The sequence below is a fragment of the Neoarius graeffei genome, chromosome 5 (genome assembly GCF_027579695.1).
Source record: "Neoarius graeffei isolate fNeoGra1 chromosome 5, fNeoGra1.pri, whole genome shotgun sequence".
NCBI classification, from domain to species: Eukaryota; Metazoa; Chordata; class Actinopteri; order Siluriformes; family Ariidae; genus Neoarius; species Neoarius graeffei.
This window is the reverse complement of record NC_083573.1, coordinates 3,366,796-3,510,974: the sequence shown is the minus strand read 5'-3', so window position 1 is coordinate 3,510,974 and position 144,179 is coordinate 3,366,796. Positions and strand designations below refer to the sequence as shown.

Here is a 144,179-nt window from a genome sequence, read left to right as displayed (position 1 = left end):
CTAACCACTACACCACCATAATAATAATAATAATAATAATAATAATAATATTATTATTATCCTCTTGTGAAAAGTTCCTGCTGCTTCTCAGTGTGTATTTTGGGTGAATTGAGTCCGTAATAAGACTGTGTTAATCCTGTGGACCCGTCTTTTTTTTTTTTTCTCGAACCCAGGACACTGCCTAATTTCATGGTTCGTGATCATAGACACTGTAGATTAATTTTCAATTTAAACTGTATTGGGTTTAAACAGTCATCTATTAAACACTGCCACCTGATACCGACTGTCTCTTTCTGTAGAAATCCAGAACAGAATGCACAATAAAGACAAGCATCAAATATGATTTGACATATAAACTACAAAAAAAGCCAACGAATAAAAAAGAATTCTTTTAAAAGTGCTTATAATTGTATTACGTTTGAAAAACATACCCAGACAACATCCAGCACCAGAATTCTCCACTTTTTCTTTACTAAATCAACAGCGACCTCTTTCTTTAAATATCAGAACAGCACTAGTGACTCTTTTCAGTGAGTCAAATCATTTGACTCGGCCCACCACAAAGAGTCGACTCAAATGATTCACTGGAAATTTTCTTCCAAACCAGACAGTTTGTGAGATTTTGTGGAGGAAGTTGTTTGAGGAAACGATGCTTTACCTTATAGACAGAATTACATTGAATTGCATTTTACAAAATATATTTAAATCATTCTTTTGAAGCACGTCCACATCTCATGATTCACTCAAACAAACAGATTCAGTAATGAACAGCTATTTGAAACATGGAAATATTTCTGATTAAATTAAAGCTACCAGAATAGTAGAATTGTCTCTACCTAGATCTCAAAAAAAAAAAAGTCGGGGGGGGGGGGGGGGGGGGATGTCATTGATGGCTCTCTAAAAGAGTCGACTCACTCACAAATGACTCAGAAAGGACATGACTCACAGTCATCTCTCTTTCTTTAAAAGAAAGAGCAGTCAGAATGTCATCCCACCACCCAGAAAAAAAAAAAAAAACCCACACAGGACATTCCTGGATAAATAAATAAATAAATCTGCACGTTGTCCTAATGTGATGTTGCACACTGCACTGCAACATGCAAGAATGATGCAACGTGACTAATCTGGAGAAAATACCACAACATGATGCTGAAATATAATAAAATGCCAGCAAAACAGGATCAGAGTGATAAAAAGAGGGCTCAGAGAAAATTTTCGTCCATTTTTTTTTTACAGTGACATCAAAGAAAGTATTTGACCAGGAACAAAGTAAACACTCGAGAGGAAATATCCGTACATTCTTTATATTTTCTATAAAACATGTGTGAAACATTTCCTATCACTAAAATTCAGAATACTTGTCATATTAAAATTTTCATGTCCTGTAAATGTATCAACACATACAGTTGTGGTCAGAAGTTTGCATACAGTGACATGAATGTCATGGCAGTATTTGGGCTTTGAGTAATTTCTTTGAACTGTTCTTTTTCTGTGGCAGAATGATTGTACAGCATGCAGCACAAGTTTTAAATTTCTTTGGGTTTTCTGAAATCAACACAGGGTCAAAATTATACATACAGGGTCAAAAATTTACATACGCTCACTTAGATTATTAATTCAGATGTGTTGAAACTTCCAAAATGTCTCTTATGTTGCCAAGGCTGAGGTCTTTTAAGTTCCTGTTAGTGATCATGATTGACTACAGCTGGTAGCTTCTCTGTGCCTTCATAAAAAGGGTTTGTTTACAGCACTCATTGGATTGACCAACACATAGTGAAATGAGAAAGTCCAAGGAGCTCAGTGCAGATCTGAGAAAGAAGATCGCAGATGTACACAACTCCGGAATGTCTCTTGGAGCCATTTCTAAACAACTGCAAATTCCAAGATCAGTTCAAACAATTGTATGCAAGTTATTGCAAGGTGTAGTCACTTTGCTTCAAGAAAACCCAAACTGTCACCCTCAGCTGAAAGGAAATTGGTTTGGATGGTCAGGAACAACCTGGGAACCACCATGGCACAGCCTTGCCATGAACTGGAAGCTGATGGATCACTGTCCACAGTTCAGATCACCATGGACTAAGAAGCTGCTATCCAAGAAATAACCCCCTGCTCCAGAATTGACACCTTCAAGCTTAACTAAAGTTTGAAGCTGACCACACGGACAAAGAAAAAGCCTTCTAGAGGAAAGCTGTATGGTTAGATGAGACAAAGATTGGGTTGTTTGACCACAATGACCACTATGTACAGAGGAACACTGTAGCAGCTGGTGGTGGTGGTAGGATCATCATGCTCTGGGGCTGTTTTGCTGCCAGTGGAACTGGTTCATTGCACAAAGTGGATGGAATAATGAAGAAGGAGGACTACCTCAGAATTCTTCAGCATAAACCATCAGAAACTTGAACACGACTTGGGAGTTACAACAGGACAATGAACCCAAACACACATCAGAGCTGGTTGTGGAGGATAAAGCAGGCTAACATTAAGCTTAAAATAAGTCCTGACTTCAACCCTATTGAAAATATATGGACCGTGCTCATAAGACGAGTCCATGCCAAGAAAAAATACAAAATTAATTGAACTCTACCAATTCTACCATGAAGAATCGTGAAATATCCAACCAGAATTCTGCCAGAAGCTTGTTCATGGTCAGCAAAAATGTTTGGTTAAGGTGAATCTTGCGAAGAGGCATTTTACCCAAATATTAGGTGTGCTGTATGTATATTTTTGACCCTGTATGTATACTTTTGACTGTGTGTTGATTTCAGAAAATCCACAGAAAATTTAAACTTGTGCACCAAATTCTAGTGTTTTTTTAATTAAAGATGGATGCTGTACAATCATTCTGCCACAGAAAAAAAAAACAGTTCAAAGAAATTACTGAAAGCCCAAATATTGCCATGACATTCATAGCCAAGATGACATTCATGTCACTGTATGCAAACTTCTGACCACAACTGTAATTCTCGTAATATCAGTCAGTATCACGGGCAATTGCTCTAAGACAACGAGGGAGGCTCAGCCTCCTCTAAAAATGACGAACATCGTGTAGGATGAATTGTGCTAGGCTTATGTTATAGCCGACCTTATAACATTGCTATTTCAGATCCAGAATCATAGAAATATATGTGCTCAACCCACTACAGTGCGAAATCATTCCGTTATAACTTTCCCCAGTTCCCCCTAATGTGCGCGTGAGTTTTTCCCCCTCATGACAGCACGATGCAGCCCAGCCTCAGTGGACTTCAATGGCATTTGGGAGCTCTGCGCTTTCAATATCAAAATGCAAGACGGTTATTGGACAAATACTGCGAAAATGCCCGCCCACGGAGTCTCACGGACTCCCAGCCTCAGTGGACTTCAACGGCATTTGGGAGCAATGCGTTTGTCAATCTCAAAATGCAAGACGGTTATTGGACAAATACTGCGAAAATGCCCGCCCACGGACTCCCAGCCTAACAGTGGGAGGGACATGGCAGTTTCCGCGAGGAGACTGGTGATTGGTGAAAGCGGCCGGATATTTTCTTTGATTGACAGCTCGTTTCAACGACAGGCAGCGGTGAATCTCAGTTCAGTCCCATGCGGATTCGCAAGTGCTGTGGTGTATTGTAAGAGATCAGCTTACATTTCGATTTCATTCATTACATACGGTTTCTACCAGCTTTTTTAGTTTGTATATATTTTCATTGTAAATAAAGTGTAAATATAGTGTTGTCAAGTTTGCTATCTTAGTTCCAGAAATTTTCATTTATTTGAGTGACTGAACTTGAACTTGAGGGGGCTAGTCAGCTAGCAAGAAAGCTGCGCACGGATGCCAAGCATTGCTGATTTAATTTTGGCGAAGCCATTTGCCAGTCTTCCTTTCGAGGAAAAAATTAAAATTAAAGAGCAGGGTAGACCAACGCCTCAAATTGACTTGGTGAAAAAGGTAGGGAATAATACTCGTTCCTTTCAGCTCTCCTGGTACGAGAAAGTGAATTGGCTAACAGCAAGTGACCCACATCAACAACAGTAAATAGGCTACTTTAGTAATATGTCATGGATGGACCAAAAATATAGAATCTATTTAAAATGTTTATGCTGAGTAAATTATATTGGAATATATATTTCACTGGATATGAATTAAACACGGCTACAATTTGGAAAACATTTTTAAACAAAAACACAGCCGAGAACATTTCACACTACAGACCTGGATTAAAAGTGAAGGGTTATCAAAATTGTCAATAAAACATTTCTCAGTCAAAATAAGTAAAATATAGGGAAAGTGTCACTGAATGAAATGTGTGGCACCCAGCTCTATGTTTGGCTCCCCAAGGTCAGTGCTTGTGCCTATTCCAGAACACTCTGCTGTTACTGCTGAGGTTCCTGACAAAGAGCTGCTTTCAATAATGATCAATTTTTAAACAACATGCCACAATTTTAAAATGTAAAATGTTAAAATACCCCCACCCACCCCAACACCACCATCATGTATATTGGACAGTAGGCTAATGGGCCAAAAGAACCTGTTATTTCACAGTTTGTGACCCTGCCAACAATCAGCCAGATCAGAGGCAAGAGTATGGGCAAAATTGATGTATTTTTTCTTTTTTCTTTTAAAATCTGGAAATATCGTAACCGACCAGCCTCCCCGTTTGAAAGACTACCAGCCGCCACTGGTCAGTATACACTACCGTTCAAAAGTTTGGGGTCACCCAGACAATTTTGTGTTTTCCATGAAAAGTTACACTTTTATTTCCCACCATAAGTTGTAAAATGAATAGAAAATATAGTCAAGACATTTTTCTGGCCATTTTGAGCATTTAATTGACCCCACAAATGTGATGCTCCAGAAACTCAATCTGCTCAAAGGAAGGTCAGTGTTATAGCTTCTCTAAAGAGCTCAACTGTTTTCAGCTGTGCTAACATGATTGTACAAGGGTTTTCTAATCATCCATTAGCCTTCTGAGGCAATGAGCAAACACATTGTACCATTAGAACACTGGAGTGAGAGTTGCTGGAAATGGGCCTCTATACACCTATGGAGATATTGCACCAAAAACCAGACATTTGCAGCTAGAATAGTCATTTACCACATTAGCAATGTATAGAGTAGATTTCTGATTAGTTTAAAGTGATCTTCATTGAAAAGAACAGTGCTTTTCTTTCAGAAATAAGGACATTTCAAAGTGACCCCAAACTTTTGAACGGTAGTGTATTTCCCAACTTCTTTGTGTAAATAAAGTCGCATAAAGTAATGTTTATGATTAGATAATGATAAAGTTTCCTCAAATTAGCTATGTTACTCGCTTATTACATGATTGTTCAATGTTCGCGAGTGTAATTACGCAATAAGATAGCATACATGTCAACCTTTGGTCAATCAAACTTGTATAATCAACCTCCAAAATCCGTATTTCCCTTATAAAATCCGTATAAGATGCAAATTAAAATAATTTACCTAACATTTGAATGATAATTAACAATGATATATCCCAGTTACTTTTTATTCAATATTAATAACAATAAACCTTCAGAATGAATACAAAGCTCCAATGTTTGACAAAAACACAAAGTGTTATCAGCGTAGTTACGAAGGAAATACTTCGTTGTTTGGAGACAGGTTTCACCGAGCGGCTATTGCGCGCAGAGACGGCTGAAGAATCTCCACTTTGCCACATCCAATATGGCGGCGAGGATGACGTATGATTCTACGCAGAAGGCGGTGTCTATGTTTATATGTCTATGACTTCACGGTTGGCGGGATTCTCGCAATGCGGTGTGCGCATGATCAAAAGTGGAACAGAGTCTCACTACCACAAGATGACGCGCGATTTCATAAGACTCTTTACTGGCTGTCTGTGGTGTACAGTACGTTTGTAAATGTTATGCGCTCTTTTATCATCGTGGGAATTGATTATAGCTCTAAATAAATATTGAAGTTTTTTTTTTAAAGAATCCGTATAACTTTATTTGTACGCCCGTATACTACGCTTATTGAATCAAATCCGTATAAAATACGGACATTCTGTATAGGTTGACATGTATGAAATAGTTTCTGGAATCTTAGCTCGATTACTGAGCACTTAGTTTAATTATCAGATTTTAGCTCACGTGGTTGTGCAATTAATACTTCCATAAATGTTCCCTACAATAAAATAATTTAACTTGGACTAGCTAGCGAGTGAATTTTATATAGCTACACGACAACAAAGTATTTATACGTATAATTCATTGCTTTTGCGAAATATCTTCAGTTTAAAAAAACATCGTGTGACACTGATTTCTTTTCATGCACCGCTTTGCATACAATATGAGTTTTAATCAGACGAAACATATTTACCTTGAGTTGGTTCACAAACCTGGCGGTTAATTTTAATTCCACAAACTAGCTGGATGATCGATATTTGACCGTATGATAATACGACTGAAATTCGTTAATTTGAGTCGAGGTGCTGCTTTGTGGAATGAAACTGGCTTTAAAACTCGCACAATCAAATATTTTCATGACATCAGCGAATAAACGAGTTGTCTAATGGAATGCGAGCGAGCTTCCCGAGAGCTAAAAGTTGAAAAAATGTTGAAAAAAAAGAATGCTAATATTAAGTTTAGAGTTCAGGTTAATCCAACCAATTCACTCTCTCTTACTGAATCTTCTGAATTTTTTTTTTTACAAAAATTAATCATATTGGATGGGGTTGATGTAAATGCTCATGACACTCCCATGTTGATAAACTAGCCAGTTTTTTTAGTTTTATTTGGAAAAATATTGAATGTTTACCTCAGGTTAGCTTGTTTTGGAATGTTAGAGAGGTAACATGAACATTTACAAAGCTAAATGCGAAGATAAATGTCAAGTCAACTTGGCTAGCTGTGGTAATGTTGCTAAACTGTTATCTTGTGGAATTAAAGCCTGTTTTTATGCTCGTCATGTGTAGTTTGTCGCACAAGCGAGTGGAGTGAAGGAGCATGTTAGCGTGTTTATGCTAGTCCCCTGGAGGAGCGTCCCGCACCCCTCATACCCCCATGTTCATTCTTTTGCTAATCTAAACAACATGAGTTGGGTTTTTTTTATGTTGTTTGTGGTGTTCACTTTGAATGTTTAGCCGTATCCTTCCTGATTATTGATTTATGAGTCTCTGGTAGCTGAAGCAGAAAAAAAAGGCAGGTAAAGGGACTGAAGTAAATTTCCTGACTGAAGTAAAAAGGACACAGGATGGACCAAGCTTCACTGACGAAAACAAAAACTGAGGCGCTGCTAATTATTCAGGAGCATCATGCTCACCTTTTCCCTCATTGTTTTCTTTTCTTGTTAGAAAATTATCCGTCTTGTCGGGGTGTTCGATATGACAACAAGATCACATCACGATTCTCAAAGACGATTCAAAAATACGATACATAATCTTTATCACAGGGTGGAAGTAAAGGTTTGCGAAAAAATTGTGAGCAAAACTGTCGTGTTGCATGTATTACCAAAAAAAAGTCCGACAATGCTTTTACTTTTTGTCAGGAAAAATAAATTCATTTTTATTTTTTAGAATTCAGATGGCATTTTTATTTAATAATTTTTTTTGTATGTTTAAAAGTAACGTTTTTACACAGGAAAAAAATGTCACGTCTAATTTTATTTCTTAAAAAATGTAAATACAATACATTTTTAAAAAATCATGATATTTCAGAAAAGTGTATTGTGATATAATTTCTAATGATTTGGATATGATATCGTCATCCCACCAGCACCACCATCTCTTCCATCGATGTACACTCTGCTTTTCTTTTTTTTCTTTTTTTTGTGTGTGTTATAAATTGCAGGAAGGCGGGATGAAGAAGTGTGTTCATGCTCGTTACCCAGAGGAGCGTCCGGCACCTCTCAGGCCGCCGAGTGTGACCGGTCCGGCCGAGTGAACGACTGAAGCCTCCTGATGGGACCTAAGCTACAAGCGAGCGTGTTGTAGAGCGCAGGCACCCTGGCATGACGGCTCAGCTCGGCCTGGCATCGAAACGGCACGATGGAGCGGCTTCCTGTCAGCATTCATCATCTCGCTCCCGACTGAGGGGAAAAAAAGTTTTGGGGGCTGTGAGAGAGCGAGCTCCTGACAGCATGTCACGTACTCGAGTTACATGGCACCGCGATACGTGTTTATATTTGTTGCTGTTGTTGTTGTTGTTGCTTTTCTTTTTTTTTTTCATCCTCCTGAAAAAATCAGGAGTTACGTCAGGAAACCGGTGTCGGGGATCTCGGACATGCGAGGGAAACAAACGTGAGAGGAGGAAAGACAAACGGCAAAAATGCAGCTGTCTTTGCTTTCTCGTCTCCAGATAAAAAGCAGCCATGAGGAAAAATGGGCGACGAAAACCGCGACTGCTGATTCACGATATGTCACGTAACATTAGATTGCCCTGTCCATAAACACACACACACACAAATATCAAAATGTCACTAAAATGTTTCAGTTCCATGCAAACATGAGTGACACTGTGTTTTTTACCGTACGTGGATTGGAAAACTACCATAACTCTTCGAGTAGCAGGGCTACCATAAATACACTACCAAATACGCATATTACAATTCGGATATCAATAAAAAAAAATTATAATCACACACTCAGTGGCCACTTTAATAGGAACTTGTTGTTGATTCTAAGGTTCCTGTTCTTCACAGGAGTGGAACCCAGTGCGGTGTTCTGTCTGCTGTTGCATGCTGTGATGCTTTTCAGCTCACCACGGTTGTAAAGAGTGATTATATGAGTTACTATATCCTTCCTGGCAAAAAAAAAAGCTCGAACCACCTCAAATCTGTCCATTTTCTGATCTCTGCCCCTCTCTTATCGACAAGGCATTTGTTTCCACCCACAGAACTGTCACTCACACACTCACTCGGTGTTTTTTGTTTTTCGCACCATTCTGTGTAACTCTAGAGACTGTTTACTGTGTATGAAAACCCCAGGAGGAGATCAGCAGTTTCTGAAATACTCAAACCAAAAATACTCATCTGACGCAAACCAACACCCAGACCACAGTGAAAGAAAGAAAGTCACACTTCACTGTGAGATCACAATTTTTCGCATCCTGATGTTTGAACATTGTGAGCATTAACCGAAGCTCCTGATTTGTATCCATGTGATTTTATGACAAGGAATTGGCCGATTAGAGAACCGCATCAAACAGCAGGTACTGTTTAGGGGTGTTCCTAATAAACTGGCCGGTGAGTGTATGTCTGAAACATAAAATTGTTTCATCCACAAAATTATAAACATGTCCATCTGAAAAAAATATTCAACACAGAGTGCTGAGGAGGCGACTTTAAAAAGTAGCTAGCTAAAGCTAGATACACTGCAAGCTACATTTAGGTTTGATAACACTCTTTTTTCGAATTATAAATAAATCAAAATACAAACAGCTGCCTGACAAACAATATGTTCTTGTCAACAATTTGTTGCTATTAGCAGTCATCGGAAGGTTAACGGTTTAATTGTAGCATTTACACTTTTTGATACGGGAGACGCCCGGAAACTCCGCTTTTCAGCGAAAATATCACTTAGAAGAAACACGAAGAAAATACGCAGGACACAAAAGTCGCATTTCAGTTCACTCCTACTTTGCGATGTTTTTTTTTTTGTGAATTCTTGTGCGCGAATTGAAAACAAGAAGGCGGGATTGTTGTCATTTTGTTCGTGTTAAGTATCGGTTACTTTTACCTCACTGTTTCTTGTTCACTGACATAAGCTCAATGTTTTGTGGTAAAATTCAGGGTTTTTTCTCGTGACTGATTTCTTGTTTGCGATGTTCAGCACCTGTGGAATCAGTAACCTCCTGAAGTCGCTTTTGTTTCCGAACACAAGACAAACGAAGATCAATGAAGAAAAATGTATATTTAAAAAAAATACAGGTTTATCGTTGGTTTTTAAAAGTGTTCAAAGTTAACGAAGGTTAGATGGTTGAGAAGCGGCGTTAGCGTTTGTACTTTCGTTACTTCTTTTGTATGAAATCGTGCAAAATTCAACAACACTGCATTCTCTCATTTATTCTTTTACACTCCTGGAAAATAGTTAGCTAAACTAGCTACAAAGCTTTATGACTGATACTAATAATATAACCACATGTAGCTTGACTTAAAACGTAAAATTAAACACCACAGTTTGGTCAAAATGCACTTTTTCCACTTTATCGAAAAGATTTTCGCTGTGTTGTGTTTGCACCAAAATAACGTTTTTATTACGGTGACATGGAATAACCGTAATTACTACCGTAATTCCTGGAGTAGCAGAGCTCCTGTGCATGTAAAAATTAGGCCAAAAAGTGATTAATACATACAATTGTATCTGAAATGAAATAATTCTTAGTCTGCAGTTTTGTGCATGCTACTTTTAAAAAAAATAGTTAGCTATAGCTAGCTAGGTACACTCCACGCTGAAGTTCTTTGATGTCTGTTCTTTTGAAAAAGCTGTTCGTGTTAATTTAGCCACTTCAGGATTACAAAATACTGTCGTGTCAAAATGTGTCCTCGGGATTTTAAGGGCGTTAATCATAAAAGTCTGGAGGACAAAATCGTCGTGTCAGACAAACCCGCTAACCAGGTGTTGGTGTTCGGCAACAACAAACTCTGAGAGATTCTGGAGAATTCTGATTCACGGTGTCAGAAAGACACGTGGATTTGCATCCTCATTAAATCATTTTTGGAAAAATAACCTGGATATGATCACGAGGGGGAAGTCAGTTTGTTAGCTCAGTGGCCTCTGATTGTTTTTTGTTTTTCTGCTGTGCTCGAATAATTGAGCCAGTTTTCTAAATTCCATCAGTGGGAACGTGTTGTGGAGCCTGGATTCATCCACACACACACACTGTTAAGCTGTTTATGTTCCACATCCAGCCTGTAAACACAGCAGCCACTTTTTAATTGCGCTGATGAATTAACACTCGCTCTCTGTACAGATTATCGCAGCATCGGCTTAAACTTTGCTCAGCGAGCGTGGCGGCGTGCGATAACGCTCCGCCTGTGTGTTTGCCGTGGAGGGACTTCCTGAGCCTGGCACAGAGGAACGCAGCCCGTTCAGGTCATGTGATCGCAGAGATTTGAGTTTGATTCTGACGGAAGTAGATTTGGGATAAAACGGTTCCCTCAGCTGGAAGAGAGAGATTCTGGAGGTGATGATAATGAAGGGCGGATTAAGACGAGATGTAGATTTTTGTGGAAGTGGATTTGGGATTAACTTTGTTTCTGAAAGGAACATTTTGGAAGTAGATTTGAGTAAAAGTAGGATTTTTTTCCTGGTTAGATAGATGACAAAGGTGAGGTGAGATAATAAGCTTGTTCCTGGTGGAGGAGAGAGATGATGAAAGTGGAGATTTCAGGAATTTAAATTTGATGGAAGTCGGGTTTGTAGGAAGGGAATTCCGGTTAAGGAAATGGATTTCGACTGAACGGGAAGTGAATTCCAGTTGAAGGAGATTTTGCTTGGAGTGGAATTGAAACAGATGGAGCAGGAAGTGAATTCTGGGAAAGGGCAACTTTGCAGGAAGTAGATTTAGTTTCTTGATAGAATGAGAAGGAAGTAGATTGTGAGAGAAATATATTTTGCAGGAAGTGGATTTTAACGGAAGTCGAGTTTCCTGGAAGTGGATTTCAGTTCAGTTAAATTTGAAGGAAGGGACTCTGATAAAAAATCAGATTTTGACTGGAGTCGGCTTTTCCGGAAGCGGATTTAGATTTGCTTTGGGGAAACCAAATGTGCAAAATGTTTTCCTTTCAGAAAAGGTTTCACGTAAAACACTTTTCGAAACCTAGAACTCTTAGCCGTTCTGAAGAACGCTTAACGGATATTTTTCTCCACCGCAGTAACGTGCCGTGTGTGTGTGTGTGTGCGTACTGTATTTGATCTTTCTTTCTCGCCCATCTGAACAGATTTTAAGCTGCTCCTCCCCTCTCTTAACCCTTCACCGCCCAGCTGCGGCTCCTGACATTCAAATCCAGCCTCATTATGTCACGCCTAACAGCTGTTCCCTTCCTTTTGAATATCGCGATGGGGCAATTAAACGTCCGTCTCCTTCACTTCCTGTCACTTCCTAAACACTCAGCAGGGTTAATGAGAGCCTGCTCGGGCCATTTTCTCTCCCTCCTCCTCCTCAAGCCTTCAGCTCCATCGTCCTCGGATCCTCCGGGCCGGGACCCTCCGTATGCTTATGTCATGTCGTCGTATCCCTGAACGCATGGAGAAAGGCCATTACAATATTCATGAGAAGTCTCCTTATTCCTCCTTCTCCCTCACTCTCGTTACACTCGCAGCACGAATGCCAAAGGTCGCGACCCCTTGCTTGTCGGTTTTGGCAGGCCTGGGCTCGGAGAAAAGGGTATCTGCGCTATTAAAGGCCTGTGAGAAGAACAGAAGACAAAAAGAGATGCTTTTGTGCTTGTTTAAATTTTTAAAGCGCTGATGTCCACACCAATTAAAGACCAGCTGAGAGATCTGCGTTAAATATGCATCAGGGCTCTGAGGAACTTTCTTTTAAGCAGCAGCGTCCAACTCGCATATTAATGAGGTATTGTGGGTTTTACAGGAAGCAGATTTCGCAGGAAATGAATTGTGCATGAAAAGGATTTTGATGGAAGTAGATCTTTCAGGAAGTGGATGTTGATGGAAATATGTTGTGCAGGGAGTGGATTTTTTTTAGAAAGTAGATTTTTCAGGAAGTGCATTTTCATAAAAAGAGATATTTTAGGAAGCAGATGTTAATGAGAGTATATGTTGCAGGAAGTGCATTCTTCTAGGAAGTGGATTTTAATGGATTTGGACTGTTTAAGGAAGTGGATTTTCATGGAAATGGATTTTAATGGAAATCAATGTTTTGAGGAAGTGGAGTTTCATGGATGTGTTTTTTGGAAGTGGATTTTAATGGAAGTAGATTTTTTCAGGAAGTGGATTTTAATGGAAGTATATTTTTGGAAGTGGATTTTAATGGAAGTAGATTTTTAGGGAGTGGATTTTAATGGAAGTAGATTTTTTAGAAAGTGGATTTTAATGGAAGTATTTTTTTGGAAGTTGATTTTAATGGAAGTCGATGTTTTGAGGAAGTGGAGTTTCATGGAAGTAGATTTTTTGGAAGTGGATTTTAATGGAAGTCGATGTTTTTAGGAAGTGGATTTTAATGGAAGTATTTTTTTGGAAGTGGATTTTAATGGAAGTGGATGTTTTGAGGAAGTGGAGTTTCATGGAAGTAGATTTTTTAGGAAGTGGATTTTAATGGAAGTAGATTTTTTAGAAAGTAGATTTTTAGGAAGTGGATTTTAATGGAAGTAGATTTTTTAGGAAGTGGATGTTTTTAGGAAGTGGATTTTAATGGAAGTTTTTTGAGGAAGTAGATGTTTTTAGGAAGTGGATTTTAACAAGTAGATTTTTAGGAAATAGATTTTAATGGAAGCAGTTTTTAGGAAGTGAATGTTTTTAGGAAGTGGATTTAAATGGAACTGGATTTTTTTTGCTGGAAGTGAATTTTAATGATTGTACAGGAAGTGGGTTTTCTTGGGTTAAATTTTCAGAAGAGACTCTCATGAAAGTAGGTTTCTATTGGAGTAGATTGTTCCAGAAGTGCGTTCCAATGGATTTGTTGATTAGAATCTGGAAGTAGATTTGATGCAACTTGTTTGTTTCTTGCGGCTCTCAGGAACTAATGAAAGAGTTATGAGTGATAAATGTATTATTCATAACTTGTGAATGGCTGAAAAGCCCCATGTGGATACTGTTTTAACTTCCTGTGTTTGACACAATACCGAAAGTGATGGGAATATGAAATTTGCACGAACTTTACACAAAATTAATATTGCAGCGCATTCAGATCCAGGAAGGTGTGTGTGTGAGAGAGAGAGAGATTCCTGCTAACATCAGTAGCTGGTGAAGTTGCCGGTGTTTTCCGTGAGCGCTAGCGGCCAAACCAAGCAGCAGTTATTTTCACATTGATTTACTCCAATTAATCCATCATGGCCAAGAAGCGAGTTTTCACTCTCAGCCTCATAAAAGCAGATTCACCTTCTCAAAGACTGCACAATTTGACACGTTGACATTTTTTTCCCTGCCTGTGATATCTCCGTGCTGGAGAAGCCTAAAGGTTGCTGTCTGTAAGAGAGGCGAGATTAGCCATGCTCCTCTTGTCAGGTGTGTATGACGAGCCGTGCCGTAGCTGTTGAACCGTGAGATGCTCTGGTGTGATGTGGAACTCTCTGCAGTGTTCTAGTGGAGATAAAGCTGCTGTATTTCAAGAACTCTCAGAGATAGACCAGGTTCACCAGCTGAGATTGGTGCACGCTAGCGACTGGATGTCGAGCAGACTTTCCAACATTCTTTGTTTCATTTGGTTTAGATTTCTGAGAAGTGTGTGTGTATTTTTTATCGATGTATAAACATGACAAATGGACATGGTCATGACCAACTGGAGCCTTATGGCCGCTATGAATAGAACATTTCTCCAAACTGGGTTTTATGGAACTTGAAATGAATGCTAGCTATTAGGGTGCATTAGTATTGGCACCCCGATTGCATGAGCGTAAATGTCCTCCATAAAATTAAAAATATTTTTGCTGGGAATGGAATTACATCATCTTGTTCGTGAAAGCCAGTCAAACACTGTCTCGACACAAACTGATTAAAAATCTGAAGCTCCAAAACAGCTCGAGGTAATGTAATGTTAAAATAAAGTTGTTTTTTTTTAAAAAAGCGAATCCAGGAAGTAACAAATGATTGGTTTCCACATTCCACAAATTCAGAGTGAAACAAAACCTTCAATTATTTTTGGAGAATCTTGACTTTTTCCTCAGACTGAGCCGAGATTCCTGAAGCATGTCCATGACTTTGACAATAAAAGTCAGATTTCAAAAAAAAAAAAAAATCCCCTCAGAGGGTGAAAAAAAAAACACGAAGAGGTGATGAAACCGAATGCAAATCGAGTAGGCGAGGTGAGGAAAAGGGAAAAGTAGACTCTCTCTGTCTCTCTCTCGCTGTCTTCGTTCAAAACTCAGCGAAAAAACCTGCAGCTCTTGTGACAAGCCGCTGTCACTGAGACAGGAGAGCGCCGGCAAATTAGATGGCCACGGATCCGGAGAGAGCGAGAGAGGGGGGAAAAGTTGGCGCTAATGCGAATAATTCTCACTTTTCAGACACAGCAACGGTACGGGCCGAAGACAAACACCTGACAGACTGCTTGTCAGCGTGTTGGGTAACTAAAGGAGGATAAAATCAACTTGACAGCCACAAACCCTGAGTGCGTGCGCCCACCGTGGACAGACACGCAACATTTTACAGTAAGACAGTCCCGGGCTGAGTGACACCCTCCCTAACCTTCCAGGTTACACTAACACACATCAAGGCAACCAATCAAGAAAGAAAGAAAAAAAACGGGAGAAATTTCCGCTCGGCCGTTTTCGACTGACAACCACTTTAAAAAGACCTGTCAGTCCGACACGAGGCGCGACGTGACCTCCAGGGCCTAGTCACGGAAATTCCCCTCTCCTAAAAAAAAAAAAAATTAATGTAAATGTACACGGAGTCATTCTCCTGTGAAGCCTCAGCCCTTCCAAAAATGAAATATTCATTTTCAGGAAGAGTTAATATCCAAGAAGTGGAAAGAGGTACATGCACGCCGGCTTGTGTTTTGAATTTTTTTTTTTTTTTATCCTGAATATATTTCATCCTCGCCTGAACTACTTTTAAAAAAAATCAATGAATTATTCAAATGGTATTTAAAAAAGATCCAGTCTTTAATCGCAGAGAGAGAGGGTAATAGGTCACGAGGGGATGCGCCGGGGCGTAACGGTGTGATGTTTGCCCACTGGTTTGGGTTTATTACCAAAAATGGTTGGGTTCATGAGAGCAGCTGAAGGAGAGCACTGATCTGAGAACAGTACTTTAGATTTTTATAACTGGATGAACAAAAAGTTTTAAAAATATCAACAAGGAAGCAGTGAACAAATCTGAATGAATCATTTAAATGAACAGATTCAAATGACTTGTCAATCAAAATCGTAAAAAATATCTCTTGTGTTCCAGGTATGGAGGCGTGGCCCTTGTGCCAGTCACAGTGAAGGAGGTATGGCCTTTATGCCTTAGACACAGTGAAGGAGGCGTGGCTTGTGTGCCTGCCACACCCTGTAAAAGAGATTTCTCAGTTGGAGTAAAGTTGATATGTGGCCTTTGTGCCTGTTGCAATTAAGGAGGCGTAGAATCAGTGAATTAATCTGAATGAATCGTTTAAATGAGCAGATTTAAATGACTCATCAGTCAAAAGAGTATTAAAAAAATTATCTTGTGTTCCAGTTGTGTAGGAGTGGCCTTTGTGCCAGAAAATATGAAGGAGGTGTGGCCTTTTATTGCCTTAGACACAGTGAAAGAGGCGTGACTTTTAAGTGTCTGAGACACAATGAAGGAGGCGTGGCCTTTTAATACCTTAAACACATTGAAGGAGGCGTGGCCTTTTAATACCTTAAGCACAGTGAAGGAGGCGTGGCCTTTTAATACCTTAAGCACAGTGAAGGAGGCGTGACCTTTTAATACCTTAAGCACAGTGAAGGAGGCATGGCCTTTTAATACCTTTAACACAGTGAAGGAGGTTTGGCCTTAAAATGCCTTCAACACAGTGAAGGAGGTGTGGCCTTGAAATGCCTTTGACACAATGAAGGAGGCGGGGCCTTTTAATGCCTTAGACACAGTGAAGGAGGCGTGGCCTTGAAATGCCTGAGAAATAGTGAAGGAGGTGGGGCCTATTAATGCCTTGGACACAGTTAAGGAGGCAGGGCCTTTTAATGTCTGAGACCCGATGAAGGAGGTGTGTCCTATTAATGCTTTAGACACAGTGAAGGAGGTGGGGCCTTTTAATGCCTTAGACACAATGAAGGAGGTGTGTCCTATTAATGCTTTAGACGCAGTGAAGGAGGTGTGTCCTTTTAATGCCAAAGACACAAGGAAGTCGGCGGTGCCTTTTAATGCCTTGACACAGTGAAGGAGGCGGGGCCTTTTAATGGCAGACACAATGAAGGAGGCGGTGCCTTTTAATGCCTCAGAGGCAATGAAGTAGATGTGTCCTATTAACGCCTTAGACACAGTGAAGGAGGCGTGGCCTTTTAATGCCAAAGACACAAGGAAGTCGGTGGAGCCATTTAATGCCTTGACACAGTGAAGGAGGTGGGGCCTTTTAATGGCAGACACAATGAAGGAGGTGGGGCCTTTTAATGCCTTAGAGGCAATGAAGTAGGTGTGTCCTATTAACACCTTAGACACAGTGAAGGAGGTGTGTCCTTTTAATGCCAAAGACACAAGGAAGTTGGTGGAGCCTTTTAATGCCTTGACACAGTGAAGGAGGCGGGGCCTTTTAATGGCAGACACAATGAAGGAGGCGGGGCCTTTTAATGCCTTAGAGGCAATGAAGTAGGTGTGTCCTATTAATGCCTTAGAAACAGTGAAGGAGGCGTGGCCTTTTTTGCCTGTTACAGTGAAGGAGGCATGGCCTTTGTGCCTATCTACGTGATGGAGATGTTGGCTTTGTGCCTTCGATGCAATGAAGGAGGCGGGGCCTTTTAATGCCTTAGAGGCAATGAAGTAGGTGTGTCCTATTAACGCCTTAGAAACAGTGAAGGAGGCGTGGCCTTTTTTGCCTGTTACAGTAAAGGAGGCGTGGCCTTTGTGCCTATCTACGTGATGGAGATGTTGGCTTTGTGCCTTCAATGCAATGAAGGTGGCGTGGCCTTTGTACTTCAGTGTCAGTGAAGGAGATGTCTCATCTGTGGATCCGTGAAGGGGGTGTGGCCTCTGAACCTGTCCATCACACAGGTGTGAAAGAGATGTCTCGAAGTGTTATTGAACTTTAGGCGCGGCTTTTTATCACCCAGTGTATCAGTTTGGGAACGTGATTGAAGTTATCCCACTTCCTGTTTATCACTGATACAAACCAGAGGCAGAGTTCGCCGAAATCCACAGGCTCCAGCATCCTGCTGTTTACAACTTCTCAGGATGAATAAAACAAGAAATGAATGAATTTTGGATGAAAGCGTCACACAGCGTGTCGGCATGCTTCATTAGGAGCTTTATTGTTGATCACGGGAAATCTCATCTTGAAACTTCGCTTCAGAAAAGTGCTAATTACTTGGAGGACAGTGGCATGTTGATGCTGCTAAACGAGCCGATTTTAAACCAATCACCATTGCTGGCTGACTCTGACATGAATGACATTAATATGCAGAAGACTTGTCTGGCCTGATTAATGCTCGACGATGTTTCAGTATGAAAGGTCATGTAAAATACAACAGGAAGCGAGGCAGAGCTGGGAGTGTTTCAGGAGGGAGTTGGTTTTTCAGCTTCACGGGACCTCGTACGAATACAATGCTCTCTTATTCATGAAAATAATTCAAACTTGAAAAATTACGATAGTTAAATAAAAGTAGATAATATTCAAAAGTTCTATTTTCAAGAGGTTGAGATTAGCTTTAATGTGTGTCTTAGCCACAGTGAATGAGACATCGCCTTTGTGTCAGCCACAATTAAAGAGGCGTGGCCTTTGTGTTTTAATTGTATTGCAAGAGGTGTGGCTTTCGTGTCTTAATCATTGAAAGAGGCGTGGCCTTTGTGTCTTGATCACATTTTTCTGGGTAAATGTACAGTACTCTAAACTACTGACCATTTTCTTCTTGGACACTGAACTTCTTGAACTTGGAACCTGGTGCTCGAAGAGGGTCCAAAAGGGTTCTTTAAGGTTTCATTGGAGAATTAAGGGTTCTTAGCCTCCATCAAATTAACATATTTATTTGAAGTGAATTACACACGAGACCAAAAGTGGAATGTGATTCTTAGCAGCTTTACACACACCTTAAGAACCTCAGAAGAACCCAAATACCATCATTAATAGTAACCATGAAAGTTCTTACCCAGAGGGCGGCACAATGGTGTAGTGGTTAGCGCTGTTACCTCACAGCAAGAAGGTCCGGGTTCGAGCCTCGTGGCCGGTGAGGGCCTTTCTGTGTGGAGTTTGCATGTTCTCCCCGTGTCCGCGTGGGTTTCCTCCGGGTGCTCCGGTTTCCCCCACAGTCCAAAGACATGCAGGTTAGGTTAACTGGTGACTCTAAATTGAGCGTAGGTGTGAATGTGAGTGTGAATGGTTGTCTGTGTCTATGTGTCAGCCCTGTGATGACCTGGCGACTTGTCCAGGGTGTACCCCGCCTTTCGCCCGTAGTCAGCTGGGATAGGCTCCAGCTTGCCTGCGACCCTGTAGAACAGGATAAAGCGGCTACAGATAATGAGATGAGGTATTATCCAATAAATACTTAAAGAACGCCAAAATATTGGTCCTTATTTACTTTTTTATACCTCGAGCCTGTCAGGCTTTTAACAGTTAAATAAACTGCCTTGGCACATGGCTTTTCCCAGGTTCTTTATGGTTCCTTGGGATTCCAAAAAGAGGGTTCTGCTTGGAATCTTTTCTGAGAGGGGAAACACGCTGTTCCAGGGTTTGACATGGAAACTTTAAGGGCTCCATCCAACGTTCTCGACTGACAAGTAAAAACAGAAACTTGGCGTGGAAATGTCGGAACGTTTTTATCGTTCACTGGTTCTCCGTTCTTTTGGACACATCTCCCAGGAGTTCAGAAGCACCTTTAACATCTTTCCACGTTGTTTTTTTTTTCCAGATGCCTGTTTTGTTTTCCTGCAGAACAGCTTGCCATGAAAAATTTAGCAGACACCGAGCAGCTAATGCGTTTTCTCCGTCTCGGATAAAAGCGATGAAAAATTAACAATGGAAATAATTAACTCTGATCGGTATCGTCTTTAATCATTTATTCATGCGCATGCAAATGCATCCCGAATCACACTGTTGTATAAATTCTGTAAGACTCTGAACTTATGTTCCAGTGTGTAGTGATTACAGCGTGCTAAAACTTTTATTGTTTTTATTCGGAGAAGTTCTTCTGCTGTGTTTTCGATGCCTGTTTGTCGAGATGTACAAACTCGGCGAACAGCGAGTCACTTTGTCGTGATGAATCCTGACTTTTCTCCGCACTGTTTCTGTGGCTTTTTTATTTACTCGAACCTCCTCAGAGGAGAGAAGAGAAAGGAGAAGATTAGCTGCTAGTTCTGCTCGCTATTTCTTCAAACTTTGTGTCGCTAATCCTGATGATAAATTTTTATTTAAAAAATAAAAAGACATTTCTGTGAAAAGAACAAATCAGTTTCTCACAGAAACCGCACAAATTCGGAATGAGTCCAACTTGCTAGCAGATAAAAATGCACGCTAGATTAGCTCGTGTTAAATATTAAAAGATATGGCTGATATTGTGTGAATACATTCATGTTCATATTTTCTTAAAAAATATTTTGCTGGCACACTGTAAGGAAAACAACAACAACAATAATAAATTATTCAACTTCTTTCACACTTACTGTACCCGAGGGCCAGGTATTAGCATTGTATTTTAGCATTTTAAAGTTTGCTAATGGTGATGTGAAGCAATGGCTATTGAGGTCCAGATGATGATAAATGATCAAACTGTGGCTAATATTGCTACTACTGAATTAGCATTAGCAAGCTAGTTCTGATTTGTGTTCAGTTTTAAAGTTAGCATAAAACCTTTTGTACATTGTGAGGTAAAAAAAAAAAGTGTCTGAGGACCATTTAGCATGATATAAGCGCTACCGTGCTAACAGAGTTATCAAATATGCTAATGGCAATGCTGAGTCACAGCTAGCAAGGCTCAGTTCACAATATGATAATTAGCTGACATATGATAGCATTATAGCTAACATTGTACTATACTATCATGAAAGCTAGCTAGTCCTGCTTTTAATGATTCGATTTTAAAGCCATTTTTTTAACACACACACAAAAAAAAGGGTCATGCTGGATGGTTGAGCATGGCGATGTCCGAGAATCAAAGCGTTTTCCGATAAAAGCAGATTTGTGCTGCGGTTTTGCGTCGATAACCTCCAGCGCGGCCTCGCTCAGGAACGAGCAGCATTCTCCAGCCTGGGCCCAATCTGATCCTTGTCAAATGATGAAAGAGGCTGCAAGAGGTCCTGACAGTGTGTGTGAGTGTGTGTGAGTGTGTGAGAGACTGAACGTGTGCTACAGAAGAGGAGCAACGTGATAAACGTGAGCCGTAGCATCACCCTGCTTTCACTCCCGTCTGTCAGGGTCAGGGTCGATTTGTGTTTAAGCTGGGGGCTGTGTGTGTGTGTGTGTGTGTGTGTGTGTGTGTGTGTGTGTGTGTGTGTATGGGAGGGAGCGTGAGACCCTCTTGAGGCGTGTCTGACTGACAGCACCTACCGTATATGAGCGCACACACACTGCTTGGCCTCTTTAAAATGGGGTCAATCTCAGGTCTCACAGCACACAAAATTTTATCTGAGGTTTGTTTTTTTTGAAAAAGCAATATAAGCTAGCACTTTTCTGGATGGAAGATGTCCAAACCAGGAAACGTTTCTGTTCTCATTTAATAAATTTAACGAATTTCAACTTCTCTTTTGGTGCTGTGCACTAAATTTGCTAACATTGATGCTAACGTGGTAAAACAGAACATAAAGGACAGCTAGCATCACTCAAACAGAACCATGCTAAGTGTTTTAGACTCACATTTGTTTCTTGTTCATACATGTCAACCTTTGGTCAATCAAACCTGTGTAACCAACCTCCAAAATCCGTATTTCCCTTATAAAATCCGTATAAGATGCAAATTAAAATAATTTACCTAAAATTTGAATGATAATTAACAATGATATATCCCAGTTACTTTTTATTCAACATTAATAACAATAAACCTTCAGAATGAATACAAAGCTCCAATGTTTGACAAAAACACAAAGTGTTATCAGCGTAGTTACGAAGGAAATACTTCGTTGTTTGGAGGCAGGTTTCACTGAGCGGCTATTATGCACGAGACTTCATATTAGCCACAAAGTCAGGAAAATCTGTTCGGAAAATTACGTTATAATGACCAAATACAATGAAAAGTATTTTTCCAGTCTCACCTGTGAAAGGTAATCCCATGTGATCTCGTTTGGACGGTAAACCTGTTGGTACAGTTAAACGCAGCACATGAATGAGGCATCTTTATTCTCAGCTACTGTCTAGACGCTATACCAGAGACGGGTGAAGAATCTCCACTTTGCCACATCCAATATGGCGGCGAGGATGACGTATGATTCTACCCAGAAGGCGGCGTCTATGTTTATATGTCTATGACTTCACGGTTGGCGGGATTCTCGCAATGCGGTGTGCGCATGATCAAAAGTGGAACAAAGTCTCGCTACCACAAGATAACGCGCGATTTCATAAGACTCTTTACTGGCTGTCTGTGGTGTACAGTACGTTTGTAAATTTATGCACTCTTTTATCATCGTGGGAATTGATTATAGCTCTAAATAAATATTGAAGTTTTTTTAAAGAATCCGTATAACTTTATTTATACGCCCGTATACTACGTTTATTGAATCAAATCCGTATAAAATACGGACATTCCGTATAGGTTGACATGTATGCTTGTTGTTAACATTGATGCTAACATGATCGTCAGGACAACCTGGACAAGTCACTGTGAATGATAACGTATTCCAGTGAGTGTGTCAGAAAATTAATCAACACCTTCTGACCAATCAGAAATCAACTGACGAGGCATGTAGCTATGATCGAGCTCTGATGTTTCAGATTGTGGTGGATATGCTAGGACATGTGTTCTCTCTCTCTCTCTCTCTCACGCTCTGTTTGTTTTGTACAAAACTTTAATCCACATACACACACTGTCTCTCTTTTAAAAGAGGGCGTCCCCGGCGTACGCGACGTCGCCGCTTCACTGAACATCACATTGCTGTTGAATAAAATATAACAAGGGAGGAAGATAATTACACTGACAGCGTCGGATGAAATGTATTTTCTCTGTCCTCTGCTTTTCACTTGACTTTCCCCGGTGAGGAACAACGGCGTCCCAGCAGAGCGTGACACAAAGACCCATTACAAACACCGCTTTATTTTTCATACGCACCAAAATGTTTGCCGCGAGTTACGAACGGAGGCCTGTTGATGCAGTTATGTCGTCGTTTAAATCGAAAACCATTAAAGTTTTTAGATGTTTGGGAAAAAAAGTGTTTCTTTGATCATACTGATGAGTCGCGTTGGGCGATATGACAAAAATATCGTGTCAGGATACTTCAGCGATACATAATGTCTCCGGTTCACCGGTTGTCCTTTGGATCCTTGGACCACTTTTGTTCGGTACTAACCACTACATATCGGGAACACCTCACAAGGAGTGCCATTTTGGAGACACTAAGACCCCGTCATCTCACCATCACAGTTTGTCAAAGTGGCTCAGATCCTTACACTTGCCCATTTTTCCTGCTTCCAACACATCAACTTCGAGAACTGACCGTTCTCTTGCTGCCTCAACCAGGTATCCCACCCCTTGACAGGTGCCATTGTAATGAAATACTTAACAATTATTCCATGAAATCGAGTCGTACGTGAGCTGATAGCAGACGAGGCGTGTGGCTATAATCCATGTACGACGAGATTGAGCGGAATAAGTGTTTTATTCTGTCCACATTCACTGGATTTTGAGAAACGGAGCATTTTGCAAATTCGATAAATCAAAACTTTACACAAAACGTCCGACAAAATCATTTCCGCTCAGGCAGACTTTTTAAAAACCTATCGATGGCGGCACAAATTGACTTTAGTGTCTTTTTTTTTTTGTAGAAAGTGCCGTCTCGCTGTCTTGCCGAGGTATAGAGCAGCTTTAGACGTTGATTTAATTCTTCCTTCGACATTTCAGTTCTGTAATTTTCAAACTTCTTTTGAGCTTTTAAACCAGTCTAAAAAAATTCAACACATTTAAATGCTTAAACATGAAGAATTTAAACAAACCGGCGAAATGACAGGAGCAACTTGTGAAAAATGCGATAATAATAATTCTTGAAAATAAAAAAAAGGAACGTTCTTACCATCAAATACTTTCATTCCATATTTGTTGCTTTTTCGAGTAGTTTTTATTTCTTCTTCGGTTGGTTCAGCAACACGCGCCGCCATTTTGTTTTTCTCTACTCACGGTATATGAGCTGACAGCCGAGTAGTAGAGTAGCCAATCAGAGCGCACGATTGCTCAACTCCAGTGAATGTGGCTCGAATAATCAGTGTTCAGTTCACTTGTCAGTGGTTTGAATGTTCAGGCTGATCGGTGTATATGTATGTTGAGTTATGATGTACAGTCATGCTCATGGTCATGTGACTCAGGAGACATCACGTGTGTAGATGTAGCGCAGCATGCTAAACCAGAGGCTTGAAACATATTTGTTAGCTCCATTAGCATTATAGCTTCAGGGGTGATAAACTCTTTCGTGAACTGAAATGACATCATTGTGCATTATTAACGAGGTGGATTAGGTCTTTCGTTTTTCCTTCCTTCCGGTTGATTTATCCCGCTGTGATATTCTGAAACGTTAGATCCGTGAGGAGAAACAGTGCCACGTTGACGTTCGCTTAAAGACGGATGTGTCGTTAATGGCCGAGGAGACGCACTCAGAAGTGGCACAAGTGAAAGGTTAATGCGTCTGAGAGGGAATATTATGTGGCAGCGATGGCGATCTCTTCATAACACACTCATCACTGAGAGAGACTTAATCACTTTACACACCCGCTGTGACGGTCGACTTTAGTCCGGTTCAATGAGCTTTAATCGTGTTTGATGAGTTAATCGCCTGATCGCGTGTTAATTGAGGGAACTGAAGCAGTCCGAGTGCACGGAGAGACAGAAAGACATTAAAAATGAAGCCGTTTCACTTGAAAGCTGCAATTTATCGACTGCAATAATGACGACTTTTTCATTTCAGCTGCTTTAATCATTATTATTATTATTATTATTATTATTAATAATAATGATTGTTATAGCAGCGATAAACAGTCGTTCCTTCACCAGGTTTTTTTCTTTTTTTACTCTTTTTTTTATTGAAGTTAATAAGATGAAATAAAACGCCGCTTGTCATGTAAACCGGACTGGAACAAAGTGCTGACACTGGAGACTCCTTCCAGAAGTAAATGTCTTGTTAAAAAAAAAAAAAAATTCCGTTTAAGTTGTTACTTCAGAAACGATAACGTATGAGAAGGAGCGAATTAATCACAGCGAAGATGTGATTCAAGGCGTCGTTACTGTGATAGAAAATTAATCAGAACCTCGAATTCAACAGGGTATAAATGGTTTTATTTGAATTATGCAATCTCATCTCATCTCATTATCTGTAGCCGCTTTAAGCTTCTACAGGGTCGCAGGCAAGCTGGAGCCTATCCCAGCTGACTACGGGCGAAAGGCGGGGTACACCCTGGACAAGTCGCCAGGTCATCACAGGGCTGACACATAGACACAGACAACCATTCACACTCACATTCACACCTACGCTCAATTTAGAGTCACCAGTTAACCTAACCTGCATGTCTTTGGACTGTGGGGGAAAGCGGAGCACCCGGAGGAAACCCACGCGGACACGGGGAGAACATGCAAACTCCACACAGAAAGGCCCTCGCCGGCCACGGGGCTCGAACCCGGACCTTCTTGCTGTGAGGCGACAGCGCTAACCACTACGCCACCGTGCCGCCCCTGAATTATGCGATATTGGACAAAAATGCAACGCATCGCAACGCAACACGACTGGAGGATGCAGATTGAGAGTCGGTCACTCGGCGGCTGTGATCACGGCTATCCATTAAACAGAGCTTGTAGCTAACGAGGTTCGTGTCTTTATGCAAAAAAAAAGAAAAAAAATCAGCTAGTGAAATGTAATGGATGGTTTTTGCCTCCATCTGCATTCCGTCCGGTAATTAACCATGCACAGGTGAGAGGTGCTGATACAGACGCTCTTCCTGAACCAATCCAATAACTGGGCGTGATAGCGATCTTCTCTTTCTTCCCGTTTGCACTCGCCCGTGTCCTGTGGTTATCAAATAATCAACAAAATTTGTCCAAGAAGCCGGGAGGAAGACGTTAATTACGCCCCGTCTTGTGGCAGGTCATTAATAAACCCTAGTTATCTTCAGTCCAGAGATGAGGGAAGCCCCTTTTTTCTTCTTATCCTCCTCATCTTTAAAAAAAAATTCAGAGGAAATTCCATGAAAATAATTCAAGATGATATCAGTGCAGTGTGAAGTGGTGATGATATTCACGGTACGCGTGCGTGTGTGTGTGTGTGTTCTATGAGGTCCTGCTTCGAGAACATTGATGGATCTTACCAACCTGCGAATGCAGATAAAGAGCTAAATGTTTATTTAAAGGCCTGTAGGTTACATATGCATTACGTGTCGCTTCGTACGCATGCGTCAATGCCAACGTGGAGAAAAACGAATATCAGGATCGTGGATCGTACACAAAACAGGGTGTAGCGTCTTCGTTTTCCTTGCGTCTGACCCGTAACAGAGATACGCAGGCTGGTCCTGGAGCATGTCACCACACCGGACACTAAAGTGTCCAAATTACAGCAGGTTTCCTGAACAGCGCGCTGACTCACGTGCACACGCAGCGGGATTGTCCAGGATGAGGACGAGCTTCATGTTAGCGTTCTGATGTCATCATTTCACGCAGGATTGAACTTCAATCAGGGTTGTGCCATGTAGACAATTATTTATTCATATATCTTGCAGGCATTATTAGCTCACTGGCCAAAGGGCGAGGAACGATTGGCATCATGCGGCATCTATCTATCCGTACGTCCACAATTCACAAAAATCGCTACTCCTCCCGGAGTTTTCAATGGATTTTGATTCCGATTGTTTTGTTTTGAAGACCTGATTGTTCTCATGAAGAGCAACTTCGCTAATTATAAACGAGTCTGGTTTCTCATGGTATGGCCGTGTGAGCTACTGCGTCACTGACGCTCCAGTTATTCTTTACAATAATGCTGTTACAAAATCTCAAACCTTTTCTGCGTTCTTCGGTTCCCCTGTAGAAACCCTTGAAGGTTCACTATCGAAATGTTTTCTGATAAAAAAAAAATCATTCTTTGGAAATGAGGCTTAATTATTGTAATTATCCAAAGAACCTTCAAGAACCTTTGAAGAACCCTTGAATAAATTCGGATGCGAGAACCAAAGTCTCAAAAATCAATCCGAATCTCGAAATTTGGATCAGATCTCGAAGAATTCAATTATTCATTCTCCGATTTTTTTTAAACATGATTTAATTTGTAAAAGATTTAAATGTAATAAAGAAAGAGAGACAAAGAGACAACACGGCGTTTGCATAAATCAAAGTTTGCTTGATTTAGTTTGATAAATTCAACTTTTAAATGTCTCAAATAACGAAAGAATTGAATCTCAAACATTTTATTGATTTCATTTCAAATGAATGATTCAAAATTATTTCAAATTTAATACATTCAAAGAGAGCAAAACTCAAAGATGAAGGGTTTTTTGTTTGTTTGTTTTTACATTTCACTTGATTAAAGATACGGTCAGCAATTTAGCCCCTCCTTTCAGTGTTCCCTCCAAAGCCCCACCCCCAACCCCACCCCTTATCTATTTTAAACACAAATCACCATAGTTTTTGTTCATTATATTGACAGTTGTTCATTTCTTTTTTCTTTTTTTTCCCTGTAGTGATCATTTGTGCAACATTTTTGACACTTTTTAAAATCTCCTGAAGCACAACAATGGAAAAAAAAGGATGTTTAAATGAAAATCAATACTGAACTGATCAAGCTTTAGATTGTGAAACGACGCGGCGCTACATCCTGCCGGCGGCTCTGATTTATAATTTGTCTTCTGTCTTGTCTTGAAACAAACACCACACTGGTTTCAAGAACAATTACATGACTATCGTGTGAATTTCCATCAGATATTTTGCAACCAATTTTACTCGTTAGCATGTTAAGAAGGATTTTCATTATATTTCTATTTAAGTGTAGCCCTCTTACTTATCTACACAACGTGATTGATTAGCGTAGCTCATGTTTGACGTGCACGTTCCCTGATTTTGAAGCGATGTCCATCTGGTGTCTGTCTTTTATCCGTCTATCTGTCCTTCTTTCAACACAGGAAGCCACGGAGGTTCAGAGAAGAGAGAGCGTCTCTATCCATTCACTCAAAGCACATTCATTCTCCTGGCTCTCTGAAACTCTGACTTGGATGGAAATCAAAGAGCCAGATCTGGAATATTCGCCCGGATATCAGGTATAAAAGCCGCCGTTTGCTCAACACATCCTCTGAGGAGGAGCAGGTGTTCAGGGTTGAGTGGAGCTGCAACCTGAAGCCCTTCGTGATAAGCAGAACCAGGTGGTGTCCACGACGGATGATTAGCCGCTGTTGCTAGCTTTGGCGATACGTCAGCCATGTTGGATGGGAACAGATCCGGACGTGGGACGGTTTATAAAGAGACGCAGCTTCAGTGTGATAAAATCAGCCGGAACTCACGTTACATTCAACTGATTTTAACAAAATACGCTTTGTTACAGACGTCATCGGTTTCTGCTCGAAAATTTTTTGACGGATGAAAAAAAGACAGAAATGTTCCTGAACCCAGTGAAGACCTGACAGTCCACTGATGCTTATTAAATATGTCAGGAAGAAAAAGCTCCGTGTTCTTCACACTGTCCTGAACACATCCTGACACCGGAGACTCCTTACTTTATAGACATTTAAAGGCAAATAAATGCTTGAAGTAAGATGACTTTGAGAAACAGGCTGGTGTTTATTTCGAATTGAGACACTGTCTGATTTTATATTCGTGTCCCGAAACCTCGAGAGCGTGACGTTTGGCACTGAATTAAAACAAACGAGTGAACCTGCGACGTGTCACAGTGAAACACTGACCCTCGTTTATTCCACTGAAATTATTTCAAAATACAGAGAGGAAGCAGATCAGACTCTGAGATCAGACTGCTCAGAGAAAAAAAACCCCACTGCTGTCTCTCTTTTCCTCTCTGTTTTCCAGTCCAGTTTTATTTCAAGTCTCTCTCTCTCTCTATCCCTCTCTGTTTCTATCTCTCTCGCTCTCTCTCTGTCCCTCTGTTTGTCTCTCTCTCTCTCCCCATCCCTGTCTTTCTCTCCCTCCATCCCTGTCCCCCTCTCTCTCCAGATGAATGAACATCACTCGAGCTCCCCCAGCTGGATGTTGGTGGAACTGAACCTCCCTGAGAGCTGGACTCCATAATAATAATAATAATAATAATAATAATAATAATTCTAACAAATGTTTATAAAGGATTTTTCAGTTTCATAAATATAAATGTACATCTCGACGTTCTCATGCGTGTTTGCATTGTCATCTCATCTCATCTCATTATCTGTAGCCGCTTTATCCTGTTCTACAGGGTCGCAGGCGAGCTGGATCCTATCCCAGCTGACTACGGGCGAAAGGCGGGGTACACCCTGGACAAGTCGCCAGGTCATCACAGGGCTGACACAGACACAGACAACCACTCACACTCACATTCACACCTACGCTCAATTTAGAGTCACCAGTTAACCTAACCTGCATGTCTTTGGACTGTGGGGGAAACCGGAGCACCCGGAGGAAACCCACGCGGACACGGGGAGAACATGCAAACTCCGCACAGAAAGGCCCTCGCTGGCCACGGGGCTCGAACCCGGACCTTCTTGCTGTGAGGCGACAACGCTAACCACTACACCACCGTGCCGCCTCGGAGAATAATTGTTAAATATAATTTTTTTACATTAATTAGTATAAGTAATCGTATGGGGCTGACTAAAATTAAGGAATAATTTCACGAGGAACCATACGATTACTTGTTTATAATATATAGGGCCAAATTCATACTTCGGAAGCCATTCAAGTTCACAACATTTGTCATTCATGTTTTCTGAACCAATCAGGGTGCGAGACTATCTTGCACGTTTGAGTCAGTTTCTAAAGCATCTTTCATCATGACACGGCGACACGACACGAGGATTTTGAAAGTAGTTTTCCCCATTTTCTTTCCTCACTTCTGCATACAGTAAAACTGCGATAGCACCTTGTCTAACTCACAGCATTCATACGCCACTAGAGAGTCGTTTATTTGTCTTTCTGTGGCCCGTTTCTTAAACACGGGAAGCCAAAAATTCGTACTTTTTTTGGTATTTTCATTTCCACTTGCGGGCGGCACGGTGGTGTAGTGGTTAGCGCTGTCGCCTCACAGCAAGAAGGTCCTGGGTTCGAGCCCCGTGGCCGGCGAGGGCCTTTCTGTGTGGAGTTTGCATGTTCTCCCCGTGTCCGCGTGGGTTTCCTCCGGGTGCTCCGGTTTCCCCCACAGTCCAAAGACATGCAGGTTAGGTTAACTGGTGACTCTAAATTGACCGTAGGTGTGAATGTGAGTGTGAATGGTTGTCTGTGTCTATGTGTCAGCCCTGTGATGACCTGGCGACTTGTCCAGGGTGAACCCCGCCTTTCGCCCGTAGTCAGCTGGGATAGGCTCCAGCTTGCCTGCGACCCTGTAGAACAGGATAAAGCGGCTAGAGATAATGAGATGAGATGAGATTTCCACTTGCAGCTTTCAATCGGTTTATCATTTCTTCGTCAAATATAGCGAAACGCGGCATTGCCGAGTCAGCAGAATCAGCCATTTTGTTGACAAAATTTGCTAATTTTTGTAACCGTAACCAAGCAACGAACTAGCCAATAGCATTTCAGAAATACGGCCCCGTGTTAAGGAAAAAAAAGCCCTCCTTGACTGACCAATCAGAATTGAGTAATTTGGCCCGATGTATTATAATTATTGGAACTTGTTGTGGTGCTGGGAAACACCCACAATGACGTGACATCACAGACCCTGCTGGTTGTCCATGCTGTTTACACCAAGCTCACGACGTTTCACACGGGCTTCAGATCTACACGCCGGATTAAAATAAACTGAAAAATCATTTATGTTTGTCAGAAAACAAAAAACAGTGATGACGAGCGGCAGCTTTTGGACCGTTCACTCAACTTTATTCGGATAGCTGGTTAGCATCATTGTGGCCGATGAATATAAATGGCTAAAAGGGCTAATTAGCTCTACAACCAAAGTCAAGTAAAAAAAAAGAAGGTAAGAACGGAATTAACGCCATACCGAGGACCTTTTTTCTTTCCAGTTTCTGAATATTCACTCCAGACTGATCAGGTTCTAACGGCTAACACACTGACAGTGAGTTACTTGCCATCTGGCGTTAGCATATTTCAGCCATGTTGAACCTGTGTGTGTATGTGTGTGTAAGAGACATTTTGTCCCAATGCTTTTCAGGCTTGAAACACACTTGTTCGAACTCAAGCTCTGAATAACAGAAGCGTTTTTGTTCTTCTGCTCAGGAGGAAACCCAAGCTGCTGTTTTGGGGTTTTTTTTCCTCCTCACTTTGACTCGGCCGTCATCAGTGCAGATGCTCGGCCAAATTCTGTCCCACTTTGAGCGTCTCCACGTGCTGCTGTCTGTTTGTCACGCCGCTGAAAGACACGGCAGGCAAGAGGACGACGTGAAGGTCACTTTATTTGCGTATACGTCCTGGTTTACACTGGTCCGTGTGTTAGCGCACTACGTGTGCTTGTGGTTTGGAGTTATTTCAGGAAAACACGGGGTTTGAATCGTGTTCATTGTGAGCATCGTTTCTCCCTGAATGGACAATAAAGAGCGGAAATGTACACATGAAGAAGTTAAGTGATAAATTAAATCATAAAGTAAAAAAGAAAAAAATACACAGATATAAATGTCAGAAATGTTTAAATAAAAATAATCTAAATTACTGAGCAAGTAAATAAATATCTGCAAATATCTCAGTATAAATATCTAAAGTCTTTAATATAAAATCATAAAGGAATCATTGTGATCTGAAAAAAGGTCTTTGAGAAGGTGAGAAACTCAGGGCTTGGGTTTGTATTAATTTATTGACTCATTTATTTAAAAATTACCTGATGAATAGGTTTTTTTAATTATTATTACCAGTCACCACTTCTTTTCTTTCTTTTTCTTTTAAACTCATGTTGTTGAACTCGCTGAATTTCTTTAGCTACGTTGAACACTGATAACTGTAACATCACCGTCAGAGAGTAAGAAAGAAAGATATATGAGAAAATTAATTCTGTAATTATGCTATGTGTTCATCACAGTGTCAGCGCTAACACACTGTATGCTAGTTAGCTAATGTTCCAAACACAGACTGGCATGAAAAAGGTCAACAAAGTAAACGAGTAAAGAGAAGAACAGCATAGCTGAGAGAAAATAAATCTGCTCCTGAGGTGGACTGGGATAGTGAGGACACCAGCTCGGGGGGATGGATAAATAAATAAATAAATAAATAAGCTAAGAATTAGCAAAACATCTCTCAAATGCTAACTGTTTTGTTTCCCAGAGCAAAGCATGGGCTGTGTCCGAAATGCTAATTCTTTCATGTTGAGAAAAATGCGTTTTGTTCGATTTGACGTCACATAGCACAAGCTAAAAGTCTACTCGCCAGTCCATGAATTGTTGATTCGCACATCTTGAGTTTAGCGCTACACAGAAATTACGAGACTCTATGCTAGCTGTAGATAACTTCGCCTTCTGTCTGTGTGTTTTCGGAATGCCGTGCTGCTCACGGTGCATTGTTGCCTCTTTTCCACCAAAGCAGTTCCAGGGCTGGTTCGGGGCCAGTGCTTAGTTTGGAACCGGGTTTTCTGTTTCCACTGACAAAGAACTGGCTCTGGGGCCAGAAAAACCGGTTCCAGGCTAGCACCAACTCTCTGCTGGGCCAGAGGAAAGAACCGCTTACCGTACGTCAGCGGGGGGGGGGGGGGGGTGGAGCTGTTAAGACCAACAACGATAACAAGACCGCAAAAGATCGCCATTTTTAAGCGACGAGAAGCAGCAGCTGTACAAACGCGAAGTCATCCATTATTATTATTGTTGTTGTTGCTGCTGCTGCTGCTTCTTCCGCGTTGTTTTTGCTTCGATATTCGCACCAAGGTTTATGCAAACGTAGTGACGTAACTGCAGCGACATAATGACGTATACAGCGACGTAACTGACGTATACAGCGACGTAATGACGTATACAGCGACGTAACTGACGTATACAGCGACGTAATGACGTGGCTTCCCTTAGCACTGCGAGCTATGGAAAAGCAAACTGGTTCTCAGCTGGCTCGCAAGTTGAACGAGTTGTGAACCAGCACCAGCACTGGCCCCGAACCAGCCCTGGAACTGATTTGGTGGAAAAGGGGTATGTGGGGATCGAAATGCGACCTCAGGATGAAAAAAAAAAGCTCAGAAATTGCTAGGAAGTTAAGTTTGTTTACTTTTGTTTGTTTGTTTCTTTCTTTCTTTCAAATGGTCATGAGCTACCTAGCGTTTGGGACACTCTGAATGCTAAACCAGACGAATTCGCTCGACTCGACTGTGTGAGACGCAAGTCAGCAAACCCAGGCCGCGGTTTTCTCGCAGCTCAAGTCGGATAACCTCACAATCAGAAACGAGGCGGAGGTCAACGACGGCGTCGCTCTAATCTCAACTCAGTCACAGGACAGAATCAGCTCCCACTCAGAGAATCCTCCAGTCTGTCGATACGGGACGAGGGTCACACCATTTCCTCTCCCTCCACTCACATTCCACACTCAGGAAGCAATGAGATAAAAACAATCTCGGCTTCAGTGTTGGGATCGAGGCCCACAGTGCATCCTGGGATGGAGGAATGTCACGGGAGGAGCGCGGCGTGAACAGCAGTGCGCAGTTTGGGATGCAGCCTGTCACTGTGTGGAAATATGAAAACAAGATTTAGGATAAATTGTCACCGTTGCGTTCTTGCAGTGTGTCCTGGCGCTCTTTGACGATGCCATCACGTACCATCAGGACAGCACTTATGGCTGTCGAGATTTATTTTTGTTAATTTTTTTTTTTCCGAAAACAAAACAGATCAAGGATAAAGATTTACTGTGTTGATGGATTGTTTTGGTTTTTTTTCCTGGAAGTTTTACAGTTTCCCGTTGGCGATTAACTCTGCTTATTTATTTATTTATTTATTTATTTATTTATGTCAATTTTATTTTACATTCTAACTTTTAAAAAAAGTTTCTCCCTCATCCGATTAATTTAAAAAAATATTTTATAACAAGTAAAATATTTTTTGACATCTTAAAGCCAAGTTTTTTTAATTCTTTTTTTTAAATCTAATTTTCAAGCCATTTAAAAAATATATTTGAATACATTTTAAAGCCATATTTTTAATGTATTCACTTTTTCAAATATTGTCAATAATGAGCATAATTTGCTGAACAGATAATGTTGATGAGTGTGATGTCACAAAACAAGCATCACGGCTTTGGACCAATCACGTGCAAGATCAGTCACAGAACGACCTGGAAACTTTTCGCTGTGTGCGACGCGAGTAAGATCTCCAGGTGAGATCGGGTTAACGATAAGTCGGTGGTGGTTGTCATGGTAACGTTATATTTCGACGATTGTTTTGTAACATTAAAAGTTTTGGGTGAGTTTAGTCGACGTTTGCGAAGCAGCGAAGGAAGTCAGCTGATGTTAGCGGTGGCAGGAGGACGTGGGGCGTTTCCTCATTTGCATACTCATAATTCATAAATCGTATGTTTATTCGACTTGGCAAACAATTCATGTGAAGTTTTTTTTATTGTGATAACGTTATCATGATCATTCTTATTTTTACGCAAACGTTTTATTCTGTCGAATCGATTATTATTCGATGGAAATGAGTTTTAACGACTGGATTTTATTGCACAGTTCAAATGTTAAACTCGTCACCGAGAGCCCAGGGGTTCGACTGCGGTTCTGCATCCTGTGATTATAAAACACTCCATCATGGGAAGCTGCCTGTACTTCCTGTGTGTACTTCCTGTGTGTGTACACTTGCTCTAAACTCTTGCTCTGGTTTATTGATGTGGAGAAACATGTGGTGATATTGAGTTATAATATCATACATCCTCTCGTACACGGCGGTGGTCACACTCCTGTGCCTCTGCCTGATTGGACGCCATTTTGAGCATGGAAAGCGTCGCTCGCCGAGTTTCCCGAGTGCGCCTCGGGTCGTGCTATTTGCATACGCCAAGGCTGCTGGGAAAAAAATAAAGGGAGGAAAGACAGAAGAAAGGGGGGACTGTGTGGAAATTAAAGCGGAAGAAATGCAATTTAAAGACACGAAGTAAACACCGTGTTCTCGGCACCGATACAATTTCTCAGGCCGTGTTCAATTTGGGAGCGTCGCCCGAGGGCCGGCGGCGGCTTTACACGCCGTTCTACACCGATGATTAGAATTGTAATTCAGCTGTAAAAATCAATCCCGATGACATTTGGCGAGAATGAGACACGGTGGTTTATACACACACCGTTTCCCTACGGAGAGGAAAAGAGACGAGTGTGGAAAAGACAAGTGGGTTACTGTGAGCGCACCGTGGACGTGTCCCAAACCGCACACACACTCTGTTCACTGTTCAGGTCACGCAAACATCATCATCTGTCCACTGTGCACATGTCACACACCATCATGAGTCCACTGTGGATGTGTCCCAAACCACAGGTTTTATCCACGATATCAGCCACAGAGACACAATCATCAGTCCACCGTGGACATGTCCCAAACCACAGGTTTTATCCACGATATCGGCCACAGAGACACAATCATCAGTCCACCGTGGACGTGTCCCAAACCACAGGTTTTATCCACGATATCGGCCACAGAGACACAATCAGCAGTCCACCGTGGACGTGTCCCAAACCACAGGTTTTATCTACGAAAAAGGCCACAGAGACACCATCATCAGTCCAATGTGGACGTGTCCCAAACCACAGGTTTTATCCACGATATCGGCTACAGAGACACCATCATCAGTCCAACATGGACGTTTCCCAAACCACAGGTTTTATCCACAATATCAGCCACAGAGACACCATTATCAGTCCAACGTGGACATGTCCCAAACCACAGGTTTTATCCACGATGTAAGCCACAGAGACACCATCATCAGTCCACCGTGAACGTGTCCCGAACCACATGTTTTATCTACGATATAGGCCACAGAGACACCATCATGAGTCCACAGTGGACGTGTCCCAAACCACAGGTTTTATCCACGATATAGGCCACAGAGACACCATCATGAGTCCACCGTGGACGTGTCCCAAACCACGTTTTATTCACTATAGTGTCATCAGTGCACTGTGGGCATGTCCAAAATCGCACACCCTGTTCATGATATAGTTCAGGCAAACATCATCATCTGCACACTGTGGATATGTCCCAAATGACACACCAGAGTCACTGTCTAGGCCACACAAACACCACCTTGATTCCCCTGTCCCAAATTACGCATTTTATTCACTCTATAGGCCACATAAACACCTTCATGAGTCCACTGTGGATGTGTGCAAAATCTCACACACTGTTCACTCTATCAGTCACGCAAATACCATCATCTGTCCACTCTGGACATGTACCAAACAATACGTTTTATATTCACTGTACAGTATGGGCCATATAAACACCATCATCTGTCCACTGTGGACGTGTCCCAAATCACACACCTTAGTCACTGTATTGGGCAAAAAAATACCATCATGAGTCCACTGTGGACGTGTCACAAATAATGCATTTTATTAACGATATAGGCCACATAAACACCATCATCTTTACACTATGGGCATGTCCCAAATCATCCACCCTAGTCACACCCGATATAAGCCATGCAAACATCATCATGAGTCCACTGTGGATGTGTCCCAAATCACGAAATTGGCCACTTCGGCACCATTATCCGTCCACTGAGGACGTGTCCTAAATCAGACACCCTTGTCACTATATAGGCCACACAGACACCATCCTGAGTCCATTGTACGCGTGTCCCAGACCACAGATTTTATGCTTTACATAAATCACATCATCATCATCATCATCATCAATCCACTGTGGACGCTTCACAAACCACGTTTTATATCGGACACATAAACATCTTCACCATGCTGTGGGCCTGTCCCAAATCACAGACACTGGCCACTTAAACACCATCCTCTATGACCTTGCCTCCTATGGGCATGTCCCAAACCACCAAATAGGCCACAGACATAAATATTCTCAATCTATGGTGGACGTGTCCCAAACCAAATGCCCTGTTCACTCGTCAAGTCAAGTCAAGTTTATTTCTATAGCACTTTTAACAATAAACATTGTCGCAAAGCAGCTTTACAGAATTTGAACGACTTAAAATATGAGCTAATTTTATCCCTAAACTATCCCCAATGAGCACGCCTGTGGCGACAGTGGCAAGGAAAAACTCCCTCAGACGACATGAGGGAGAAACCTTGAGAGGAACCAGACTTATAAGGGAACCCATCCCCATCTGGGCAACAACAGACAACATGACTAAAACATTAACAGTCCTAACATAAAGTCAGCTTCGTTGATGCTATAAACCCCCCACCGACGGAAACCCGAGCGCAAAACCGTTCATGACAACTGCAGTCCCAAAGGCAGCAAGTCAACCGCAGTCCCAAAGGCAGCAAGTCAACCACAGTCCCAAAGTCAGCAAGTCAACCGCAGTCCCAAAGTCAGCAAGTCAACCGCAGTCCCAAAGTCAGCAAGTCAACCGCAGTCCCAAAGTCAGCAAGTCAACCGCAGTCCCAAAGTCAGCAAGTCAACCGCAGTCCTAAAGTCAGCAAGTCAACCGCAGTCCCAAAGTCAGCAAGTCAACCGCAGTCCCAAAGTCAGCAAGTCAACCGCAGTCCCAAAGTCAGCAAGTCAACCGCAGTCCCAAAGTCAGCAAGTCAACCGCAGTCCCAAAGTCAGCAAGTCAACCGCAGTCCCAAAGTCAGCAAGTCAACCGCAGTCCCAAAGTCAGCAAGTCAACCGCATTCCCAAAGTCAGCAAGTCAACCGCAGTCCCAAAGTCAGCAAGTCAACCGCAGTCCCAAAGTCAGCAAGTCAACCGCAGTCCCAAAGTCAGCAAGTCAACCGCATTCCCAAAGTCAGCAAGTCAACCGCAGTCCTAAAGTCAGCAAGTCAACCGCAGTCCCAAAGTCAGCAAGTCAACCGCAGTCCCAAAGTCAGCAAGTCAACCGCAGTCCCAAAGTCAGCAAGTCAACCGCAGTCCCAAAGTCAGCAAGTCAACCGCAGTCCCAAAGTCAGCAAGTCAACCGCAGTCCCAAAGTCAGCAAGTCAACCGCAGTCCCAAAGTCAGCAAGTCAACCGCAGTCCCAAAGTCAGCAAGTCAACCGCATTCCCAAAGTCAGCAAGTCAACCACAGTCCTAAAGTCAGCAAGTCAACCGCAGTCCTAAAGTCAGCAAGTCAACCGCAGTCCCAAAGTCAGCAAGTCAACCGCAGTCCTAAAGTCAGCAAGTCAACCGCAGTCCCAAAGTCAGCAAGTCAACCGCAGTCCCAAAGTCAGCAAGTCAACCGCAGTCCCAAAGTCAGCAAGTCAACCGCAGTCCCAAAGTCAGCAAGTCAACCGCATTCCCAAAGTCAGCAAGTCAACCGCAGTCCTAAAGTCAGCAAGTCAACCGCAGTCCTAAAGTCAGCAAGTCAACCGCAGTCCCAAAGTCAGCAAGTCAACCGCAGTCCCAAAGTCAGCAAGTCAACCGCAGTCCCAAAATCAGCAAGTCAACCGCAGTCCCAAAATCAGCAAGTCAACCGCAGTCCTAAAGTCAGCAAGTCAACTGCAGTCCCAAAGTCAGCAAGTCAACTGCAGTCCACAGCCACAAAAGCACCACTGCAAGAGTCCAAAGCGTCCTCCAGGCACGACCCCCGACTGTCCACATGGGGCCGCCTTCCACAGGAGCGATGCGATGAGACTCCAACCAGACACAGGGCACCAGGATGGATGGTTTTACCATGGTTTTTATGCAGTAACCATGATTCTACCATGGTATCTCATGGTTATTCTAAGTACTATGAACCAACCATAGTATTACTATGGTTCGTCCATGGTAGTAACCATGGTTCTACTATGGTATTTCATGGTGATTCTAAGTACTATGAACCAACCATAGCATTACTGTGGTTTATCCATAGTACTGCAGTAGCTGTGGTAGCATCATAGTTGTAATAGGTCATAGTAACTATGAAATTAGTTTAAAAAGGGATAGTATGGTTTTTAAAAGGATGCACTAACTGTAGTATTACCATGCTTTCGTCCAACAGTCAATGCTGTAGAGAAGGATCTCGATTAACAGCCCAGATACATTAACATTTACCATAGTGAAACCGTGGTTAAATCATGGTTAAACCATAGTCATGAACCATGGTTTTCATGGTTACCCAAAAAACCATGAAAACCATGAATAACTATAAACCATAGTAAAACCATGGTTAATTTTCGTAAGGGAAGAGGTCAGCATCTCGACCCCAGGACCGACATGTAACTCACTATATGCAGTCTTTACGTGGACTGTGTAGTGAATAAAGCCTGTGGTTTGGAACACGTCCTAAATGAGTGGTGATGTGCTCTGTAGAGTAGTATTACTGCTGCATCAATAGGTGACAATGATGTGTCGTTCTGAGTGAGTCGGCTCTTTGATTCGGTTCTTTGAGCTGAACAGTGAGAGTTGACTCTCCTCGATATTTTGTTCGAATTCGGTCATAACGTTCCTCTTGCATTTTATTTAATGCTCAAAATTATTCCATGGGAATGTGTTTTTTTAATATCTGAGCTGTTTCTTGTCATCTTCATTTTCTGTGACCTTTTCTTCCTGGTCCGAGTCGCGATGAGTGAATCATTTCTGTGTTCCCTTCAGTCATGTTTCTGTTTCGACATCTAAATCTGAATCATGTTGTTCACTCCTTATTGCCATTATCTCTTCTGAAAATCCGTTCTCATTTGTAAAAAAGAAAAGAAAAAGCTAAGATCTGTCTACTTGAGCCTTAAATCGTGATGAGCCGTTTGCGTGCGAAAGAGTCGATTCTTATTGGAAAGCTGAGTCAAATGCTCTGATTCATTGTTAGATGTCAGTTCAGCTGTTCGCCACTAGAAGGCAGCAAACCTATCACTATTTTTCCTTCTCTTTCTTGACGTGTAAATGCGCTTATCCACCACCAGATGGCAGCACAGGAGCAAACACTCACAAACTCTCACTGAACAGGATGGACACATTGAGCAGGACAGACAGGGAAAGACAGAAAGAAAAGTTACTCTCGTAATTATTAAAATATAGAAATAAGTGGATGGTGTAAAGACGATATGAGATGACTGGTACCTTATATACCTTTCTCTGAACTCATCCATAACTCCAGAAGCGTATTGCTGCCACGCCAGAAACAGGAACACGGTTCACGATCATGTTATAACATGACAAGTTTATTGTAGGAACAAGATATTTTCACATTATTACAACATTGAAAAATTTCTCATTGTAACGACATACTGTTTGTCTTGTGACGTGAGACGTGTTATGACGTCATGTTAAAACGTCATGACATACCTTATCGGAACAATTCACGTTATTCGAAGATAAGTTGGTCTCGGGTGGAAGTAAAACTTCACGAAGTCATGGAAATGAACCATTTTGCACTGAAAGTTTGAAAACTACCATTTTTCCATTCGATTTGATTAAAAATATAACATCCGGGTAACTTGGAGACAAAACCAGTCGAGCACAGATCCCTTCACTTCTCGTCCAATCAGAACTCACAACCACAGTGAAGTCGAGTAAAGATCGCACAGTGTATGATAGCAAGGTCCATCAAGTACAAAACCAAAGCTACGGTGATAACTTTGTACAAAACACTTGTAAGGCCCCACCTGGACTATGTGATTCAAGCATGGCGTCCATGACAGCAGAAAGATGTCAACCTTCTGGAGAGTGTACAGCGTAGAGCCACCCGAATGATCCCTGGAATTGGACATTTAGACTATCCGTCTAGACTTAAGGCAGTAAATCTTACCACACTGGAGACAAGGCGAGCACGGGCGGACCTTCTAGAGGTGTTTAAAATATTTAAAGGAATGGAATGCATAGATCCCAAAGAAATATTTACTATCGAACACAGTAGGACAACAAGAGGCCATCCCTACAAAATAGCTAAGTTGCATTCCAGACTGGATGTAAGGAAATACTTCTTTGCCAGAAGAATTGTCAATGACTGGAACAGACTTCCTACAGAAGCAGTGATGTCAGAAGATATCAACCAGTTCAAGGGGCATCTGGACAGGTTCCTCAAGCACCGAGTGGGGGATTATACGAGTCAGAAGATGACTCTCTTCCCCGTCATCTCCTCAACTACATCGTTGTAAGACGAAGAAGAGGAGGATCAAGGTAAATCAAGGTAAATCCGGCTTCACGTCCCCGTTAAAAAGTCTTCAGAGCCAAAGTTTGATTCCGTATCTTGATGTACTTCCTTTTGAAACAGGAAGGCAGCGTGTGACGCATTGTATTCAAGATGGGCGACACCCTCACCTGATCCAAACAAACATGATAACAGCTTCATAAACAAGTTAGGTATGGATCAGGGTTTATAATGAGGTTTTTGGGGGGTTTTCCAGCTGTGATGGATTTTCACCTTCACCAAGACCTGTCCACTTTAAACAGGACGATATCCCAGATGATGAGATGCCGTGTGTTTGTCTGAGTGGTGGCTATAACGAGATTATTGACTCCGACTGAGACGGAGATGGAGTATAAAGGTGGATTTCTCCATCAAGCACAAACTCCACCCTATAAAAATGAAAAAATGGCAAACATTTATTCCCAACCTATGATTGTGGCTGTGTGCACTTCCATTCTATTGATATGAAGCCAAGGTTCCTCTGCCATGTTGTCAAATTTGGAGCCAAAATCTGCAAGAGTCAAAATCAGGCACACCTTGGCACATTTGGCAGGCCCCGCCCCACTCTCCAAATACCAGGGTCCAGAGCATTGCCAATCTTGGTGCATGCACACTTCATTCCAAAACTAACTGCTTGAATGAGATAGTGGAGATGGAAAGAAACACTTGGGGGGAGGCACGGTGGTGTCATGGTGAGCACTGTCACCTCACAGCAAGAAGGTTCTGGGTTCGAGCCCAGTGACCGATGGGGGTCTTTCTGTGTGGAGTTTGCATGTTCTCCCCGTGTCTGTGTGGGTTTCCTCCGGGTGCTCCGTTTTCCCCACAGTTCAAAGACACGCAGGTTAGGACAATTGGTGGCTCTAAATTGACCTTGAGTGTGAATGGTTGTTTGTCTCTACATGTCAACCCTGCGATGACCTGGTGACTTGTCCAGGGTGTACCCCGCCTCTCGCCCAAAGTCAGCTGGGATAGGCTCCTGCGACCCTGCACAGGATAAGCGCTTATGGACGGATGGATGAAACACAGAGGAATGGGCCAAGCTACAAATTGTCCAGCAGTACAGTGCTAGACCTTCACTTTTCAAGAGAATACACTGGCTATTTTTTTACAGTCAGTGCTCCCAATGTTTAAACAGCGGTTGGAAAAGGGTAGAGTGTGTGGGGAGATTCATGACCAAAAACACACCAATAAAACCATGATTGGTCAAAAGTTGCAAATGTCAAACAAGACATGCCCCCATCCCCATGGGGGTGTGGCATGTACATTCTCCATCCGTTATCTGTAGCCGCTTATCCTGTACAGTACAGGGTCGCAGGACAGTTGGATCCTATCCCAGCTGACTATGGGTGAGAGGCAGGGTACACCCTGGACAAGTCACCAGATCATCACATCGAGACAAACAACTATTCACAGTCAATTTAGAGCCACCAGTTATCCTAACCTGCATATCTTTGGACTGTGGTGGAAACAGGAGCAAACCCACACAGACATGGGGAGAACATGCAAACTCTACATAGAAAGGCCCTTATTGGCCACTGGGCTCGAACCCAGGACCTTCTTGCTGTGAGGCGACAGTGCTCACCTGTGTACATTCTCCAAAGCATGAAACTGAATGAAAACACCAACTCGTCCAGGGATTAGTCATTTTTTTCTTCTTGGGCTTGTTCAGGGGCGTGGCTCATGAAATAATAAAAATATTATTCTTTCTTTTTTTTTAAATCTATTTTCAAATGCGGCAGCACGGTGGTGTAGTGGTTAGCGCTGTCGCCTCACAGCAAGAAGGTCCTGGGTTCGAGCCCCGTGGCTGGCGAGGGCCTTTCTGTGCGGAGTTTGCATGTTCTCCCCGTGTCCGCGTGGGTTTCCTCCGGGTGCTCCGGTTTCCCCCACAGTCCAAAGACATGCAGGTTAGGTTAACTGGTGACTCTAAATTGAGCGTAGGTGTGAATGTGAGTGTGAATGGTTGTCTGTGTCTATGTGTCAGCCCTGTGATGACCTGGCGACTTGTCCAGGGTGTACCCCGCCTTTCGCCCGTAGTCAGCTGGGATAGGCTCCAGCTCGCCTGCGACCCTGTAGAACAGGATAAAGCGGCTGGAGATGATGAGATGAGTTGAGATGTTCACAGGAGAAAGAATCTGCACTTGAAGATGGTGGCAGGGCGAGTGCACAAGGGCGCGTCGAAAACAGCGTCACAGCCGGCTTCGATTTGAGACGCACCCACAGTCTGTGCGCATGCGCCCTCGAGTCGCTTTCCACCCAGGCCGGAGCCTGTGATAATCCAGCGGGATTTTGAGCGACTGCTGCGCGGAACAAACACATGATCCGATTAAGATCAGACTCTCCGTCACCCGCAAGGACACGCACATAAACAGCAGGCGCGGAAAAGACGCTGATTTGACCCAGCCGAGGGCACTGTGGGCCGGGGAGCTGAAGATGAGGCTGCCGGACTGCAGGAGGGATGGAGAGGATGGAGAGAAGGAGCTGGCTCTGCCTTTCAGAAACCCTTTTGTACACGAGTTAAGGTTTACACCGCTTCAGAAACTCCAGGTGAGCACTGCAGGCTGGACATGCAAACAAACAAACAAACAAACAAACAGATGCTAAAGGTGCGCTGCTGCTCCATCACTTCAACATTACAGCATCATGCACACATCCACACATCTCTCTCAGGATGCTAGTAAATAAATATTTATTCCGATTATAAACACATCTCTTTAAAAATACTGTGCTTTTGCTCTTTTTCTTTCTGTGGTGTTCCTGTCCCTGTTAAACTCCTCATGCATTGCCCTGGCTGTCACTTTCCACTTCTCAGTCATGCTTTTATATTATTAGGTGCTGAAAAATTCTTTTTTTTAATTAAATCTCATATATATATATATATATATATATATATATATATATATATATATATATATATATATACTTTTTAAAAAAATAATAATAATCTAACATGCATTAGAGGTTAAAAGCCTCCCTGAGCTCAGCAGGCAGTGTTAATGAAGTTCACTTGATGTTTGCATTTCTATAACATATTGTTGAAAGCGAATATAAAATGCACTCGCTGTCACAGTGAAGTAATCTTAGTTTAATTTTAAATGCAAGAGGGTTTTTTATTTTTTATTTTATTTTATTATTGCTGCTGTTATTTTGTTGTATCCAGCTCTGTGCACTTGATGCTAACATCCACACTGAAGCTAATTGCGGTAGCTGGTGCTCGCGAGCGCTTCCTTTTAATCTCGTTTTAATCCACATCCGGTTTATTCCCGGTTTAAACGCGCTTTAGTGTCGGTGTGTGTGTGTGCAGTGTGTCGGTGTTGCTGGTGTGTTTTGTGTAATATGTCTGTCTGTCCGTCCCCGCTCTGCCTCAGGCCCTTTCCCTCCTCATTAGCTTCCTGCTCTGAGAGCTAACGGCTAACTGGCTTTAAACTCTTTTAGCAGCAAAATAAACTCCGGCTTCTCAACAAAACAGGAAGTTGAATAAACGGGAAATAAACATTGAGTCGGGTGATGGTTCTGCTTTTCGGCTGGGCTGGGTTGGGTTGTTTTGGGGGAGGCGGGGATGGTGTTAGCTTCGCCGAATAACTAGCATCACTGTGGAGTTCAGTCATCACTCCACACACACAGAGATTCATGGATGGATGGAGTGAATCATGCCGAGGTGGCTTTGAGGAAGGAGAGATTGGATGGTGGATAGATTTTGAGGATGCAGAGATAGATTTGAGGATGATGGATGGCTTTGAGGTGGATAGATGATTGAAGATGAAGAGATGGTAGACGGAGAGACTGGTGGACTGCAGTTGATCAAGGGATGGATGGATTTGAGTTGAGAGATTGAATGGTGGATAGATTTGAGGATGATGGATGGCTTTGAGGTGGATAGATGACTGAAGATGAAGAGATGGGTGACAGGATGGAGAGACTGGTGGACTGCAATTGATGGATGGATGATTTGAATTGAGAGATTGAATGGTGGATGGCTTTGGGGTAGCAAGATGACTGAAGATGAAGAGATGGGTGACGACAGAGAGACTGGTGGACTGCAATTGATCAATGGATGGATTTGAGTTGAGAGATTGAATGGTGGATAGATTTGAGGATGATGGATGGCTTTGAGATGGATAGATGACTGAAGATGAAGAGATGGGTGACAGGACGGAGAGACTGGTGGACTGCAATTGATCGATGGATGGATTTGAGTTGAGAGATTGAATGGTGGATAGATTTGAGAATGATGGATGGCTTTGAGGTGGATAGATGATTGAAGATGAAAAGATGGTAGACGGAGAGACTGGTGGACTGCAATTGATCAAGGGATGGATGGATGGATTTGAGTTGAGAGATTGAATGGTGGTTAGATTTGAGGATGATGGATGGCTTTGAGGTGGATAGATTGAAGATGAAGAGATGGTAGACGGAGAGACTGGTAGACTGCAAATGATCAAGGGATGGATGGATTTGAGTTGAGGGATTGAATGGTGGTTAGATTTGAGGATGATGGATGGCTTTGAGGTGGATAGATGACTGAAGATGAAGAGATGGGTGACAGGATGGAGAGACTGGTGGACTGCAATTGATGGATGGATGATTTGAATTGAGAGATTGAATGGTGGATGGCTTTGGGGTAGCAAGATGACTGAAGATGAAGAGATGGGTGACGACAGAGAGACTGGTGGACTGCAATTGATCAATGGATGGATTTGAGTTGAGAGATTGAATGGTGGATAGATTTGAGAATGATGGATGGCTTTGAGATGGATAGATGACTGAAGATGAAGAGATGGGTGACAGGACGGAGAGACTGGTGGACTGCAATTGATCAATGGATGGATGGATTTGAGTTGAGAGATTGAATGGTGGATAGATTTGAGGATGATGGATGGCTTTGAGGTGGATAGATGACTGAAGATGAAGAGATGGGTGACAGGACGGAGAGACTGGTGGACTGCAATTGATGGATGGATGGATGGATTTGAATCGAGAGATTGAATGGTGGATGGCTTTGGGGTAGCAAGATGACTGAAGATGAAGAGGTGGGTGACAGGACAGAGAGACTGGTGGACTGCAATTGATCAATGGATGGATGGATTTGAGTTGAGAGATTGAATGGTGGATAGATTTGAGGATGATGGATGGCTTTGAGGTGGATAGATGACTGAAGATGAAGAGATGGGTGACAGGACGGAGAGACTGGTGGACTGCAATTGATCAATGGATGGATGGATTTGAGTTGAGAGATTGAATGGTGGATAGATTTCAGGATGGGGCTGACTGGATGGATAGCTTTGAGGTAGATAGATGACTGAAGACGAAGAGATGGGTGACTGAGGATGAAGAGAATAGTGGACTGAGATTCGTGGATGCATAGATTTGAGGATGGAGTGAATGATGCCAAGGTGACTTTGAGGATGGAGAGATGGGAATAGATAGATTGAGCGATTTGAGGCTGGAGATGAAGAGATGGGTGACAGGAAGGAGAGACTGGTGGACAGAGATAGATGGATAGATTTGGGGATGGATAGATGGACTGAATCATGGGAAGGTGGCTTTGAGGATGGAAAGATTGGTGGATGGATTGACTTGAGGATGGAGAGATGGGAATGAAGATTTGAGGATGGATGACGGAGCTTGGAGGAAGCTTAGTGTGACACATTTTCTCTTCCCTTCACTTCAGTGTTTTATTCTCTCCGTTCTCAGTGCTGCGTAAAACCGTGTTTTGTGTCGACTATGAAATTCCACAACGCAGCTTTTCATTCACGTCTCACACCTTACAGCAAACACAAGATCTGGGGCAAAGCGAGGGATCGGCTTTCTCAGAACCTTCAATATTTTTGTCATGGGAGAGAAAGGTGAGCTGTTCATTTAAAAAAAGAGGGATTTCTAAAGTTTTGTGAAAGTGTAAATACATGTCAAAACAGTCTGTGCAGCGACGAAGCGCGAGCTGCAGATACTTGAGTCAGCTGAAGGGGGTGGAGCCCAATGACATACCGTTCTCGATATGATGCATCATGATCTGTGACAAAAATATATTTAAAAGGTCACTTTTTTTTAATTTGAAAAAAATTAATAAATGTTAAATTGTACGATTTTATGATGAAGCAAGCTGCTTCCAAAGTTTTATTGCGATTTTAAAAACGTCTAAAGGTTTCATGGCACTTGTGCTACCTCGGGAAAGTGTATCGTGGTGTAATTTATCACGGTGTTGTGTTGTCATGCAGCCCAGCCCTGCAGCTGAATTCTGATTGGTCGGAAGATTGTTTAATTTTCTTAAGTGGCAGTGCAGCCGCAAATCATCGCAGGTTGTCATCGATGCGCTCGTTCTAATATGTTACCGTTTCTATGGTAACAGCTCATTCACAGGGACATGTACGCGTTTAAAGTGTGTGGTCAAGTTTCCTCAAAATTTCTGGATAGAGTCTCTAGTGTCAACAAACAAGCTGTTTGTAATAACAGGAAGTTAAAATGTTAAACGTAACCGTAAAGGGATAAAAATGCAACATGATGGTTTTGTTGGGAATTTGTCATCAAGTCCAGGCTATAAATTGTTCCTCAGTTTCGTGATGGCTTTCTGGCTCCTATTGGACAGCTCGCGAGGAGGTGTCTTTGTTTGTTTTATCGTTATCGTGATTTATATTGTGTGTTTAATATCAGTTTGGACCTGAAAGGTGTTTCTGTCCACTCTGAAGCTGTGATTCGCTCTTTACAGAGCGGCGTTATCAGTAAACTAGTGGCATTTTCTCTGAAGTAAACACTGACTCAAGATAACGGCGAGATTTTAATGGTGCTTGAGTGATAAGCGCTTTAAATAAACCCGAGGCTGTGTGTTTAACAGAAAGGCGAGCGTTTCGATCGGCTCACTGCTCAACTTCAATTTTTCTTTTAGGTAATTTTTATTAAATGCCCAAATTTGTTTTTGAAAATGTTTTCTGGAACTTGGCAGTCACAATTGTGGTTTTTTTTTTTCTGCTTTTCCTTTATTCTCCTTTTTTCCTTCATGTATCTCCTCTTTGACTTCTCGCCCTTTTTACTTTGATTGAATTATTCATATCTTGTATCTCCCCATGCCTTTTTTTTTTAAATATGTTTCTTTGTGTTCTATTAAATTATTCTTGTTCACGTTCTATATTACTTTTCCTATCTTTTCTTTCCTTTTGTTTCCCTTCCAGCATTATTGTGTGAGATGGACAGAAATCATCTTAACTCTTTATTTTTGCAAACATGAGCCACGAGTTTTATTATTTTAAGAAAAATCAGCTGGGGAATAATATCACAAAACTGACACTCGAGCGCTTTCAGTCTGAAATGTTTCCTCAAACGGTTTTTCACGTGACACAAGTTTTTTTTTTTTTTTAAATAAAAACAAACCTGTATGTTGTGATGTTATCTGGTAGAAATGTCATGGAGTCGTATTCTTTTCCTCATGCCAATTCACTTTTCATGTTTCAGCAGTGAGCACGCTGAAGACCTGCCTACTTTCTCAAAGTACAGTTGATAGGTGTATCACATGACCAAGCACAGAGGGGTTTTTTTTTTCTTCTTTTCTCCTTCCCCACCCACTTCCTGCAGCTTTAAATCTTAATGATCCTGAAGCTTGTGGCCAGAAAAGTGTCCAAAAGAAATTTGATGCTCTGTGGCCTGGGGGCGGAGCCTCAGTGTCAGGACGCAGCCAATAATCGTCTTTCTGTTCATTTGTCGTGTTTGTGTGTCTTTTGGGAAGCTTTGTGTCAACTGTGAGCTGTTTTAATGTGATTTTCTGAGGGTTTTTTTTTTTTTTGCGCCTTGATTTGGGGCTGTCTTGGGAAAATTTTTGAAATGTGGGTAAATCCGATGCAAATTAACAGATTTTTAGAAGACGTTCTCAGCTGACCCTCTCAGATTTGTGCCATACTTTCAATTAAGAATGTCGGCGTATGCAAAACAAATTTCACAATAATATAGATTTTGAATTTTATTGTTTTTAAAAAAAAAAAAACAGGTGCTAATGGAAAAGGTCTGCAAGTTTCATGCTCGATGATTGAGTGAAAAATTTTCCAGGGTTGTTGTTGAGTGTAAGATGCCATGAACTTCTAAACTCAAAGGTCCAGAGTAGGGATGGCGAAAACTAAAAAAAATCTTGACGGACCACCAAGCTTCATTAGCCGGTTAAAGTCGGTTAACCTATGAATAACAGGGATGCAAGCGGCGCGCCTTTTAGCGGATGCCGCCTTTTTCACAGCTGAATCGTGCAAAGATCCGATTTTTTTTTTTTTTTTTTTAGGGGGGGGCGTTGGAGTGTCTGAATAATTTCATCAGAGTAAATTCTGTATGCTCAAAGGAAAGCAATCGGATCTGCACGATTCAGCCGTGAAAAAGTCGGCATCTGCGCCTTTAGTTTGTGTGGAGAGATCTGATCTGCAATAACATGCATTGTTGGCTACAGACCGAAACATACTTTCAGAATGCACTGGCCAAGGCAGGACTAAACTCCATGTGCCTTCTAATAATAATAATTTAAAAAAAAAACAGAATAGTAATTTGTAAGCTAAAAAGCCTGTGTCTACACTTTTCTTCCTTTCGCCGAGTGGCAGCTGTGTTCAACTGGGGTGGGACATGACTGAATGGGTGTTTCTGATTTGTTAGCTGTCTTTAACTGGGGCGGGAGGGCGGGACATGACTGAATGGGTGTTTCTGATTCGTCAGCTGTCGTCCTTACACCGCATGGCACGCCCCAAGCGTTTACAACACAGAATTCCAAGTCCTCCGCTCCAAAATCCGCTTCAAAACGATTTTTTTTTTTTTTAACCGACAGCCAAAAAAAAATTAACCAGTTGACGTTGATTCGGTCAACCACCGGTCAAAGGGTCATCGGTTAACATCCCTAGTCCAGAGTTGTCAAGTTTATGGCCTTCTGGGGGAGGGAAAAAAAACAAAAAAACTGCATTTCCCTGCTTTGGCCTTCGATATCTCCACATCAAATCCTTCACACGTTCTGATCTGTTTCTCAGGTTATTGTTCCTTTTTACAATAAAGTCCGTGTTTGAAAGGAATCAAACTTTGTGGTTTCTGAGGTGTAAAGAAATCGTTTGCAATTCGAATGTTTAATGGATTTGATTTTATTTGGAGTTGTACAGAATATAAAGTTGGTCTCTTGAGCCAAACTGTGTTAATTACGGCCTCAAAGACTTCGTGTTTGACTCCAAATGGAAAAACGGCTTTAAAAGCAGATGATGTGCTGCTCCTGGTTTATAAAAGCAGACGGAGACCATGATTCAGGGGCTGATTCGTCTCCGTCATTGCTGCTTGCACCTGATTCACACGGAACATCTTCAGCACCGTGCTCCACTGGTGAAACGCTGAGCATACTCTCAAACTGGAAGTGATGTGATGAAAATGGTATAATTGTGTGTGTGTGTGTGTGTTTGTGTGTGCGCATGCACATGTCCAGCTGGGTGCGATGACGTTGACCCTGTTCCCCGTGCGCCTTTTCTTCGCTGCGTTCATGATGCTCTTGGCGTGGCCTTTCGCCTTCATCGCCACCGTCGGACGCAGTGAGACCAGCGTTGAGCATCAGTGCTTCTGGAGGAGGTGAAAAACCACACACACACACCGGATTTGTTCACCTGTATGATGACGTCATAACTTGGATATCCATGATAATGATGTAATTCGAATCCAACATGAGCATGCACCACAGCTGGAATGACCAGTCTTTTTTTTTTTTTTTTTTTTTTCTGCCCTCCCTTTTTGTCTTGATTATTCTCTGGAACTCTCTGCTCCTTCTTTTCACACCTCAGTTTTTTCTGTTCGTTATCTACTTTTTCTTTTCTTTTTTTCATTTCCATCTTTTATTGCTTTTTGGTTTCTTTTCCCTTTTTTTCTCTTTTCTTCCCCTATTAATCTGTTGCTGGAGTCATGCAATTATTTATTTTCCATCCGTTTTTGTTTTTGCTTTCCTTTTTTTAACTTTAATTTTTTCCTTTTCTCTTTCCCATCATTCCACTGACTGCTGCTGTCCCAATAGCTTTCCTCACATCTTTCCTTTTTCCCCCAAATTTGTTTCTTTTACTTTTTTTTTGTTTGTTTGTTTATTCAAGTTTATCTTGTTTATTTCTTCATTTCCTTTTTTTTAAACCTGTTGTTTTTTTCCCTTCCACTGTTCTTCTGTAAAAGAGGGGAAAAAGAAGAGTCTAAACCTGACATTTTTTTTTTCAGAGAGGGAACCAAATGAATGTGAACCTCCAGAGTCATTTGCATAAATGAAGTAAAATGGTTATTAAAAACCAGAAAAGCTAAAACACTCTCACTTCCTCCACTGGTGTGAAGAGTGGTTTCGAAGTGAGTGGAGTTCATTGTTCTTGGTGTCGATCAACTGAATTTGCATTTTGCACAGGCGAATATGTGCGCGCGCACACACACGCACGTTCATTTGTGTTCAAGTATCAAAGATAAGTGTTCTTCTCTGTCCATGTGCTCGAGGCCAGGGTTTCTCAAACTTCTTTGCTCTGGGGCCCAGTAATGTTAGGCCTTGGTGCTGCAAGGCCCACGCCTCTGTGCGCCCCCCCCCCCCCCCCCCCCCCCCACACACACACACACACACTGTGTGCGCCTCCATAGATAGATAGATACATACATACATACATACATACATACATAGTTACCCCTGCCAAGAAGGTTATGTTTTCGGTCGCATTGCTTTGTTTGTTTGCTTGTTTGGTTTGTCTGTTAGCAACATTACGGAAAAAGTACTGAACAGATTGCTCTGAAATTTTTTCCAGAGGTGTGACTGGGCACAAGTAACAATCCATTACATTTTGGTGGTGATCCAGATCACCTTCTGGATCCCGGATTTTTTTTTAAAGGATTCTTGGCGGAGGTCTGCGCTCTCCGAGTGCTTTTCTAGTTTATTATTTTTTGTTAGTAGTACTTGTTACAAGTTGCAGGCTTATACCAGCATAACAATATTTTGGCTAAATAAGACCTAACAGGAGTGCATTGGCAGAATTGTAGAAAATTGCCAAATGATCAGTAAAAAGATATGCCATTATTATTATTAGTAGTAGTAGTGGGCTTTATTATTATTATTATTATTGCTGCTTAGGCCTAAACTACTATTAAACTAGAAAAGCACTCGGAGAGCAAAGACCTCCGCCAAGAATCCTTTAAAAAAATCTGGGATCCAGAAGGTGATCCGGATCACCGTTAAAATTTAATGGATTGTTACTTGTGCCCAGTCACACCTCTGGAAAAAATTTCAGAGCAATACGTTCATAACGTTTTCTGTAATGTTGCTAACAGACAGGCAAACCAACCAACAAACAAACCAATGCTACCGAAAACATAACCTTCTTGGCGGAGGTATCAAGGGAAACTAACAGAAGTGCTTTGGCTTTGAGATTATTGCCAAATTACATAAATATACTGATATGTAGGCCCAATAATTTGACTTATTATTATTATTATTATTATTATTATTATTATTATTATTAATAACCTATTACCATTTGCGTAAGAAGATTAAACCAAGTTTTTTTTTTTTTGTTTTTGTTTTTAACTTTTGTGTTTTAGATTATTTATTTAAACTACACCTTTGAACTTGAAGCACTGCCAAACAGTGCCTCAATAACACACACACACTTATAAAAAGGTCTATCAGAGACATGGGACCTCAAACCGAGAACCCTAAAGACCCACTGTAGCCCTAATACTGACTGATTACACAGTCCCAGTATGAAGAAGGGAGAACTGAACGTACAGTAGGCTACGTGCTGACTTTTAACCTCAAATGACAGGCCCAGTCACCCACAGAGATTTGGTAAAAGAAAAGTCAGCATTCTAATGCGAAGGATGTGCCTGCTTTCTCGCCACGAACAGGTCTAAACAAGGAAGACAGAGTGACCAGGCCACTCGGAGCGTGTTTTCTGAGTTGAGCCTGTTTCGGTATTTTGTCTTTGTGGCTGTCAAATGTGAAAATGCGGTCTCGCAGAGGTATGTTGAACGGAAAGGCATCAGTGTTTTCACTGCCATCTCACTCAGCTGGGGATCTTCATCACAGCATGACAGCCAGAATTCAGACAGAGAAAGTCGACCAAATCTCGACTGCAGACCAGCATCGCACGAAAGCTCCAGAAGTTTATCCCGCACCACAGGTGGCAGAGCGCTCGTTTCTGGGTTGGTGAACGGATCTCTTACCCATTTGCTTTTCCGTGAGACAGGATTTTGAGGGGAAGTATGGATCAAAACGACGCAGTGTTTCGGTAAGGTGTTGCGCGATCACTGCTGGCACCCACCCCAAATCCACACCTTCATCAGCCAGAGACGACAGACAGCCGAACATGTCAAACACACCTCTATTAACTCTGTTGGTCCAGACTGAGAGCTTCTTTTTGAAAGCCATGATTTTATCATTGGCTTAAAAAACGTCACACGCTTGGCCTTGGATCGACAGGTTTAGCATATTGAAATGGTCCAGGATGTCTGAAAGATAAGCTACCTTAATAAGCCAAGACTGATCTCGCAGGCGATTGGCAAGATTGGGCTGTTTATTTGTCAAGAATGCCTCAACCTCATGCCTCAACTCGTACACTCTGTTCACCGCTTTACCCCGTGACAGCCAACGAACCTCAGAGTGCAAGAGCAGATGAACATGATCTGCACCCATCTCATCATACAGAGCTGTAAATAGACGGGAATTTGTCGGATTGGCCTTAATGAAGTTCACTATTTTGACCACTTGATTTAAAACTTCATGAAGCTCTGTGGACAGGCGTTTAGAGGCAAGGACCTCTCGATGAATAACACTGTACGTTGCTTGTACTGATGGTGAAACGGCTTTTACCCGAGCAACAACTCCGTTGTGCCTGCCGGTCATAGCCGCTGCCCCACCTGTGCAGACACCGATGCAACGCCCCCATATCAACCCATGCCCAGAGATGTACCTTACAAAACAAAAAATCCTCATGAAACCGGCCCTCGTGAGCATATCTGATGTAGGCCAGGAGCATAGCCAAGTTAGAGAGATCCGTGGTCTCATCCAATTGAACGGCAAACCAGTCAGATGACTTCGCCCTTTCTAAAATTTGCATTTCGATGTCTGCCACCATATCGTCAATTCGACAACAGACCGTGTCATTTGACAGAGGAATCTCTTTTACTTTGGCTGCAGCAGCCGGACCCAACACCTCACTACAAGCAGTAACAATCGAAGGCATAATTAGCTTCTCCCTAATTGTGAAGGGTGCCTGACATTTGGAAATGTGGTGTGAAATCATGTACAGTATGATGCCTTTGTTAGCTTTTCATTCTCGGTCAAATTACTTTTCAACACTTTAGTTTGGGTGGCCAATTCATCACGTTTTCTTCCGAAAAAATCCTCCGATTTATCCTTGAGATGCGAATGTTTAGTTTCCAAATGCCGGCGTAATTTGGATGGCTTCATAGCTTCGTTGCTTAGCATGGTTTGGCGGATAACACAGATAGTTGTCCCCGGAAACCAATCACTTGAAATAAAGCTGAATTATATGTATGAAGGGTCGTACGGTAATTGCGAGTGAATGGGCGATATTTTTTTGCCTCTGGCTCATGTTGTGTATCTGCACTGTCAGATGGGCGCTTTCCAAAGAGAGTCAAAAGTAGCTTGCTTTGAACATGCCATGATATTGCTCTCATAAAGCGTGTGTGCGCGAATGACTGACTGGACTTGGGACAGAATGAATGAAAAAGTGCAAGTATGTAACTTCGCGCCGGCGGGAATGCTGAACATTCTAAAATGGGGGGGCGGGGGCGGGACTTGCGCTACGTGGCACACAGTGACAAAAGGACTGAGCAGAGCCAGCCAATCGCTCTTCTACATAATCTGATTGACAGTGACCAGAAGTTTGAAATTATAATACTGACTACTAGTGCAGAGGCAGGCTTGTGGACCGACGGTAATCTTCTCACGGACCGGTACCGGTCCACGGCCCATAGATTGAGAAACACTGCTCTAGGCTACAGGCAGGTCACATGACACACACACTTGTGTAACTTTTTTTTTTTTTTTGTGTGTCTCTCGTCCTTCGTGTCCCGTCAGGGTGGTGGACGTCGTCTTGCGCGTCATCATGAGGGCCATGTGGTTTGCAGGTGGCTTCCATTGGATCAGGGTCAAAGGTCAGCGTGCTCTGCCCACCCAGGCGCCCATCCTCACCCTTGCTCCACACTCCTCCTACTTCGACGCCATGCCTGTGACCATGACGATGGCCTCCATAGTCATGAAGGCTGAGAGCAAGGACATACCGCTCTGGGGGAGTGAGTACACACACACACACACACACACACGAAGAAACAAGAGACTGCTCACTTCTCTGGAACCTCATCTCGATATGAGCTCACTTTGTGATGTCATGAAACGCTTGAACCAATCGCATCCGATACGATGATTTGAGGATGACGGTCTTAGTCGGAAGGTTTTAAATGCAGAGTCTGCAAACTTGGCTGATGTTCCTCATAAACAGGTGGTTGTCATGGTGACCCTAAATGTATATTTCAAAAGGTTCGGTTGCTGCTGGTATAAATAAATCAGTGAGAATGTCTAATTTGCATACTCATGCATATTCATATCCATATTGGTGCATTTTAATGAGGGTGATGACACAGGGATGATGCACTGCTGTTTTTAGTCGGTTTTTGAGTCTCAAACATTTAGATTTTAAGGTGTGTGTGTGTGTGTGTGGTCTCCTTCAGCTCTGATTAAATACATCCGGCCCGTGTTCGTGTCGAGGTCGGACCAGGACTCGCGCCGGAAAACCGTCGAGGAGATCAAACGCAGGGCTCAGTCCGGAGGGGTGTGGCCTCAGGTAGAGTGATGGGTCTCTTTCCCCACCCACTTAAAGTGACACACGTATGTTCTTTCTCACACAAGCACACCCAGGAGGTGTTTTTTTTTTTTTTTTTAAATAATTAAAAAAAAATTGGTGTTTGAATTTTTTCTGGTCTCATCCTTCACAGATAATGATCTTTCCTGAGGGGACGTGCACCAACAGGTCCTGTCTGATCACGTTTAAACCAGGTGTGTGCGCGTGCATGCACGTTTGCACTTCAGCTCGTGTGACACGTGCACACTTCCTTCCTCTAACTGTAGATTCATGATTGACTTTCAGAAAGAACACACACGCTTCACTCGTGAGGATCAGTATTTTGCGGAGGTTCTTTTAAGCTCGTGTCTGAAGACTATCGTAAAACGTGTCCCTTTTCTGTTTGTGATGAGCGTTAACGTCGCTGTGGAAGCTGATAACGTTCATGAATGTTGTTCTGGTGCTCATGTAATTTCTTACCTTGGCACTAACTGATCAAAAGCTTATTTTATTTTTAAAAGGGACAGTGTACAAATTAAACATTATCCTTGTGGTAAGGACAGATGTCTGTACCAGGTTATAGCAGCACATGCTAGTTTCCGCCTGTAGTCCCTTGGCAGGTGGATGTAATAAAGATAAATAAAATGTACAGGAAATCTGTCACCAGAGCAATTTGTAGTGATTTAGACCAGTTGAATAGAAAAGGATAGCCTCATAAAACATACATAGCAGCATCATTTTTCACAATCTCACACACACGTGTGCGCACACCATAAATTAAGCAAAATGTGCAAAGGAATGTGCAAGCCAGTGCAAATATGCATTATCCCATCCCACTACCCCCTCTTTACATAGAGTATAAGTTTTACCTCTCCAACCTCGAGAGACAGAGAGCGCGCAAAACATGCTCTCCAAACCACCAAAACTTCACATTTCAGTAGGTTATACCCTCCCACACCTAATGGTCATACACAAGCATAATAAGATAAAATAAGAAGAAAAAAATCCCCCCCCCCCACACACACACACAGAGGACTCTCCCATCCCTCACAAACACACTAAAAGTGCAAGATCTGCATACCCCCACACACGTACAGTACCGAGTGTGAAGCCACTTGCGCACAGAGTCTGAATTTTCTCACGCGCATCATTAAATACACGTTCTCTCAACAGCAAAGTTTCACACGGGGACATGATCAACTAACCAATCAAATGAGGGTTTCACTGGGTTCGTGATAGAATCAGACTTGGTTACAAATGGTCATGTGGTGAAAAAACATAAATAAAGCCAATGAGAATAAAATGCACTGCAGATGTCAAGGAAGCAATTGAGGAGGGAGGGAGGGGGGACTTTTTGACGTCTGACCCCGTTGTCTTCGAGTAGAGTTTTTATTTCGTCCTCGGTTGGTTCAGCAACACGCTCCGCCATTTTGTTTTTCTCTACTCACGGCAGATGAGCTGATATCCTTGTAGTCGAGGAGCCAATCAGAGCGCACGATTGCTCGTATGCAGTGAATGTGGGGAGAATAAAAATAGTGAGGTATTGCTACTGTGTAAAGTCAATAATGAAATGTAGTTTTAATCGCTAAATATCTCGCCAACTCGCACGAAAAACTCCAGCAACTGAAAGGGACAAAGGCGTGGCAGAGAAGAGGACAATCGTGTCAAATTGAAGCAGCTGTGACTTTCCTGTGGTGTGGAATTATTGATGTATTTTTGTTTGTTTTATTTGCTTCAACAGGTGCTTTTATTCCAGCGGTGCCTGTCCAGCCGGTCGTTCTTCGCTACCCTAATCAGCTGGTAAAGATTTTAAAGTGATCTCTTTAGCTGAAAGCTTTGACGTTTAGGGATCCAAGCACGAAAACATTTAGATTAAAAATCAGACATGTTTTATAAACTGCATCCATATGAATTCAGTTTGACACTCATTCAATTTTATTTTATTTTTAAACGATCACAAGCTCTGACTGGAAGCAGTTAGTTTGATGTTCAAGTTGAAGGTTTCTTTTCTGTGGACACTGTTTTGAATAAAATGCAACACAAGTGAGGTTTGCTCAAAAAGCAAAAAAAAAGTCCATGACGCTGTCATGGAAACGTCCGCATATAATCATATGATATTCAGGTCGTATCGCGTACCCCAAGACAGACAGACGGACGGATGTGTAGTATTTTTCTTAAATGTATCCGTACTGTCTTTACTCCATCCCCGGTGAGTACACACTCTTGTTTAGTTGATGAGACTGATGGATGTTTCTCTCTTTAGGACACAATCACTTGGACGTGGCAGGGTCCTGGAGCGTGAGTACTGACTTATTTAATAAATTTATATAATCTGTTTAAAAACTGCTCCTGAAGAATCATCCTGAACAGGTGCTTGCTTATTCCAATGATATTGATTTGGGTGTTTTAAAGGGGTACCAAATATAATATATACAGTTGCTGATGTGACAAAGTAACGTATTCTATCAAATTTATATACTAGAAAACAACGAAATATCTTGGTAATTGTAAATATAATAGTCGGTACGCTAAACGGCACAAGAGTCGCCATTTTTAAAAGACCGTGACGTCAGCGCTACCCACTGCACTAGGAGAGAAGCGTGTAATCATGGCGTCGGGCGCATCAAGTGAAAGCGACAGCTCTGTCGAATCGTACGGAGAGATCCCGCAAGACACACTGCAAGCAGGCTATGGCTTAGAAGGGAACCAGTTTGTGTAGCCGATCACTTACAAGTCGTCCTACTTTCCGATTCACACGTGCTATTCCCAACCTCAATGAGCCAACACAACTGGGCACATGCATACGTCATGAGTGTTACGCAGAGAAAATGAACGTGCATTCTGATTGGATAAAATTAATATCATGGCGGGCTGTTCAAACTGCGGAAATAGTTTGCTCGAGCTACTTTCAAAACACTATAACTTTCCAACCTTAGAACAAAAAACTTTTGTAAGTCTTGAATAAGGTTCGTTAATGTGTGTTTTGTTATATTTACTCTATATATTGCCCTCTGTTCCCCTTTAAGTCAAGTTTTGTTCACATGCTGCAAAAGTCGTGTTTTTCATTTAAGATAAATATATCCGAGTATGCGTATTGAACATGAGGTGGGGGGCGTGACTGTGTTTGGGATGGAGCTGAAATTTTTGACGTCTGGACATTGGGCTCTTAAGCGCTAATCATTCTGTCGTGATTTATTTATTTTTATTTTTTTTTAATCTAAGGTTTACAATTCTGTGGCTCACCCTGTGCCAACTCCATAATGATTTTGAGATTGAGGTGAGGACACGCATGCACACAGTGATGTTGTTCAGTGTTTCTATTTAGCGTGTGAACATTGAGAGTGCTGTGGTGTTGGTGTTTCAGTTCCTGCCTGTCTACAGCCCCAGCGAAGAGGAGACGAGGAACCCACAGCTGTTTGCTCAGAATGTGCGCCGCATCATGGCCAAGTACGACCTGCGTGTGTGGGTGTGCTTCAGAGCGAGAGAGACAGTTCTTCTAAACATAGTTGCATGTGCAAGGTTCACATGTGTGGTTTTTTTTTTTTTTTGGTGTGTGTAGGGTCAGGACCTACAGTAAAGTATTTTTAGAGAAACACACACATCCTCGGTGTATGAGGTAAAGTGTGTGGTGTGTACTCTAAAGGAAGTGTGCTAAGTTTGTTCCTGTATGTATTCGGAAAGTTTGAGAGGAATGCAATCTGGCAACCCGTGTCGAAATGCACCAATGCAGCTCGCCACAGTGGTTATAACCTTCAGAAAACGTAAAGTCAAAGATCTGTAGATTTTCTTGAGTCATGAAAAAAAAATGCGGACGTTAATGAGAAACCTGTTGCTTCCTTTTCTTACTTGGATTTTAAGTCACGACCTCATCCCCTTCTCTCTCAAGAAGTTATTGAGAAAGATGGGGTGTTCACACGGTACATATTTGCATCGATGCTGCACCGATGTATTTTGTTGCGATATATCTTACACTGGTGTAAATTTTGTGGAGCGTTCACACGTCACAGCCCTGCTTACTAGAGAGAAGCGTGTTAGCACCGGTGCAGCCCCGCTTGCGTTCACATGGCAGTTTTTGCGACCGTGCTATACGATAGTAATAATGCGGAAATGAAATATGCGCATGCGTGAAAATGTACTTCCTTTTCCCGGTTGTCATGGCATCACCAAGCGCCGGGAAAACAACGTGGATGAAGACACGCAGTTCTGTTGTTGTTGATATTCGCCATTTTGGAAGTGCAAAATACCAGGATGCAAATTATGCAATACCTGTATGTAATCAACTCTCCTCACGCGTAGCGAGTCTACCCCTGTAGCGTTCAGACGTCCCATTTTATATCGGTGCTGCCCCGCAAACTATCATTTACTCCGGAGTAAATTTCTTAAACCACCTCCCGAGCAGGGTTAGATTTGCACCGGTTTAAAGGTCCCATGGCATGAAATTTTCACTTTCTGAGGTTTTTTAACATTAAAATGAGTTCCTCTGACCTTCTTAAGTCACCCCAGTGGCTAGAAATTTCATAATGTGTAAACCAAACTATGCCCAATATTTGAGAATGGCGCGTCAAAACGGCGCGTTGAGAAGCTCTTCCCTTGCCGACGTCAGCAAGGGAGATGATCCCCACGCCCCCCCTCTGGATTCCCACCCACCATATGGATTGCCCGCCCAGTTGTAGTGAGGAGACCATAGAGGACACAACAACATGGCATCACCTAAGCGAGCAAAACATGGAAATTGTGCTGTACATGGATGTGACAACACAGAAAAGAGTCTGTTTTTACTGCCGATGGGAGAGCCCCTGAAGACGCAGTGGCTTAATTTTATTTACTCCAATAATACGCCGTCGAGTCTACCTAAGACGGTGTATGTTTGTCAGAAGCATTTTCCTGATGAATGTTTCCACAACTTGGGACAGTACATGGCAGGTTTTGCACATCAACTGTTACTGAAGCCTGGGTCCGTACCAAGCATCCCTGCCGCATCAGCCACAAACACCGAACAAGTGTATAACTGTTAAGTCGTTTTGCCGTGTTTTAAAATCGGTGCCACGTTAGCCTTGCAATGGCTACATTAGCTGTGCAGCTAACCGCTTCCTGCAGTTAGCCAGGTACTCTGCGCTACAAAACCAAAAAGCATGCAGCATGCTCTGTTATAATAGCCAATCAAAACAGTTTTTACAAAGACACCCACATTCTTTTTTTAAGTCACTCGTTCATTTTGTTTGTTTGTTCAGTAAAAACCCAAACATTTGTTGAATTTATTTTATTTCCTCGTGTCGCACCTTAATGACGTCAGCGCGCGGTATTTTTCCCTTCGCGGTTTGTTCCTTCTCTCTCGCCATAGTAAGACACCCACATCCGCTTGTTCTGACCCACTGGAGGTAGCGTCACAGTGCTGTTAGCCAATCAGAGGTAACACGTTTACATGTCATGAATATTAATGATAAGACCCGCCCACACCCTCTACCCTTCCCCGCCTCCATGCTTCTCATTAGCAAAACGACGCACTGGGAAAAGCGCTGAAATGGGGCTTTCTCCCAGGAGGCTATATCTACGTGCCGAGGGTTCATTTCGAGAAAGGCTGCGGATATAACATCCGGAAACCTCCACGAGCCCGTTTAAAGCATCAACAAACCACCATGCCATGGGACCTTTAAGCAGCTTTCAGAGGCTGCACCGGTATAACTTTGTACCGTGTGAACGCTCTACCGGGGCAGCCCCGGTGCTACATCGGAGTAAAAGTTGCCGTGTGAACACCCCTACAGTAAAGAGTCAACTCTCCTGTCTTGAAGGTGTCAGAAAACCTTAGTTTTGTTCTGGTGCTGCCAAATTAACAATTCTTAAGATAGATATACAGTATGAATATTTAATATGAAGTTGATCTTGATTATTGAGGTTTTTCACCTGACGTCACAGGGTCACCTGACGCCCCGGTGTCCGCCATTTTGAAGGTCAAGCTACATACTAACGCTGCAGACAGAGAGGGAGAACCAGCTTGAAAAAAAACGTGTTACAGACACCGGATCCAGTGTAAATAGCTGCTGGAGTGCGCTCCGGCTTGCTCCCCCTCAAATTAAGCAGCGCGCTCCGGCTTGCTCCTGGAGTGCTCCGGCCGAGGTTCCGGAGCGCGCTCCGGTAGCTATTTACACTGGATCCGGTGTAAATAGCTGCCGGATCATAATTACAGTAAACTAGTAAATCCAGTAAAGGAAAAACTTGAGACTGAAAGGTTTTAACAGTCATCCAAATGACTGAACGTAAACATTGCTACAGTAACATACTAGCTACTATGTTGTTGACATTAGCTAGTGCTAACAGCTAGCTGCAAGTACACTGCTACAACTACACCGACCCTAATAATACAGTTCTTGGTCATTGCCTGGTAACAGCAAATTTATAACGGGCCATGTCTCAACAGACCAAGAAGTTATTTCAATGACATTTAATAACATTTTGTTTATCCTGAGGACCGAAAGTAAATGAAAATGTGAACAAACCTTAGCTGTAATAAGATGGCGACCACCGGCTCCAGGGACGACCCGCTGATGTAGGCATGTTACCCAGCCTGACACAAAATATTTGTAGGCATCCAAACTCGTATACGCTTTCAGATCAATACCTGTGTATGGCGATGGGTTTTTAACGACATAGGTATACAGATCATGTGGGCCGAAGTCAGGTAAAGACGAGGGCTTCGTGTACTTCCGTACGTCAGTGAACAATCCTGGTGGAAGCAGGTAAACGTCGTTCTCTAAGCCTGCTAACCTCAATTTTTGCAAATACCTCTCCCTCTGCTCGCCCTGTAAATGCACCGTCGCTGGATAGTGAAGGTGTTTTCTGCATCTCGCTCCTTTTTCTTTTATGTTTTTCGTTTGTCGCCTTCCTCGCATTCAAACTGATTCGAGCCGTGACGTCCAAAATGGCAGCCTAACGATGCATCACATGACTTAGTCACGTGGGTGAAAAACCTCAATAGAGGTGGGGTAAACATGTCTGAGGGAAATGTTTTATTTTCTCAGTAATTCTTACTTCTACTTTCTCTCTGCCTCATGACTGCAGCTAACATGTTAGCTTCAGCGATTAGCCAGTTAATTCTGTCTCCAGGTTTCTGACGTGCCAAGCAACAGTGTTTCTCACACTTGTGACACCATTTTTTTTTTTTTTTTCCCCCCCAATGTTTCATTGTGTGCTTCAACCCATAGCATGTGAAGGTTAGCTGAGCAGGTGGCAAACATGGTTTCAGTTATCCAGAGAGATTTTTTTTTTTTATTATTTTACCGACACATCTGAGGTAAATGTTGACGTTCTCTTAGATGTTTCATTTCCACGGTCATTGTCCCTTTATATTGGCCAAAAACAAACCCTAATGAGCGAACTTGTTAGCTTCAGCTAATATGAGGAGTTGATTCACGAGCTTAGCAACAGTGTTCTCACAACCAAAATGGCCGTTTGTGAGAGCATGTGAAAGTTAGCAGTGGATGTGAAGTGTAATGGTCTGGGTTTTTTTTTTTTTTAGTAATGTTGTTGATCTATCAGGTGTTTCATTTCCACTGTCATTGTCCCTTAAAATTGGCCAAAAACAAGCCCTAATGAGCTAACTTGTTAGCATGAGCTAATCTGAGGAGTTGATTCACGAGCTTAGCAACAGTGTCCTCACAACCAAAATGGCGGTTTGTCACAATGTGTGGATGTCAAGTGTAATAGTCTGGGTTTTTTGTTTGTTTGTTTTTGTAATTTACAACAGTTCTGAGGTAAATGTTTGTACTCCGAATGACTTGGTCTTGATTTTAGGTTTTGTTTTGCGTCAAAGACCTAACTGTCATATGGAGCTAAATTATTATGGTTGGTCTTCTGCTAGTTTTAGCTTGATTTCTGTTTGTAAAGCAGTCATGCTAAATGCTTTTCCTGATGAACTTCCACACACACCTGAGGTACGCTACCGTTCAAAAGTTTGGGGTCACCCAGACAATTTTGTGTTTTCCATGAAAAGTCACACTTTTATTTACCACCATAAGTTGTAAAATGAATAGAAAATATAGTCGAGACGTTTTTCTGGCCATTTTGAGCATTTAATCGACCCCACAAATGTGATGCTCCAGAAACTCAATCTGCTCAAAGGAAGGTCAGTTTTATAGCTTCTCTAAAGAGCTCAACTGTTTTCAGCTGTGCTAACATGATTGTACAAGGGTTTTCTAATCATCCATTAGCCTTCTGAGGCAATGAGCAAACACATTGTACCATTAGAACACTGGAGTGAGAGTTGCTGGAAATGGGCCTCTATACACCTATGGAGATATTGCACCAAAAACCACACATTTACAGCTAGAATAGTCATTTACCACATTAGCAATGTATAGAGTGGATTTCTGATTAGTTTAAAGTGATCTTCATTGAAAAGAACAGTGCTTTTCTTTCAAAAATAAGGACATTTCAAAGTGACCCCAAACTTTTGAACAGTAGTGTAAATGTTGAAGTTCTGGATGGTTCTGTGGTATTTCTTGCATGACTGTGCCTTCACACTGTTAGGAGAGCTGAGTGAGAGCCATGTTATAATTTTAGTGGCATTGAATCCAAGTGTTTGACCAACACACCTGAGGTAAGTGTGTGTGTGTGTGTGTGTGTGTAGGGCACTGCAGGTCCCTGTGACTGATTACTCATTTGAGGATTGTCAGTTGGCCATGGCGGAGGGACAGCTCAGACTGCCAGTGGACACGAGTCTTCTCGAGTTCGCCCGACTCGTCCGGAGACTGGGGTGAGAGAGACACACGATCGCTGACTCATGAGTTCTGTTTACAAGTTTGTTTCAGGATTAAAACACTCAGCGTTGTGGAAATTTCTCAACGACAGAGTGGTGTGATGAAGCATATTTCATGTCACAACCCCGCAGTTGATGATTTTTCCATTCGCAGTACACGCTGAATTGTTCTGTTCCTCTTCTACTTCATTGTGTGACCCAACACGTATGTGTTTATTCAGTTGGAGTTATGTTTTATGTTGTGGAAACAATTTAGTTGCTGTCCTTAGCTTGTGTTATAGCAGCTATACAGTCGTTCCCTCTGAAAGAGAAAACACAAAGGACAGATTGTCATGTTTGTTCACAAGAAACAGCATTGTGTTAACTTCCTGTCTCAAAGATGTCGGAGAAGTTAGTTAGAGGTTCCTCCGAGTGCTGACATGACAGACTCCATCTCATCTCATTATCTGTAGCCGCTTTATCCTGTTCTACAGGGTCACAGGCGAGCTGGATCCTATCCCAGCTGACTACGGGTGAAAGGCGGGGTACACCCTGGACAAGTCGCCAGGTCATCACAGGGCTGACACATAGACACAGACAACCATTCACACTCACATTCACACCTACGCTCAATTTAGAGTCACCAGTTAACCTAACCTGCATGTCTTTGGACTGTGGGGGAAACCGGAGCACCCGGAAAAACTTCGCACAGAAAGGCCCTCGCCGGCCACAGGGCTCGAACCCGGACCTTCTTGCTGTGAGGCGACAGCGCTAACCGCTACACCACCGTGCCGCCCTGAACCATCTCAATTTTTTTGGGGGGGGTTGGGCTGTTAATGTGGAGTGTCCTTCATAGAAACGTCAGTGAATGATTTATTTAAAATTTGTGACAATGTTTTAAAACAAAATGCAGAATTAAATGATGGTGATTTTAATGTAAGTCTCCAAACCCTGTGCGCAGGCTGAAGCGGGAGAACAGTGAGATTGCGGCTTACAGTCGGAGGGCGCAGGAGCTGCAGGGAATAAAGCAGAACGTCGAGCAGTTCGCTCGCTTCCTGGAGCAGCCGCTGTCCAATGTGCTGCGGGACATGTTCGCCCTGTTCGATGAGGTGGGACCTTCGTTATTCACCCTGTTATCTGCAGTTCGTCATCACGGTGTGACGATGGCCTTCGTTTCAGAGGGTTTTTGGTTGTCTGGTGTCACTGGGCAAACAGACATCGAGTTCAAGACACAATGTATACGTTCTGATGGAAAATACGAATCATTGCGTTATTTTGTGTGTGTGTGTGTGTATAGACGGAGTGCTGTTTACTTTCTCCAAATATGAACAATTTACTTTAGCTACATACCGTAAACAGACTTTATTCATATTTATTTAAATGAATCCTGACTAACTGTGCATCTGGGAACGTTTTTGCCATCAGTCGCCGCCTTCAGGAGTTTAAACCTGTTTCTTGGGTTTTGCCTCGTTGTGTAAGAGTTTTGAAGCGTGTTCATTTATTTTTGGAAACTGTTTAGAAAATGGCGTCCGTTCCTCTGAGATTCTTGGATGAAATCACCAGGCAACGTGTGTTGGTGCACTGTCTGTCTGCATCACGTAATTTCCTGTGCATGTGTTTTTTAACGTCGTGCTTTCCTCTTGCAGCATGACGAGGGTTCGATGGACGTGCGCGAGTTTGTCGTCGCCTTCTCCGTCGTGTGCAGACCCGCCAAAACGCTGGACACCATCAAGCTTGCCTTTACGGTGTGTTTTTTCCACTCCATAAGGTTTTCCTGCATGAGAATAGTAACGTTGTGATGTGGAGAAACTGGACAGACAGACGAACCACGCCGACGAGAGAAAATGTCGTGATGGTGCGATTGAGACGTTTTCTCCTTGTTTGTTTTGGGCTCAGATGTTCGAGGCGGAGCAGGACGGAGGAGTAACGGAGGAAGAGCTGGAGTGTATCCTGCACACGGCTCTGGGAGTGACGGAGCTCCGAGTGTCGCGGCTGTTCCGCGCCGTCGACGTGGCAAACAGCGGAAAAGTGACGTTCGGTGAGAAAACAGGAAGCGTCCTAGCTTGTGGAGAGAGTGAGCACCAAATCGAAGTGGGCGGAGCTCAGTGTCCAAATTGCTGGGTTTCACGTGACATCACATCTGCCTCATTAGTTATTCAAAACTTTCGCTGGTGGTCTCCCAAAGCCTAGTTGACAAAGCGTTTGTACGGAGAAGGTTCATTGCTCGCATGAAAAATGCCTTATGCTTACGTTGTTCGAGTCGATCAAACCGTGAAACTGATAAGTTTCATCAGGGTTCCCCGTGAACTAATAAAAAAAAAAAGGGGGTGAACACAAACAGAATGTGGAGAAAGGTGGCTTTTGAACCTCTCAGTGGAATGGAAGGGAGCCGAGTCGAAGCATGCTCAAGTTTGCAGTGATCACTTGCATGGATTAAAGTTTTCCGTCGTGTGACGGATTTCCGTCAACTGAACTCTCCCGAGGCCAAATGTGAGGTCGGTGCTGATCCGAGGAGAATTAAAATGACGGGTGGTTGGGGAGAGATTGGGTTATAACACTGATGTGTTGCAACACCATCAACTATCAGCAGGGTTTATTTAACTTTTTTGTTTTTGAGCCATGCTTTGTGTCGTTCATTTCCTATGTTTGATCATGTTTAAACGTTCGCTGTCTACGGTGCGGCATTAAAAAAACATGCGCTGTCAAAATTGGCAAAATACATTCCCATGTGCTTGGCGTGCTTGTGTCTGACCATTTCTGTTTTGTATTAAATTAAATCTTGCCAAAATGACTTAGTTCAAGCCTGGACATATAGAAATAGAGCATGTTAAAAAAAAAAAAAGAAAAAGTAAAGCCCGGAAAGCCCGCTCCTCTGCTTCAGCCAGACTTGAAGACCCGACGGTGCAATGCTTGCAGACTGTCAGAAGTAATTAGACCTAAATTTATAGCTAACAAATCAGCAGACGCCCCAACAATTATTATTTTCGTTAGGCCAGTGTGTAAGGTATGTTAGAACCGTGCCTTATAGCCTACGTTATATCACAATTTAAAGGACGTTCGAGGAGTTGGAGGCTGCGAGCGCAATGATGTTCCGACATGCGCTAAACTTTATTCCCTGAAAATCATACACCAGCGTTCAATGCCCCAAACAGTCAAAATGTCTAGAAGACTACTATTAAATAATAATCATAGCCTACTCAGTTAAATTACGTCAAAACATCTGTTTCTGGCCAATGAAATGATGGAGGAAAATGAGAACGAACGCAAAGTAGATAGCAGCCAACTTCACGCCATCTTTTAGGGAACTTAACACTCGTGTTGGCCACAATATTTCTCTTAATAAAATCTTGAATTGTTTTTGAAGTCGTATTCAACACAAAGTAAGGTCAAATTATAATTTTAATTTAAGCGAAGATCCAAACTCTTTTCTATATTGACGTCGAGCATAGAGGAGCATGTCATTCTGCTTTCGGCAGCATGGATGCGCTTTACATGAAAGAAGGCACTGATGTGTCTGCCATCGATAAAGGTGTCAAAAACAAGTGGAGGTGGGCTCGGCTGTACGAAATGGGTGAAAACGGAAAGCCATTTAGTTCATGGTGCAAAAAACTAAACATTCCAGGCGCTTGCATTTGTGTGGTTTGCCACAAAAAATAATGTACGGAAGCAATGGAAAGGGTGCAATAAATTGAATATATTAATTAGGGCTGTAACGATACACCCAACTCACGATTCGATTCGTATCGCGATTTTTGACCCACGATTCGATACGCCCACGATATTTTTTTTTTAATGTTTTTTTTAAAGTAGTAAATTTGACTTATTAACATTTACTTACATTAAGTATTTAATAACAAATAATTCAGACCACTGCAGAGAATGAGTAATATGTATGCAAAAATGAACAAATGTATATCCAAAGATTGTTTTATTTCTCAAAATAATACTGTTGAGCCGGAAGCTCTGTTTTTTTTCGGTTCTGAAAAAGTCATTTTTCCAAATCGTGTAAATCCGTTAAGATCTTTTTTTTGGGGGGGGGGCTCTCTCACTGTCTCACTCTCATAGGGCCAATGATTTTCTGTGATCGTGGAAAACAGATGGAAATTACGGAATTTTTATGGTGAAACATTGCTCGCGTGTCAAAATGTAACTGCCGCAGAAGGCTTCCGCCCAAGCAGACATGCCTTCAGTGTTGCCAGATATTGCTAACGTTTTCCACCCCAAAATATGTTCAAAACCAGCCAAAAAGCACCTAAACCTGCCCAATCTGGCAACACTGCATGCCTTTCCGGTCAAGTGATTGTGATTGGCTTGTGGCACACCTAGCCAGCCAATGAGCTGCTTGTTTACAGATTCGCTCGCCGCGTTGCAACCCGAATGGCGACCGCTTAAAAGAAATGAATGCTCTGCCAGTGGCGAGTGTGGACGTTGCGTGACTCGCAGAAGATTGTCGCAGGTCGGCGAAAAAACGACTTACTAATAGATATAAAAAAATAAAAGTAATTTAAGTAAGTTTAAAATGTAATTTAAATAAAAAGTAAAGTATTCATAAATTGAAGTTTGGAAGCGCCTCTGTTTTTGGGCTGAAGAGAAGTTTGAAAGGGTGTACCGCGATTCTGCCTTCTTGTATCGCGATACGGATCGTGGCTCTGCGTATCGCGATTTCGATACGCATATCGTTACAGCCCTAATATTAATCCATTAATTAATTGATGATAAAGTTATAAGTTCTAAGTTAACCATTCTCAGAATTTCATCGAAATCCACCCATAAACCCCCTCCCCCCCACCCCCGTAAATTTTCAGTAAAATAATTTTTTTTTTTGCTTTAATCCATGCACTTGGTGAAAGGTTTGTATTTCCCTCTCAGCTCGGTCCTTTGTGTTTTCCAAGTACTTTTCTCGCTATGTGTTATTTTATGGTACTTTTTTTTAGTCACGAAGCGCTAAAGTCCCCAGCTGTTTGTTTGCTCCTCACAGTCCATACGCATGAAGGTCGCGACAAAATTCTTCCCCAGCCGTACAGTTACAACGCGCCGTGATCACTTCCTCTCCGTCTTGTTGAACTCAGATCCAGGTCTTTAAAGCGGTTTCTGATGATCTTTGTGAATGATTTAGCTGAGAGATAAGAGCCAACACAAGTCGGAATCAAGCCAACTGTTGTTTGTTTGCACTTTGTTGTAAAGATGTGAACGAAAAGCTTAAAAAAAAAAAATACATACACGGGCAAAAACAATCCAGGATTCATTGGGCAGCGACTTGATCCCGAGGTCCTTTACCCAGCCACATGCAAAAAAGCTGTAAGCCTCCGTATTCTTCCAGGCTTTCATGTGTTTTGCGGTGTAGAAGGACGTCTGCAACACCAGATAGTTCGAGATGTCGGGGAACTCGACTGGAGGGTAGTTTTCGAGATCGTATGACGAATCCTTCTTTCCCAGACTGTAGGGGTCGATTCCATTGCACGCAGAAATCTTGTGAATATATCTAAAGCCAGCAGTGGCTTCTAGATTACAAGCGTACTCTAAGTTATCGCTAGTTGTTTGCACTACGGCAGCCGTTTAGACCACCAGCTATTTCACTTCCGATAAAACTTTCTGCTTAGAAAAGTCACGTGACCGAAACCCAGCAATTGCAAGTATGTACGGTACAGATGCGTGCCAGTTTGCTAGCTAGCGTACTGATTAGCTAGTTTTTAAGTAATGAAACTGCATCATCTGTCATCCAGAAATGGAGGAAAATAATTGTGAAAATGCGATTATTTAGTAGGTGTGTCACTTCTGGAATTACAGAAAAGTTTTTAAAATATTAAGGTACACAATTGGAGCTAGTGTACAGATTTTCAAGTGGAAATGAGCGTTTGCTGAACCGGCAAAGAACAAAATGGTTTTCTCATGAACATTCAGCTGTTGAGTTCAACAGAAGATTTTAATGTTGCCAGGTTGTACTTTATTACCCTCTTAGAACCAACCAGTTTCCAAATGAACCTTTTTATTTAAAATATTTTCAAGTATAACAAGTTTATTTCACTCCCCTCCATGAAACCTTTTACGACAGAGATGTTCAGGAGTTTTGCCGAGCAGCAGCCTGATTTCGCAGAGGAGTTCCTGTACGCCGAGAACACTGGCTTCTTCAGCAACTTCTTGTCGTCTGGCATCGTCTCGAACGGCTTCTGCGCCGACTTTTCCCCCAACGAGCTCCAGAAGAAAATCAACTGAAGAACGGCGAGTCCTGGACGAAAAAACAGCCAGTGCGTGAAAAGTTTACTCATGACTTTTTTTTTTTTTCTGCTTCCGATCTCCCCCCCCAACTCTCCTCTTTTTATTTATCCAAACTTCTTCCGATGGAAGGATTACTAATTCGTTCCGTCCGACAGCCGATGAAAAGCTGGAGGTGGGGTTTGAGACGAGTTCTTGTAAGAATTAAAACGTGCTTTGAAAGATTGGGGAACAAAAAATATGACCGATTCAACATGTTCAGTTTTTAGCTAGTTGCTGAGGTCATGTTGCTGAAAATTATTTTTTTGGGGGGATTAAACATATTTTTGATGTTAATCATCACAATGATGTCGTCAAATGTTTTTGAGAATGTTGCTGTGAGCATTTTGGCGAGTTCTTGCAAGCAACAAATCAAAATCCCTTCTGCCTTGAGAAGGGCTTTGGGTTTGTGGGGTAGGGGCTTTTTTTTTTTTTTTTTAAATAAAACCTCTTCCATTCGGTTCGCTCTTCTCGTTAATGTTTTTTTTTTCTCCTTTTTGTGCAAAAGGGACCGTATTTCTCAGAGCTGAACGAGGCTGATTTCCGATCACAATTTACTTGAAATCCGTGCACTTGTTTAGTTTTCACGTTTGAAATGCTGGAACTGAGAGTAGAACAAAAAGTTGAGGAAGAAAAGTCAAATCAACCTTTTTTTTTTTTTCTTAAAAAAAAAATCTATCGAAAGAAACTGTAGATGCCTTTCTTTTGTGTGCATGGGTTTGATGCTTGCGATTACAGTATCACAAAGCTTTTTTTTATATCAAGGAAACCCTCTCGGGTCTGAAAGCACCAGTGATCAAATTCTGATTTTTATCAGTCCTGAGGTGCAGAACGATCCGATTGGTCTGATCTTTTTCCAGCTGAGGCTGTCTGATTTTTACAGTTATTTCTCGATTTAAATTTGTTTTTGAAGCTCAGGGTTTTGGTTTGAACGTTTAACGTTTGTGGGCGTGGCTCTTGCACGTTGCCAAATGACGAACTGTTCACGATGAACTTGTGCCAATATTCGATTCATATCACAATAATGTCTATCATGCATTCTCACTCGGACGCACAGTAACCATCTTCACAAGCGGCTCCTGAAGAGCGATTGACGAAACCTCCGACCGTTTAAAACAATAATAATAAAATAACCAACAAGTATGAAAAAGCAATTGTGTTAATATAGTAGCTTATTTGTGGTGAAGGTGGAAAACTATAATTTCACCGCATTAAATGTAATGAGCCGATAACTTTTTCGGGACCAAATTGTGGTCGAAAACGAGCAAGCTCCATGAACGCTCACATCCCGCTCATGTTCCGTTTTAAACTCCAGAGCGTTTGTGTTGGCATGGAAACGACTTCAATCTACAAACACATGTGACCCATCGCAAAAATAGCCACGTTCTTAAATCTCACGTTAATGATCGGACTGTAACGTAAATTTGAACAAAATGAAAGTTTGCCAATGCGGTGATGTTTTAATTGTAGAGCAGTATGTCAGTTTGGTTAAATGAATGTACGTATTGCCCCCCCCCCCCCCCCCCCCCCAAGTTTTATTGGCCAAGTGACCACGCTGACCGCTACGACACAAACGTTTGCACTGTCTTTAATTCTCCTCACTATGATTTTAAAACCTACAGTACGCAACAAAAGCGCTGGACCAGTATTGTAGACTTTACGTACAGGATGGTGATGAGATTGTAAAACCGTGATGAGAATAAAATATTGGCACACGTCTTGGGGGGGAGAAACACACACACAGACACACACATCTGAATGTTGCTGTAATACCCATGTGTCCAATATTCAAGAAATCATCTCGCATTAGACGGAGACTGAACTCTGACACCGACTGATTCATGGTTTATCATCTCAATAGCAGCAATATTATCGTAAGCGTTCAGGGACAGATCCTCCCCTCGACAGTAAACAGTCATGTGAAAATGACCTTTCATTTACAATTTACACAAGATATGACTTTTTCTTCCCCTTCTTCCTGGGGGAGGATTTCTGATCTGACGTTTGTCCATGATTTTACGGGATGCGAGTTGTTGTTTTCCACACACAGCTGCTACGACTTTTCTTTGGTTATTTTTATTTTTTTTTTTTGGTCAGTTTATTGTGAAACTTTTGGTGCTTACAACAGCAACGGAAAGTGAGGAACACCACAAATTTGTCATGTTGAGCAACATCACAGCCCAAACATCACCATGTGGTCTCTCTCTCTCTCACAATCTGTCGGTCCATTTCAGCTTTTCTTTTTGATATTTACCCCCCTCCACTTCATTTTCTGGACCAGAAACTTCAAAATGCTGATTCTTATGAATAATTTAATTTTGTTTTTCTGCTAAGTCTTTGTTCTCGTCCCGTCTTGTTCACTGTTTATGGCTGACTTTCTCACAATGTGAAATTAAACATTGCTTTATTTCAAATTTTCATGACAAAATGGGAGATGAAACTAACCTTTTTTTTTTTTATTAAATATATCAAAGTGCTGTGGTGTTTTAAAAGGCGTCCTGCTGTCACTGTTGATGTGCTTTGTTTTCATTTCTATTTTTGAAGGGAACATTTAAATTTTTTTTTAAATACATTTCAACAATCCTCATGTTTTGCTACCGAAACAGAAAAGCTCAATGTTCTACATTTCATGTCACATCGGCTGAAAGTGAGCTTTCATAGAAAGCATATATAAACCTGAAAAATTTTGAAGAAACTGTTTAATGCAAATTTGCCCTTGTGCATGAATCGGTGTGTGCTGATGATCAGACGATGGACCGCAATACTCAACCTTTTTTAAATTGAGGTTTGTTATTTGGGACAGATTTCAGGATGGCAATTGGATCATTCAGTTCAGGAAAAGACTGAACTGATAGTGACTCTCACTGATTTAAAATTTGTGTTTTTTTTTTTTTTATATATATATATATATATATATATATATATATATATATATATATATATATATATATAAAAATAAATGATTTGGTATGACGACTTTGAGGAAATTTTGTGATGACCGATTAGCATCAGAACATCTACTGGAAGTCGGAGGTCACTTGTGGATGCAGAACTTTTGAGCAAAGTTTGTTTTCCTGAGGTCAAAGTTCCTCCTTCCTTCCTGACAATGACACCGTGATGCATTTGGCAAAAAAATATTAATTTAAATTTTTGCTTTGGCGACCCACTCTGCTCGAGAGCAGGACGATGAGATTCGCTTTCATGGCAAGTTCCAGCATGAGGATCGCTTATTTTGGATACCATTTTATTTTTCCCCCGTGATACCGATATTATCAGTGTGAATATTGCGATATATCGTATAAATGATGATCAGCACACACCATGATGAAATTTGGAAGGTTCTTTCTACTGCCATGGAGATGAGATCAGATTGGAATCCGTCACTGATGGAACTTATGCTGTATTCCTGAATAATGCCGACTTTATTATTATCGCAGCTGCTATGACGAGTTATATGATGACAGCCCCCCCCCCCCCCCCCCCCCCCCCAGATTCTAAAGTGAATGTACAGATAATCCGTCACTCCGCTCCGTCCTCGACGTGCTTCACTTTTTTCTTTTTTTCTCCAAACGTATGACAGGACGGAAAGTTAACTTGCGGAGCATTGACACTTGTCACTCTTTTGTGCACTTTATCCTTTTTCGATTTGTTTCTTGTCTGTTCTCTTCATTCCTCTGACTGTAAAGAGGTGTGTGTGAGAGGTTGCCAGTGTGAAGACTGTGGTAATCCCCCAAGATGACTCCTCCTTTTCCAGAATTTTGAGTTAGCGGCGCCCTCTGCATGACGACTGTGGCTTCTTTGTTCACGACCATCATTCGATAAAAATAGTCGGCGAAAGTCTCAGCAGAGTTACTCTGATGAATTTCTGAATTTGTCAAAGATGTGACTTTTCTTTAACAAGTCGGAATTTAGTTCTCTTTTGGTCAAACTGACATTTCTGAAAGGTCCGTGTCGTCACCTTTATAAATTCGAGACCAAAAAGCTGTCCGTCACATGGCAGTGTGTAAAGTTTTAAACGGGACGTTTTATTTTAACCTGCTGTCTGGTATTGAGCACATTTTGTAAACAAACTTGAGCTAACTTTCGAAAATTTAAAGATGTGTGGTTGTACATTTCCAGAGCAACAGCCAATTTCTGAATCGAATTGTCTCGTAATTCCGTCAGTCCTGTGCAGCGTGAAATATTTCAACCTTAAGATAACGTTTATACATTAGCAACAGATTTGAAACCAGTAGATGGCCAGGAGTTAATTTATTTTATTTTTAACACATTTTAAAGTGACTCATGTTTAATCGTGTTCCTTTTAATTGCTGATTATTTTTTGTCCATGTTTTCCCAAAGACGATGGAATAAATCAACAAAAATTTGGCTAGCGATTGACATATTAGCTAAAAAAAATCTTTAAAAAAAAAAGCGAGCTTGCGTTCCGAGGCTTTGTTCCTAAACGCGAAGTTTTTGCGTGTCGTGTTGGGAATCGCCACCGTCTTCACACAGCTCTCTGTAAAGCGTCGACTGAAATTCTGTATAGATTTCTGAACTCATTTATGGAATGTTTTACCAATATTTCAAAATCGTCTTCACTGCCAATTTTGTCATGTGACAGATGAACAGGTTATCACCACAGAAACCGAACAAAATCCATGCAAGATGATCAGAGCCCTGAGGGACACACTGCCTGTTTGTACCATGTTAAACTCCTCACTGAGGGTTCCCAGTGGCTTCTGTCCAATCACGTCCATTTCTGTAGTTTCCCGTGAGCTCAAGACGAGGGACAAACTCCGTCTCTCTGATGGCTCCGCCCCCTTTTTTTTTTTTTTTAAATGAAATGTTTGTACGTGTCTTTCTTTGACCTGCCATGTCATGACTGATCATTCCAACCTGAAAATTAAAAAGTTCACAATGAAGAATGTCTGTCTGGTTACTCATTTATGAAAGGTTGCACGAATCATGCTGGTTTAAAAAAAAAGTCACTGTCTTCATGGCAACATTTGTTATGTGAACCCATTTTGAGAAGACTGCGAGACAAGGTGTGTGCTTTTTGTCAGGAGAAAATGGGGGAATTGTAGCTGTGGGGAGACGCATGTTCAGGAGCAGGACTCCAAATAACCTAGAGGGTTCATATGATGATCAGTTAGTATGAGGGAGTTTACAATAAAAAAAAAAATTCCCCATACCAGGACATCGCCACCACCAGCCTGAACTGAATAAACCACAGACTCTGGCCTAATCAAGATGGTGGGATTAGAACCTGATGTGCTCTTGAGCTGTTGGAGGCCATCGGCCTCAGCATTTGGAGATGCTTTTCTGCTCACTAAGGTTGGAAGGAGTGAGCCTTTGTGTCTTGAAGCCTTTGCTTCAAGAGAATCGAGAGAATGTTGTAAAGGGAAAAGTCCCAGGTTATTTTATTTATTTTCCCTTGAAATACTCAGACCAACTCATCTGGCACCAACAACCATATTTGAAGTTCTCGACCTGGATTGGCGTGGTTTTATGCACCGTCACCTGATTGGTTGGATCGTTGTGTGAAGGAGCAGTGGGGTCAGTTTGGCTGGTGAAGTGTTTTGTCATCAACATGAACCCCTGAAAAGGTTCTTTTTCTTCTTGAGCGTAAAGATATGATCTGCGGTGATTCGGTTCCCTTTCAGAAAAGGTTGGAAGCCCTTGCTCAGACTGAATATCTTGAGCCAGCCAATTGTTTTTTTTTTTTTCAAGGAATAGATGGGTTCATCAGACCAATGGCGCCATCTGCTGTTGAGGAGGTGTGTTTTTTGTGTGTGTCAGAGACAAAAACTTTGCCTGGAAGGTGTTGTTTGCTGAGACCCAATCAACATGCAGTGTGGAAGAAATGAAGGCATCTTCACTTGGGTTCTGAGGCAGGAGTTGGTCGAGGACCTGGAGGGAAAAGTGGTGAAGACGGTGTCGCAGTATCTCAGGGCCAACCAATGTCACGGGGTCATATCCATCCATCCATCCATCCATCCCCTATAGCACTGATCTCTCAGAGGGCTAGTGTCATTAATATTACCACACTTGGTAGTTAATTTGTCAGTAATAAAGTACAAATGATGGATGTTCAGACTAGAAGCTCTGATTGAAAATAGTCTTTTGTCTTATTTTCTGAAAGAATCAATGCGTTTTTAAAAAGTACAATCAGTGTAGAACTACATTTTAAACCTCTTCAGATGCTTCAGCCCATCGTCTGAGTCAAAGGTGTCTCTGCCCCCTAGTGGCTGAGCACGGAAGTGTGAATAAATGTTTTTTCACTTGCCACACTGATTGGTTATTTATTATTCCAGAACCAAACCGTAGCACTAATTTTTATACATATTTAATCACAATAACAGTTGAAACTCACTGCACATCTTTCACGAAAAGATGTCTGTATGCCTCCTGGTAGCCAAATTAATAAATGCAGACACAAGGACAGGAGCTGGATTGGAGGAGAAATTAATTGGTCAACAGAATATCAAGAGTGAGGATAAATAAATGTGTCATGGAGTCACACAGTTGCATTATGGAAATAAAGTCAACCCCAGGTGTCTCGCTCTTTCTGACCCCACCACAGGTCCTGCACATGAAGAGCATTCCAGCCTGGCAGAAAGCAGAAGTTGTTGCCCGAGGATGACAAATGCAAAGCGTTGTGGGAAATCTGGCACCACCAGTCAGCAAAGAGCCGATCACCTCACTCCATATGAAACTGCTGTCACTTGAATATCGAGTTGATTCCTAAAACTGGAAATAAAAGTGTTTTGATTGAGAATAAAGCCAGCACGTTAGTGGCTCCTCTCTGAATGGTGTTCAGCTTTATGTCTCTCTTTAATTCTTCTGTATTTTCCTGGAAAGATAAAACTGCAGTGGCACACTCACGTGATTTATTTTTGTCAAAACTCAACTGTACTTTGTGTAAACTTGTTTGATGTTCCATGGCGTAAGTTTGACACACAATGAACAGACAGACAGTCACACACTGCCATCTGATGTGATTTTCATGTCCTGGAGTTGCTTGTTGGGGGCGGCACGGTGGTGTAGCGGTTAGCACTGTCACCTCACAGCAAGAAGGTTCTGGGTTCAAGCCCCGTGGCCGGCGAGGGCCTTTCTGTGCGGAGTTTGCATGTTCTCCCCGTGTCCGCGTGGGTTTCCTCCGGGTGCTCCGGTTTCCCCCACAGTCCAAAGACATGCAGGTTAGGTTAACTGGTGACTCTAAATTGACCGTGAATGTGAATGGTTGTGTCTCTCTGTGTGTCAGCCCTGCCATAACCTGGTGCATCCACATGAAGGTTCCACAGGAGAACATGAACCAGAGCATCACCTTCTTCCCTGGTGCCATCTTTTCCTCAGATAAGCGGCACATCTAGCCCTCAACATGATATAAAAGAAACCATGATTCATCTTCTTCCATTGCACCATGGTTCAGTTCTGATGCTGACGTGCAGTGTACAGGAGTCAGCATGGACACACTGACCTGGCTGCAACAATGCGGCCCAAGACACAGCAAGCTGCAGTGCACTGTGTGTTCTGACCCCTTCAAGTTCATTTGTGCTCCAGCAGATCTTCTGTGAGATGGGACCAAATGAACTTGTCTTCACTCCCCACAAACGATGAATCATTGCATCCCAGAAACACCCCACAAAACCTGCTCTGACAGAGTCAGAGAACCATCATGATGATGATGTTGCTCTGATCTTGAAGTGTGAACATTTGTACTGAATCCAACACATCAACTTCGAGAAGTGACGAAGTGCTGCCTCATGTCGTCACAGGTGTCATTAGAATGACTGGAATGTACAAATATTGTATGTATAAGTCGGAGTATGTACTGTAGATGTACAGAGTGTCTCTATAAACTGTGTGTGTGTACATACTGTACATTTATTTATTTTTTCTTCAGATCTTTAATCAGTCAATCCCTTGACAGCAGGATAAAGCACAAAATCATGCAGATACAAACCAAGAGATTCAGTGAATGTTCAAACACCAGAACGGGAAAAACTGATAAAGTGTGACTTTCTTTCACTGTGGCATGGGCGTTGGTTTGAGGAATTTAAGAATCAAGAAAAAGTTTCTATTAAATAGAGATACAAACATATATACGTGTGCATATATACCAACACGGGTATGCACTCATAAATATACACACACAAGTATATATATATATATATATATATATATATATACACACACACACACACGTGTGCATAGATACACAGTATATATACATACGTACATACATACATATACACACACCCGATAAAGATAGATAGATGGACAGATAGATACACAGTGTGTGCATATACATACATACACACACATATACAGTATACACACAGATAGATACACGTATATATGAGTATACACACACTGTTTGCATATATAGATATATGCACACATATACACACAAAAAAAAATTTGTATATATATATATATATATATATATATATATACACAAGCACACAGATAGATACACATATGAGTAAACACACAGTGTGCATATATAGATATATACATGCACACAATATATAGTGTGTGTATATATATATATACATGCACACATATAGTGTGTGTGTATATATATACACATGCGCACAATATATATACATGCACACAATATATATAGTGTGTGTATATATATACATGCACACAATATATATAGTGTGTGTATATATATACATGCACACAATATATATAGTGTGTATATATATATACATGCACACAATATATATATAGTGTGTGTATATATATACACACATGCACACAATATATATATATAGTGTGTGTATATATATGCATGCACACAATATATATAGTGTGTATATATATACACATGCGCACAATATATATATAGTGTGTGTATATATATGCATGCACACAATATATATAGTGTGTATATATATACACATGCGCACAATATATATAGTGTGTATATATATACATGCACACAATATATATATATAGTGTGTGTATATATATACACATGCGCACAATATATATATAGTGTGTGTATATATACATGCACACAATATATAGTGTGTGTGTATATATATACACACATGCACACAATATATATATAGTGTGTATATATATACATGCACACAATATATATATAGTGTGTATATATATACACATGCGCACAATATATATATAGTGTGTGTATATATATACATGCACACAATATATAGTGTGTGTATATATATACACACATGCACACAATATATATATATATATATAGTGTGTGTGTGTATATATATATAATATATATATATATACACACACACAAGCACACAGATACACATATGTGTAAACACACACTGTGTGCATATGTAGATATATACATGCACACAATATATAGTGTGTGTATATATATATACTGTACATGCACACATATATAGTGTGTGTATATATATACACATGCGCACACAATATATATATAGTGTGTGTATATATATACATGCACACAATATATATATAGTGTGTGTATATATATACATGCACACAATATATATATAGTGTGTGTATATATACATGCACACAATATATATAGTGTGTGTATATATATACACATGCGCACAATATATATATATAGTGTGTGTATATATATACATGCACACAATATATATAGTGTGTGTATATATATATACATGCACACAATATATATATAGTGTGTGTATATATACATGCACACAATATATATAGTGTGTATATATATATAGTGTGTGTATATATATACACACATGCACACAATATATATATATATAGTGTGTGTATATATATATATATATATGCACACAATAAATATATATATGCAAAATTATTAGGGGTACATGGTCCACTGCAGCATAACCCCTGTTTTCACCCCTCTGAAAGCCCCAGGTGGGACAGACTGGCTTTTCTCTCTCTTTCTCTGCCAGATTTAGTGTCCCAACCTGGTTCCAGCACTGTAGGTTCACCTGAGCCGAGCCTCGAACCTGTTTGCCTCAGGCAGGGACAGGATCTTACTCATCCTCAGACTACTGAGCCACCAGTGCCTTCAAACAACACAGTCTCTGTCAGTGTTTTAACTTTTACTATGCATCACTCTTCCAAAAAGTCTGGTGTTTTTGTTTGTAACAAAAAGATAAGCTTGGTTTGATCCTGGCTTTGAACCCCTTCCATCACAGACACCATCAGATACTGGTTTAGACCACAGCTCTACAGAAGCTGCTGGTTTGGCTGCTGGTTTGGCTGCTGGTTTGGCTGCTGGTTCTTGTGTTTATAGTTTCTTTCCACACCAGAGCCGCGTCTTGTACAATTCAAAGACTTTCAGATGTTCACTGTGTTCTGTAGAAGCATGATGGTGTGGTGATAAAACTGTTTGTTCTTTCACTAGCTCTGGTTTGAAACTCATCAAAATTGAATGTGTATCAAAGAATGTCAATAAATCAATGATGTCAACATGCAAATGAATAAAGCAGGGATGTGTAAATGTGTATGAATGCAATGCTATTCAGTAAGAGAAGAAATGTGTTGGTTTGCATGCTCTCTCTGTGCAAGATATCAGTCTAAGAATCTTTCACTGATGATATACTTGTGTCAAGATCAAAAGATATCACTTTTTTGTTGTGCACCTTCAGAGTCTGTGGTGGCTGAAAGAAGTGTGACGAATTGGTCAGCAATCGTGTAAAGAGCTGCTTCTTCTTTTATTTATTTCCATTTTTTGGTCTGAAATTGAGGAAAAGATCATGTCCGGATGTCGATGCAACATTCCACTGACCACACAATCATCAAATTATAAGCGTGAGCGTGTTAAATAAAGGAACTGAGCAGGCGCTGCAGCACATGCAGGCAGACATCGTGAGATCCACCATGCTCATGTTCAGGTACGCAGAGTCATCCTTCTCAACATTATATTTCTAACACTTTGGTGTAATTTGCTATCAAAAAGGAAATCAGTTAAAATGTCAGATGTTGTCAGACTCATTAAAAACCAAAAGTCTGTCTTTGTCTTGTCATCATCTCCTTTGTTCTGTCCATCTCTCAGTCTCTCTCTCAGTGTGGGTGTGGTGTTGGTGAGCGTGTGTCGTTGTCTCCCTCTCGCCGGATGGATTCAGTCTCCTGGTTATCCACAAGGATACGACTCGGACCTACATAAAACGTGGAGACGGTGTGCACCGCCAGGTTACATCCTCTCGCTCACACTGCTGCACCTGGACCTGGAGAACAGCTACGAGTGTGAGAACGATGCCCTGAAGGTAGAGGATAGGAAGCAGCTCTTTCCATTTTCTCTCAGCAGTCTTGTTCATATTTCACTCCTGTTTTTCTTTTCAAGGCCTTTTAACAGATTTCACTCTGATTTCTTGTTTTCTCTTTTTGAATTCCTTTCTTATTTCCCTTTGACAGATTTCTGAAGATCAGAACCTCCTTGCTACCTTGTGTGGCACGGTGACCCCAGAGGAGCTGCAGGCGTCTGTTAATCCCTCACTCCACTCGTCCTCAGGAGGCTGTCTCTCTCTCACCTTCCAGTCTGATTACTCCAACCCGGAGAGACACGCAGGATTCAAAGCGTTTTACACCACAAAGGGTAACACAACGAAGACATGTTTTGCTGAAAACCCTTGGTCGTTGTGTTTTGGGTCGAATCTCTTGCTCATACACCCTGACATGTTTCTATCTTCTCCTGTTTGAGATGGAATCTTAAAAATATCTGATGTTTATAGGAGAACCCAAGTCAGATCAGAATGCTCGTGTTGATCGCTGCCCTTTGACCTCTTCCCACAGATGTTGATGAGTGCTGGGAGAATGATGTGTCTTGTTCTCATTTCTGTCATAATTACATCGGAGGCTACAGCTGCAGCTGCAAACCAGGTTACTACCTTGATGAAGATCAACACGAATGCCGTGGTATGTACGTGCAAGCGCACACACCTGCTCTCAACTGCATTCTCCCATCTCTGATTATAAAAGTTATCCCAGTGTGCATCGATAAAATGTTTCAGCCTGAACAAGTTGTTTTTGAAAGTTGATTTATTCTTTTTCTTTGATGCCTTTTAAACCTTTTCAGTTACTTATTTTTTCTCACGCCAAAGAACAGTGGGAATTTTGTTCCTTAGTTTGCATCCTTGCTTTCAAAAATGTGGGAACTGAAAGAAATGAAAGAACTTGTCTTTCTTTTCTTGCTTTCCTTCTCATTTTTCTTTCTAAAAACAACCCTACTTTTAGATAATGGTCACACGCACAGTTCCTCATCGAGCCCTGATTAATAAAAGTCACCAGAATCGGAATCATGGTGGTGTTCACACTGGAAACTTTGGACAGGTCTTCCAGGAAGTTCCCCTTTCAGTTCCCTCTCTACTTCCTGTGCTGCTCCGAGATTGTGGTAGTGAAATTATAGCTGTGGACAGTTTCACATCCCCTCGACAGATCAATTTTACCGACTCAGCAAGTCCAAATGTTTATTAAACTTCCCAAAGCAAAACTGGGGGAAAAATAGAGCGAGTCTGGGGGATGTTTTTGATGCATCCTCAGACTCCTGGGGGCTGGAATCCATCTATTTCATGGCTGGACCTTAATCAAAGATCTATTTTTTTTTCCCTGCTCCCTTGGCCCCATGGTTCCTGATGATGGAAAACAGCTAATTTTCTCTTCGTCCTCCATCTGCTCAGTTGTCCTTCAACCTCTCGCTGCTCATCCAGCTCCTGGACTTGATCCAAAAACTGCACCATCTGGTGGAAGCTCCAGCTCACATCACGTCCTCATTCCGCTCGAAAGAACATATCGAACTTGTCTTTTTCTCACTTCCTTTTTCATGAGCCCCACTTCACTCTCACTCTTTTGGTGCCTAAGGACTTGCATCCTGACTCCTGTCCTGAACTTCACACAAGTGCTCCTCGCTGACTGATTGTTTGCCAAGACTAAACTCCCTTCGTCAAAGTTACTTTTGGCTGTAAAACAAACTTTCACACATTTTGAACAAAGTTACTGAATGTGGCTTTTGTCGTTCCACGAGTTTGCCCTCTGACATTCTGGACGAGACTAAAAACCACCAGAACCCACCTTCCCTCTGCTTCTCCAATCCTAAAACTCATCTTTTCTTCTCAGGCTGAATATGAATACATTTAGTGTCGAGGATTTTTAATCCGTGGGTGTGCGCGTGCCTGCATGTGTCTTTTTTCTATGTTTTAGCTAACTGTACAGAAGACCGCCATGGAGCCGGAGTGTTAACTCCGCCTGGAAGTCCCGGGCCCTACTTTGAGAACGCCGATTGTGTCGTCAATCTCTCTGTCGATGAAGGGAATCAGCTCGAGTTGATATTCACTGGAGTGTTTGATGTGGAAAGCAGAGATGGAAAATGCATCGACTTTGTAGAAGTAGGTGCAGCTCTTCCTCTGAGCACCATCATCATCAGTTAAAGGCAGGTCCTTGAAAAAAGGAAGAATTTCAGACATTTATAGACGACATGGTGGGGGGGGGGATTGATCAGTGTCCATCAGACCCGACTATCCTTTCATTTTTCAGCATTCCAAGTTTAAAAGTTCAGAATATATGCCACTAATATTTTTTAAAAATATCTTGAACTCAGGACTGCGTTTTAAAATAATGACTAATTGCAGTCATGTGACTTTACTTGAGCTTTTGTCTTTTTAATATTTGCTCCATTATCAAGCTTGTCTACAAAAGTCCTTTTTATATATCGAGAAACAGGAAGATGTTTCTACGGAACGCCCGTGACGGGAATCTTTGTCAGGCCCAGTCTCTCCTGTCTCCAACTAACCGCTTTGCCATTTTTTCCCCATCAGATTAAGACAGACACTGTGACCTTTGGGCCATTTTGTGGGACAGACAGACCTTCCGAAATCCTCACCTCAGCCCAGCATGTTCAAGTCATCTTCCATTCGGACCCGGAAGGAACCAATCAAGGCTTCTCTCTCGTGTACAAACCGAAAGGCAGGATTTAAAAAGATCGACTCTCTGAGTTGCACATTGTTAATGAAAACTTTCACCGTGTTGCGTCTTGATCAGACGTCTGTCTGGTTGCTGATTTATCACCTTGCCTCTTAGGAATGGAATGTTCTGGAAAAGTGACGCCCCACTCCCTGGTGTTTCCCGTGAAGGATTGGTACGCAGTGGGCGAATCGGTCACTGTACGCTGTGTGACTGGATACACACTGTCTGACGTGAGTACCGAGAGCGAAACTAAACAGTCAGGTTTACACTGGTTTGTTAACGTGACCCGCCATCTCTCGTTTCCACAGAAGTGTTGGAATAACTCGAGTTTGTTTTTTTTTTTGTCAAAGAACGACACATTTAACTTCAACACAAATTCATTCCTGTTCGCGCCTCTTAAATGAATGAAACAAGAAAACGTAGCTTGAAACGTTGCTGAGGAAAAGCAAAAACACTGAAACGCAGACACTGGCGGCTCCTTCTGCCCAAGTTCACAACTGTGTCAACAATGACGCGTTTATTTTGAACGTTAGGTCAGTGTTCTCAATGGGAGACGTAGCTCTTCACAAAAAAAAAAAAATCATGCAGACAGGGGAACGTTTGGAGGGAAACTGAACATGTCGCTACGTGAAACCGCTGAATAATATTTTGGCTCGGCCATGCCGTCGAGTCGACGCGACCTGTAATCCTCCAGAGAAGAAGTGTGTACAATGCTGCTCATGTTAAACCAGGCCTTGGGTTGTAGGCGGAGTCTCTGAGGCTGGCTGGCTCTCTCCCGTGCAACAGAGTGCTGAAAACACTGAGACTACGTTCAGACTGCACCCTGAAACGACCCATATCCGATTTTTTTGCCCCTATGCGACCTGTATCCGATTTGTTATTGACAATCTGAACGACACAGATCCGATTTTTTCACATGCGACCCAGGCCGCTCGGATATGTGGTCCTAATTCCGATGCATATCCGTTATTTTCACATGCGCCTGCAGTCTGACCGGACAGGTCACATTCATGCGACCTACACGTCATCAACAAGAGACAAACGTCACTATTCTGCGTTGGCTAATCCCACCTCTTTGGTGGAAAACAACATTTGTACAGTTTTCAGAATTTAAATAGACTTTTATAGAATTGATCAAGCTAATGGTGGATTTGGTAGGGACCTGGATGTTGATCTGTTAGCCTGATTAAATAAACAGTTTCTATAACTGATTTATAACTTAAACCATCCTGTATTACAAGATTATAAGATTGTTCTGGAAATTTCCAGTAATTTGACACCTCCGGTCTCATTACTCTGCTGCCCACATTAATCAGATTATTGTGCGAGTTCCGCCGCCGCCACAAAAACCACATCGCCAGGTCTCGCCTCATCTCCATAGCAAACTGCACTGGTGTTTCTGCACCTTGAGCCAGCGCTGAGAGAAGTTGCAGAATTCAGCTGGCTATAAACAATCTAAATAAATATTTATAAAAATGTAGAAAAAGTTTATTAATATGATGAAATAAATATGTGCAAATTATTAAGCCTGAATTAGGGCAATTCCATGTAAATGTCAACCTCACCATGCAAAAATAAAGCAACAGGTAATACATCAAAACCACTCCCAGAGATATCACCTAGGCCTGTATTTTACAGATGTGAATAAGTTGAACCAATTTGTAACCAACCTAATATGTCACTGTCAGTCTTTCTTTCTTATAATGTAAAACCCAAGCTAAAATCAACTTTGATCATGTACAATTCTATATTATTGCCACAAGCCACAGAAATATATGCTAAAATCCACAAAACAGCAAAACAATAGCCATCCTAAATATTATTTAAGAACTTTGATAGTTTTAGCTGATATTTAGAGAGTTTTTCAAAGGGTTATGTTGGTTAAATTGCTGATTTTCTAAACATACGCCATGTCTATTTCAGACGCGTCACATCCATAACGGAATTTCGTCACATCCATAACGCTGACTTTTCCTTCCGAAACTCTGCATGAAATACAAAATATTTTAAACAAAGATTTTTTTAATATTCACCTTGGACCCCTCTATCAAATGGATATCTCCATTTCGACATTAGGTTTACAATTTCATAGAGTTTGATAAAAAATATACAGTCACCCAAGAAAAGTGATACTTTTCCTGTCACATCTATAACGCATCTTTTATTGGCATTTTCTGGCATGCCCTAGATGTACTATGGGAATTGTTCTTGTTCTATCACTTCTCCAGTATGGTACACCCTTAAAATATGCAACACCTGTTTAAATACTGGGAGACAATAAAACATGCACTGGGTCATTTGTTGCCATTTTGAGTTCAAGTGTCACGTCCATAACGCTGGAATTGCTCATTAAGAGTTTGGTAATACAGTGGCCGTATCCCAAATGACTGCCTACTGAAGCTCGAGTGCACTATATAGAGTTTAAAAATCCATTACTTCCTAGTAACATGTAGTGCACTTATATAGAAATTAGAGAGACATTTAGGAGTCAACCCTCGTTACCAGGCTACACGTTTTCATTTCAGTTCAGAAACAAAAACACACACGAGACCTCACACGTTAACACTAACCAGATAATTAAACAAACAAACAAAAAAAGAAACCATTAAACTTGAAGACTGCGCTTTTTTTTTGTTTACGTATTATGTAGATGTGCTTATTACGTGTCAATTTGCGCATGCGGGATACTTTTGGGTCGTTTTCCGTTCATATTGGAGATCGCATACAAGTCTCATATAATTGGTAATGTGAACGGCCTAACAAAAAAATTGGATTTCACAACAAATCGGATATGGGTCGTTTCAGGTTGCAGTCTGAACGTAGTGTTAGGTGGTGAAACGCGAGCGCAGAAAAAAAACAAAAAAAACAAAGGGAAGATGACGGATTTTCCACACTGACTCATTTTCATCATCTTCCTTCTTTTCTGTCACAGCTCGCTGAAACATTTACGTCCACGTGTCAGCTTAACGGGAAGTGGAGTCCCATACAAACCTGTGAACGTGAGTGGAGACAATCCAATCATATTCTGCTGACTGGACAGAATATCACCTGAAAATACAACATTGTCATTAAATTATCAAACATCTCTTCTGTATCTTCCTTTTCCAAGTGGTGGATTGTGGAATTCCTGAGCTTCCAGATCTCCTGGTCCTGACAGAGAAAGATCCAGACACTTCATACCAGCAGAAAATCAGCGTGAAGTGCCCTGAAGTGTTCTACAAACTGGATGGAAATGGTAAATCTGTGCGCACGTGCACCTGTGCACAAATGCTGGCTCAAAATTTCTCAGAAAACACCAAGCACTAGGACCCAGGAACGGTAGAAAGTGATTGACAAAATCAAAAATCTGAAAATTAAATCTTAGTCGAAGAGCAAATTTCAAAACACAAACACACAGCTGCTCTGATATCCAGAGCAAATCCATCCAACATTACGATTTAAACAAAACATCATGGCTGGGTGATGTCACATCTTCTGACCAATCAGAAGCCAGAATCCAACACCACTGTGGAACGAGTCGAAAAACGCATTCTATTCTTCAACCCAACCTGCAGGCTGAGGACCATGTCAAACATTTACAGTCAATTTTATCTTGAGCAAGCTCGTACATCTCCTGTACAGTTAGTTCAAGTAAATAATCGGAGCTGGCGAGTGATTTGACCTTCTCTTCTTTCAGAACATTTCACCTGCGATGCGGCTGGAGAATGGGTCGCGCAAAACGGACAGACGTTTTCACAACATCCACCACAGTGTGTCCCAGGTATCCTCTCAAAACATTAATGAAAATTTCTACTCAATTTATTAACCTGCACACGAGCCCTTTTTCTGCTTGGTTCAAGGTTTTATTCGCAACACGAGTGCATTTCTTGGTACTCAGTTAATGAAAGGTGAAATGTCCATTTGCAACAAATGCACAAATATTTGTCCGATTTAAATAAGCAAATCAAAATTCATGTTCACGTGGTAAGTGAACGAACAGCAATTGATCACTTTTCAAAACAGCGAGCACCATTGTTACGGTGTTCTAGCAGTTTGACAATTTATGGGCCAAAAACAAACCCCATAAACAAATCTCAAATAGTCAATAAATAGTTAATTTCTTCCAAATGATGAGCAGAATTTCCAACAGCTGCTTTCATGCTTTCACAAAGCCAAAGAAAAAACAAGATTTTGACAGCTGCATTCATTCAAAAGCAAAATGTTTGGGAAAGTGTTTTTACTGAAAACCTTCACTTTTATAAAAATGACCCGCAACATTTTCACAGTATACACGTTTGATTTTTGTACAGAATTTTTCAAGTTGTTCAGTCCAATGACCGTCAAACTTTTACCTTTTTACTCTTTTTTTTTTTTTTTAGTATGTGGCCTAAGTAAAGAATCAGCTACTGAAAGAATTTTTGGAGGGAAAGACGCCACACTGGGACAAATTCCTTGGCAGCTCCTGGTTAAAGAACCTCAGAGAGGAGGTGCGTCTCTGATTAACGACCGATGGGCCGTCACGGCCGCTCACGTGGTGGAAAACCATCCGTTGCTGTTCTTCCTTGGCGGGATGATCGACGCCAGGGACAAAAACCCAGTCAGAATGCAAACTGAGAAGATCATAATTCACCCTGGCTATAAACAACCAAACTTCGATAACGACATCGCCTTGGTGAAGATGTCTTCTCGGGTCCCTCTCAGCGAAAAGATCAGACCCGTGTGTCTCCCAGAGATGAAAACTAACGGATCGGCGATGGAGGATATTCCTGGGACGGTCTCGGGGTTTGGTGCGACCTCAGAGAAGAAAATGCGAAGTCAATATCTGCAATACGGTCAAGTGAGAGAGTATTCGGGGACTTGTTTCGAAACCCATCTGAAGGTCACTGACAACATGTTTTGTGCTGGAGATGTCGAGAAAGGTGTGGACAGCTGTAAAGGAGACAGCGGGGGTCCGCTCATCATTCCCATGTTGGGGTTTGGATCTCCTGACACACCTTACCGCCTCACGGGGATTGTGTCCTGGGGTCCGAGCACATGTGGAGACACAACGTATCGAGGTTACTATACCAAAGTGGAGAATTACCTGGACTGGATTCGAGAAACTTTGGAGAAAAATTAACGCTCCACTCAACAAGCTCCTTCCATCATCCAAAAAATACGTCAAGACGTGATCTGTGGTTGATTTGTTCACGTCGTGCTAATGTGACTGCACTGTATACACACCACTGTGCAGGTTTAAGATCAACTCTGTCTCCTTCATTTCTAAATCAAATACCTGTTGCTTGTAAATCTGATGAGTTCAGGCTGAATAAAGCATTTCATACTATATTCGTTTGTCTTGCCTTTATTTCCATCATATTAGCATCCACACATTCATTATTTAGCCCTGTTTTACAGCACGCTGTACTGGAAAAGTACGAGTGAGAGAGAAACAATTACTGGCCAGAAATTTGACAGGATGCATCTTGGGCACTAGGACCCAGGAGCTTAATGTCATCACATCATTGTATTTACAATTGTGTTGTACTCCTCTTATACCACAGCAGACTGGTCAAAAATAAATGACATTTTTTTCTTTATTCGTTATAGAACACTATTTTGTTTTGAACCAAACCTGGCGATGAAACATCAGGACTTTATTTTGTTCGCCAACAGCTGAATAAAGATAATCTGATTCCAGATACAGCTCCTTTAATCTGTAAAAGTCAGACAATTCAGGTCATTTATTTAATGAATGGCCAAGAAAAAAAAAATCATGCAGTCCAGTCCATCATCACAAATTCACTCATTCATCAGTAAGTCAGATAAATTTAGTTATGCAAATGGCTTAAAACAGTTTGCAAGGATGACCATCAGAAATAAACAAACCACTGAAGAAATCAGACAATTACACATACAGCAATTTAGCAAACAGGAGGGAAAACAGTACAATTTGTCCATAAATAAAAAGCAAGCAAGCAAATAAATAAATCCATACATTTACACCACAGATCATCGGGAACGTTAAATCGTCTTTCCAAAGTTTGGAGTTGCTTCAATGTTAGAAATGAATATTTTCATTCCTGTTGCTGACCTGCAGCAGGCGAGTCCTGGACACAACCACACTGCAGTCACCGGTCAACCTTCCTTCACTCCATCGGTTTTTCTTCAGGATGTAGCAGAACCAAAGAACCTGTGAACACAGGAATCATTTGCCACTGTGGAGAAGGATTCAGGTCCAAACTCATGATTCATCTGCACTTTCTTCACTGGACCTCGGTTCCACATTTACTGAGTGACATGTGTCTCCCTCTAGAGGACAAATTTGGAGACACAATCTTGAGACTTATCTTCAGGCTGCTTTTCTGCTTTCAGCAATTTATAAACAAACACTTCACCTCTGAATCAGCAGCTCACTCTACTGGACTGAAGATTATTTAAAATGTTGAACATGATTTTTTTTTTTTTAAAGTTCTCTGCATTGATTTTAAGACTAATTTATTTTATTTATCCAATTTGATAATTTATTTTAAAGCTAATCAAAAAAAATTGACCTTTTCATATTTAATTGAACCAAATTTATTTAGTTTGTTTACATTTTTACTGCATTTCATTAATTTATAATATCTCTCCCTCCTTTTTTTTTTGGGGGGGGGGGTGTTCTGGATAGTCAAAGTACTCAGAGTGTGGCTTAAAAGCAAATGTGGCTTTTAAAACACACACAACCCGAGTTGGACCGCCAACTGAGGATGTAGGAGGACAGAAACCCGAACCAAGAAAGAGAGCAGGTGTGAAGTAACTATTCACTCGTGTGTGGAGTGAAGCAGTGAGCTGAGAGATGCTGAAGTTCAGTTCTGAGATCTGAAACATGCCAGACTTGTTAAAATATAAAACGTGTTCCCTTAAAAACCCTACTGAAGTCTCCAGTGTGGATCTTCCAGCCAGAGATCTTCACCCCAGAACTTTCTCTCCACAGTGTGTTTGAGGAGGAGATCCCAGATAGCAGAGGGACGTTGAAACGGTGCCGATTCTTGGTCAGAATGGTCGGTTTCCGTCGTAAGTCAGAAAATCAACACTGAAACGGCGCCGTGAAACGTCGATTTCTCCGCCGTCGGAGAAGGTCGATTTATCACTGTTGAATCACCATGGGTAAAGGTTGATCTGTCGACCGTCAGAGAAGGTCGAATATACGATGTTGAACCATCGTCACTTTTGCCGGCCAGTTTTCAACATTGGTAGGATGACCCATAATGCAGTGCGATTACCACTGCTGTTTACTGGATGACATCATTTTCGTTATATACCTGGGTGCACGTGAAACTCCCACACCACTCGGTTGGATCGCGACTCTCTTGTGGATCGGCCTGCTGTTACGCTTGGACCATTGAAACAACATTGAGAAAAACACTGGACCACGCTACATTTTCATTCATCCCTGGACATCTGGTACGTACCATTATTCAGTCACTATAATAAAGGGAATTTCGAATACAATTTCAAGCAGTTTAAGAAGTTATGATGAACTTCAGTCATATCACGCATTGGAGAAATTTCCCTCAACTAGTATCCATTTGAAACAACAACAATGCAGATGCATTATTCAATCGAAAAACGAGTCGAAGTAGTTGTCTTGTTGGAGTGAAAACTTAGCGTTGGAGTGAAAACTTAGCGTTTAAATCGAGCATGTAGGCCTAGGTCGCATGTCGTTTTGAGCTGACCTGTTCTTTTGTGTAGCCATGGGTCGCGCCTCGCGGCCATGAACTTTAAAGATTATCCAGGCTACCAACGCTTCTGTAGTGACCACTACTGCTGACTTTCTTTATCAATGCTGCATCAAATTAATTTTGGTTATGTTTTTCTGTTTCCATGTACAGGTGTCTGCGCCGCAGGAGGAATAGGCCACAATTATAAATTATAAATAAATCATAAAATGTTTCTAAGAACTTGTTCAAGTGTGTTCTGTTCCTTATCGATGTTAAAAGTTATGCCTCATTAGATAGCTTGACAAACATTAGGAGAGGTGCATTGTTGCATGCATTTTTATATCCTGTTGTACATTAAACAGGACGTAGCCTACGCACATTGATATAAATTAAGTTTCACTTTCATGGTTGAAGTATGCATGTGTGTGTTCATCCTAGGCAAGAGCCCCGATGCTTTATTGTTAGCTAGTTTAATTTAGCCTGTTTTGCTTAATTTGTAGCCTTCCTGTTGTACATAAAACAGGAAGTAAAGTTGGATGAATCATCGCCGAAAATTAAACTATAAATCGACAGAAATCCGTAGTTGAATAAAGGGTGAAAGGGGGTCTATTCTCTGTCGGCCACCATCCACTTTTCAACGTCGTTTCAACGCAAACTTGTATGAGCAAAGCGGTGTTGAATCAACGCCGGTGATCCACGATGATTCGACGGCGTATGGTCGAAGAACATGCCGATGATTCCCCGTCGAATCAACGCCCTTTTGCTATCTGGGGAAGCTCCTGCTCCTTCAGTCAGGTCTGAAATTATTCTTGAGCTGATTTTTGGACTGAGCCTCAAGGAGCTTTCTTTGTCTCACAGATCCCAAAAACACAGTGGCCCTGAAGTGCGAAACATCAACAAAAACAAACAATCCAACAGCAAATTCAGGAAAAGAACAGAAATGTCTAGAGCCACTGACAGAAAAACGACGGAAACACAATCAGAAACCCAAACATGACAGCAGAACCAACACACAGCAAGGCAGCGAATTTACAAACATGGAGGCGAATTCAGAACTGCGACAACACACACGGAACCCAAAAACACGACGCTGTGTTTGAAACCTTCATTCAGCACGTGAGGAAGCATGGCCGCAAATTTGGCAGCATGACGACAAATTTGGAAGCACGACCGCAAATTCGGTAACATGACCGCAAATTCGGCAGCACATTCAGGAACATGGCAGCAAGACAGCAAATTCGGAAGCATATTCAGAAACGCGACAGCAAATTCAGCAGCATGACCGCAAATTACTAAGCACATGAACACGACAGCAAATTGGGCAGCATAAATTCGGAAACACGACCGCAAATTCAGAAGCACATTCTGGAACATGACCACAAATGCGGCAGCAAATTAGGAAACACATTCAGGAACATGACCGCAAATTCGGCAGCATGACAAATTCGGAAGCACATTAGGAAGCATGACAGTAAATTAAAATTAGGAAGCACATTAAGGAACATAGCAGCTAATTCGGCAACATGACAGCAAATTTGGCAGCACGACAGCAAATTAGAAAGCACATTCAGGAACATATCAAATTCGGCAGCACATGAAGGAACAGGACAGCAAATTTGGCAGCATGACAAATTCGGAAACACAACAGCAAATTCGGAAGCACATTAAGGAACATGGCAGCCAATGTGGCAGCACGACAGCAAATTCGGAAGCACATTCAGGAACACGACAGCAAATTAGGAAGCACATTAAGGAACATGGCAGCAAATTCGGCAACACTACAGCAAATTAGGAAGCACATTCAGGAACATGACAGCAAATTCGGCAGCACATTGAGGAACAGGACAGCAAATTTGGCAGCATGACAAATTCAGAAACACGACAGCAAATTCGGAAGCACATTCAGGAACACGACAGCAAATTCGGAAGCATGATAGCAAATTAGGAAGCACATTAAGGAACATGGCAGCAAATGTGGCAGCATGACAGCAAATTAGGAAGCATAGCAGCAAATTTAGCAGCATGACAGCAAATTCAGTAGCAAACCCAGCAGCATGGAAGGAAGCATGATTGCAAATTCAGAAGCAAATTTGGCAGCACTTTTGAAAGCATAACCCCAAGTTCAGAAGTAAATTCGGCAGCACATTATTAAGCATGACATGAAATTAGTGAGCATGACTGCAAATTCAGCAGCATGATGGCAAATTTGGAAGCTCATTCGGAAGCATAACAGCACCTTCAGCAGCAAGCGATTGTGACAGCACATACAGGAGCATGAAAACAAATTCGGCAGCATGACCGTACATTCCCAACAATGAACGAGATAAAGCAGTGGCAGAAGAGGAGCGAACAAAAAACCCACAGCAAATCCAGAAACACTCCAGGGGATTCTAAAACATGACAGCAAATTCAGGAGTCCTGTCCAAAACTTTGGAAATTCAAATACAACAGCAAATTGGGAAAGACAAGAGCAACTTCAGAAAATATGAGAGTAAATTTGGAAGCACAACAGCAAATTGGGAAAAACATGACTGCAAACAAGTAAAACCGAAGGCAAATTCAAAGAAATGGCAGCAATTTCCATGCAGTAACCATGGCCGCAAATTCAAAAACAATGCGGAAACGTTACAGCAAAACCAAAAACCCAACACTTGATTCAGAAATATGACCACAAATTTGGAAAAACAGCAGCAAAACATGGTGATGCAGGGAGCAGCACTGCTGCTTCACAGCTCCAGCGTCGACAGCTCGATCCGGAGAACTTAAGCAAAATGGAAAAACAAACACACCCAAGGCAGCAAATCCAGAAATCCAGCAAATCTGGGAACACGACAGCAAACCTGGCCAAGATGTCAAACTCAAACAGCATGGTGAGTTCAGAAATCCAAAAGTAAAACCAGGAAAACTGAAAACAGTGAAACAAAATATCTTTAAAAAAGCCACAAATTTGGAAACATGACAGAACTCTTCAAATCAACACCAAATTCAGATTGTGTTTTGCACTCAAAGAAAGTTCTACAAATTCATCTCGTGTGCAAAAACCATTCTGTAAAATAAATCACAAAAAAAGAAATAAATATTGTCTCGACAGAGGCTACTTGAAATCACACTTCCACTTTCTCTATGAATTAGAACAAAAATGACATCTGGTCAGACAAGATGATCAGATTTACAGCTGGATTCAGTTTGGACTCCTTTTCAGATGGAACACGTGCTTGAGAGAGATTTGGGACTCAACCGATAACGTTGATTGTACAGCAAGGCATTTTCCATAAATATTCCACCAAATCTTGATGCTGATCTGCATTTTAAATAAATAAAAAAAACCTGTCAATCTCTGATGTGGTGTGTGATTTTATTTTCTCTGAGCATATTTATCAGTTTATGAGTGAAGTTTGAGCCTCGTCCCCTTTCAGGCCCTCGTTCCTCATCAAGTTCTTTGCCTGTGGCTGTACTATCGCTGCTTGAGCTTCTTCCAGGACCTGGCGTGTTTGTGATATTCTGAAAAAGCGACAATGATAACCTGCCGTTTGATCTGAGATTGGCTGGGTTTGATCCCGAGTGCTTTCTCAATGCAACAGATGTCTGCTTCAGATGATTAATTGCTCGCCTCGGGGGGGGGGGGGGGGGGGGGGGGGGGGGGGGGGGGGCTTGACGCAGATCCACCACCCAGCTACAAAACGCCAAATTGCTGCTGCAGACAAATCAACAGGAACGAGAGATAAACAAAATATCCCCAGAGTTACAGTAAAACAGATCTATCAGTAGGATGATTATTACTTGTACTAATACAGTATTTCAGAAGGGCTGAAATAAGAGAAATAACCACCAAGCTTTTGTTAAAAATGCTGATGCTTGACTCTAATCTTGTTACCATCAAGTCCTAATCTTAATTTGTCATCAATATTTTTTGTTGCAAATATATATAATTACATTTTTTATTCATTTTGATTTTTGGTGCGATTTATTTTGTGTCGCTTCTGGTCATTTTAAAATGAGATTTTTGTTTTTTTCTCAAATATCTGTTACAAATGTTTTTTGAACATTTAATGGAAAATATTTCACAAATGTTATTTGTTAGCTTTTTGTTCAAAATAAAGTCAAATGTTAAACTGTAGAAAAAGTAAAATTCTAAGTAAATCTTATCAGAGAAGAAAAAACTTGTATTGTAAACTGTTCATTTTCAGTGGAAATATTTATCGACTTTGTTAGATTTTTCTTCGGAATCAATTTGTTGCTATTTTTGATTCAACATTGTTCGAAAAATTTTAAAAACCAAATTTACATTGGACATACATTTGGAGCAAAACAGCATTTTTGGTGATGTATATTTTTGTTCTGCATCATGTTAGTTTCTGTTAATCTGCTGAACCTTAGATTCTCCTTTCCCCATCACTCCTCTTTGGCCTGGCCTGAAAGAGCTTTTAGACAATCCATACTGTAAAAAAGAGCTTCAAATAAAATTGGATTTATGAACGTGAATTCTGAACGAACCCAGATTTATTCTGAACCAAATCAAAATCTTCACACCGGACCAAACATGGTTACGTTTTGGGAACCCAAGTTTTATTGCGCGACAAAAGTTGCCAAACTGTCAACAGCCATATTTACTGTTTTCATGAAATTTAGAATTTTGGGTAAAGAAACTAAGAAATGCAACCCCCCCCAAAAAAAAAAAAAAAATTGCGGTGCAAAATGGTAGGCTTTAAAAATTCTGTTAACGTGGTCAGGGCTGGAAAATATACCGAGAACATTTGCTCAAATGCAATAAATAACGTGTGACAAATCATCCTTGAATAAAATCGTATTAGATCTCAAGAAGACTTGAATTCAGGAGAAACAAGTCAAAATAATGCTCAAGAGTCCCGTAACAAAGCACGACTCAAATATTTAGACCTGATCGAGGCTCAGACGCAGATACATTCGTTGCAGTCAACAAAGGTTAAGAACTGGAGATCACCAGGCTGTCCATCATGTGTGTGATGCATTTTAGAAATGTGCATTTGTTACCAAATGTTTTGTCTTTATTTGAAAAGGTGCAAAGGGCATGATTTAGACTCAAAATACAATTTGAAATGATGGGTTACATCACTTAATGCTGTCACAAAATATATCAGAAACCTAATCCTGAGACACCAGTAAGATGCTGACCTCTTCTGATCCATCCTGATGCCCTATTTCTGGCTGGAGTTTCATGACGTCGCTCCTGTGGAGGACGGCCCCATACGGACAGTCGAAAGTCACACTTGCAAGACGCTCTGGACACTTACAGTCATGCTTTTATGTCTGAGGACCACAGGGGACTTGCAAACTTTAGGACTGCAGTTGTCATGAACAGTTTTGCACTCAAGTTTCCATCAATGAACAGTTTATAACTTCAAAACAGACTTCATGTTCAAACCATTATGAATTTTCTGGTTACATAGTTGTACTTTGTGACTCTATAGGACACTGTTATAGAAGCGAGTTATTTATACATCACGTTATCTGTTTTCACCCAGATGAGGATGGGTTCCCTTTCGAGTTTGGTTCCTCTCGAGGTTTCTTCCTCGTTCCGTCTGAGGGAGTTTTTCTTCAACACCGTCACCTCAGGCTTGATCACGAGGGAAAAAATTAGTTCATGCTTAAAGCGTTTATTTTTCTGGAAAGCTGATTTGTGACAACCTGTTGTTAAGAGCACTCTACAGATGTATTTGAATGAATAAAAATACGGATTTAACTTCAAATATGTACCAAAAAAAAGGGGGTGAAGCAGCTGCCATTTTCAGGGAAACAGATGTTTTCAGAGATGCAAGTTTCCTCCAATCAGTGTTGAGGACCCATTTGGCTCGCCCACGACGGAGTAAACGGGGCGAGGTATCGTCATCAGTGCGGTTTGTCTGTCCGTGAACAATCTCGCATCTAGACGGTTGCACCGATTGACTTCCAATTTTCAGGGTAGGTGGGCAATGGTCCGTAGATTACCTGATTAAATTTTGGGGGTAATCTGGTAAGGTGCAGATCAAGGTCACCAGAAAGGTCAACCTTTTGGTCAAAATAATAACATTTTCCATTATCACTCAAAAATGGTTGCCAATAGACAGATGTTTACTATTATGAGCATATACAGTAGGAACTCCCATTTGGCACCATGATCTTTGACCTTGAAAGGTCAAACTGAAGGTCATGGGTTTTCAAAGGGCGATAACTTTAAAATGGTTCATGATAGCCAGATGTTTACCATCATCAACATATAAGTCGTCCCATCTGGGCTTTCATTTGGCACCATGACCTTTCACCTTGAATGACTTTGAAATGTCAAACTCAAGGTCATGGATTTTCACAGGACTGTAACCTGACAGCTGATGATTGAGAAATATTATCGTTATCAACATATAGGTATAAAATAAGGGCTGCCGGGTGAAGTTTGTTTTGCCTGGAAACACTTGTTTTTGAATTCTATGAACACAAAATATTTCACGAGGACCTCAATGACCAATAAAACCATCAAATTGCTTCTAAACTTTAGGTTCTGAGATGCAACATCAGTCTTGCCCAGAACAAGCTTCCTTCAAATCCAGATTGGAGCAGAAATAAAAAAAAAACAAAACAAAAACACGAGTGTCTTCTGTCGCACATTCGTTACAATAACATTTATGTTTCCTGATGTGATGTCAGTTTAAGAGAGTGGATGTACAGCAATTGTCTCCGAGATGGAGGACATGAAACACAGAGAGAGAGAGAGAGAGAGAGAGAGAGAGAGAAGGGGAGGGGAAACAGATAGAGTGACACAGAGAGAAGGGGAGGGATTGTCGGAAGGCACTTGTCTCTCATATCCCTAGTGGCCCCACACACACACTCAGCTGGACCGCAAACATCTCAAACATTTTCTTCTGATCCACAGCTTCATTTCCATCATCTTTTTCTGCTCCAGAGTTTAATTCTAGTTCTACAGACATGGCCAATTTTACCTTGCAGCACTTGTGCTTGGACAATTAATCCCCCCCCCCCCCCCCCCCCTTTTGTGCTCCTCTTTTTTTTTTTTTAAACTTCTCTCAGAAACCATTTCTTTTGAACTCGGCTGAAGGTAAGACATTCATCATTTATTTGGGGCTTTTTTTTTTGGCCCCCACTTAAAATTTGACCAAGTTGCTTTCGAGACTCAACAGGTGTTTGGTTCTACACCACAGTACTCTCATCTTCTAGAAAATATTTTTTTAAACATGTAAAATTGAGCCTTCAATAGAGCCTATTCATTCATTTTAAAACTAAATCAAGATTTAGAACAGGGTTACTTCTTAATGTATATTTTTCCACAGATTTTTTTTATGAACTAAAATCATGTGTTCAGTAAAATGCATCATTTTAGAATATCTACCCTCTTAAAATCAGGCTTTAATTACAGGTGAATTTGAGCTCATTATTACTTAAAAGCACAAGTTATATTTGCCTGGAAGCTCGAGATATCTATTTACAATTTTATTTTTCCAAATATAACTCACTATGACATTTTATATTCTTTTCAGTGGCTTTTTCGAGATTTATTTCATGTTCCCCAATTTTGTCCACAATTACCTTTATCAATATTATAATTGATTGTAAAATTCCTCTGACGAGCTTCTAATGTCAGACACTAATCGATATAACTTGTTTCTCGAAATTTCTGGTGGTGATCCGTCAACAAACATGGCAGCCCGTCATGTCGGGATCGTTTTTGGAACGTTCCTCATCTGTAACATCGACATGGCTGTCTCGCTCCTCCCCTCCCCCCAAACTGCCATCATTATCCATCCTTTTCCTCCATCTGCATTCTCTTCCCTCAGCAAAGCCCCATGCTCAGAGGCAGAGCTCCGGCCGCACTCATGTCCTCCGTCATCGCTCCCGCCAATCCCTCTGGCTCCACGGGACCCAAAGATGTGGAGTTGATCCTGGTGAAGGAGCAAAATGGCGTTCAGTTCACCTCCTCCGCCATCATCGCGCCAACCGGCCAGACTCATCCGTCTGGAGAAGAACGAGAAACCTGGGCCAAGAAAATTGACTTCCTGCTGTCTGTCATCGGCTTTGCGGTGGACCTCGCCAACGTCTGGAGGTTCCCGTACCTGTGCTACAAGAACGGAGGAGGTAAGAGTGGAAAATTTACAAGATTTTAATTTAACTTTTGGTAAACCCTGATCATTTTTTAAGACAATTACCCAGGTACGCCAGAGAAAATCACCGTTGAGCAGAGGCTCCTCGGATGTCTGGAGAAAAACCTTCAAGATCAGTTCCAAATTAACTGGAGACAAGTATTTGGAGGAAACTTTTTGTTCCTGAACTGAGCTGCTTGGAGAAGTTCTTGTATATTCTTGACAAATTGGGCATTTATTAGCACCTAGAAACACGGTCACCAGCCACTTCGACCAGTAGTTTATCACCTCAATCTCAGAAGCAACCTTTCTTCTCCAGACATCAAGCAGACAATAGGGCGATGGAAATATTAATCCTGCTTCTCTTCAATTCACATTTTGCAATGTTTTCCATCCTCTCTATCAAATAGCCCCTGCTCGCATGCAAATTTGCTCTGCTCCTGCTCAAAAAACCTGCTTGTATATGTACTCCATGGTTTTGGCTTTTTTTTTTTTTTTTACTTTGAGTTAATACACATCAGTACCCTTTTTTATTGACTATAATAGCTCCAGAGCACATTGGTTAATGGTTAACCAGTAACTGTGCCTAAGTAAAGCAAACTCGCACAAGAAGGCAGTGATTATTTCATTGGTCAATGTCATAACTTGCATCTTGCATTCTTTTGGTTGTTCAATTTTGATTGGATCGTATCACCAAAATCTGACCACAAGATTCACGAGTGAACAAAAAACAGTGAGCATGAGCAGGGATGATTTGGGGCTTCTCAAATTGAAAGACCATGATCTTGATTAAAGCTAGAAACAAAACTCCATCCTGATCGTGTTTATCCAGGGCATTCTGGAGACCCAACTGGAACCATTTTAAAACACTGTTCTGAGCCAGAATACAATGATTATTACAATTGCTCAGGGTGCAAATAAATCTAAATCAAAAGCTGCTTAAAAAAAAGGAATAATGTTCATGACAAAATCCGAGCCATTTCGGTGCTCAAAATCCATTTTAAACGCATTTGAGTGTCGTATATAAAAGTACTCAGATATATGGGATGAAATGATCCAATATTTTGCCATTTCAGCTTCTATATTCAAATTTTGATCGATATCATTTATATTTAGATATTCAAGTTTTCTTAAAAAAGTATTGTTTTAGATCTCCAATCAATATAATAAATTCCATATCTCAGTTTTTATGTTTGTTTTTTTTTCCCCCTGATATTGTACCTGATCCTGTATCAGCTCTGAAAAACCCTGTTTTACTGAATATTGACTCAAAATATTGGAAATAAATGGATTTTCTTCTTCAATAATTGGGTCGAGAAATATAACCGTGTTCCTCAAGAGCTATACCTTTGATCCGGTAATCATTTTATACATTAAATATTGACACCGGTATCTGTTGTATGGTTTTACGGCACTGAATTATCTTCTCCCATTTCCACAAGATTATGATGAAACATTCTGTGCAGGCTGGAAAGAGACACAAGGGCACTGTCTGATCTCAATTGTTAGGTACATCAATATTTCTGTTTAACCATCATAAAATACTTCAGATTATTCCTTTGTACACCCAAAAAGATGTCTGATGTCAAAAACTTAATGTCTCCCCCCCGTGCTGAAACATGAGGTCTGATCTAGAAAGAGAACATGTCTGATCTTGATAATTCTACATAATTACATATGTACGTATTATCTGATGTCCATAACCTGAATAATGTGTTTTTTTTTCTTTTTCCTTCCCATCACTGAAAAGTCTGATCAGTCAAGAAAAAAAAAGTCCGATCTCAGCCTTCTGGATTATTCACATCAGGAACTCTTATCTCTGTTTTCATGGAGAGTTTTAAAGTTGTTTCATGCTGAGTGCCTATTTCTGAAGTCAGGTCTGGTATAAGGTACTGGTTTTCAGATTGCAGGATTCTTCAGCGCTTTCTTCTGTAAAATACTTGTCGAAATGTAGGCGTGAGCCACCAAACCAGCACAGCGTAGTAGTCTTTAAAATTAAAATTACTTCTAAATTTAATTTACAAAAATTATTTATTGACCAAGTTTTTTCTCATTTCCATTTTTTTTTAGATTTGTTATACATTGAAATTAATGAAGAATAAAATACAGAACACATCCAAACTTGCATCCAAATCTGATCTCAATAATAGCGACGTTTGTTTCCTTTTCTCCACCAAGGTGCCTTCCTCGTCCCCTACTTGTTCTTCATGGTGATTGCCGGAATGCCACTCTTCTACATGGAATTAGCGTTGGGACAATACAACCGTGAAGGAGCGGCGGGAGTCTGGAAGATTTGTCCGATATTTAAAGGTAACGCTGTTGAAGGCAACTGATTCGTTGCTGTCTGATATGATGTGCAGTAAAATAACAAGTGTACACTGCTGCAATCTTCTAAAAAGTTCATGTTTCTCAATACAGCAGATCCGGCAGCTGGTTGATTCAAGGTTAAGTGTAATTCCAGCATGAATTTAATTTACGAGTTTAAATAATTTACCAAAATACCTGAGGGTTTTTTGTTGAAATTCCAGGTGGTGGTGTCGTCACATTTCCTTCGTCATTCTGATTTTCGACTTGTCTAAAACCCACCAAGACAACGGCAAACTCTCAGAACAGCGACAAAAACACAACTCATCCTGATGGTCATCAATGAAACATGCGAATGGACAGAATCTGAAAAGCCTCAAGCTCATTTTCACCCATATTATTGAGCGAGCACATTTTCAGATTGTTGACGTAAACAGAACGTCATTTTCTTTTATCACCGATCTATCGTAAGAGTATCTTCATTGTACGGATCTGATCTGGGGGGGGGGGGGGGGGAGCACTGTTCTTAAAAAATATCGTACAGCGTAAAGCAGGCCAGTGATTAGTCTGTTTAACTCATTTCCCAGCTGCCTGACAACAATCACTACTCAAACCATGTGGTCATGTGTTTGTCTTCCATCAGCAGTTACACAAAATTCAGCAATTTATTACCATTTTGTGATTAAAGAACGTCACATAGAATTTTTAATAAAATACATCATGATGAAAATATGAGAAAAGGTGAGTAAAGCCCTGCACTATGAACCTACGGTGAGGTACGTACCTGCTGTGGGGTCACACCGGTAATGAAGTTGGTATCAGGTGTTATCCCGTTTTCCATCAACACTGCGTGTTAGACATGGTTGGGGAAACAGAGACGAGACGTTCAGTCACACGAGACAGGTACTGTTTATCTCTCGATTAAAAACTCTGAAATGGGAGACAGTCAAATTGGCTTTTAGTCTCAAAACTCTAAAAGCTTGTCGTGTTCATATTAGTTGACTGCAGGGAGAGATTTTAACATGCTTCAGAAGGCCTGTGTGACCTTCAATGTCAGGTTTTTGATAATACTCGGGCGTGTTAGATGACCAGTCATACATATACAAGCGTGTGTAGGCCATTTTCACCCCAAACCATGGACATCAGCACTGCTTCACACTGTATTACCAACGTTAACGTACCAGGCCTTTTTACTTAACTGAGACGTCAAAGAAAAATAATCTTTCAAAGTGCAGAAAATACTTGTGCACAACATGGAAAAAGGCTTTGTACCTAAAATTATGCATTTTCAAGAATAAAAGAACCAAAAAAAGGAGCTCGATGATGTTCTTTACATTAATTGAAGCCAGTTGTGTAAAAATCAGCAGAAAAGCCACTAATCTAAAATCACTAATAGTGTTAACCAATATACCAAAAAGTTTTGTATAGCTAGCTAAAGTTACCACAGGAGGTTATGGATGTTTTTCAACACGACCGACAGAATGTGATATTCCAGCTAGCCAAATTTACCACAAAAGTTTCTTCTTACTGGATATTATTTCCCACAAAATATCTCAACTCGCTCAAGTTGCCACAAGATGTTACTCAAAACAAGTAAAAATGTACCCGGATGCTAACCTAACCAGCAAAGTTTCTCGAGAATACTTTTCTCTGGTAAAGTGACCACAGGATGCAATGTTACCTCGCCAACATCATTACAGACTGCTATTGCTGCTAACTAGCTAAAAATGACTCTATAATGTCCTGTCATACGAACTAAATTTACCGGAAGAGTTTATGGATATTAAAGCTCAAGTTAACACTGGATGTTATGACGAGTGAGTTACCGTAAAGCTACTACAAGAGGATCTAGCTAGCAATAATTATGAAATAAATATTAGCCAAAAAAAGAGGTTTTATTGCTCAAGTTACCACATGATGTTAAATCCCATTCAGCAAAACGTGAAGTTGAAATTACATTGCTAAATTTATCACAGGAGGTTATAATTATGATTAAAACTTGCCAAATGTACCACTGGTTGCTCTTGTAACTAGCTAGTTACGTACCACAGGACATTATCGCATCATCTACCACAGGATATTTTATCTTATATTTTTAGCAAAATTTACCACAAGATGATATTTAAACTCACAAAATTTACCACAGGATAGTGTTCAAACTTGAGCTAGATTGAAAAATTTCTTGTGCACCCTGAAAGAAAATTGTTTGTTGTAAAGTGTAGCATGCCAATCATAACATCACATGTTTGAAGGGCTGGCTCAGTCTTGGACTGTCTTCTGGACTCCATTGAGGTGGTGGGTGAGAGGAGGATGTTAACCAAGCTGACCTCAATCATGGAGAACCCCTCTCACCCCCTACATGAGGCTGTGGGGGCTTTAAGCAGCTCGTTAAGTAGTAGACTGCTACACCCACGCTGTAAGAAGGAGAGATACCGCAGGTCATTCATACCTACTGCTGTCAGACTGTAGAACACCCACAACTTGTAATGTAGCACCAATAACCTGTTATAACTACCTCTGCCATCTCTCATCGATGCAATTATGTGCAATAATATTGGTCTTTAACTATTTTTATGCATACTTATATATTATGTATGTGTGTATATATACACACAGTCTACCTGTAATGTGCAATTTTTCTGAGCCCCTCAATAGGGCAATTTTTCTATACTTTTTCATGGTAGATAATGGAAATAGCCCTCTGTATTTAATCTTTCGTTTGTCTAATTTTTATTTCAGTTTTATATGTTATCTGTATGACATTTTCTTGCTACTGTAACGTGAATTTCCCCGATGTGGGATCAATAAAGTGAATCTAATCTAATCTAATCATGATTAGCACACTAATGCTACCCACAGGAGAGTCAAGCGAACAATAATTATCAAAAAAATATTCTCAAAAAAGGTTTTGTTGCACAAGTTACTACAGGATATTAAATCTCATTCAACAAAATGCCAAGTTGAAATTATATGTCACTAAATTTACCAGACGAGATTACAATTATGATTCAAACTTGCCACAGGATATTAGTCAAACTTGCTAAATGTACCATTGGTTGCTCTTCTAACTAGCTACAGTTACCACAGGACATTATCGCTCCTAAAGCGTCGTCTACCACAGGATGTTATTTTATCTCGCAAAATTTACCACAAGATATTATTTAAACTCTCAAAATTTACCACAGGATAGTGTTCAAACTTGAGCTAGATTGAAAAATTTCTTGTGCACCCTGAAAGAAAATTGTTTGTTGTAAAGTGTCGCTAACTAGAGTTATGACAGGAGTTTATGGACATTAATCATACGAGTTAAAAGTAGCACAGGATGCTAATCTGACTAGCCAGGTTTACCACAGAAGGTTATTGTAACTAGCACACAATTTTATTCAAACTAGCCAAGTTAAAAACAGGATGTTTTCTGACTAGCTGATTAAATTCGCCACAGGTAGTTATGGAGGATGTTAAGATGAACCAAAGCTCACACAGGATATTTTCCAAATTAGCTAACGCTACATCATCTCAGTAGACAAGTCTGAGGAGATAAATTTACCATCACGTTATTCAAACTGACTGGAAATGTTACAAACAAATAAGAATGATTGGTGTGTGTGTGGCTACAGGTGTGTGATCAGATTTAGATTCCCAACAGACCGAGCTGTCAGAACGAGGGAGAGGAAGAAAGAGAAAGACAGACATGTTAATGACGAGCTCTGTTTTCTGTGTGCCTGCCACTCGTCGGGAGATTACTGTAATTACTGCTGATCAACACGTTCACTTCCTCACGATCGATGCCCTGAAAGTGCCCAAAATTGCACATGTGCACACAATGAGATGACGTGAATGTGTCTCCTAGCAAAAATCCCCATTTTACACCTTCGCGACAAGCGTCCCACTGGTCCAGACCATCACTTTAGAGTTATTTTATCACAATGCAATTCGAGCAATTAGAAAACCCCCAATATTAAACCTCTTGTCAAGCTGAGGGATCCTTCTGACGCCATGCAGGTGTGGAAATAACCGACGGAGAAAATCAGGCAGCACCTGAATGCAGTGATGATGCCTTCCAGAATTATTGGCACCCTCCATAAAACAAAAAACACAGGCACCAAGTGGTATTTTGAGCCCAAATATTATCCAATTATTTAAATTTAAGTGTGTTTTTCAGACAAAATGCTGGTTTCAAAATGATCAACACCTTTATGATTTATATTTGATAAAACCTTCCATGAGGGGAGTAGAAATTATTTTACACGTGTGCGACCTTTTATTTTTACGACAGGGAAACAGGACATGTTCAAAAGCATTGACAGTCATCTTGGAGACGAACTGCAAATGTGAATGACACTTAACTCATCATTTAAAATATTCCTGAAAGGGTGTCAATAGTATATTTTGAAGGGGAAAATTATAATTATTTAATTCTTCTTGGAAGAAAGATCAAAACTGGTTACTGAGAGCAAACAACAATAAGGTCTCCCCCCCCACCCCCAAATTGGCACGATTAAGAAATTTCAGCACAGATTTTGCACAAATACCAAAGAAAAATACTTTATTTAAAAAAACAAAACTGTCTTTGTAATGTAATGATATTTGAACAAGTCAATAATTCTCGATTGTCTGTGAAGAGAATTTGACTTACCGTTTGTAAATGTCTGGTCATTTTACAAAGGGTGCCAATAATTCTGGCCAGCACTGTAAATGCACTGAAACACGATTTTAGAACTTTTCATGTGCATTGTGAATGCGTCACATTCCTTATCTGTGCTGAAGAACAAATCTTTGATCGTTTTTCCTCCTGGTTTGTGCCCTGAGGGATTTGCTTATTTATTAACACCGCCTTGGGCTATTGTTGAAAAGAAAAAAAGTACAGAAAGAAAAATGAGACGTCTTTTGTGACTTGTCAGAAACAATGAGATTTTCAACCTGGAGCTTGATCAAAAAGTCCATGATAAGCAAGATCACCATGCACTCGTCATCGAATTTTCATTTCTCGCTCATGCTTGGGATTCTGAAAAAAGTATTTTTGCAAGTTCTGTTCATCCCCCTGGTCCTCAGGTGTCGGCTTCACGGTGATCCTCATCTCACTGTACGTGGGTTTCTACTATAACGTCATCATCGCCTGGGCGCTGTTCTACCTGTTCTCGTCGTTCTCCGCTGAGCTGCCGTGGGTCGACTGCAACAACACGTGGAACAGCGCAAACTGCGCCGACCTGAACGCCACCTTCCTGAACGACTCGCACAAAGCCACACCTGCTTTAGAGTACTTTGAGTGAGTTAAACGGTAACACTAGCTGGCTATTAGCTCTGCAAGTTAGCTATGTAAACGCAGCATGAAGCTAATATTAGCCAGATTACCACTGTGATCTTGTGTTACACCACAAGCCAAACTTGCTAGCTACTCGTAGCTTAAGAATTGTAATATCCGTAGTATATTTTTTCGTTGATTCTGGATATGTTTCTTGGTTTTATTTCCACAGTACTTTTCAAAGCTGGTAATTTTTTTTTTTAAAGGTACAAAAGGTTAACAATAATAATCTTGGGTTTGGAACTGCATTGGCTCCTTATCAGAAAGCGACTGTTGGGTTATGCCCAGGTCATACGGCAGGCTGCAACTAGTTTTCAGCTACTCGCGTCTACCCGCGATGATAAAATAGCAGGTAGACGAAGACTGGCCTTGCGTCGATGCATGATGACGCAGAGTTACAGAGGGGCTTTAGTAGAGGCAAGCTGATGCAAGTGGATCACGATCTGTTTGCATTTCAGCTGCAATTCGCTTCCAATTAGTGCAAATAGCAGGTTGATGCATGTCGAGGCAGGCAGTCGTGCAACGCTTGAGCGAGCGATCACAGGTTGAAGCAGGTTGCGGCAGCTAGACGCAGGGGAAGACAAGTCTTTCGAGATGGTCAAGATGCATCGCAGGCAGACGCAGACTGCACCTGCAAATAGTTTATAACAAGGCTTTTCAAAGTGTGGGAGAGTCAGCCCCCCCTACAATTTTTGTTGTTGCTATACTTAATGTTCCATTCGTATTTAAAAAATGGTTGTTGTACACTTTTTTTTCTTTTACACATTTTAAACATCTGTGCTTTTTATAACTTTTTTTTTACACATTTTAAACATCTGCTTTTTTAAAACATCTTTTTTATACATTTAAAACATAGATGTTTTAATAAAGCTCATATGTTTTAAATGTGTAAAAAAAAAAGGTGTTTTAAAAAAGCAGATGTTTAAAATGTGTAGAAAATGTTATAAAAAGCACAGATGTTTAAAATGTGTAAAAGAGGTTTTAAAAAGCACAGATGTTTAAAATGTGTAAAAAAAGATGTTTTAATAAAGCTAATTTTTTACACATTTAACATCTGTGCTTTTTAAAACATCTTTTTTACACATTTTAAACATCTGTGCTTTTTATAACATTTTTTACACATTTTAAGCATCTGCTTTTTTTAAACATTTTTTACACATTTTAAACATCTGCTTTTTATAACATTTTTTACACATTTTAAGCATCTGCTTTTTTAAAACACCTTTTTTTTTTTACACATTTTAAACATCTGTGCTTTTTGAAAACATCTTTTTTATACATTTAAAACATGAGCTTTATTAAAACATCTTGTTTTACACATTTTAAACATCTGTGCTTTTTTAAAACTTTTTTTTTACACATTTTAAACATCTGTGCTTTTTAAAAAACATCATTTTTTTTTACACATTTTAAACATCTGTGCTTTTTTTTTTTTAAAAACCATCTTGTTTTACACATTTTAAACATCTCATAGCATCGTTAGCTAGCACCTCTTGGCAGACAACACACTGTGGCAGTGGAGCATCTTCAGATCCAGTCCATGAAAATCCAAACTTTAAATAATCGTGGTCATACTTCCTTCTTTTTTTTGCTTGGCCCAGACTCTGTCTCCTCACTCACTGTAGCTTTAGGTACTAAAAATCGATCCATTTTGTCTCTGGCAAAGGCTAGCTGAAGTTCGCGAAATGTCCGCAATAGTAACTTATTCTGGTTTATTTTTCCTCACGTTGCGCCCCCCCCGAAGAACTCTGGCGCCCCCTAGGGGAGGCGCGCCCCACACTTTGAAAAGCCCTGGTTTATAACAACCTGCAAGCAGTCTTATGGCCTTATTCTTTTTCAAGGTTTTCCGTGCGCTGCGTCTGCTTCCGACTGGTTGCGTCCTGTCTTAACAGCTTAAAAAAAAAAATCTGCGTCTTGCCATATGTCTAACCACAATGAAGGATTTGACGCAAAACGCCTGCGTCCACCCGCGATCCGTCGCCACCCGATCGATCGCAAGTCACAGCATGCGTCTTTCTGCCGTCTGACCTGGGTATTAGCTAAACTCACAAGCTAGCTGGAAACTTTAGCACAGTGCTGTGTTCATCAATCTCAACTATTAGATATAGCTTTTAAAAAAAAATACGCAACATGCAGCTGCAAATGTGAAAATTAAGACTGATGGAAAAAAAATGTCACATGACCAAGTTCTAACTTCCACCCTGCCTTTTTAAGCCCAATGAGATTCTGGAAATGTTGCTTCAAAATGACATTAACGCTTCCAGTGAGCTGCATCATTGCTCAGCAGTGAATGTTTGCTCACTTTATAAATGAAATGATGTTGATAAGTGTGTTTTGTTGTGCAGACGTGGTGTGCTGCACCTTCAGGACAGTACGGGGATCAACGATCTCGGCCTGCCTCGCTGGCAGCTCACTTCCTGTCTCGCTGTCGTCATAGTCATCCTTTACTTCAGTCTGTGGAAGGGAGTCAAGACCTCAGGCAAAGTGAGACAATTCTTTATCTTAGATGTAAAAAGAAATACAAGACATATGGATAAAAAGATGGATGGTCATGACGATAATGAAACCTGTGTGTGTGTGTAGGTGGTGTGGATCACTGCCACCATGCCTTACGTGGTTCTGACGGTTCTCCTGCTGCGGGGTGTGACTCTGCCTGGAGCCATCGATGGGATTAAAGCCTACCTGAGTGTGGACTTCATGCGTCTGTGTGATGCTCAGGTTTATACACACGCGAATCATTGTGTACAGAATTGTTGACACGGTGGTGGTGTGGATAAGTGACAAGTGAACTGCTCAAGTGCACAAGGATGTGCACATTTCACACCATCCACCACTAACACAACCTTAGATGCCACACAATCGTAAAATATTAGACAATTTATGACAAAGACAAATGAACGGATAGACGAACGGGTAAACGGACAGGAGGAATAAGCAAAGCAGAAAGAGCGATCATCAGTCATCTCTCTTCGATACCTGTGGACAAGAGAGTCCAGCAGTGCCAGGTGTGTTCAAAGGAACTTGGGGAGGAACATCAAGTAGTATGGAGTGACAGGTGGACAGAAACAGACAGAGGGATGGATGGATAGATACTGTAGATAAACAGGTCAGAGCAGTGTAAACATGGTCTAGTCCGTGTCTTTTCCTGGTGTATCGTGGGGAAGTGTGTGAATCACAAGATCGTAGTCATTGTGATAAATTTCACCGTGTCTCGCTGGTCACTCGCTTAAACGGCCTCAAAGCTGCAGTTTGAGAATTAGATTAGACGCATGCGAGCGGCAGCAATTTGCAAAATTACCCTGCATTCAACGAGTTCCTTTCATCTCTGAGCTCAATGAGTTCCTGCAATTATCCTTAATGATGGCACTGCGGCCGCTTTGTGTGTGTGTAGGTCTGGATCGAGGCGGCGACGCAAATCTGCTTCTCTTTAGGAGTCGGCTTCGGTGTTTTAATCGCCTTCTCCAGCTACAACAAATTCACCAACAACTGCTACAGGTACACAGTGTACACACACACACCAAATTGTACTCCATCAAGCACACGACAGTATATGCACTGCACAAACACGATACAAAGTCAACTCACTGTACACATACAATATTGTGTGACTCCAACATGTGCACACACGACACACTCACTGTATTCACATCCTGTTCACAAGCTACTCACCAGTCAAGTAGAAATTGCATTCAAATCATACAAAACCAGTGTACAGTATACACACTGCAGGTCTCACACTGTACACACAGCACACTCACTGCATTCACACTTCACACCATACTCAGACTTTCCGCATGCAATGTACCTTACAGACGAACTGTGCACATTATACATGCTACACATAATATTCACACTGTATATGCAAGATATGATCACACTGCAGCTCCTTACTGTAACTCACAGTACAACACATTGTCCACACACTGCAGCTCATACACACGACACACTGCAAATCATACACAGAAGTCATACTGGATGCACTGCAGCTTGTGCATTCTACACACTGCATTCACAGCGGACACACTGCAGCTCCCACATCGTACACACGCTGCAATCCTACGAGACACTGCAGGTCACACACTTCCCACACTGCAATCAAACTGGATAAATAGCCATTCACAAACTGTATACACACAGGCAGTGCAGCTCGCACGTTGGGGGGGGGCACACTGCAGCTCGCACGTTGGGGGGGGCACACTGCAGCTCGCACGTTGGGGGGGCACACTGCAGCTCGCACGTTGGGGGGGCACACTGCAGCTCGCACGTTGGGGGGGGGCACACTGCAGCTCGCACGTTGGGGGGGGCACACACTGCAGCTCGCACGTTGGGGAGGGCACACACTGCAGCTCGCACGTTGGTGGGGCACACACTGCAGCTCGCACGTTGGTGGGGCACACACTGCAGCTCGCACGTTGGGGGGGCACACACTGCAGCTCGCACGTTGGGGGGGCACACACTGCAGCTCGCACGTTGGGGGGGCACACACTGCAGCTCGCACGTTGGTGGGGCACACACTGCAGCTCGCACGTTGGGGGGGCACACACTGCAGCTCGCACGTTGGGGGGGCACACACTGCAGCTCGCACGTTGGGGGGGCACACACTGCAGCTCGCACGTTGGGGGGGCACACACTGCAGCTCGCACGTTGGGGGGGCACACACTGCAGCTCGCACGTTGGGGGGGCACACACTGCAGCTCGCACGTTGGGGGGGCACACACTGCAGCTCGCACGTTGGGGGGGCACACACTGCAGCTCGCACGTTGGGGGGGCACACACTGCAGCTCGCACGTTGGGGGGGCACACACTGCAGCTCGCACGTTGGGGGGGCACACACTGCAGCTCGCACGTTGGGGGGGGGCACTGCAGCTCGCACGTTGGGGGGGGCACTGCAGCTCGCACGTTTGGGGGGGAACACGCACACAGCCGCTCACACGTTTGGGGGGGGAACACGCACACAGCCGCTCACACGTTTGGGGGGGACGCGCACACAGCCGCTCACACGTTGGGGGGGCCGCGCACACAGCCGCTCACACGTTGGGGGGGCGCGCACACAGCCGCTCACACGTTGGGGGGGGCGCGCACACAGCCGCTCACACGTTGGGGGGGGCGCGCACACAGCCGCTCACACGTTGGGGGGGGCGCGCACACAGCCGCTCACACGTTGGGGGCGCGCACACAGCCGCTCACACGTTGGGGGCGCGCACACAGCCGCTCACACGTTGGGGGCGCGCACACAGCCGCTCACACGTTGGGGGGGGTCACACAGCCGCTCACACGTTGGGAGGGGTACACACAGCCGCTCACACGTTGGGGGGGGTACACACAGCCGCTCACACGTTGGGGGGGCCGCGCACACAGCCGCTCACACGTTGGGGGGGCCGCGCACACAGCCGCTCACACGTTGGGGGGGGCGCGCACACAGCCGCTCACACGTTGGGGGGGGCGCGCACACAGCCGCTCACACGTTGGGGGGGGCGCGCACACAGCCGCTCGCACGTTGGGGGGGGCGCGCACACAGCCGCTCGCACGTTGGGGGGGGCGCGCACACAGCCGCTCGCACGTTGGGGGGGGCACACTGCAGCTCGCACGTTGGGGGGGGCACACACTGCAGCTCGCACGTTGGGGAGGGCACACACTGCAGCTCGCACGTTGGGGGGGCACACACTGCAGCTCGCACGTTGGTGGGGCACACACTGCAGCTCGCACGTTGGGGGGGCACACACTGCAGCTCGCACGTTGGGGGGGCACACACTGCAGCTCGCACGTTGGGGGGGCACACACTGCAGCTCGCACGTTGGGGGGGCACACACTGCAGCTCGCACGTTGGGGGGGCACACACTGCAGCTCGCACGTTGGGGGGGCACACACTGCAGCTCGCACGTTGGGGGGGCACACACTGCAGCTCGCACGTTGGGGGGGCACACACTGCAGCTCGCACGTTGGGGGGGCACACACTGCAGCTCGCACGTTGGGGGGGCACACACTGCAGCTCGCACGTTGGGGGGGCACACACTGCAGCTCGCACGTTGGGGGGGCACACACTGCAGCTCGCACGTTGGGGGGGCACACACTGCAGCTCGCACGTTGGGGGGGCACACACTGCAGCTCGCACGTTGGGGGGGCACACACTGCAGCTCGCACGTTGGGGGGGCACACACTGCAGCTCGCACGTTGGGGGGGCACACACTGCAGCTCGCACGTTGGGGGGGCACACACTGCAGCTCGCACGTTGGGGGGGGCACTGCAGCTCGCACGTTGGGGGGGGGCACTGCAGCTCGCACGTTTGGGGGGGAACACGCACACAGCCGCTCACACGTTTGGGGGGGAACACGCACACAGCCGCTCACACGTTTGGGGGGGAACACGCACACAGCCGCTCACACGTTTGGGGGGGACGCGCACACAGCCGCTCACACGTTGGGGGGGCCGCGCACACAGCCGCTCACACGTTGGGGGGGCGCGCACACAGCCGCTCACACGTTGGGGGGGGCGCGCACACAGCCGCTCACACGTTGGGGGGGGCGCGCACACAGCCGCTCACACGTTGGGGGGGGCGCGCACACAGCCGCTCACACGTTGGGGGGGGCGCGCACACAGCCGCTCACACGTTGGGGGCGCGCACACAGCCGCTCACACGTTGGGGGCGCGCACACAGCCGCTCACACGTTGGGGGCGCGCACACAGCCGCTCACACGTTGGGGGCGCGCACACAGCCGCTCACACGTTGGGGGGGGGGTCACACAGCCGCTCACACGTTGGGAGGGGTACACACAGCCGCTCACACGTTGGGGGGGGTACACACAGCCGCTCACACGTTGGGGGGGCCGCGCACACAGCCGCTCACACGTTGGGGGGGGGCCGCGCACACAGCCGCTCACACGTTGGGGGGGCGCGCACACAGCCGCTCACACGTTGGGGGGGGGGGACACACACAGCCGCTCACACGTTGGGGGGGGGTACACACAGCCGCTCACACGTTGGGGGGGGTACACACAGCCGCTCACACGTTGGGGGGGGTACACACAGCCGCTCACACGTTGGGGGGGGTACACACAGCCGCTCACACGTTGGGGGGGTACACACAGCCGCTCACACGTTGGGGGGGGGGACACACAGCCGCTCACACGTTGGGGGGGGGGGACACACAGCCGCTCACACGTTGGGGGGGGGGGACACACGCAGCCGCTCACACGTTGGGGGGGGGGACACAGCCGCTCACACGTTGGGGGGGGGGACACACAGCCGCTCACACGTTGGGGGGGGGACACAGCCGCTCACACGTGGGGGGGGGACACATGCAGCCGCTCACACGTTGGAGACACACACTGCAGCTCACACGTTGGAGACACACACTGCAGCTCACACGTTGGAGACACACACACTGCAGTTCACAGGTTGGAGACACACACACAGCTGCTCACACGTTGGAGACACACACTGCAGCTCACACGTTGGAGACACACACTGCAGCTCACACGTTGGAGACACACACTGCAGCTCACACGTTGGAGACACACACACTGCAGTTCACAGGTTGGAGACACACACAGCTGCTCACACGTTGGAGACACACACTGCAGCTCACACGTTGGAGACACACACTGCAGCTCACACGTTGGAGACACACACACTGCAGCTCACACGTTGGAGACACACACACTGCAGCTCACACGTTGGAGACACACACACTGCAGCTCACACGTTGGAGACACACACACAGCTGCTCACACGTTGGAGACACACACACACACTGCAGCTCACACACACTGCAGCTCACACACTGGACTCTCACTGCAGCTCACATGCTGGGGGAGGGCACACACAGCCGCTCACACGTTGGGGGGGGACACGCAGCCGCTCACACGTTGGGGGTGGCACACGCAGCCGTTCACACGTTGGGGGGGGCACACGCAGCCACTCACGTTGGGGGGGGGACACACGCAGACGCTCACACGTTGGGGGGGGGGACACACGCAGCCGCTCACACGTTGGGGGGGGAACGCAGCCGCTCACACGCAGCCGCTCACACGTTGGGGGGGGGACACACGCAGCCGCTCACACGTTGGGGGGGGGGACACACGCAGCCGCTCACACGTTGGGGGGGGCACACGCAGCCGCTCACACGTTGGGGGGCACACGCAACCGCTCACACGTTGGGGGGGCACACGCAGCCGCTCGCACGTTGAGGGGGGGACACACGCAGCCGCTCACACGTTGAGGGGGGGACACACGCAGCCGCTCACACGTTGAGGGGGGGGGGGGACACACGCAGCCGCTCACACGTTGAGGGGGGGGGACACACGCAGCCGCTCACACGTTGAGGGGGGGACACACGCAGCCGCTCACACGTTGAGGGGGGGACACACGCAGCCGCTCACACGTTGAGGGGGGGGCACACGCAGCCGCTCACACGTTGGGGGGGGCACACGCAGCCGCTCACACGTTGGGGGGGGGACACACGCAGCCGCTCACACGTTGAGGGGGGGACACACGCAGCCGCTCACACGTTGAGGGGGCACACGCAGCCGCTCACACGTTGGGGGGGGCACACGCAGCCGCTCACACGTTGGGGGGGGCACACGCAGCCGCTCACACGTTGGGGGGGGCACACGCAGCCGCTCACACGTTGGGGGGGGCACACGCAGCCGCTCACACGTTGGGGGGGGCACACGCAGCCGCTCACACGTTGGGGGGGGCACACGCAGCCGCTCACACGTTGGGGGGGGCACACGCAGCCGCTCACACGTTGGGGGGGGCACACGCAGCCGCTCACACGTTGGGGGGGGGGACACGCAGCCGCTCACACGTTGGGGGGGGCACACGCAGCCGCTCACACGTTGGGGGGGGGCACACGCAGCCGCTCACACGTTGGGGGGGGCGACACACGCAGCCGCTCACACATTGGGGGGTGCACACAGCCACTTACAAGTTGGGGGGGGGACACACGCAGCCGCTCACACGTTGGGGGGGGGACACACGCAGCCGCTCACACGTTGGGGGGGACACACACGCAGCCGCTCACCCGTTGGGGGGGAGGGGGAAACACACAGCCGCTCACACGTTGGGGGGGGGGGGACACACACACAGCCACTCACACGTTGGGGGGGCCGCGCACACAGCCGCTCACACGTTGGGGGGGGCCGTGCACACAGCCGCTCACACGTTGGGGGGGCCCGCACACAGCCGCTCACACGTTGGGGGGGGCGCGCACACAGCCGCTCACACGTTGGGGGCGCGCACACAGCCGCTCACACGTTGGGGGGGGACACACAGCCGCTCACACGTTGGGAGGGGTACACACAGCCGCTCACACGTTGGGGGGGGGTACACACAGCCGCTCACACGTTGGGGGGGGGTACACACAGCCGCTCGCACGTTGGGGGGGGGACACACACAGCCGCTCGCACGTTGGGGGGGGGACACACACAGCCACTCGCACGTTGGGGGGGGGACACACACAGCCACTCGCACGTTGGGGGGGGGAGACACACAGCCACTCGCACGTTGGGGGGGGGAGACACACAGCCACTCGCACGTTGGGGGGGGGAGACACACAGCCACTCGCACGTTGGGGGGGGGGAGACACACAGCCACTCGCACGTTGGGGGGGGGAGACACACAGCCACTCGCACGTTGGGGGGGGGAGACACACAGCCACTCGCACGTTGGGGGGGGGAGACACACAGCCACTCGCACGTTGGGGGGGGGAGACACACAGCCACTCGCACGTTGGGGGGGGGAGACACACAGCCACTCACACGTTGGGGGGGGAGACACACAGCCACTCACACGTTGGGGAGGGACACACAGCCACTCACACGTTGGGGAGGGACACACAGCCACTCACACGTTGGGGGGGGGGGGGGGACACACACAGCCGCTCACACGTTGGGGGGGGGGGGACACACAGCCGCTCACACGTTGGGGGGGGGGGACACACAGCCGCTCACACGTTGGGGGGGACACACAGCCGCTCACACGTTGGGGGGGACACACAGCCGCTCACACGTTGGGGGGGGGGGACACACAGCCGCTCACACGTTGGGGGGGGGACACACAGCCGCTCACACGTTGGGGGGGGACACACAGCCGCTCACACGTTGGGGGGGGGGACACACAGCCGCTCACACGTTGGGGGGGGGGACACACACAGCCACTCGCACGTTGGGGGGGGAGACACACAGCCACTCGCACGTTGGGGGGGGGAGACACACAGCCACTCACACGTTGGGGGGGGAGACACACAGCCACTCACACGTTGGGGGGGGGGGGACACACAGCCACTCACACGTTGGGGGGGGGGGGGACACACAGCCACTCACACGTTGGGGGTGGGGGACACACACACAGCTGCTCACACACTGGACTCTCACTGCAGCTCACATGCTGGACATACTAATTCACATTGTATACACACTGCAGCTTGCTCATTGTACACACTGCAGTCACACCTTGGACACAATGCAAATCATACTGGAGACACTGCAGCTCACACAGTGGAATCTCACTGGACACATTGCAATTCACATGGTAGACTCACTGCAGCTCACACATTGTACACACTACAATTCACATTGTACACTCCCTCACTCTCTGCAGTCACACTGCTGCTTACACATTGTGCACACTGCAGTCATACTGGACACTGCAGCTCACACAGTTTACACACTGGACACACTGCAGCTCACATAGTACAAACTGCATACACCGTAGTCACACTGGACACACTGCTGCTCATTGTACACGGCTCACACATTGTACAAGCTGTAGTCACAATGGACACACTGCACCCATACTGGACACACTGCAGCTCGCACATCGTACACACACACACTGCAGCTCACAGACTTGACCCACTGCAATCATACTGAAAACACTGCAACACACTGTACACACTGCAGATCACCACACTACACGCCGAACGCCTTTCCCACACACCTTTTCAAGGAGGTTTTTGCCACAGTTGGTCCCTTAATTCTGGCCAAAATAAGCAGCTTTTTAATAAATTGTACCATCCCCCCACCTCAAACTAGCCATAATTCAACCTTTTCTCAAAAAGCCTCAGCTCGAGCCGTCTGTTCAGAGCAACTCCAAGCCCATTTCTCTGCTTTCTTTTCTTTCCCAAGTCATCAAAACACTTGTTTTCATTCAGCTCTCCTCTTATCTACATTAATTTCACATCTTGGATCAATTCCAACGCTCCATTTTGAGCTCCGTTTTATTTTCCCTGTCCATTCTCCCTCCGGATTCCATCTTTCAGAAACACTGTATTCCTTACCCCAGTTATGCTGATGATACTCAGTTCCATCTCCTTATTAAACCTGCAGCATAAGTAACCTGCTAAACTGCCGAAATGACTTGAAATGCTGCATGGCAAATAACTTCCTTCAACTGAAGTCAGGACCTTTGGCCCTGCCTCGTCCCAGCAAATCAGCTTTGTTCACTGTCCACAAACCGAAAAGAGTGTCAGAAATCTTGCTGTCGTTCTTTATGTTGTTAAACTGTCATTTCAGACATTAATCGGTCCGTTTCTTATTGCAGTTGCCATTTTCATGTGAAAATCGCGGACGCGACTCATCACAGGCTTGTTTACTCTGTGTTCCCAGAGACGCCATCATCACCAGCTCCATCAACTCACTGACCAGCTTCTTCTCCGGCTTTGTCATCTTCTCGTTCCTAGGCTACATGTCGCAGAAACACAACGTGGCCCTTGATAAAGTTGCCACTGATGGTGAGTGTGTGCTCTGTGAGGATGGGCAACATACACAAATAACGGGATTGACTCAAAACTGCGAGACTGGACTCGTATCAGAGAGAGGAGGAAACAGTCTTTAAAACAAGTGGACAAATTTGTGCTTGATATCAGTAATGAGTTCTTCACAGAAGAAAAATTGAATAGCTGCTCTTCAGTCATATTAATTTCCACACCATCTCTGTTCCTGATGTGACTTTCAGGTTGCCCCAAATTACAGTGCAGGTGTTGATCTATTCACATCGTCTCCACCCACTATTTTACATACTTAATTTGAAACACCTCATCCATCAGTCCACGCTCTGTGGTTGTATGCCTCTGTGAACCAGTTGGGTTTCATCTTCCCTCAAGGCTTTCCTGATCCATCATTCACAAAAATGTGAGATCACATTAGAATTTGGTGTCCAAAGGTCAATCAGTTCATCTTCGAGTCCAATTGAACATTTCTACCAAATTTGAAGAAATTTTCTCAAGGCATTCTTGAGACATCACAGTCACGAGAACTGGACAGATGGACAGACAAGCCAAGAACATAATCCCACCGGCCACGCCTGTCACCAACATGGAGGCACAAAAATATGAAACGTGAGTCAAAAGATGTGTTAGAACAATCCTGAAAGAAAAGTTGTGAGTGACTTGGGTATGATGACCGAGTTAACAAGGTTTTATTTTGTTAAAGCTGTGTGATAGAAAAAAGTTTAAAAAAAAAAAACCTCGTTAAAATTCTCCACACTTATCTTTCCCACTTGGATTAATTTTCCAACCATGTCTGCACATACACATCGTACTTAACGATAGACAGCAGAAGTGAAATTATTGAAAGGTTCGAGCATGCTCTTTTCCCATGATATTATTTTGTACCTTCACATTGCCTGGTTATTTTTGGACGTCGTCCATTTCAAGTGAAAATATTCAGGCTAAATCTAGCTCCAAACTGATAGACTGAGGACATCTTTGGACAAGAGTCTGTGAGAAAGAGACGCTTTGAAAGTGCATTTATGGAGGAACAGAAATTGAGAGAGCAAGACAGGCAGATAATCCAACAGAAAGACAGACAGATAAATCAGACATACAGGCTTTTGTTTGGATGGATGGATGGATGGATGGATGGATGGATGGATGGATGGACGGACGGATGGACGGACGGACAGATGGATGGACAGATGGATGGACTGATGGACGAGATGCCTATGGATGGATGAAGACAGACCTGTGGAGAGACAGATGATGGATGGATGAATGAACAAACTAATGAAGAAATGGAGAAAGACAGACAGAACTTTACCTGGATGTAGAAACTGTTAGAGACAGATCTTTGACAGATGAACAGACAATCATCTAACATGTTCATCTCATGTCCTGCAGGTCCCGGTTTGGTGTTTATAATTTACCCAGAAGCCATTGCGACGTTGCCAGGCTCCTCTGTCTGGGCTGTGATCTTTTTCATCATGCTGCTCACGCTGGGCATCGACAGCGCTGTAAGACCCCTCACGAAAAACATACAGGGCAGTTAGGACCAAAAGACACCTAAACACCTCTGTAAACGTCCCTGTGAACAAGTGTTATGACAGAAACAACCACATATTAGAACGAGTGTGTTCATATACACCTGTGATATAGAGCTGCATTACTGTCAAAGCTGCTGTTTTAGAAAAAAAAGAAAGGAAAAAAAACTATTTGGACAGCCCACTTTGCCTTGCTGCATCACTCCATAAGAATGAAGGTGAGAGAGGTGTATTATGGGAATTAACTGATTTCTTCATGTTTATCATCTGCTGCAGATGGGAGGGATGGAGTCGGTGATCACGGGACTCATCGATGAATTCAAGTTTCTGCACAAACACAGAGAACTGTTCACGCTCTTCATCGTGGTGTCCACCTTCCTCATTTCACTCTTCTGCGTCACCAACGTGAGTGAGACGCTACCATGGTCGAGGACCAGGATGACAGCGAGACTCGATCTCTGATGTAAATCAATCGTATACTCAGACTGACCGACCCCCTCCATCTCTTTTGCCGTCTATTCCTTATAGGGAGGAATCTACGTCTTCACGTTGTTGGACCACTTTGGGGCAGGGACATCGATCCTCTTCGGCGTGCTGATTGAAGCCATCGGCATCGCCTGGTTTTATGGTGAGTGTGTGTTCAGGTAAGCTGATTGGCCATCACTGCTGTAATGGAGAATCAGGGATGAGAGGCGCTGGTTGTGTTCCAATTCATCTTTGCTTCATTAGATGCAACCGAGTGGCATCCTGCTGGGCTCGGACATCACGTGACCCCTGGATGAGGGCTACACTTTTCTCTTCTTTCAAACATTCATAGGACAAACTGGTCACCATTATTTGCTCATTGTGGATGTGTCCCAAACCCCACTCTCTCTCACATACACACGACTCACGAAATGGAACACAAACACCCACCATTCGTCCATTGAGGGCACATCCTATTCACTACATAGATGACCAACCATTGACAGTCCACTGTGAGAGTGTCCCAAACCATACTTCACAACATGGTTCAAATAACTCATTATCTGAACACGCTGATAGTTTGACTGGGTAAAGAGTTTTGTTTCATGTTCAAATCCAAAAGTGGATTCATCTTTTAACTCCGTGGAGAACAAAAAACCTCCACATGATGAAATCCTGCTGTTTTGCAATTTAAAACTGAACTGAACTTTCTGAAACGTTCCCTCAGGCGAAACTCTGCTAAACGACTGACCTGAACTTCAAAAGACCAGAGACCAATAGGAAGAGAACACTGACTGACCTTTGACCTGAAAGGTCACAAGGATCCAGGCTGCGACCCAAAAACTGGGGCTTTCGTTCCAGAAAAAGCAAAACGGGTTGTGCCTGAGAAGCATCTGCACTGACAGTGACCTGCGGCGGGAAACACATGTCACTGACATGCTGTCGCCATTTATAGCTACGCAGTGTCTCTTGGAATTTCTCGTTCCTCTTTGATTAGAGCATTTGGTCATGTCGAAAAGGCAAAACGTGCACCAGAGAGAACTTTCGGTCCTCAGGTTATCATGATGAGTTTTATAGGAAAAACGTTTTGCAAAAAATAAGCCGAAAAAAGCCCTCAAACAGCAACTGTCCTCAAACACACACACACTGAGCCAATGGGCGTGGCTTAATACTGAAACGAGCATGTTGCAACCACCCAAATGCACAATTAAACACAGACGCTACCTTCACTTGATAAGCTTTCGGTCAGTGTTCTCATGCTTTTCACTCGCGAGTTTGGCTCAGACACTCATCTCATCTCATTATCTGTAGCCGCTTTATCCTGTTCTACAGGGTCGCAGGCAAGCTGGAGCCTATCCCAGCTGACTACGGGCGAAAGGCGGGGTACACCCTGGACAAGTTGCCAGGTCATCACAGGGCTGACACATAGACACAGACAACCATTCACACTCACATTCACACCTACAGTCAATTTAGAGTCACCAGTTAACCTAACCTGCATGTCTTTGGACTGTGGGGGAAACCGGAGCACCCGGAGGAAACCCACGCGGACACGGGGAGAACATGCAAACTCCACACAGAAAGGCCCTCACTGGCCACGGGGCTCGAACCCGGACCTTCTTGCTGTGAGGCGACAGCGCTAACCACTACACCACCGTGCCGCCGCTCAGACACTCTTCAGGTTTAATAAACATAGCATGAGAAGCACGAGCAACATCATCCTTGACCTCAGTCAGTGTGAAGCTTACTCTTTCGATTACATTCATTATGTCTTATATTAAATATAGTTAGTTTTTGTTTTTTTTCTTTTTTATCAGACATCTAATTTTTGGGTTTGTTTACCTGAAATGTTTCGACGTACAACTTCCGTCTTCCTCAGAGTGTCACCGGATGTTATTGGTGACGCATCTTTTAACACGCACTGAAGGCATGTCAATATCCACGATGGGCAATATCAAAAGGGGCGGAACAGGTTAAGAACAACAAAACACAGAAGAAAGGGAAAAAACAAACTAACAAACAAGAACACAGGGGAGTAGTTACATTACCATACATCAGGGGAATAACTGAACGCATTCAAAGAGTAATGAGGAAACACAACATTAACACACCTGTCAAACCACACACAACACTCCGTCAGATCCTGGTTCATCCCAAAGACAGAATACATCCGGACAACAGATGCAACACCATATATGAGATTCCATGCCAATTATGCAATAAAACTTATATTGGGGAGACAGGAAGGAGTTTCAACACAAGAAAAAATGAACATAAGAAAGAGTGCGAAAAGGAGACAGCTACAAGACAAACCCGAACAATAAAAGAAAAGGCACAACAGGAAAATTATAAGTCAGCTATAACAGATCATTGCAAAAGGGAAAATCACATTATGGACTGGGGGAATGCCAGAGTCATCCGCACAGAAGATAACAAACATCAGCGCTGGATCAGGGAGGCCATAGAGATCCGTAAGCGAAGCCCGAGGACCATCAACCGGGATGAGGGAGCATACATGCTCTCCCATACCTGGAGTGACATCTTGCAGGGGACGAACACACAGTATAAGGCGTGACCGACCTGTCAAACCAGACAGGAAGGCCACGCCTTCAGAAACAGCAGCTGATAAAAGATGCATCACCAATAACATCCGGTGACACTCTGAGGAAGACGGAAGTTGTACGTCAAAACATGTCAGGTAAACAAACCCAAAAATTAGATGTCTGATAAAAAAGAAAAAAAACAAAAACTAACTATAGTGTGAAGCTTAGCTATGTTGACCCATGATTAGCCCCACCCACTTTATATTGAAAAGGAAGAAATTCTCAAGTTTCGCCAGTGAAGAGCTCGACAGTTCACAGCAGTGTGTGTGTGTGTGTGTGTGTGTGTATGCAGGTGTGGATCGTTTCAGCGATGATATCCAAGAGATGATCGGGCAGCGACCAGGATTTTACTGGCGACTCTGCTGGAAATTCATCAGCCCCTGTTTCCTGCTGGTACATGACACTTTCTTTTCTTCTCTGGTGATTATACAGAACTGTTTTTGAGCTGGAAATTCCCCTTGCTAATCAGCACAAGAACCAAAAGTCTCCAAGTTCAAATCCCAGCACCGCCAAAGCAACACTGTTGGATTCTTCGAAATAGTTTCATCGCTCACACTCGCTCACTCCAAAAGCTTATAAAGCAACATTTTCATCTCCCGAGCCAACGTGATTAGCATTCAACTTCCTCGCTGAACTCCGATCAAACAGCCGACGAGCTAATTAGCTAACATTTAACAAAAGCTATTGCATGGTAGCTGTATGGTTAATTATTCCATTTATTTGGACCACGTGAAAAAAATATGGTCCAAAAGACTTTCCCTTGATTGGTGACAGAGACCAACGCTGTCCACAAAACGACGTTTGGAATCTAATAAGTGGGTAACTAGCAAACATGCTCACATTCAAGCTGTAAAACCTCCTCGCCATCTGAAGATCTTAAAGATTAGCCAAACCGGGAAGCAATTTTATTTACAAATTGTGATGTAATAATGAGATCTAATTCAGATTTTGTCAAACAGATACTGTAAATGTTAATCTGATGAGATAAATTACTGAAAATATATCACATTTTCTCAGTGTCAAGAGCTGAAATTATTTACCATTACTCTAATTCCTGTATTACTTTTTTCCCCCTTTTCCATCCTATATCGAGTTCATGGTGGTGGTGAGCTTTGCGACCTTTAACCCCCCGAAGTACGGCTCCTACTCGTTCCCAATGTGGGCCAACATGCTCGGCTGGTGTCTGTCTATCTCCTCCATGATCACGGTTCCCATCTATGCCATCTACAAGTTCTGCGTCCTGCCCGGAAGCTTTTGCACCGTACGTCCACCTCAGTGTTTATGTCAAGTGTTAATTTAATCGCATCATTCCTGCATTTAAACCTCACGAACATGGAAAAGACGGCACACTTAACAGCAGACTCTGTCTTCCACAACACACCAAACCTGCGAGCTAATGAGCTCATGGGTCGTCCAGCTCATGCATCTCGTCTTTCAAAAAGACATCAGAACTTGGTGGTTTTATGCTCTCTTAGAAAATTTAGCAATCTTAAAAAGATCTTTTGGTTGCCTCTCAGGAGATAGTGTGTTTTGACCTCAGAGTGGAGCAGGTCCCAAGAGTTCAATGATAAATTCCTGAAAGGTTCAAGATGCTCAGGCAATAGTTTGCAGTTTCTATCGCACACTTTCCCAAGTGCTGACCATCCTCGCACATCCTGCCTGGATCCCTTTATTAAAGGGCATCACTTTGTTGTCGGCTTCCCTCAGAGGGACAACCAAAGAACTCTTCAGGGTTCTAATTTTTTTCCCCACCAATGTAGAGAATTTACAAGTTAACTTGTTTTCTGGTTGTAGAAACTGGCGTATGCCATCACGCCCGAGACCGAACATCACCTGGTGGAGCGCGGTGAGGTGCGACAATTCACGGTATGTTCAGAGACGACTTTTCAATTAAAGACATCTGAAATGGTGATTCAAGTAGTGCTGAAAAAGAATAACGTCCATAAAATTTAAGGGAAATTTTACTTTTCTCGTCACAATAAGTCAAAGCAAATGGACACTGATGAAAAAATATCAAAGCCCGGGTCAGTGCAAAGCTATTTTACAAAGTGAAACATTAAATAAGTAAATCGAGCAATTTTAGAAAATAATAAGCTCTTTATAGTTGACACTGCAAAAACTATTCAAGCAGAATTATGCCTCTTCCAAGCATTTATTGTGCATCAAATTTTATATTATATTATATTATATTATATATATATATATATATATATATATATATATATATTATTTTTTTCCCCCCCGCACACATACACACTTAAAAAAAAAAAATCATGTTTATGATCATGTTGACTTTCAGGTAAACATACTGAAATATTAGAATTTAAAAAATATATTTTAATATCCAATTCAGTTTAAAAGTTTGCATCCCCAAAGGTTATGGAAGGGAAAGGCTGTTCCTTGGCATACAGTACAAGTTACAAAATAAATGTTTTTGTTTTTTCCGCGGTCCGGTTTCCAACAAATCCTGTGCTCTGATTGGCTGGCAAGCGGGTCCGTATCCTACAGTACAGATCCCAGTTACGGACCTCTGGCGACTTGCTCGTTCACAACAACAAACATAGTCGTAATTTTTCTCAACATTTATTTGCACATTTCTCAGGAGAATAGCATTAATTTTACAGCATGGATAGCGATAACGACAGTCTTTACAGTGAAAGCGAGTTTTACTTCCCTGAGGAAGACAAAATAAAATAAAAAAAACATTTCAGGAGAAAGCTAAAACCCTGCAACTTGCTAATGCCAAGCAAAAACATGGCTGAATCCTTAATGACTCCTATTTGTATAAATAGGGGACGACATAGGCAGCAAAATGTAGTTTTTTTCCTGCCATGGAAGTGCACTTGTATACCGAGGAGGAAGCCATTTGCATTACAGCCGTGAATGAGGATTCAAAATGGTGGCTCGGCTCGGTTTTCCCTTTCAGGCGCTCTTGTTTTCTGTTAGAATTTGGTAAAGAAAAAAAAAAAAAAAAATATATATATATATATATATATATATATATATATATATATATATTATTCACCAGGACTCTAAATTGACCGTAGGTGTGAGTGTGAATGGTTGTCTGTGTCTATGTGTCAGCCCTGTGATGACCTGGCGACTTGTCCAGGGTGTACCCCGCCTTTCGCCTGTAGTCAGCTGGGATAGGCTCCAGCTTGCCTGCGACCCTGTAGAAGGATAAAGCGGCTAGAGATAATGAGATGAGATGAGATTATTCACCAGCTTAAGGTCGGTCCGTATGGTGAAATACTGTGACCTCGGCCCAGAGGGCCTCGCTCAGTACTTTCAAGACCTCGGTCACGGTATTTCACCATACGGACCTCCCAGCTGGTAAATGTACATATATATTCCATTCAGAGAGAGTGTACATACTTTTAAACCTTTTTTTTTTTTAAACATGTACACGATTTAAGCATTTTTGTTCCACAGGAAAAAGTCCCCCCCACCCCAATACCTTCACAGGGGATGCTAACTTTTGGACTCAACCAAACAAATCTGACAATCTGCATGTTCTCATGTGCTTTCTCTCTCTTTTTTTATTTTTTAGCTTCATCACTGGCTGGTGGTGTGAACATGGCATTCAAACAAGTTTATTCCTCCAGCTCTGAAGGGGGTGCTGTGTGCCAAACAAGCTGTACTTGTCCTCTTTCTCACATTTAAAAAAATAAAAAAAGTGTCGCAGTGACATGGCTTTGATCACAACATGGTCGACATTGTCAGAAGAAAAAACAAACAAACAAAAAAAAAAGTAAAGGCCGTGTCCCAAACGCTAACAGCTAACAAAACAACTCCTGAGAAAACTTAACTTATGGTTAGCATGGTTCATAAATTACATAGCTAAAACATCGGTGTCAATTTGATGCATCTCTAGCAGGGTTATTGATAACTTTGGATTTTATTTCACTGCCATTTCCCAGTGTGAACATGAAACACCATCGCACCACGCTGGTAAATTAAAAAATTGCAGTTACGATGATTACAACATCGTTAAATTGGACAATGTTTTAGTTGTTTTTTTATTTCAAAATGGCTAGCGTTTGGGATGTGGCCAAATTCTCGCGATACAATGACTGTTACAACGACTGCTTACTGTTCCTGTACTTTTTGTGATTAGAGGACAAACTGAGCCTTATTCATCGTGATTCAAGTGTCGAAAACCGTATTCTGACTAAGAACCTAGAAGCAAATAATGTTTAAGATTATCTCGTGATCTCGTAAAATCTAGATATCTTTCTTGTGTTTGAAATGAGAAAAGTGATGGATGTGCTGATCAGGTTTATGGAGTTAATGAAGCCATATTTGTGTATCGGCTTTCCTCCATTGTTTAAATTTCCGTAAATATTTAGCGTGATTCGTATTTGACGCGTGCTGATCACTGGTTTCTGCGATACGTCATGACATTCAGTGATCTATACAATCAGAATTTATGATTTATTCATTTTTTTGGGAGACTATTACAGAATATTTTACTTTCGAATACAAAATACACCCCAAACGAACAACACTGAAAACGTACAAGTTTGCAACATGGCCAGTTGCTTCAGCGTAAAACAGGAAGGAGAACTGAAACACAGGATGGATTTCTTTTTTTTTCCCAGCTCAAGCGCAACAATATTAAAAAGCTGATATAACCAAGAATGAATCGGGTGTGTATTTTTCTCATAATGGCATTATTTATCATGTATCTCAAATTTACAGCATCACCTGCTGCAAAAGTATCAATAAAGAGACCGTGGATGAAATGAGCAGTGTGAGATTTATTTTCCTCTTTACATTTACACTATGGTTCCTGATTAATGAGGACTTTTCTTTTCTGATCTGTTTATTTCTTTCAATATAGTTATTGACGCGGGTTCATTTGTTTTTGAATTATATTTATTTCTTCATAAAACGTATTGATTTTTCTTCATTTCTCCTTCAGAAAGAAAAATATTCATGAAAATTACAAAAGAATTTCAATGACGTGACGGTTTACGTGCAAATGCGGATGCTGTGTGTTTGTGTTTCTCTCCATACTTTATGCTCAGTGTGCTCATGGCTCCAGTTACTGGCAATTTTCCATGAACACGAAAAGACAAAACTACCATAACTGCTGGAGTAACACAACTACCATAAATACACAAAAACGAGAAGAAACTACCGGAACTGCTGCAGTTACAGTTACGGTAAACACACGAAAATGAGAAGAAACTACCCTAATTGCTTCAGTTGCACAGTTACCATAAATACACTAAAACAAGAAACTACCATCACTGCTGGCAGGGGCGGTCTTAACATAGAGGCATAGGTACCGTAGGTGGCTGCTTGGGGCCCCCCACCAGCAGTCGTAGTAGGGGGGCCCCCAACCAACCTCAAAAAAAAAAAAAGCCCCTTATCATGATTCATGAACACTTCAAAAGTATGGTACATTTTACTAATATTCCTAAGAAATACCTTGAAGTAGTAGTTAAAATGTCCAGTTCATGGTTATCTGTCCCTACACATACACCCCATACTTTCACAATGAAATGGACGAGTCCATAACGCTGCGCAGCGCGAAAGGTAAACACATAGTGACAGGAGTCTGAACAACACGAAAATGAAAAGGAGTTACCCAAGCGGATCAAAAAAAAAGAAAAAAGCGAAAAGACGCTGAGAAACATGTGACAATGCTGCCTAAGTTGGGAAACTTTTTTACAACTACTGTTAGCAATAGAGACCGCGACGTCAATGTCATTCAAAACGTTGAACATGATGCCGGTACAGCAGCAGCAGCTAGCTGCTGTGAAGTGGCACTAGCTGAGGAGGATAACGTCAAGCAAGATACGTTGTTGCCACCTTCCATCACCGACAGTGTCAACGTTGACACAAATGAGGTGGAAGAGTTGTCCAGCGATGGACATTTTGACACCGATGATGACGACGATGGGGCTTTGGTGAGTCAAGTGCAAACTTCTGCTAGTAATAGCCATAGCTGTGCCATACCTGCTGCTACCGACCAAAGCACTGTAGGCTTACTGACAGATGACCCGTCCCTCTGGCCCAAGAAGCTCACAACAGAGGAGCGATGTGCGATCGTTCGCAAAGGTCCCATACAAGTTAGTTTAGAATTCCCCAAAAATCTGGAGGGGCGGAGATTTACTAGTAATAATTACTGCATCCAAATGAAGAACGGGGAGAAGATTAATCGGAGGTGGCTCATCTACAGTGAATCAGGGGACTGTGTTATGTGCTTTTGTTGCCGACTTTTTGGAGATGGGAACACACATTTAAGTTCAGATGGGTTTAACAATTGGAGAAACCTCGGAGCTCACCTGAAACAGCATGAGAGGTCTGCTGAACATGTGTCTCATATGGAGTCCTGGCACACACTTACCCCAAGACTTCAGACAGGCACAGCCATTGATCAGCTGAATCAAAATGCAATGATGGCAGAAATTGAGAGATGGAGAAACATTTTAAATAGATTGCTTGCCATAATTACCCATCTAGCTGAGCAAAATCTCACTTTTCGTGGGCATACAGAAAGGTTATATATGAGCATGGCAATGGAAACTTCCTAGGACAAGTACAGTTGATGGCAAAATTTGACCCTTTCATGAAAGAACATTTAAGGAGAATCCAAGAAAAAGAGCTGTCAGATACTTATTTGAGTAAGCACATCCAGAATGAACCGATAGCACATGTGGCAAAGGGCACCCTTGATGCCATTGTTAAAAGAGTGAAGAGTGCCAAATATTATGCTGTTATAATGGATTGCACATCTGACATAACCCACAATGAACAGCTGTCTGTGGTCCTGCGCATAGTTAATTGTGAGCTTCACAAAGGTGTGTCCATCCACGAGCATTTTGTAGGCTCTCTTTTAGCAGAGGACACAACTGGCAAAGGCCTACTTGAACTTTTCCTTGGACATTTGGAATCACTGCTCTTGGATATCTCTGACTGCCATGGTCAATCGTATGACAATGGTAGTAATATGCAGGGAAAGAAGCAGGGGGTACAAAAGATGGTCCTTGACCTCAACCCCAAAGCCCTCTGTATCCCGTGTGGAAGTCATACACTGAACCTGGTCACTGGGGATGCTGTCAAATCCTCCACAACATCCCTTAAATTCTATGGTGTGTTAGAGACTCTACAATCTTTTTAGTGGCTCTGTTCAACGGTGGGCCATTCTTCAGGCGAATGTGAAGGATTTTACCATCAAGGCCTTGTCAACTACCAGATGGGAATGCCATGTGGAGGCTGTAAAAGATGTACGGTATCAGCTTCCAGAAATTTTGAATGCCCTGGAGGCTGTACATGACTTCGCCATAGAAAAGAGAGATTCAGAGTGTGCATCCAGTGCTTCAAGCCTCTGCCAAGAACTGAAGAAATGGCCATTTATGGTAAAGTTGTGTGATGTGGTACAATGTATTGTACATCAACAAAGTCAGTAAGTTACTACAGGGCCCCAAAGTGAGCATTGAGACCATGAAGAGGGAAATCTCTGCAGTCATAGACTTCCTCCAAGATTTCAGGGTGAATGGATTCAATGCCGCTAAAATAGATGCCAGAGAAATTGCAGAGAAGATTGGGGAGGTGGAGATGATCTGGCCAGACGTTCGGCAGAAAAAAAACAAAAAGGCAGTTTGACTATGAGGGCACAGAGGAGACCACTTCAACTGCAGAGGAACGTTTCAGAAGAGAGTTCTTCTTACACCTAGTTGATACTGCCCTGGTCATGACTAGGGAGAGATTCTCATACATGGAGAACTTTTTTAATTTGTATGGATTTCTCTACTCCACTGAAACAATGAAAAGCACTGTACAGGCAGGCAATCTAGATGAATGCTGCAACAGGTTTGAGAAGGCAATGGAGGATGTGGATGCAGGGGACCTAACAATGGAAACTACAGGTGCTGTTAGGTCTTTCTCCCCACACACATCACCATTGGAAGTTCTTAGCTACATATACAAAGGGAATTTCCTAGATCTTTATCCAAATCTGAGCATAGCCCTGCGGCTCTTGCTCACACTTCCCGTTACAATTGCATCAGGTGAGAGAAGTTTCTCTACACTGAAACGATTGAAAACATATCTGCGCTCATCTATGTCCCAAGAAAGACCGTCATCCCTGGCTGTCATTTCTATTGAACATGAGATAGTGGAAACTTGATACAGACTCCATAATTATACGATTTGCTGAGGCTAAGGCTCGCAGAGTAAGATTGGTATGAACATGATGGGAAAGACAAAAAAAGGCATGAGGAGGAAGAGAGGGAGGAGGAGAGTAAGGGACCGAGACAAAAGCAGATGGAATACTCAGCACTCAAACACAGTCATAAAGAAGAGCAGGAGAAGAACAGAAAAAGAAGGAGAGAAAGAAAGACAAGGGAGAGAAAGTAAAAACAGGCATGAGGAGGAAAAGAAACAGAGGGATGAGGAAGAGAGATAGGAAGGGACAGAAATGCGAGAGAGAGAAGGTAATCATTTAGGCCTAACAATACAAAATTCAGATCATTTCTTAATTCCAATGATTGCTGTTGTGTTACCTTCTCAATTCATAATAGAAGATGCCCATCACTAACTTCTGGATAGCTAAAGTAATTGAATCAGCCTTTTATTGACACACACACTCATTTTGTTCATAGACCATATTGTTAGTTGGTGACAATGTTTTTTTATTATTATTTTACATTTTCCTACATCTGGCTGTGCATCATGTACGTGTGAAGACCTGTGAGAACAAGTCGGACTCTGATGTGGGGAACAATCTCTCTTTTCTCTCATTCATTCACTCACCCTCTCTCTCTCACACACACACCACACACTCTCTCTCTCTCTCTCACACACCGTCTCATTCTCTCTCTCTCTCTCTCTCTCTCTTACACACACACACACACTCTCATTCTCTCTCTCTTACACACACACACTGTCTCATTCTCTCTCACTCACTGACACATACATTCACATGGATATGGAGTTGCTTCGAGCCACATACCACCTCATCTCTCTTCAGTCCACACTTCTTACCTCCCCTCACTCACTCACCCACTCTCTCTCGCACACACGCTCACACATGCTCACTCTCACACACTCATTCACTCACACATGCTCACTCTCACACACGCTCGCTCACTCACACACACACACACACACACACACGCCCACTCATTCATTCACACGCTCACTCACACACTCATTCACTCACACGCTCACTCACTCACACGCTCACTCACTCACACACACACACACACACACACACACACACACACACACACACACACACACATTCACTCACACGCTCATTCACTCACACGCTCACTCACTCACACACACTCATTCACTCACACACACACACTCGCTCGCTCACTCACTCGCACACAGAAACTCACTCACAAACACACTCACAATCATGTATGTAGTTTTATTTATAGAATGTTTGAAATGTTCTGATATTTAAAAAAAAATAAACAGTGCTGGTTTTCCTGGCATTTTGGCAAAGACAGATGTTATCTGAAATCTTTTTCTCTGTTGGGTTCCATCATGACTATTAGTTTGTGCAGTGCTACTCTGTGTGTTCTCTGCTTTCATCTTCATTTTGGAGTAAAGAAGTGTATGCAGGGTTTAAAGGGGAATGTTTTTCTCCAACCTTTACTTCCCTATAGATTAGCTTTACCTGCCTATCCACCATGCAGTCGGTACATTTTTTTTTTGTTTCGGATCGGATGAGGGGGGCCCCATACATACCTTCGCCTGGGGCCCTCAATTTGCTAAATCTGCCACTGAGTGCTGGAGTAGCACGGCTACCGTAAATAGATTAAAACAAGGAAATTACCATAACTGCTGGAGTAACACAGCTATCGTAAATACCTTAAAACAAGAAGAAACTACTATAACTGCTGGAGCTGCACAGCTACCGTAAATACCCTAAAACAAGACAAAACTACCATAACTGCTGGAATAGCACAGCTATCGTAAATAGACTAAAACCAGGAGACAACCATAACTGCTGGAGTAACACAGCTACCGTAAATGCACTAAACAGGAAATGATCGTAACTGCTGGAGTAACAGCTATCATAAATGGACAAACAAGAGGAAACTACCATAATTGCTGGAGTAGCGCGGCTACCAAAAATACACGAAAACGAGACAAAACTACTGTAATTGCTGGAGTAACACAGCTACCGTAAATACCCGAAAACAAGAGGAAACTACCGTAACTGCTGGAGTAAACTCCAAGGTTGTAATTTATTACAATAGCATCTGGCTAAACGTGTGTTCATTGGCCTTTGAGTATTAGTTCATGGTTTTATGGTCGCTGTGCTACAAGAGTAATTATGATAATTTCCTGACTCACTTCAGACATGATTTGTGGCTACATGAGGTTCTGAGGGGATCCAAGAGCCTGGCAATGCAGAAATAACTCCAAACAGAAGAAATTGAATATTTTAAAATTCAGGTTTAAGACACAAAACTTTAGAGTAATAAATAACATGCAGGAGAAACTCCTATTTCGATCATGCATGTTTTATTTCTATGAGCTCGTGTTTAAATCTGTACATGTTTGAAATCTTTTGGATAAAATTAGCGTTCATCCTATAAAACCACAAGTTTTTACTTCTCTGCATCATGGGATTAAATGACCGGCTTTGTTGTCTGGTCTGCTTCTCTTTTCCATCTGACGCTTTCCTTCCTCACCGTTCCATCATTCTCGCCCCTCGTCTTCCTCCTCAGCTGCAGTTTCACTACATTCCTGTGGATTTGGGATTCCTCCGGATCGTAAATTTCTTGCAGCGTCTTTCTGGATTTATCAAACAGGAACGAGAGAAGAAAGGTTTTAAGATCTAAGGTTTACTGTTATAGATATATATTAGCTTCATCATGCCATTCTGTTGATAATTTTCTATAACATCATATCCCCCAGTGTGTGCCTTTACTGACAATCCACTAAACCAGAAGGTCTGAAGATCATCCTGATGTTTCACAAAGTACAGTATTTTTTTCCTCTGACTTTCACTGAAAAGTGCCATAAACAAATGGCTTTGAATTCACTGTCTTTTGTATCATCAATTAAGGCTAATGTTTATTCATGATCATCGTGTTAATTTATTTTAGCTACTTCTTTCATGTTATGTACAACCCCAATTCCAAAAAAGTTGGGATGCTTTAACTTTAACGTAAAACATAAATCAAACCAGAATGTGATTTGCAAATCATGGAAACTCGACATTTCATTGAAAATAATGCCGATAAACACACGTGAGCAAAAACAAGATCAACTGGAAGCTCCTGCTCACTTATGTATCCCCTCCGCTCTCACTTATATCAGGATGCAAGCAATCGAAGGAATAGGACACTTATTCTGAACGTTGACTTCAACAAATAATGAACCCTGAAAGAAGTAAAGAGCAGTGTTCTCCCCAGGGACTTCAAATAGCATCCTGGTAAACAGTCATTTTGAAATAGCATTTTGCTTCTTGAAATGGTGTCAAAATCCACCCTGTGTGTTTCGTAAATACATTCAGTCGGTAAACAGGAAGTCGATGTGCAACAGACCTGAAAACGGTATACACGGTATTGAACCCCAAGCTGAAGCTCGGTACCAAGTGCCAAGCGGCTACGATTTGTGGTTGTTCAGAAAGGGTGTTTTGGACGAATGGAGATATGGACAGAGGTAAACCAGTATTAACCCCCCCCCCCTTTAGCTTCCTATCACGTTTCCAGTTTCATTTGACGCGTCCATCCATCCTTTCTTTCGTGCAGTCCAGTCGCTTCAAGTCGCTTTGGTGACCTTCTGACCCCTGAGACGGACAAATTGTGGAGATTGAACAACAGGACAAAAACAAAAAAACAAAAAACACTGCACCCTTCACTTCAGCTCTTGAGCCTCATGCTAATTTTGTTCAGATTTCATGGTTTGGGCAGTGAAGCAATAAATCTGTGTCGCACCTTTCGAACTTTGGGAAACAAAGGAACAGGAAGCAGGCTTCAGAACGGGTGGGTTCTTTTATTTTAATACACTTTTCAGTCCCAAACACACAACAGGTCATCAACTCTCTCTCTCTCGTTCCTGACTGTCTCAAAGACACACAGAAACGTGGGTTAATAAACAGCCAGTAATTTGACACAGATGCACCTCGTCGAGTTACCCGCTGGTTCAACCTGCATCCTCGCCGTTCCCAACCAACGCTGGACCACACCCGCGCTGCCACAATTGGACATCTGCATAAACACGCGAGGTAAACGTACAGATTTATGTGTTTCCTTTTTACTGGGACACTCTGACATGAAACCAACAGACCACCGGATCTTCTGATTAGATTGTTGTGTTTATTCCGTTTTTCTGAAACATTGCTTTGTGCTAGTTTTCAGTTCAGCTCCGTTTCATCACGGACGCTGGATCAGATCCTAAACACAGACGACAAACGCTGATCCATCACATAGGACATCATTGTTCAATGTCACGGCCTAATGGTTAGAGAAGCAGCTTTGGAACCGAAAAGTCACGGGTTTGATTCCCTGGACCAGCAAGAATGGCAGAAGTGCCCTTGAGCAAGGCACTGAATCCCAACTGCCCCCCAGGCTGCTCCGTGTATGCTGTCCGTCGCTCTGGATAAGAGCGTCTGCTCAATGCCGTTAACGTAATTTTTTTTTTAAATTTTATTTCTCTCACACACTTCAAGAATTCATTCTGATCAGCAACTTCTGAACATCTCACTGCTCTCTCACGTGCACGCCTTTTTTGTTTGCCTTTCATGCTGCGGTTTCCTTTGCTTCGCTTTCATTTTCTTAATTTCTTCCAAGCTGCCTCTCATTCCATTCCTTTTTTCTCCATTTGTCATTTCTTTTGTTCACCCTTTTGCTGTTGCCATTGAACATCTCCATTTCTCTTTCAATTCACAATTTTTCATTCTCCATTCGTCCCGCTTGCTTTTTCATCTCTTCCTGTTTCTCCTTTCCTTTCTTAGTTCCAGTGAAGTGGGCGGGGCTTCCCAGTCCATACGACTAACGTTTCATTTTTACAAAAACTAAAAAGGTAATTTCCACACTTCAGAAGTAACTCATCAAGTTTATTTGTATAGCGCTTTTAACAATAAACATTGCCGCAAAGCAGCTTTACAGAATTTGAACGACTTAAAACATGAGCTAATTTTGTCCCTAATCTATCCTCAATGAGCAAGCCTGTGGCGACGGTGGCAAGGAAAAACTCCCTCAGACGACATGAAGAAACCTTGAGAGGAACCAGACTCGTAAGGTCATCCATCCGTCATCTTTTGCACTGGTCCGTCAAGGTCGTGAGGGAAACTGGAACCAATCCCAGCTGACTCCAGGGAAGAGGTGAGGGTTCATGCTGGGCGGGCCACCAATCAATCACAGGGTGAGACAGACAAAACCATCACACTCACTCATTCACACCTTTGGCAGATTTAGAGGAGCCAGTTGACTGAATACATGTCTGAACTGCGGGAGGAAACCGGAGAACCCAGAGGAAACCCACACAAGCATGAGAACATGCCAACATGACACAGAAAGACCCCAGTCATTCATGAGGTTCGAACCCAGAACCTTCTTCCTGTGAGGCAACAGTCTTGCACTCGGGTCTTCATCATCTGCACTGAATAAACTTGTCCTTGTCTTTTAAAACTCATGACGATGAGCTTTTGGCCAATTCAGAAAGGAATACTTGTACATGAGATGTCTTCACGTCATCTTTACCTGCGATTTGCGCTTTGACAGCTGTTCCGACCTTCTGACAAAATAAACCAGGACTGAGCAGACGGTGTGTGAGATGTGAAACTCCACTCCAAACAAGCGATTCGATTCCATCACTTCCCAAAGTCAAAGCACTGAGATCACGTGCTCCTGAATCAACAAGCATCGACATGTGAACGAGTGCTTGATGAGGAACGAAAGCTTTGCTGCATAAATTGCCAATTTTCATATCGTTTATTCGTGTTTGGATGAATCCAATCCCCTTTCCTCGCCAATGCATCAATATCCAATTTGAGCATCCGAACATCTCCCACACACGTCTCAGACATAACTCCACACTCGACACTTCAGAAAAGGGAAACGCAGATGGCCGAGGTGGCCTCAGAGCCGCCTGATTGATTCCTGATGGTTCTCGTGCTGCTGAATCCGAGCGGCTGATTACGCAGACACGACGGACGGATCGGCGTATCCGAAACAGATATCCGCACCTGAGCAGCACCTGAGCATGACCGGGTGAAGGCGAATTACCACCGGAAAACTACTTTACATTGGATTGGGACGCAGCCTAAAGTGTGCGAAAGATAATAAAACTCATGTTTAAGAAGAATTCCAACCAAACAAGATTAGACTGATCATAAAGGCAGAAAATAAAACAGCATGAGGCGCTGTTCCAGGAAAATAATCACCGTGGGAACAGTAACTGCTTCATCACACCACAGTATGAATTTACTCAAACAGCATTACATGGAGGAGTGCTTTATTCCTTATAAAAACCAACATTTTAATTGAATACAGCTTTGAGACGTTAACCGTTTCCTGTCTTGATGAAACATCATGGCAGCACAGGAAACGGTTTCAGAATCACAAAAATGCGCGTGTTCATGATTCATCGTGTCGTTAAAACGTCCAGGACTCGAAAATGAACGCGTGTGTGTTGGATGAGGACTTGTTCCTGGTGGCTGTATGAGCTGACCCAATCATGGCGCCTCGTCCTTCAGGAAGTGTGTTTGGTGCCCGCGTTGTCACCGCGCCCCAATTATGAAGCACTTTAGGCTGCATGAGAGTGGAGTGGGAACTCAGTTATTACACAACAGCACTCAGGTGTAATTTACAGCCCGGAAATACCAAAAAAGGACAAAACACCCAACAAGAACAAGTGTGTGTGTGGACTCGTGCATCTTTAGGACACTTGTATTGACAACTACAATTACACAACGGTCATGTAATCCTCATATCCATAGAAATATAATCCACCACACACACCCCGTGGGCCTGTTCGCTCTTTCACGATCTGAGGCACTGCCGCATTTCAGAGGAGGACATGAAGCAGAAAATCAATCATTATAACAATACACAAAGATTTTACACCAAGGGTTTGGATACAAGGTGAAAACCGATCTCATTTTCTTGACAGCAGCACAAAATCACGCAGATACAAATCAAGAGCTTCAGTTAATGTTCAAACATCAGAACGGGAAAAATTGTGATCTCACAGTGAAGTGGGACACTTTCTTTCTTTCACTGTGGTCTGGGTGTTGGTTTGAGCCAGATGAGTATTTCAGAAACTGCTGATCTCCTCCTGGGGTTTTCACACACAACAGTCTCGAGAGTTTACACAGAACGGTGCGAAAAACAAAAAACAGTGAGTGAACGACAGTTCTGTGGGTGGAAACAAACGCCTTGTTGATAAAAACGATCAGAAAATGGACAGATTGGTTTGAGCTTTTTTGCCAGGAAGGATATAGTAACTCAAATAATCACTCTTTCCAACTGTGGTGAGCGGAAAAGCGTCTCAGCATGCAACAGAAAACAGACCATCGCAATGGATTCCACTCCTGCAGCCAAGAACAGGAATCTTAGAATCAAGAACAAGTTCCTATTAAAGTGGTCGGCGAGTGCGTATTTACAAGTTGAAATGTTGCGAGTTAATGAGTTACGCAAAGGTGATGTTCTTCAAAACAGCAATTCAAGTCGGAGGAAACGCCAAGTGTCACTTTGGTTTTCTGGAGCCCTTATTAATTTCAGACCACATGTGAGGAAAATGTTAATGTTCACAAAAAAAAACCTCGTAGTTTCATCTGGAACAGAAATACACAAACGCATAGTGACCGTGTGACCAATGTAAACATGTCGGGAATAGGAACATTTTCCTCAGATATTTTGTTAAACGAATAAGAAAAGGCTCCGGACGACAAAAATAACGATTTTGGTAAACAGCACGTAACTTATGTTGAATTACAGTGCAATTGTCATATAAAGTCACAGTTTTAGTCACATTGCATTGTCTGTTATTTCCCCAACACATCGGAGGGAAATGATCTCATTCCTGACATTTTCCTCTTTTTTTTTTGTTACGATTTTCCTCCATCAAGACCGACTAGCTACATGCTATTTCGAAAAACGGTCACACATCTGAGGAAAACATTCCATTAAAATGACATGAAACATCACAGCGGTTAAGATCAATGTAAAAGCTCAGTGACTGAAGGGGAAAAAAAAGTCTGGAATTTTCTTCAGATGTGTTGTGAAATTAATACAAAAAGGCTCAACATAACCAACACATTTTCACTCAATAGTGCAAATCTATTCAGTCAAAAAACAGTGCGATTTTATTCGTAAATATCCACCACACCTCACGACAACGGAGGCGTTCCCACCACATCACAAAGCATTTACGTTTTCCTGAAAAAAGACCAAACGGCTCGAAACGGCTCCACGCTACAAGAATTACCACAGCGAAAATGACGATTTCGCAAAATCACCTGCCGCTGTTAAAGCTGTACTGCCTTTCAGATTTTTCAAGTGTGGGTCATAAAAAGAATTTTCCCAACACCCAGTTATTTTTGTTTAGTGACCAAAAGCTACTGAATTCGAATCAGACTTCCAACTTTATTCTTTTTTTTTAAATAGAAAAATTAATGAATTTATCTCCATGTGTCCCTAAATTCTCCGCTATTTTTTCCTGCTTCACCATGACCTAATACAAGATACGACATCCTGCATCCCGTGGTGGGCTTTCCCTGTTCACGCAAGGCATTGTGGGATACAAATTTGAAACAGGAGAGAAAAATGGAGGACATGAGTGTGTGAATGAAACGTGAAAGAGCGACTACAGTAACGGAAAGAAAGCGAGAAGAAAAGATGTTATGTTATATACGAAGGAAAGGAAATGCAGGACCAAACTAATAAATATGGGCGCTCAGCGAGCACCTCGGTGTGATCAGCTGTTCGTTTAGCGACAGAATGATGGAACCGTCAGTGCACGCTCAAAGGGAAACCTGTAGATGGCAGTAATGCAACACTGTGGATGCCAGCTGCCGTAAAACCCAAAAGAAGGTAAACCTGCGCATGCGCACACGGACTTCCTCTGTCTGCTTGACTGCGCCAAGCGAGCGATTTCATGCACATTATTTGCTTTAATCCCCTCAAATTAAATAACTTCCCAGCCACAGAATGGCCTGATATTTTGTGAGATATTACAGAACTAAACATATCTCACAATCACCACATTTCAGACGGAACTACATTTCACTGATTTTATGAAATCGAAAGGCCGTCTCGCTTTAAGTCGAATTAGTGTAATTTTCATCATACAAAGTCATAATTTCAGTCATGTGTCATTTCTTCGTTTATCCACTCATCTGAGGAAAAAAGAAGTCTTTGTTGGTCATGGCACTTTAACGGTTTTCGGTATAAACTTCACAGCTACGTACTATTTTGCACAATTATTGTTTTAGTCATAGAAGCCTTTGAGTTTGAAATACATCGAAAATAGGTCAATATTTTAGACTAACACCACCAAATCTGAGGGGAATGATCCATGATATTCCTTCCATTATTGCCTGTGCTTTTCTCCATCAAAGATTTAGCCACTTGCTAGCTAGCAAAATCATTAATTTAGGTCACATGGAGCATTTTCATATTAATTTACAGACACATCTGAGGAAAACATTCATATTCCGGACATTTTTGTCTTTTTATTCCACCACCACAGTGCTTTCACATTATCTTAACACCTATACGCTAGCAAGCTAAATATTTAGCCTCAATCATTAGCTTAGTCAGCATCAAAATTGTCTTCTCCTCCCCTTACAGATGTTTCCATTAACCTTCACCACTCAAACCAGAGTGGAACGTGATGAGTTTTTTTTTTTTTCTAATAATGACTCCCAAGCTAAGTAGCTAGCATGTGAAAGTCCACCACCTGTCGCATCCAGATGGAGAAATGCACTAAAAGCTAACTAAAAATGACAATACAGTAGTTATTATTTCAGAAATGTTAAGAAATGTGACTGCCTTTGTTTACATGGAAAACTGAGTGCAAACGTTTGCGCCCCCAGCTCCAATTTCCATACTCATCAGTGTGTTCTGGAACATTCTACTCCTCGAACACATCCGCATGGGCCCAATCCTTCCACTTTTCCCGGGCTCAATTAATACTAGATCATAGAATTCATTTATATTGTGTGAAAGCTAATGGGGAAATCAGTGAAAACGTTTTCAACCTGCACTTTGAGGGCAAAAAAAAAAAAAGAAAAAGCAGTTTATTCCTTCATTCTTTCGAATCTTGAGTGATGATGCTGCCATCTTGTGGTCAGTAATCGAAACACACTGGAGTTGACCATGAACAGCTTCAAGAGGTACTTCAACCTCCATGGTGCTCAACTGGAAGCGAGAAGCTTTTCTGAATTGCTAGCAACACTATCTTCACCACTGAATTTCAGTCATGGTTACATGGATCTCCAGGGCTTCATGCAGAACAACAAGCATTATTTGAGGACATTAAGTCATCAGTCCAGGTGCTGGACCCCGACTCCTTCACCAGCTGGTTGAAGGTGAGGAATTCCCCCTCAAAGAAAGCTCTTCCCTCCATCTGTGTGATCAACAGCTCCTTCCTGAGACAGGTTTTCCCAGAAGTGTTGCTGGATCATGGGGGAGCGTGGACTGCACAGCCATGAGAGACCAGCGTGGCCATGGAGCATGAACTAAACTCACTTCAGTAGAATTAATCTGGGTTCATGTGCCAGTTCATGAATTCCACAGTTTACAGCATCTGACTCGGTCCCCCTCTTCCATCTGAAGCTCATGTCATGGTGTGATGGTCAGAAGGTTTCTCCATGCAACAACAAACCAACCGTGCTTGAATTATTTTTTGCTACGTGCACAATATTACAAGAAACAAGTCATTTCTTGTTCAATTATTTCTTAGAGCATGTTCTTTGTTATACATTTCTTAATGTTGTTTAACGTTGAGTTTCTTATTATTGCTAGCCTAGTAAACTAGACCTACCCGCCTAGCGGCCAAAAATATTTTTGCCTACGAGTGGGTCTAGCCTCGGGCCATATCAACAACACACCCCAGACATCAAATCGTGCCCGCCAATCACAATGCAAGGTTTTTGTTTGGATTCTTTGGGCAGGCTTTTGCAGGAGTGACGACAAAGCTGTGCGACGCTGGAGAAAGCACAACAGGAAAGATGGCTACGGCTAGTGAACAGCGCTCGTTTGACTCCGCTTTGGAATCAGCTTTAGAAGAATTAGACTTGGAGTTTTCGTTGAAACATGAGCAGGAAGAGGCTCTCCGCTCATTCCTTTTCAAGAAGGACGTTTTCGCTGTTTTGCCGACCGGCTATGGCAAAAGTCTGATCTACCAGCTGGCTCCGCTCGTAGCCAAAAGGATGGGGCTAAGTGAAAACCCTATGGTGGTAATTGTCTCGCCCTTGGTAGCCCCAATGGAGGACCAGGTGAAGGAGGCAAACAATTTTGGACTCACGGCCATGCAATTGGGCGTCGATGAACCAGCGAAGAGCCGAAGGGGCCAGTGCCAGTTGGTGTTCGGCAGTCCGGAGGCATGGCTTTTACAAAAGAATTGGCGCGACATGTTGGGGACCAAAGTGTTTCAA

At 42.8% G+C, this 144,179-nt stretch overlaps 3 protein-coding genes across 3 annotated transcripts; all 3 read left to right on the top strand.

Moving 5' to 3' along the window:
• Positions 1–43,449: 43,449 nt before the first annotated feature.
• LOC132886395 (lysophosphatidylcholine acyltransferase 1) lies at positions 43,450–72,490 on the top strand. Its single transcript, XM_060920981.1, has 14 exons — positions 43,450–43,740; positions 50,615–50,754; positions 55,238–55,452; positions 55,888–56,000; positions 56,152–56,212; positions 57,739–57,797; positions 58,261–58,295; positions 59,220–59,274; positions 59,362–59,444; positions 64,621–64,746; positions 65,690–65,837; positions 66,375–66,473; positions 66,625–66,766; positions 70,781–72,490. The coding sequence occupies exons 1-14, from the start codon at positions 43,627–43,629 to the stop codon at positions 70,939–70,941; spliced, it is 1,551 nt and encodes a 516-aa protein (XP_060776964.1). The 5' UTR covers positions 43,450–43,626; the 3' UTR covers positions 70,942–72,490.
• A 9,246-nt stretch (positions 72,491–81,736) lies between these two features.
• Positions 81,737–90,202, top strand: c1s.2 (complement component 1, s subcomponent .2). Its single transcript, XM_060920980.1, has 11 exons — positions 81,737–81,833; positions 81,995–82,205; positions 82,354–82,534; positions 82,732–82,854; positions 84,136–84,320; positions 84,750–84,897; positions 85,012–85,127; positions 87,830–87,896; positions 88,007–88,132; positions 88,574–88,657; positions 89,256–90,202. Exons 1-11 carry the CDS (start codon positions 81,793–81,795, stop codon positions 89,993–89,995), a joined length of 2,022 nt encoding a protein of 673 aa, XP_060776963.1. The 5' UTR covers positions 81,737–81,792; the 3' UTR covers positions 89,996–90,202.
• Positions 90,203–100,369: 10,167 nt separating this feature from the next.
• Positions 100,370–128,168, top strand: slc6a3 (solute carrier family 6 member 3). Its single transcript, XM_060920361.1, has 14 exons — positions 100,370–100,658; positions 102,842–102,973; positions 108,020–108,233; positions 110,615–110,753; positions 110,853–110,987; positions 111,661–111,764; positions 119,876–120,000; positions 121,387–121,499; positions 121,803–121,931; positions 122,055–122,154; positions 124,887–124,987; positions 125,688–125,855; positions 126,389–126,460; positions 128,145–128,168. The coding sequence occupies exons 1-14, from the start codon at positions 100,370–100,372 to the stop codon at positions 128,166–128,168; spliced, it is 1,845 nt and encodes a 614-aa protein (XP_060776344.1).
• Positions 128,169–144,179: the final 16,011 nt, after the last annotated feature.

Excerpts from the sequence above, each read along its gene's own strand:
- LOC132886395 (XM_060920981.1), top strand. The coding sequence starts at position 43,627 with ATGAGGCTGCCGGACTGCAGGAGGGATGGAGAGGATGGAGAGAAGGAG. Across the intron at positions 56,213-57,738 it reads TCTGATCACGTTTAAACCAG|GTGCTTTTATTCCAGCGGTG; the intron begins GTGTGTGCGCGT and ends TTGCTTCAACAG. Across the intron at positions 57,798-58,260 it reads TTCGCTACCCTAATCAGCTG|GACACAATCACTTGGACGTG; the intron begins GTAAAGATTTTA and ends TTCTCTCTTTAG.
- c1s.2 (XM_060920980.1), top strand. The coding sequence starts at position 81,793 with ATGCAGGCAGACATCGTGAGATCCACCATGCTCATGTTCAG. Across the intron at positions 88,133-88,573 it reads CTACAAACTGGATGGAAATG|AACATTTCACCTGCGATGCG; the intron begins GTAAATCTGTGC and ends CTCTTCTTTCAG. Across the intron at positions 88,658-89,255 it reads TCCACCACAGTGTGTCCCAG|TATGTGGCCTAAGTAAAGAA; the intron begins GTATCCTCTCAA and ends TTTTTTTTTTAG.
- slc6a3 (XM_060920361.1), top strand. The coding sequence starts at position 100,370 with ATGCTCAGAGGCAGAGCTCCGGCCGCACTCATGTCCTCCGTCATCGCT. Across the intron at positions 120,001-121,386 it reads TGATAAAGTTGCCACTGATG|GTCCCGGTTTGGTGTTTATA; the intron begins GTGAGTGTGTGC and ends CATGTCCTGCAG. Across the intron at positions 121,932-122,054 it reads CACTCTTCTGCGTCACCAAC|GGAGGAATCTACGTCTTCAC; the intron begins GTGAGTGAGACG and ends TATTCCTTATAG.